Source organism: Opisthocomus hoazin, chromosome 6 (assembly GCF_030867145.1).
Source record: "Opisthocomus hoazin isolate bOpiHoa1 chromosome 6, bOpiHoa1.hap1, whole genome shotgun sequence".
Lineage (NCBI taxonomy): Eukaryota > Metazoa > Chordata > Aves > Opisthocomiformes > Opisthocomidae > Opisthocomus > Opisthocomus hoazin.
Window position 1 is genome coordinate 73,527,990 of NC_134419.1, and position 144,179 is coordinate 73,672,168.

Genomic DNA, 144,179 nt, shown 5'->3' on the forward strand with positions numbered 1-144,179 from the left:
CTTAGGTAAGTAAGAGAAAAGAGACAGCAGTAGAAGTCCTGTTTACATTTCTCTGCCTAAATTCCTCACTGTTTTCAAGCATTTTGAGACTCACATTACAGTTCAAGGCCTCCCATTCTCCACGTAGCTTTTCTGCATGCTGTTCTTCTGCAGTCAGCTTCATTTAGTCCCAGCTGAAACTAAAAAGGATCCGTTTGCTAAAAGCATGTTTTTCTGGGGGTCTTGCTTGCTCAAATATGTTTGTCTCCAAGGCTCCCATTTAACTGTGCTAATAAGAGTGCAGGTCAGAAATGCAATAAACTTCTTCATAAAATAATGAATAACTATTTTCCTAAGGGAATATTTATATGGGATTTATAGCTTACACCTTTACCCTTCTGTTCTGACAAGTATAATTTCTGAGTCATTTCAATCAACTGTCATAACAGTAACACACTTGGAGCCCACAGACACAGCTAGGGAGACTGAAGCTGTTTCGACCATAAGAGACCATTGTGGTCCCTTTTTATTTCTGAACGATGACAAATAGGTGAACCCCTTTGCCAAAGTGTATCTTGCAGGATGGAACTCCGCATCCTCCAGTGGGGATGAGAGTCTGGATGAATTCAGATGGGGTAGCAATATAGCTGATCTAGTAACCATAACAACTATAATCCTCACTGCAGGACTTTAAAAAAAGACTTGTCTTGCTGCTATTTCTTCCTAAGAACACTTTAGCTTTCAGTATTCCTTCAACACCAGTAAAATGGAAACACTAAAATTAAACTTATCTCAAAACTTTGCTATGCTTGGAGTTAAAATTTTCTGCTTCATTACACCTACTTTGAGTGCCTGTGTAAGGCCACCAAAGGAAAATTAAAGTAGGTCTTTCTAAATAGACATCAGTATCTGGTTATTCAGATTACATTGGACATAATCCAGTTTGAAACCATGATGATAATTATATAGGCACACTGGACCCATATTTGAAAGTTCTGCTGAATTCTGTTCTTCAGTGATCTTAATACTGAAAAAAAAATTACTAGGATCCTGAAAACACAGATGTTATGACAGGTTTTTAGGTCAATTGCACGTCCCCGGTAAAAAATGTGGAGATATTCTGCTCTCAGTTATACTATGAGCTAGAAGAGTCATTTTGGACTTGTAAACAGATTAATCTAGACTTACATACAAAAAAGCAAGAAAATAGTCCGATTTCAACAGCTTAAGTATGCCTTTTTGTGTTCATGTGAAGACATCCAAAGGGACAGAAAGACTTGTCAAAGGGACTAGTGCTTGAGCAGCCTCAAGTCTCCAGGCAATTGAAGCCACAAGGGACAAGCCCAGTGCCAGCTCTGCTCCTGGGTCTGTGCAATAGTTGTGCTTGGTCACAGAAAGGAACCATGCCTGGACACCAGATCATGCCTTACTCAAACCCTGTTGTCTCAAAGACGTGACCAAGCAAGTTATTAGATGCAGAGCATCTTCTCTTTCGTCTCCCAAATCCTGTTTACTCTAAAGCAAGCCCATATCCAGTTCAAGTCCAAGACCTAGGTTGAGCTTCCTTTCTGCAGAGCTTTCTCCTGCATCCATGTCTTGTCTGCCAGGTGGTAGGCTTGGGTCTGGATTTGCTTCTTCCAGTATATCGATAATGCTCAGCAACTCCCTGGAGGGACACTGGGGTGCTGTGGGGTGCTCATCAGCTGCTGGCTGGCAAGGTGGCATAGGTTTGTCCAGTGGGGAATCCCTGCCAAGCATCTCCCTCCAATCTGGGATTCATTTTCCTCTGTGGCTCAGAAAGATCAGGGTTTGAGGAGCGTTGAAGAGCATAAATTGAAGTGGGGACGGTAAGGGAGGCTGGAATTAAAAGAGGATAACGAACAATTAGTTCTTTCAAAAGCCTTAAAATTGCTTTTTATATACTCAGGATACAAAGTATCAGAACAAAACACATCCTTTGGTCCTGCAGCAAATGAGGTATGCTTGAGTTAGTAAATACCCCAAGAAGCACATTGAAACACCTCAAGGAACCTCTTAGAAACAGGTACTTTTCTGTTAAATCACATCAGTAATGCAAACCCTGTCATGTTTATAGCTCCCCAAAGCACTCCTTAAACATGATAATAGAAGTCTGACTAGTGTAACATTGTCATTTTAATTAAAAGCTCTATTCCTACTGACAGGAGCAAGTCAAAGAAAATACAGTTGGGGCCCCACTTCAATCGCACAAAAAATACAAATGCTTCCCTCTGTAAAATGGTGAACTGGTGGCATAGCTTCAGAGATTGCCCTGGCCTATGTTCTGTAAGCAAACACCCATAGTTCTTCCAAAAAAAGGAATTTTATGGCTGATTCAATTTGCTAACACAAAAAATGGCACAACTCCATTAATCCTTTTTTCCTTCTCAGAGAACTTTTATTTTCCCCCCCCAAAAGATTTTTCACCCAGAAATTTCCTGCAAGCTTTCCAGCATTAAAAATCAACGGAACCTTTGAATTTTATCAAAATGTTTCCATTAGTTTGAAATTTGTTTTCAGAATTTTGTTCTACTAGAAACTGTCACACTTTGTTAAATGTGTGAGTTACCCACTAAAGAGAAAATCCAGCTTACAGCCTGTTCTGTTAAGCAACCTGGTTGTGCAGATTATAATGGGTTGAGTCCAAATGACTACATTTTTCCACTAGGTCCAAATCTGTAGATCACTGGGTGCAGTAGATCACACCGCTGCTACACTCATCTCCCCCAGCCAGATCACAGCCTTCTACAACATACTTCACTGTTTGTAAGACCTGGAGAACTCCCTTAATATTCACAAAATCCAGTTTGCATCTGTTTAAAAAAATAAAATTCACTCTGGCACATGTACAAGGGGAGAATAAACCTTATTAGCTCTTAAATACATCATCTTCCTAAGTGATTGCTATCAGCTAACATTGCCATTCCTACCTTCAAAGGGCAGAGATATTTATCCAAATAAATACTAAGTGGCCCACTCAGTACACTTGTTGCTTGTTACATGTAAGCAGCGATCCTTGTCTTTTTTGGTGCATGCAGAGAGGACTGAAGTCTTTCCAGATGCCTTCTTTTAATCAGACTGAGCAGTCTAAGTGTCTGCTGGGTGCTCATGTGTACCTAACAGGTTGTAGGCATAACACACTTGCTTTGCCATGCATCAGTGGGCCAAGAACACTCCCGAGGGGAGTAATCAACACTCAGAGAGCTTCTCAGATGATAACAGCAGAGATCAACAACAACTTTTGCTAAGGTGATAATTGTAATCGTTTTGCAGTCAGCTTCTTTACCTGCAGAGAACAAAGGACAACTAACACCCTGTAATATTTTTGCTACTTTGAAAATAAGGATGTGCACACACTGCTGACGCTGTGGCGAAGAGATCGGTTCCTTCACAAAACCTGATGTGAAGAGGAAAGGCAATCCTCACCTTTGCAGAAAAGGTGTTTAAAAAATATTAAAAACATTAACATATTAAAATACTAATAATCCACGTCACTGTTTAAAAAAAAAGTCTGGGCTGTTCTTCACTACAGAGGGGGAAGGAGCAATGGTGCAGCATTCAGTGGGCTCACTGCCCCATTTTCTCCTTGAGTTGGGTCTGGCCAAGCCACAGCACACTGGTGACGCTCACTCTGCACCTCCAGCCCCCCGATGCTCCTCTCTGACCCGTGAGGTGCCACTGAGCTGGTCACACAACAGCTCCCTTGGCCGCTAAGGAGCTTAGCCAGCTTAGCTGGTCTTCTCTTCAGAGCTCACTTGGCCAACACAGGAGAGCTACGTCAGCAGAGGTGATGGGACTGCCCCAGTGGCCTGCACACCCAGCAGCTGGGGACAGCAACGTCTTAGTCGGCATCTCAGCACCCATATAGGAATGGGGGTAAGCACAGCCCTCCCACCTCTCAGACCATAGCCCAGCATGTCTTTTCTCGCCATCGCCAGAGTTCAGTGGAATTTCGTAACTTCTCAGGGTCCCCATGAGTAAATCAGCCTGAAGGATGTACACTGAGGGTGAAGCTGAAGAGCTGAGGTTCTCCTCAGAGATTCGGCACTTAGAATAACACAAGCGAGGGAACTGTAATTTCACCATTCCCATAACACTTCACTTGAGCATCAAGGAGTCCTATAATATCGTAGAAATTAAAAAACGTGCCTAAGACTGTCTTTTGCTCATCAGTGTGAAGTCCCATGGAGCACACGAATGCCACAGCAGACTGTATACCAGGACACGCTATTCTGAGAACAAAGGGAAGCTGATGGAGACACGTATTTTCCCTCGATTAGGCACTAAACCATTCCTCTATTTGCACTACATTTAGTTACGTACATTTTGTATGTGAACTGCATCCGTAATTTGACTAATCTTTGTGACATAACCAAAGGAAGCCACTATATTATGTTGTATTACTATCATTTTCCTCACAGGAATGACTCACATTCCTTTACAGCCACCAGGACACATTTTCGCCCAGGAACGCACAGTAACTGCTAGTTTCTGAACGATAAAGAGGAGAGAGTTGGCTGTGGAAGCATGTAGCTACGTAAATACATGCAATGCTTTCCATTTTTCAAGGGCACCTAGAGATGTGCATGGCACTCACAAAACACATTGCAAGCCATGTGGTAATTATCTGGATTTTAGCTTGTTTAACCCAAGTTTGTTAAAAAAGCTCCTAAGATCTGCGAACACTTTAAAATGAGGCTGAAACTAATTCAAAGAAGTGATTTGTTGTCATTTCGAAGTACTGAAATTTAAAAATCACTTCACTAACCACCCAAATTTCGAAGAAGGAGAGAAAAATGAAAAAATCTGAGTTTTGGTGGTTTTTTTTAAATCTTCAGACTCCCCAGAGAGTTTGTACAAAACGGATTCACCATATTTGTCAAAGCCAATGAACGCTATGCAAATGATACCTTTCGTTAAACAGCAAGTAGCGTTACCTGGATCCAAGGTAATAGTCATGTCACAAAGACTTCCAACTGTCAGTCAGCCTGGATATGGACCCGACATCGCTGGGAAACACCAGTCTCGTACACGAGGGGAAGAGGGCAGAGCCCTCTGAGAGATGCAACATCCCTCACTGCGTCCGCAGAGCTGGACATCTTCCCTGGCTCGTGTTGCAAACCGGTGCACGTTCCCACTTAGATGGGGACCAGTGGGCAGGCTGGGGACAGAGGAACAGATGCAGGTTTAAGGACTGATTGACACAGCCCTTCTCAAGCAGAAGAGTTAAAAACAAGCATAAATGCTGTAACCACAGAAACATCTGTCTTTAGCCACTGCAGCCTGTGACATCTGCTGTCCAGAGATAGACATGCATTTCTGTTTCAAGGCACAATCTATAAGAAAAGTTCCATCAGCCTCTTTCCCTTTCCCCTTGAGCTGCTTTCCGTTAACTCTCATAAACACTCACGCTCTTTATTAATTAAATTCCTTTGCTGTCCTTTACTAAAACTCTTCTATTTCTCTGCTGATTTCAGATGTTACACTGCAGCAAACCTCTTCCCACAAATTTCTTAGTTTACTTGGTTCACAGTAAACCGTTGAATAAAATACTTAAGGGAAAAAATTTCATAATAATAATGGAAAACTAGTTAAGAGGGCATCAATAATCTTATACTACTATGTATAGGTGATGAATGAACTCAGCATATAGGCTGGGATTTCTGAGGAAGACTGTCACTGTAGCCATGCAGCTCTCCTGCCTGCCTTTGATCAACTTCCCTGGAGGGTTGAAAGCAGATAGATCAGTTTCTCAATCACGTGTTTGATTCAGTAAACATGCATTTTCTTGTAATAAAAATTAAACCTAAATGACATGCAAACCAAAGAATGCTTAGGAGATTAAAGACTTATTTTTCTCTTGCAGCCGTATCCATCATGTCATCACTATCAGAAATGCAAAGTAACCTTCCTTCACGGAGCAAGTCAGAAGGGGTGGCTGCCCAAGGGCTTCATGACACATTCATGAAGACACATGATGTATTTATGAGCATGCATCAGTCCTGGTGTCCAAGGGTCAAGGAAGCAATTACATAGGCTTGTTCATAGTCAAGGAGCTTACTTGTGGAAGTCACCACTAGAATACATATGTTGTATGTTTCAATCATTTTTCTTCTACTCATACCTTCCAGGAAGAACATGATGAGACCCACAAAACCATCTTGGTTAGGAATGCACTGTTGTCCTACAGGGGTTGCCCACTCTTTAGAAGAAGAATCTCAACAAGATTTGACATGTGACTGTGAGAAATTCATTTACCTTCAACACGTTGAGTAACAGTTCTCTCTCTACTCAGTGAAGAGAGCACAGAAGGTAGAAGTACACTCTGCTTTCTGATGTTGCACTAACCTTGCTTGATTTAGTAGTTCTGGAGGATCCTAGAAATGAAGTATGTGACAGCAAACACTGCAAGACAATATCTAATTTTACCTTCACATCATTAAGAACTAAGACATTTTTGTGGGAGGAGGTCATAGGAATCCTTGGAGAAATCCAGAGACTAATTTTTGGGCTTAGAAAATCCAGACTTGGAGAAGTAGCTAGGAAATGTTTCAGCATGACTATTAAAACACTTTTCAGAGTGGTCCTAGTGATAGGAAAGATCTATTGAATGAAACAGCCCATTGTATCATGTCTCTCCTTTTGTGCACTGTTGGTACAAACAGTACTCACCGGCAGAGTAACAACACAGTCAGCCAGGAAAAGCAATATCTATGAGTTGCAGGCGCTATAGAAGAGCTACTGAAGTTTGAAACTAGGACTGCATCCGACCACTTGAGCCTCAAGAGAGCACTGAATTAACAAGCTTCTGTTTTCATGAGACCTATTAATTAAAATTAAGATTACAGAGTCTGGAAATTGCTCTTTGATCAACAGATCAGGATTTGTTTCATGGTATCTAATTTGCAGCCACATATGAAAGACAAAATGGTGGAGGTTTAACAGCGACCAAAGGGAATGCTTTCTCATTGTAGTCACTTTCTGCATGGCACAGCATACTGCACCCACAGACCCTCCTCCCCTCTACCTCCAGCCAGAAGATAAATTCAGCCCCTGCAATAGCAGGTCCTCTCACACTTTTCTGCACAGTGTAGACAGAACTTGGGGATTTGACCTTTCCCACCTCATTCAACAGGCTTCCCTGTATCACAGCGCGGCACTGTCCCACGCACCCTGATCAGGCAGTTTTTAGAGCCTGCGGAACACAGATTACATAAAAACTGGCTGACTTCATAGGAACAGGAATGGGTGCCCAGCCCCAGACAGCTGCCACAGCGAACGTGGCTGTGAAGCACCGCATGATTTCTGACGCTGGGAAGGAAAACGTCGCAGCCCGCGCCACGGCTCAAGGGGAAGAGCAATCTCTGCGGGCTGCTGCGTCCTCTCCAGGGCCAGCAGATAAAGGTGGATAACGAAGTGAGCGCTGCCAGACCCTCTGCCTGCAAACATCAACCGGCAGAGCCGAGCCGGTGCAGGCAGGGAAGCGCTCAGCTCCCAGGACAGGCCAGCATGAAGCAACGTTCTCCCTGTGGAAAAGGGGGAGAACAGAGAGCAAGCTGAGACTTACCAGCAGGGTCAAACATCGCTGTGTTGTGGGGCGAGCGTGGCTTTATAACTCCTCTTCAAACTTAAGTTTGAATCTAGCTTCTCCAAAAAGCACTGCACTGACTTAACAGACATGGGTCTTCTCATCGGCAGCGTTTGGTCTGCTTCAGCCCCCTTGTCATCTTCATTCCCTCATGGATGATGCTTTCCCTTGGTCTCCTCACTAACCAAGTCAAGCAGGCTCATAGGATTAGGAAGCACAGAGTGCCATAAGTTTTGGGGTTTAACAAATGCTTTCACCATAATGGTCCCTCCTACATCCACCTTTTTTAGCAGCTCCATCTTCTTCTTACAGAATTTGCTAAATCACTAACGGACGAAAACACCCCCAGGTCCAGGCTTAGCACTGCAAGCTTCTCTTCCTCCCATTACTCAGGATTTTCTACAGTTAGGCTTTCTCACATTTCAGGATATTTATTTTAAAATTAAACCAGCAGGTGCTGTGAAAATAATTATGAACACCATATGGCTTCATTCAACCAATTTGGCTCTCCTAACAGCCAAAAGTTGATCACACCCACTCCATAGCCCTCCTCCAGCACAGTTACTATGAGGCACAGCGACAGAAACTGAGTAAGTAGCCTTGTCAAAAATGTCCTTGGTGCACAGCAAGGCAGGCATCTGCGTATAAGACTGTATCACACAGTGTTGTTCTTTCCAGCCATTCTTTTATTTCTCTGCAATTAGTTTGCAACATGGCAGTGAGGGCAGGAAAGAGCGTTTTAGGGTGCACTTGGAATAACTGATGCATTAGGGACCAGATCTTGTAATCCCTACTTGTAATCCCCTTCAGGCTCAACACAAAGAGAAGAAGAGCTGAGCTGAACACTGCTGGGAGTTCTTGTATTTGCAGACTCTATTACAGATTTAAAATATCAAAAGCAGCAACTCAATGGACCCTCCTCAAACTATGGGTGGACAATTAAATAATCCCAAGAAGCCTGCCAGGAAGCGAACTTGTCACACGTAGCACCCCGCTGCCTTTTTTCACTTTCATTTCAACTAAAGCTGCAACTTCATTTAATTATCTAAGTGAATAACTTAGTGATAAATTCCATTCCATCTCTGACAGCCCAGTGATTCAGGAGAATTTTAACAGGGAATAATAAACCAGACATTTTAAAAATTCACTTTGATTCCATCTCATCTTTAATTAAGTCGGTTCTGGAAAGCTTCAAGTCATAAAGGTCATTGAAAGATGTTGGCAAATTCATCAATTAGCATTAAAGCATAAAAAAAAATACATAGGTCCAATTTCAACACAGGCATTAAAGCAACCTTATAGAATACTGCATGTCATTATCAAAATATCGCTATAAATTAGTTCAAAATGTAAAAATTACCTAGAGATCATTATAAAATAAATACATCTATTTTTAAATTGCACTTCCAATACATTTGCTTTAGCCAAAATAAAATAATGTTGTTTTCCAACTAGTGACTAACACTTCATGAATAATGAATTTTCTTAGGTTTTTGGGATGAACTTTGGAAAATGGCTTGTCTCCAAATAAATCGAACTTGAAATTTTTCTTTTCAAGTTGTCACTGAGACAAGCAAACAAGAACACTCTGCCTGGAGTCGGCCTACAAAACTGTTTGACTCGAAAGGTCATTTAAATCCGTTTACTAGCATTTCCTGTTGGATCAGATTTTAAACAAGGGAAGCTGTTCAATAAAAAGTCAACTTTTCAGACAAAAAGTCAGTGCTTCCAAATAAGAAAGTGATTATTTTTTCCCCTCAACAGAAACAATCCACTAACTTTTCTCTAGATTCACTGCAGACATCCATTTTTTGGCGTCGATTCCCTCTGTTGAAAACCCTTCACGCAGATCTCGTTAAAACCACTTTCGAAGCGTTTCCTCACCAGTTATCTAAAATCATTGCGTGAACATCATTCGACCTGAGCGGATCAGATGAGCGCGGTGGCTACAAACCTCCACCAAAACGCAACACGTTTCCCACTTCGTGATGGTCCCCTGGGTTCGGCTGACCGTCTCCTGGGACATCGCCTGCAGCAGAGGTGAGGGAGCTGAAGGCGGAGGGAAGAGCCCAGAGCCCCAGGGCTCTACCCTGCCCCCAGCGCTCAGCCAGAAGGTTTTTCCCCACCGGTGCTCTTTGCAGCCCAAAAGAAGCCAGTGGAGTCTGCTGCAGTCATTAATTAGACTATAAAATCATTAGGCTGCTTATGGCTCAGTGGAGTTGGTGAAGACATCGTCTAGCAGGGGTGCGCTGTTCGCTATCGATAATTTATGTAATGACAAGTGCTTATAAAAATAAATGTATATATTTAGAACAATTTCACAAATACATACGGGAAATAGGCACTGCACCTGCTTTCACGGAACGGGACTGCACTTAGCAAACATCTTCTGGAATCACATTTTCGGCCTAAATGGATTAGTACTTAAATTTATTATCTTCTTAGTCCAGACTGGACAGGACTAGAGCTGAGGTCTCTCGGGCGAACTTGTCATCCCCAATCATCTCATCAGCCAAAAATAAGACAGAGTGCAGATCTCAAACTAAATACAGCTGTACAGCATCCCGAGGACTGGTTTGTGCCTGACTTCAGGCCTGAGGATCAGATATCCTCACTCTTCTGTCTCCCGACGAAGGAAGCTTCCAGCAGCTAGACAAGCCCTGTCTCGTTTTTTGCTGCTGTGAAAATTGACTCCATATCCACGCGCCTGGTGAAAATGTATTTTGTCTTTGTGACAACCCAAGGTCAGCGAAGGTCATTTACAAATAGTGATGACTGAATATAAAAATGAAAGCAAGCCTTGCACTGAATTTGCATCAGTTTGGGGTTTGGGGATTTTCAGCCTGTTCCAAGAAGCAAGAGTCCTTGTTAATGACAGTTCAGACAGGATCCCTCACCACCAGCAACATCCAAAAGCCATGCAGGATTAGAAACAAAGCAATATCTGGAAAGTGACGTTATTCATCAGCATTCCCTGCTAACGCTCACATGTCTGGCCATTTCCAAATCACAAGCCTTCTCTACCGCCCAGACAGAAGCCAGTCACAGCCAGCACGCAGAAGCTGTGGGCCATTTATCACCCCCCGGTTATTCATCTGGCTTCCTCCGTTGGACAGAGGAACGCCAGAGCTGCCCAATGCTACAGCAAGGACTGCGTGGGCAAGATCCACCCTGCGCAGGAGGGGCTGCGGTCACCACAACGGTGACTTCAGACTTCACGAAGGCAAGCCCCTGGGCACAAGTGAACTGCACAACCACCTCCCCCTCTCCTGCTGTTCACCCCTTTTTGGGAACTAACATCAGTCTTCAGCGCGGGCAACACTGGGTCTGCCCTCCATACCCACTGCCAAGAGGAAGGGGTTTTGCACGCTGTTATTGAACAGCTAAAAAGATGCAAGTGATAGAGGCAGCAGAGCATCGTTCCTTGGAGCTTCTCCTCAAGCTGTTGGGTCATCTCTCCTGCAGGAGAGGGTGCTCATGGTGCAGGCATGGTTCCTCTGAGCACACTGATGGGGAGGGATTGTGCAAGAGCCTCTTCAGGGGTGGGGAGCGCCATTCACCCCCACACCACGGCCCCAAGGAGGAACTGTTTGTTCCTCAAGCTCTCCACAGGTTGGTGCCACCACCGGATGATGCCAGCAGGGGCACAGGGACAATACCCATAAATGAGCACTGTGCCGGGGCAGTGTCAGATCATCCGCCTGCACATTACAGGGAAATCCTTGGTGATCATTTATGAACCGTTGCACCACCTCATTTGCATAGACTTATGAAGGCTGTGGAGTCAAATTAGGGAAAATGGCTCTTTGCATACAAGATTCTCCAGGTTGTGTCTGCAAGCAGGAGAAGAGAGCACCCAGGGCAGCCAAGCAGCTGGAACACTTCACAGTCTCCTTCTCTGGAGATATTCAAGACCCGCCTGGACAAGGTCCTGTGCAGCCTGCTCTGGGTGACCCTGCTTCGGCAGGAGGGTTGGACTAGATGACCCACAGAGGTCCCTTCCAACCCCGACCATTCTGTGATTCTGTGATTCACAGAAATTGCAGAAAGAACGAGAGACTGAAATGAGATGCAAAGCAAAAGAATAAACCTGCACAGCTCCCTTTCCTCGAGGGATTTATAGAAATACCAGGTTTGTCTTGATTTCAGACTCTGAAATGCGCCTTACTGTCAAAGGCTGTGGCTTTTTCTTATTTGTTTTGAAACACAGCTAGTGTTTTTCAATGCCTACATATCCAGGCATACATTTATGTGAAGTGTTTAACTTCTAAAAGTGAGGTATTTCCCCCAGATTGGGTGAACTTGGCCCACACCTTAGAATCAGGGAGCAGCTCAGTATCTAATGTCTCTCTGCTTGAAAATGCAACCCTTCACACATGAGGGGCAGCAGATAAATCCACTACTTGGATTTGACACTGAGGAGATCCTCCAACTTCTCCTGGCTCGCCTTGCAAGGGAGAAGTACGTGATATTGATATTAGGCTGCTCTTTGATTTTTGAGGCGTTACATCTATTTGGCTCAGGCTGATGTTTTCATGTTAAGGGTGAGTAGATGATCTTCTCGAATACAAAGCACAAGCTCGTGAAACCTGGGTGGCTACCTTAGGCCCTTGCCTTGAGCTTGGTTGCATTCCCAAGCTCAGCAAACAACACAACCCACGTGCACTTTTTGCAGTTGCTCAAGAGCTCGCTGGAACGGTCCGGGCACTCTGCCAGACCTAGGGGATGGGAGGGAGAGAAACAGCCAGATGCAGAGTCATTGCCCATCTGATTTCCCCTTGTACTTTATACTAGATGCCTGGAAGGAAAACACAAGGCAAACAGTGTCAAACCTGATATCTTTCCATCCCCTCCTCACCTGCAGTCTGCCATTTCCTCTTTGTCACCTAGAGAGTCACCTCCTCCCTTGAGGAATCCCTCTCAAATGCAGGCGAACCAACGCACTGCTCCAAGCAGAGCCAAAGCATGCACTGGTTACAGACTCACCGCCAACATCTACATCCCTCGATGAAGCTGCTGATTCTGCACGTGCACCCACCCTGACTGCCACCAGGACCCCAAGCTGCCGAGGGCCACGAGAGCGGGGGAGCACCCAGGGTGCCCCGGTTCTCCTTCGTCACAGGAAAGCTGTGCAGACTTTACGGAGTGCAGAGGGCTTCCTAAAGAGGGAAGATCCACACCCTGGAGAAGTTTCTCAGGGCAGGAGGCAGATCCTTGCCCAGGGCACAGGACTCTTCACATGTACCCCATTCCCAGCACCAAGACTTCTGCATCGGCTCCCACACCCCACCACAGGGGACAGGCCATAACTGAATGAATTCCTTAAGCAACTTATTTTGAAGAGCATTGTACCAGAGCTAGACTTCATCAGTACAACCATCCTGCTTTTGCACACACCCATACTGGGCACTGTCAATGTAAATGTCAGTGCAGCTCATCCTCCCCCTCAGCACACGTCTGCATCCCCGCAGAGGCAGCCAGCTGCAACAGGCTGACCTCACGCTTGGCTCCTCTACCCTAAAAATAAAAAATTTTCGGTGTCAACATCAGTAACAGGAAATTCACCTCAAAGGATCAACAATCTGATTCAATACCAGCCTTATACATCTCACCCATTGGACATAGCTCATTAATCACAGTTTGCATAATTACTACAGGAATTTCACTCTATATGTCAACACATGGACCTGTGCAGAAGCCTGTAATTTGCCATATGACTCTAAAGGGCTATCACAGGAATTTTTCACTAAAGCATCTACAACTCCTCTCACAAGTTTTCCTTCTGTAGGATTTGTGGGCTGGACCAAATTCAGCCACAACTGATTTCTGCCTTACCTGGTTTTGGCCCACAGGGATGGGGGGTGGTTTTTCTAAGAAGATGCTTTAATGCCCGAGAGCTGGGTTTGCTGCAGAGCAAAGCTATTCCCCAGAGTGGGACTCCCGCAGTCCCCACAGCTGGGAAGGGATGGTGACCACCCCACTCTGCTGAGACACCCTCACACACTTATCCACTGCTCCAGCCTTCTGGAAATGGATAAATCCACATTTGACTGCAGTACAGAGCACATTCAGCAAAGGACTGAATTCTTAACAAGCTGGCCTAGACATGGAGACATCTGGATACAGGGAACCTGCCACCCTTCCAGCAGCTTCTTCCAGCACTTAATATCTTAAAAAGAAATTGCTCCTAATTTGTCCAGCTTCACTTCTAATCAGTCCCTCTCACTATCACTTCTGCTGCTACATAAAAGAACTCTTACAACATGAAGAATCATCTCCGTGAAGGCATTAATATGCTCTAATCAAGCGCCCTCACGTTATTTCCATTAGCTAAACAGGCATGTCTGCTTGAATCTCTTACTGCCAGGCTGTTCTCTTCTCTCTGGTTATTTTTTACCTGCTCTCTACTTTTTCTACTTTATTTTAAGCACACAGATGGTGATACCCTCCCCAGCGGTGGTCCCATCAGCAGCATGCGCAGGCACCGCATCCCCTCCCTGCTCCCACGCGTTGCTCCCCTGCTCAGTCACCCGGGTGTGCCGGTTTGTTTTCCCAACTAGTTTGCCTCATGATGAGCAAGGAAAAAATTACATCAGCCAAAAAAAAAAAAAAAAAAAAAAAAGCGTTGGATGAAAGACTCTTGTTCATCTCAGCGCATTTCTCTGCTTTTTAGCAATTCATCTCCACAATAAAAAAAAAAGTACGTACTAATGACCATTATCCCACCAGTAATTGCCTTAATACATCTGATCAAAATTCCTGTAGTTATCAATCGTTACAAGGTCTTATTACCCTTTCCTGTCTCTGATCTTCTCTGCTGGAGGCATCTCCACCACCAACATGCAAAATTTCCCTTTCTTCAAAGAGCCTGCTCAAGACCTGGGTATCAGAGCTACCTATTTACCAGACACATACAGCAAAAGCCCACATTTTCATGGATGCTGAATCAATCACTGCAGAGCACTTAAATTATCACCAGCGATAAATTAAGCCTCATAGCTTGTGTGCAAGATAGTGAAAGTTTTTGCTTTCCACTTTAGCAGATACACAAAGAGGTGTGGAAATCCAAACATGCCATTCACATAGCAACAGATATATCCAAGGACCCCTCTCTCCAATTAACGGCTCCAACAGCTGTGCGACGCTCCTCTCCAGGAAGAAACGTGTTACATGAATAGTTGCTGCAGTTAAATTGTTGGAAAAATAGAGAAGTTTAAGAACATTTATTCTGGTGAATTGTATCCCAGAACAGAGTAACATGCCAGAGTGCAAATAGTCTTCTTTTAAGCATTAAGTGGAGTCTTTTACGATCTTATGACCATGGCAAAGGTGTGGTTTACAGCGTGCATCATTCACAGGGCAAATAGAAAGTGACGCAGCACACCCAGGAGTCTCTGGCTCAGTGCCTTATCTGGGACTCCCTGAGTCTGTCTTTGCAGAGAACACTTGGTAACAATTCAAGCAAAGCCCACAGATTTTCTTTAAGCCTGTCCAGGACAGCAGCCACGTGTGTATGACTTTAAATGGTTTTACCTTGACTGCAGCAACAAGCCCAAGGGCATGGATGAGGTGTGACAGTGGAGACCTGTAGGGAATGAGTAAGTACAAAGGAGCTCCATGCAGCAAAAAAATCTAAATAGGGGCAAGACAATGGAAATGACCCATCCCAGACAGCCCAGAAGCTGAATTCCCACCATCAAAAGGCATCCTTAATCTCTTCATGCATTAAGGGATTCAGCAGTCCTTGCAACTCTCTAAGCATTTAAAGGTTAATTGCAACCAAGATCTTTCAATGAAGTTATACCAGAGAATAAAGGTTTAAGGAAATGAAACCACTGTAATTAGGAGATTGATATCAGATTCACATCTCCCAGAGCTTTGCACAGTGCCTAACACTGACTCTTCAGCCGTTCTCTGGTTTTCAAAACAATACAAAAAAAAACACGTGTCTCTGAGGCTGAAGGCTTAAAAATTCAACAGATCACTTCTGCTGGGTCTAATCACTAAACCCAGGGCTATTTTTGGAAGACTTTAGCCATTTCTTTCAAACTCCTGGATGAATAACAGCACCCCAGATACGCACATTTGAATCCTCTTTCCTGTGGCTATTTTGTTAAGAGCTTTACTTCTTGCTTCTCCCACAGACTATCAAAGACAAAGTCCCCCAGTGCTGCACAGAAGGGTAAGCCATGAAAAGCTACATGGATGGTGCAGCTCGTCTACGTGTAGGGCTCTACAGCAGTCGTGAATCTGCCTTGGTCACTTGTGGCAGCAGACGACTCCATCATACCTGTATCTTTGTGTTTCTGTACCGCTTGGGTTGGCTGCTGACGAGGCCTTTGCCTGAGTTTAAGTTAACTGGGGAAGACATAGAAAACTCCTGGATGAGACGTGAGAAACTGCTGGATGTGATAGAGTGTAAGAAGCCGATGAGCGTTACAGACAACGTGGTAAGGAATGGCTGGGTTGTGTGAGAAATGGCCAAATTTCACATTATCTAAGGGGAGTATTGAGAGCCTGGTGGGGAGCAGAGTCTTGCAAGGCCAGCGTTGCCCAGATAATCACATCAGTAATATCAGCTGCAAACCCCATAGCCACGACATTTCCAAGCAGAGCTGCATAACAATTTCATGCCTTAGTCCCGCCGGAATCAACTCCTTTATTTAGCACCCAGCTCATTTCAGATGGGGAAGCTCCCAGAACAGAGTGTTTGGGAGCAAAGCAGACAGAAAAACCCACTTGATCTGCAGTTCATCTGTCTGAGATAACCTGTATGTAAACCTAGAAAATATTCTCTTAGTCAACTGCTGTCTTGCAGCTCAAAGTCTCCTGCTTGGGGACAGAGTTCGTACCACTGAACAGGGCAAGGACAGGCTGACGTGTGGGCCTGGCATCCCAAACCCAGAATTTATTGTTTCTTGGTCCAGGCTCTTTTCTATCAAGCAGCTCTCTTCAAAGCCCAAGACTATTTTAAGAGCAAAAAGAGATGCCCCAAAGCAGACACAAGAACAAGACCCCAGCCAAGCATACAATGTTACTTGGACTAAGCCTGGGTACATCAAGTCCATTTTTTCCCCCGCTGTCTTTACAGAAGCAGATGTAAGACCAGAGCTTTGCTAAATCAAAATAGGAGGAAACCAAGAATTCGAGGGAAGGGAAGGAAAGAAGCATTGCTATCCTATAAAAAGCACGACTGTAGGGCCAGTGATATTTCACTTGGATGGAATTAGATCTTTGCTCGATTTTCAAAATGAAATCATAAAGCCAGGAACATCCCTATTTTCAAAGCAAGTCGGGAAGTAAGTTCGATTTTCTGAGGAATATTCATGGCTCAAAACCTCTCCTTTGACGTCCTGTGTGCCAGCGTTTTCGGACTCTTACCTATTTCAAAATGTTTCAAAGCCCAGTTACCACGGTCACATCTCAGTGTTTTGTTCAATTTCACATTGTGAGGGAAGAAGAAACTAATTAGACGAGCCCTCTTCCATCGCTGAAGAGCTGACAAATGATCTTTTGGAACTGCCTTTTAAGATACGGATTTTCTACCTGCTTTATACACTTTTGCATTACTGCCAAATTCAGGGAGTATCTTAAAACTGAAACATGAAGGTTCAAATGAACCCTTGCAAGATATTCTCTTACTAGAAGCCAGGTGGTTTCCTCCATGTCTAGGAAGACTCCAGACACGCTCTGCGTGGAAACCACCCAGATGGCACGAAACCAAAGTCCTGCTTCTTACTGCTGCTTATAGTCCTGGTTGATTTGTTGTCCCCAGGAGGAAAAATGCTCACTTAGTCTTGGTCTCACTTCTCATTAGCAAGGTTGCTCAGTGAAATATCTGCCTGCAGTTGCAGTAGGACCAGCTGCAAAAGGAAAGGCTGATAAACAACCAGCAGAAAGGGTCCTCAGTCTTCAAAGGTCACAAGGCGTATGCAGTGGGAATCCCAATAACGATGTGGACTGCTAGAAGTTGCGATGGATCTTTAAATCTGGGAGAAGTCAGAGAGGGAAAGCAGCAGAAATGCAATTTGACTGCTATATTTAGTGTTCAATTCACCGCTCACGTAACACAGAAAAGACATCATTCTTCCAATTACATTGGCAAGCCAAGAACCAGTGATTAATACTAAGTGTTTGAATGTTGTGTTACACACTGTTAACAGCCCTCTAAAAGTCAGAATTGGTTCCAGGCACCTCAGGCACTCGAGACCACTTCTTCAGAGTCACAGAGAGCCCTGTGAGAGATATCAAGACCAAACTCAGGAAATTAGCTTTCATCTGTAACACAATAGCAATGCAAAAAATTTATTACTTCAACTAAGCCTGAAAAATAAGGCCCATTCCATTTCACTGGATTTTCAAATGTGATTAGGGCAGCATTTTGGAGCAACGGATTCGTGGGAGCCCCATCTGAGCTCAATTTTAGGAATGCAGATGATCCTACTGTGAGCAGACAGAGCACTAACAATTAAGGTTATCTGTCTTACAAGACACCTGTGATGAAATCCAGCTGAAGTTTAAATGGGACAAGATCGCTTTTATGCAGCTGTCTGCAGTACAAGACATCTGGCATCGTACGCTCGAGCAGCATCACTGGGAACAGCGTCGCCTCTATACAACATACAAAGCAGAAAGCTGGGAGGTAAATAGAAATGGCATCGTGTAAAAACAAAAAAAAAGGTATGAGAGAGACTGAGCCATGACAAGACTGCTGCAATGTTAATTTTACCTACGCAGAACGTCACATCTGCACACTGACAGGAGGAGTCCTGGCTGCTCGGTTGACAGGGGAGAGGCTCTGCCATGGAAAGAATCTGCTTCATGCACAAGCAGGTACACGTAGGGACTGACGTGCGAAACTCCGTCCCTTTTCTGCAGGGGCCCCAGCCCAGAGGGCTCTCCCTAAGCGCAGGGCTTAGGGTTGATGGGTGAGACGGGAGCACAGTCCAGGCAGCGTCGCCTCTCCAAGCCGGGGAGCTGAAAGGCTGTGCAGGTCCTGCAAAGGCACGTTTGCCACGAGGAGCAGAACTTCACAGGCTAGCAAAGGTGACACAAGACCAAGATCAGAGTTCGTACAATCTTCCCCCGACAGAAACAACAGCAAAACCTCCAGCCCACAGCAGACATGAGAGATGCTCCTTGACGCACTTCTGGAAAGTGCCCTGCTATTGTATCGACACTACCTCCTCGGCTCAATAACTCGTACAGAACAGGGAAGGTCATTTGGAAATTAAATTCTAAAAGAGACACTGCACATTTAAAAGTGTCCAGCCTTGTGAGGACAGAATTGAATTGTTTATTCAGGAGGAAGCACGTCTGGCTAGCATTGAGTTTGCATTTAATTGGCACGGATGAACAATAAAGTTGCAAACTCCTTTCACTGAGCATGAATGTGCAGAAAACAATCTGCCACCAAACATTATATAGGAAATATTGTCCTTCAGCTTCATGCAGCCTTCTGCCATGTGAATCACAGCCCATTTAACAGTGACATTGATGCTAGGCTTCTCAGGGGAGGGAAAGGCAGCTCTGACCATTACACGCCAGCCAACATCATTAGGGTCAATTACCCCATTAGCACTGAAACAGAGCTTCTACATGAACAGAGAGCTTCAATACTCTTCAAGCACCGCTTTCAACTACCGATCAAAAATGGGCACATGAAAATATTCAGCTACTTACAAGCAGCACTCGGCACCTAGCAGAATTGTGTCCCTAATTAGGATTTAATAAGCTGGTAATTGTAATGGCAATGGTCTCATTAGCCTGATGCCTCATTAGTGTGAGCACAGATCAAGTTGAGAAAGCCAGTCAACCTTGCAAGCCTTCCCAAACAATGAGACTAGAGCTGATTAAAGCAAGCACTGCTTTTGTGGCAGCTCCTAATGAAAAGTGAATTCATAGCCAATGGGAAGCCAACAGTAATTTGTGTCACTCTTCTTAAGAACACCTTTAGTAAGAGGCATGGGACCAGGAAGTTTGTTAGTACCAAATAAATGCCAAAAATAGAAAGGAAGAATTTGTAGTCAGCACTACAAAATCAGGAACACTGGACTGGAACGGTGTTTGCTCCAAAGACAGTTCATGGAAATTACTAATGACTGCTCATTGTAAAAATCTCCAAAGCAGACCAACACATTTCTGAATCTCAAAGAACTTAATGGCCTTTGGTTACCCGTTATGTTTATTTAAGCTGTCACTTCAGATATACACTTGGGCACTGCTCAATAGCAGGTGAAATCATGCTGGATTTTCACTGCACACTTTCACACAACTTGCCTCTGAATCAAACAAATGCCTGTCTAGGGATTCCCATCTGCCTCTGCATACGATAACAGCCACAGGTCCAAGAGATAGTTGTGCATTTATTAATACTACAATTGCAATGGGTTTTACAAATCCTTTTTATTTCAGGAATTCAGAGAAAAAGCCAGACCATTTCATGAACAAAACTGGAGTACAGTTGCCATCTCATGCCAGGCAATCCTCCGGCTGCCAATCAGTTAAGTATTTCTGACTGAAAATCAAGAAGGTGAGGCCTCTAGGCTGTATTGCTTACCTTCTTTCAATCGATAACATGAAGTATGCTGCAAAATCCTAGCCTCAGTAAGTCATTTGACATCGTCTTTTCACTGCAAAAAAGCAATGTGAGCAGAGAGCTGGTAAAACAAATTCCAAAGTATTGGCTCCTTAAACATAAATACTGAAATGGCTTCAGCAAAACTAAACCACTAACAAAAAGGACATTTCTGGGCTTGATTTCTGGGTATCCATCCAGACGGTTTAAAATTTCCTGCAAGCAGTTAACAAGGCACAGACCTACATGAAAAGTCTTGTACAGAAGGGAATTGAAACTCATCGAGTTGATCGTGTGATAATGGATTACCCATAATTGTTCTGTGGTGAAAAGATGCCTGCAGAACGAATCTTTATATAGACTGCCTTTCAGTCAAAAAACACAATGACCTACTCCAGGGAGCAAACTGTGCTGTTACCCTTGTGAATCATTTCAGGCTGGCACAGGATGTATCTGCACCGATGCCTTGGAGCAGCAGTCACCGATCACACAGCGCACGGAGCATCACCGGTCTGCCTGGGCAGCTGTTACGTGACTGTTAAGAAAAGTAGCAATGCTCATGGCCACCGAAAATAGAGCCTAAAAATGTGATTTTTCTTATTTATTAAGCTGACTTCAGCACTACTGCTCCCAAGAGGCATTCTCCTCCAGAGGTGCTGGTATCTGCCCGGTTCTGCAGCAGGCAGCTGCTTCAGGCAAGGCACCCAGCAGAAAACCACTCACTCACCTGGTTCTGCTGGGCTGTTTCTTTGTTTGTTTACTTCCCTGAACCAGCTCACCTTGGGATCATAAAAAGAAAAAAATAAAAGAAGCACCAATATCATCACTTTGAACGTCAATGGTGTGCTTACAGAGTTGACAGTGAACAAAAAGCACCACTTCAAGATGCTAATACACACAGAGAGACCCTTGAAGGTGGCCCAAGACCGCTACAAGCGAATAAACAGGAATTTCGCGCAGGGAGTTAATACAAAAGAGGAACAAAGAGCCATGACGCGAGGAAGCCTTGCTGCCTGCTATTGCTTTTATATCACAGGCAATGAGAAAACCAGCAATGAGAGGATTCGATGAGAGAGCCTTTGTGCAAGGCTCAGTCAGCCTTCGGAGAGCTTGCTTCACCCGAAGGTGCTGCAGCAGCTCCATGACTCGGGTCTGCTTCGGCAGCAGTGCTCTCCCGGGCCACCTCTGACAGCAGACTCCACTCCCAGCTCCTCAGGGGAGGGAAAAGCAAAGGTTATCCCACCTTCTTGTTTGGTTTAGTGCCACAACAGTTGAGCGCAAAGCTGGAGTTTTGACTCCTTCAGCTTCTCCCCCCAGACCAGAGCTACGGAGAGCTGCCAGCCCCTCAAACTCCCACCCACGCTCCTCTGATGAGGCTCACAGACCAGGAAGGCTGCCAAGCTACCAGGGGCTGAACATCAAGAGATGCGATACCTCTAACAATGCAACCTTTCACTGGGTGTTGAGGATCACTGCAAGGGCCTGCCACGTTCCTCATACTAGGTGGGAGAGGAGGAACGTAGTACACAGTGCCTTCCTTCAACCACAGAACCAGAGGCTGCCCTGGGCTGGCCTGTGAAGTGACCAGGAGCGAGCAACGTGCCCGCCAGCGCCTCTGGCCCCCTGTCCACACGTTGCACATACTTCTATGCAGTTTTACTAGTGGAAATTACATCCAAACCTCTTAATTTCCTGCACTGCACACAGCAGGCTGAAGGAGCAGCTTGTATGGCTTAACACCTCCTCCTGCTGTCAGGTGGCTGGCTTTTATCGCAGTGATATGAAACCTCCGGGCAGTGGCCAAACCAACCGGGCAGCACAGCAGTGGCGAGAGGAACATCAGAGTCAGGACAGGATCTGCTCACCGGCCAGCAGTTCCCAGCTCCACATCCCTCCGTGAGGCGGGAACGCGGAGGAAACACGATTGGAGAAAGGCAGTTCCAGCAAACGGACCTGCTGTATCGAGCCTGGCCAGCTACGCTACACAACTGCTCTTCTGAAGGCAACAGATACCTCACGGCCAAAAGCACCCTACCTAGAGACCGAGCGGCACCAGCCACAGCTGCGTCTGCTGCAGTATTTAGAAGCTGCAATCTCCATCAAAACCCTGCTGTGCATCGGGAACGCTCAGCCTAAACCAGACAATGCGATGGACAGCAAGGCAGAGAGGACATCAAAATCTCATAATAATTTAACTCAAGCTTGTAAATTATTTAGCAAAGCAAGGAGAGCCTGCATTTGTACTCTGTACATCGTCATCGGCGGGGAAACGGAGCCGTTAGGGCTGGTAAGACCACAGACAGGTACCCTGCTCTGTGAAAAACCCAAAACTGAGATGAGGAAAAGCAATTATGTCCTCCTCATGGGTGAGGAATGGAGGCTTAGCATAACTAAAAGCTATATTTAAAAAGTTAAGTACTTCAATATGTAGAAAAGCATCTAGAGTACTAGATAGTAGAGCTAAAAACTATCCAACACTGAGCTCCACCGATTTCAGCAGCATTTCCATACTCAGATGCTGGTTTTGGTTTTTTTTCCAGTTGAAGTGGATGCTGAAGCAACTGAGTATGGCTGAGATGCAGCAAGAGGTGAAATAGAAATTTCCAAAATCACTGGCATGCTCCCTCTCACCCCTCCTCACCATACTGCAATTTCTCTCCAAAAACTGTATTCAAATCTCCACAGTCTGTGCAGATTCCACAGTTCAGGGCATGGGGAGCCCTCACATCCCCAGGCTCCCTCAATGGCCAAAGTGATGGAGAAGGGGCAGCAGGGGAAGAACAAGTCAAGAGACGGCAAAGCATAAATCAGTACCATGATAACAAGGACGGCCCAGAAAAGCCAACCTGCAAATAAAACCGGGGGCAACAAAGAGCAGCGCTAGGATTTACAGTCTTTGGGGGTTCAGCTCACAGAAACAGTCCAGCTGGGCAGCAGGCAGGACCCAAGCCCACACCACCTGATCCATGAGCTCCTCCTACGCTCCGAGCACTCCTGTTGGCTTCGCAGCAGGTAAGCAATCATGGCAGAACCAGGACTTTTCTACTTGCCTTATTCCACAAGGATTTGTGGAATTGTTATGCAAGGGACTGTCAGTCCAGTAATCCGTGTGAGGAAAAGCAGAGCTAAATTTTTTTTTTTTTAAACTTATAATTCTGTTGTAAATGTAAGTGCTGGATGTTTTTTAAATTGTTCATAAATTGCATTACACTAACATTAACATTAATTCTGATGTTAGTGAATAATTGTACTCTGTGGAGTTCAACGAATTACAGCAAGTAAAATCTGATTTTAAGCAAAGGAAAAGATCTTGCGACTGGAACAAAAAGTCTCTTTATAGTAAAGCCATAAAGTTATTTATCAAAAGTCATTGGAGGTTTTTCCACAAAGGGATATATTTCCTGATACAGAAGGTAGCAACCAGCTTTTGATTTTGATGCGGACACTGGGACCATGAGCACCTTCTGTTGGTTAATTGCCCATCAAACTACAGCAGCCCAAAGATGTCAGGCAGAGATCAGAGGATCTCTTCCTGCAGAGCTGAAGCTGTGCTTTGCAGAGGGAGATCAACTTGGTGTTATGGCAATCTAATTTATAACTTCATCTGTTCTAGGTATCTGCTGCTGTAACTGAAGAGATGGAGGTGAGGAAGGGAGCGATGATGACCATGTCTGAGAACATCATCTTGAAACACCTGGCAGAGCACTCGAGCAGCAGGAGGGAAGGCCTGGGAGCATGCAGGAGGGGGAAGCCTGTAGAGAAAGAGAAGACAGGTGCTTCAAGGCACAAGCTTTACACTCTGGAGATGCAGATTCAGATCCCCACTCTCCAGCAGAAGTCCTTCATGAACCCACAAAGTCAAGCGTGCCTGCTTCTCCCCAGGAGATGCTATCACCTCCCAGGTTCAGGGATGTGTTATGAAGAAAATTACCTGCAATGCTGAGAACTACAGAAAAAATCTTAAGAACCCCTGCAGTCCTCCAAAAGGCTACCGGGAGACCACAGCACACAGGCAGCCACTGCATCTGGAGGTTTGTGAGGAGCAGCTGGGTTCCTGAGTTGGTTCAGACAAACAGAGCCAGGGGTACCAAACCTGCAGCTTCCCACATGCAAAGACCCCTCCAGCCATCCCGAGTCACCACCTCCATTTCTGCAGACAGAAATTACGTGCCCAGGTTAAGAAGTCTTACTAAAACTCACAAAGTTGCCATTAAGCTCATGCTACAAAGCTCTTCCAGTGTTGTTGTCATCTTTCTCCAGGCTCTACAAGAACACATTCAAGTGGAACAGAAACCTGACAAGAAGGCAGACAGGCAGGGTCAGACTAGGTGACCGCAGTCTCCTTTCTTGCTGCCTGCTATACAAAGACCATCAGAACTGCGACAGACGTTTCCCACCTTCCTCCACCCTTCCTCTCCGAAGGCACACCAAGCACAACGCACGCTCAGTGGGTCCGCACGCTGCTGCTGCTCGCCTGAAAGACACCAGCGAAGCTTCCCATGTGGCACACGACTGGGATTCTTGTTTTAAGGCTAGACGCCAGCTCGGGTGGGTTAGAAAGCAGCACCCTCTCACTGATAACCACGTGCTGGGAGGCCTTGCTCTCCCCAGCAATCGTTGCACGCGTTCAGGTCAGATGGTACACACCTGTGAGATCAAATGACCTTTAACGACAATATTATTTTGCTACACAAACCCACAGGTTTCCCTGTACTTACCCAGAGGCCAGGCAGCTCTGTTCCTGATGGAGAAATCTGTCTATCCATGCACTCAGAGGCCTGACAAGATGTGATAAAAGTTTGCCTCTTCTGCCCAAAGCATTTACCCCATTTGCGGCTCAGCAGCACCATAGTTGCTGTCAGGGCAGAGGGAACAGCCCAAAGAGCACCGAGCAATCCAGCATGCTGTGTCCGGCAGATGCTGCAGGCTCACCACTTGTGCTGCCACAGGATGTATTTTCTTCAGCCCTTTCAGTGCTGCCATCCCTCGAGACCTGCGAGCAGGGCCATTTGTCTCGGACGAGCTTTTCCACTCCACCACCACCAGTGCACAGAAAACACTGCAAACTAAGCCCACCTCATCTCCTTCCTTCACCATTTCTTGGTAAAGGAAATGATCTGCCATGAACTCTGCAAGGTCAAAGACCCCAGTAGACTCTAAACTCTTGCCTAATTTATTGTCTAACCAGTTTCTGTATGTCTGGATCCTTCACTTACACCGCAGTGTAACACAACTTCCCTATTCGGTTTGTGTGTAATTGAAGGACCAGCCGAACGCTGTTTCCTTCCTCGTGCAAGAGGATGCAGCCGCATGTCCGAGCACCTCGCTGCACAGACGCCTCAGGTCTAAGCCACAGCCTGTGCTATTTTGCAGGGAAAGCCCTGCCGAGTTCAGCAGGGGCAGAACTTCAGTCTGCCTTTGTAACATCGGCATCCTCCACCGTGCATTTTGTGTGTCACCTTGTTTCAGTGTTTTCATTACAACTGCCTCTTCATTTTGTGGCGCAAGGTTTTTTTTTGCAGCTCTACCATATACTTATAGTATATTTTCCTATGAAAATATGGACAAGAAAAATGTTACTCTGCGTTGAAACAAACCTGACAGACTGAAGTAACAGCCAGCACTGCCTGATGGCTACACACATTCCATCCATCTTCGAGCATGCAGAAGTCCCCAAGGAATCCTTCTTAGTATCTTCCAGTAATCAGGCAGACTACTGAAAGTTGGGTGGTTTTCACTTCTTCAACTTCCAGGAGTCTTCCACAAAGTAGGAATCAGCCTTTCTGCCAGCTCTGAGTCAGAGCGAAAGGCAGAAGTAGTGACAGGTTTGGACGGCTTGAGAATAAAACCAGAGAGAAGACACCTGCAAATGATGTCAACTTCATAAATATCGAAGCAGACTACAAAAAAGTGACAGCAGAAGAAAATCATAGATTGTAGGAACCCACAAATCAGGAAAATTTGACTGACAGCATAGCAGCACGTGCAGAATAACAGACTAGAATTGCTGGCAGAACATTTAAATATATTTAAATTAATTCCCCCTTTCCCAAGAAAGTGATTATGTTGACACTGGAAGTACCTAAGATTTCAACCTGTTTCGAAACATCAAGCTGCCGATATTTTCATCTTTTCTGCAATACGACCATCAAGAAGAATTAAAATCCATCGTTGCTGAATGATTGCCAGTACACCATCCACAGCGGGGAGAGAGATGAAAGCTGCCTGCACAACCGCAGCCTCACCCAGCTGCAGGAGAACGCTGCTTATGATAAATGGCCTGCTCCTGAGCGGCACTCGAGGACAGCAGCTCGGAAGGGAAAGGGTACAGACAGCTTTAATGCAGTGTAAAGGCTCTTCAGAGCGCGTTTGGACAGCCAGAAGCACAGACTGCCAAGTGGTTAAAACAGAATTACTAAACCCAGGGGAATTCAGGTCATGCTATTTCTCCTCAGAAAGGGACAAAGATCACCTACCTGCACTGTTGTCCTTCTTTAACTGAGTAGTCCTGTCCTGTCCTGCCCTTTCTCCTCACCGTTATCGACTTTTACAGATGCACGTAGTAGCCCAAAGACCATGCCCCAGGCCTAGGAAGGAAGACGGGGGATTTGCAGGTGTTCAGCATCTCCAAGTCAGAAGACACTGGAGAGCCAAAATAGAGACAATATTTGACATCCACATGGAAAACAACAAATTTCAGAGCCAATTCAGGCAATACATTGGAGCAGCCAGAAGATGCCAAAGCTGTGCCTACAGAGGCGCACACAAGTTTTGCACAGCCTCAACATGTGATCCAAGTCAAGCGCTTCCAAGCGGTGCAGTGCTCGCTCCTTTCTGTTCAGGAGCTGTCATGTTCAACACGACGCGGGAGTTGCATTATAAGCTCTTCACAATTCTGACAACTCTAGCATCTACGCCTGAGCCAGCTGTTTTCTGAAATTTATCTAGCCAAGAGAAAAATTATTTCTTCTGTATCACTTTTGCTTCAAATTCAGTTTATTAGCCTTAATCGGACTGATAGAAAAACAAAGTAAGTGACAATGGCTCCATTAAACGAAGCCAGATATGCTGGGTGTTTTTCTGCGCATAGGTAGCCCGTGGAAGAAATAGAGAGAACAATTTCATGGCCAAAGTGCTTGTTTGTATTCAATACAAGAGGAATTTGTCAGACTAAACTAAGCTTGAACTAAGCCACTCTGAGGATGCAGACCAACAGAAAGTCAAATTAGCTCCAGTGGGAACTAACTTCACATGCATTATTTTTCAGGATGCTTTTAAAAATCAGTAAGGCTCTTAAAATACTTTAAATACAACCAAAGACCGGCTGCAGAGTAGCTAAATGAATTGACGAGTGGAGGTTTGTTCTGCCCTGGGAATTGCTAAACAGAAACGCAAGCACCGGCTGGTGGTCCAAATAACAACACCCGCCCCAGCCCAGCGCGCACGTCCGGCGTGTGGCTAGCCGTTCTCCCACCATCAGCACCTACACAGACAGCAAGGAATCCCGCTCTCCTCAGCGCTCTTTTTTCAACATGAGCATGTGGAAAAGTTCCCTCTGTTAGCCAGGAGCGCAGTGTGCTGGCAGGAGACCGGTTGTGTGGTTTGCCCAGCGTAATCCAGCTTTCTGCTCCGTTCTTCCCTAAAGTCCAGGGGAGATCTGGCTTTTTTACTCACTTCAGTAAAGCCTGGGCAAAGGACAAGCTTTTGTTTCCCCATTTATTAGGCAAATCATCTACCAACCCCAAAGGTTAGCCACGGCCCATATGCACACTGTCATTAGATCTTTAATTAAAAACTACTGCAACGCACACGGCACACACCCCAGGGCCTCGGGTACCACAGCACACAGCTCAGCAGAGACCCTCGGAGCAGCCGCGCCAATCCCACACGGGTTTTGGAACCAGAAAGCCACAATTCTGGTTGCTTACAAAAGAGCCCAGAGATGACATGCTTCAGGAGGGGCACAGTGGCTTTGGTAAATCTGCCTCAAAGGCGATTCCTGGAATTCGCAGATCATTGCGTGCGGTTTATTTTAATCTAACAATCAGAGAAGCAAGTGTGCTGATAGGCAACGTCAATAACAAGGCACTAAAGTGCCCTGGAGATGAAAGGGACCATTCTGCAGCAACAACCGCAGATGTTAAACTTCAGCCACAGCAGCTGAACTGCTGCCAAACTGCTCTGCTCAGTCTCCTTTGCTCAGTTTGGATGTTCAGATGCAAGCAGTTTCTTAGAAGACCAGTAGCTGTGCTGGCAAGCGGGCAAGAGGAGCTGGCAAATTATCAGCTTGCCTGCTTTCTTGTCCTATATCAGCAAATCATGAAGCGGCTGACGACCAGTTAGTCTGAGCTCAGAGAACCTGCAGCAAAGACAGAGCTGTACAAACTCTTTGCTAAATGAAATGAATGCAATACTCTCATGCTAAAAGCCTACCTTGTTCCCTTTTACCCAAGGAAATCATCTTGATAATTCCCAATTCATCAGCAGGACCAGAGCGTGACATCACAAATTCCCATTTGAGCTCCTGTCATCAGTGATGTCAGCGTTTGGACACTTGATTCTGTCCGGCAATACCTATGCGCTCAAATGCTGAGCTATGAAAAACGAACGATGAGGGCTTGTTTTGGTAGTTTATAGCGTGGATACGTGGCTCCATACAACACCGAATGCAGCTGAGTTACAGCTGGGCAGATGACTCAACAAGCATGCGGCAAGTGAGATCCTTTGATATCGGTTTCCAGAGGGTGTTTGGTAAGCTCTCTTCCCAAAAGCTCTTTACAGAGCTACCATAAGCTAATGGAGAAGCTTTTCCATGTGAATAAATTGCCACTGGAAAGCTACGGAGCAGGAACCGACAGTTCTCAACAGAGAGAGATCACCAGCAGAACACCACAGCGCTGAGGTCATGCTAATTGCTGCATCCATAAAAAGCTAAGGAGGAGGTGAACAGCACAACACGAAGTTCACACGCTGTCATCCAGGGAAGTAAGGAAGAGGACCGACTATAAAGAGCTACAGGACTTCATTTCACTAAGCAACAGAGTGAGAGATCCGGATTACCTACATTTACATTGACTGACAAAATGACGCACTGGGGAACTGCGATCCTAATTTTACTTTCACAAGGAGGAGCTAATATTACCCACAAATAACATTTTGGGATTGTAACAGCTAGATCTAAGAAGTGTTAGCTTCATATACTGGTTAAGAAAAGGCAAATTCAACACTGGGAATTATCAGAAAAGAAAGGACAAAACATTATTGCACCAAAACACGAATGAGCTGAAGGATTTACATCAGCGATTGTGTGTGCAGTTTTCCAATTCACGATACAGCCTTGGAGGGAAACATGAAACAGGAGTATGCACGGAGAAATTAAATTTACTCCATGGCGCTCTCTCTCCTGTGTATCTGTACGCAATAACTACGTCATTCTCTGAAGCAGAAGATTGGAGCCATAACTGGAAAGCATATTATCACTTGAACGTGCTGTCAGAAGTTGTAACTGAGGGAACAATCAGGATAATGAGATTGTTTAGATTACAAGTAGATAATCACCAGGTATGATGTATCTCTGTATTTTAAGGGAAATGGTTCTATAGCTTGCATGAAATTCTGCCTAAAATTCATTGCAACAGACTAAAACTCCAAAACTGGCTAACTTGAACAATTTGGGCTATCCAAGCAACTGGGAACAGCAGACACCTGCTCAGTAAAGACTTAATTCAGAAGTCATTAAGAAAAAGAACCAAACAGGCCTGTTTTCATTCTGCTCTTGCACAGGTAGGACAGGTCCTGTCTGGCAAGTTCTGCTTCCAGCTCCTTTGATGAGAAGAGTTCAAGTACCAGCACGCCATGGTGAGTAAGAGACCCAAAAACGGGAGTCTTGAAGTATACCCATTTAGGGCTTCGTGGTACCTGCTGGACCACAGAGAAAATTTAAGTTAGGCACCTTAACAAATACGTAATTATAAGATTTCATGCCTTGACCCGTTTCAAAGATGAAGCACGTCACTGCTCAGCCGTTCCTACCACGGGAACGGGTTACTATGAAGATAAGGCACAAATGTGCAGTCCATCAGCTATCCCATGGTAACTGACCCTGCAGAGATGTTTTAGGTGGGTGCTCGCAGTGAAACTCGCTCCACAGTCGCCCCGTGCTCCTGTGGGACGGCAGCAGGAGCCTAACCAGAGGCCCCACCTCAGCTCCACGGCAGGACAGACAGACCTCTGTCCGCCTCGCGCTTTGAACGGGTGCTCCTGTCCCGACAACGCACCTCATCCCCAGGGTGACAGCTACCCACCATCCTGAGACACTCATTTACGAACTCTTCTCTGTACAGAATCGTTCAATTTGCTGATAGACGGCAAATGGTGCTAAAAAATAAATTCCCTGCTGCCTGCTAACAGAAATCGGTGATGCCTGAGGTCATTTCAGAAACTGTAACAGTTTCTCTTAGGAATGATTAGTTGAAAAACCCCTACTAAAGAGGCAGTAAGTGCTATTACTAAATTCATTCTGTTGTCATCATTAGGGGAGTCAACTTTCCTGTTCTGTGCTAATTAGATCAGTTAGCAGAAGCTCAGAAAGAGGAACATTAACCAAAGTGTATCAGGAGCATCCCAGGGACAGACGGAGACAGCCAGAAGGGACTTCTGAGTGCTCGTTGCCTATGAAATGTTGGAAACCCCTTAAACCAGTCGTTCAAGCTAGGTCAAGATACATGGGCTTAATCCTTCCCAATCCCTCTAGCAAAGTACAAAGCACTTTGCCAGGGAGCTTTCAACTGAGGCCAAATCAGCAAGTCAGTCTGTTTTGCTAATGCGGGAACGCTGATCTTCTGTACCTCCTGGCAGAAGGTACGGCTTCCACTCGCATGTGATTCTGCTCCCCGCTCAAAGCCAGCGTATTTAAGTCTTGATAAACATGAAATTCAGATTCTCTGACTGTTTTCTGTTAACAGGTGCCATGGGTAAAAAAATATCTTGATGGGCCAGTATCAACCAATTTATGGTGTAAAAAGTGATGTCCTCTGGGACAAAATACCTTCTTCTGTCCTGTAATGACACCTGCCAGAGTAAGCCCATCCCTGGTTCACACCTTCAGTGATTACCACTACCTGAAGTTTGTAAACCTACCAAAAATCTCATTGTCTATCCTAGATTAAATCTAGAATTAAGTACTATAAACACAGTGCACTTAATATGATTGACTGTCTTGCACCACACGCCTCGGAGACAAAAATCAGAGACAGATGACCCATAGTCCTCTTCCTCAGAGGAAAGACCCCTCTCCTCTACCAGCCAGAGGATACTTCCCAAGAAGGCTCCAGAAGAAAAGATCAGACTCTACCTGCAAAATCTCCTCTGTCTTACCTAGAAATAGAAGACTGAAAAGGACCGAGACGTCCATTTCCTTTCACAGAAGTCATAACCGTTATGGACTGAGGTCAGACTCTGTGCGGAGAACGTGCATGATGGGACACAAGTACGTGCCACAGCACTGACATCGGCCTCGCAAAGCAACTGCACTGCAGGGCTCCACGCTCCCACGTGTAACTGTTACTGCAGACCCCCCAGGCCAGAGGAAGGGGGACACACAAAGCCTGACCACCTGTATTTTTCCTGCCCAGTGACAAAGCTGGGAGCTCAGTATTGCATCGCGCAGACACCTCCACAAAGATGCAGAGATCTCTAATGTGCATTTAACAGCTTCTAATGGACGTGCTCTACGAGGGGTGAAAGCACTCTTCAGAGCAGCAAAGCAAACACCACTGATGAAAGCACATACCATCATTACTGGACTTATTTCCAGTATTCAGCTGTGAAAAGCGATCTCCAGAGTTAAACGAGTGGCCCACACAAGACACCCCTCAAAAAAAAGGAATCTTTAACTAGAGTGGGATCAGCACAGTGACTATCCCCATGTTATCACACAGTCCCAGCAGAGCAGAACAGGCAGCACGCTAAACCAAGCAATGACCGTTACCCCCTAGCAGGGCCTTTTCATCGTGGTCAAGAACTGTACTGATCCTAAAGGTACCATAAGTTGCACACTGTGAGCTGAACCAAGTGCCCTCTGTGTATCTGGTGAATGTCAAGTCATCGAAACATTTTTGTTTTCTCTCCAATGGAGCTGGTTTGAAGACAGGAGCCAAATTCAAGCAGTTTGTTTTTATTCTGTAGTTCTACAGAATAGTCCTCTCACCCGGGTAGTCATAGCACACATGGAAAACAATTTTCAGTCACTCAGAACATGGCCTTTGTGGTTGGTTTCTACGTTTTTTTTTAAACCTGTAGAAAGTAAACAATCATATTAGGGAAAAATTAAAAGGGATTAATTTGGCTGATCATGTTTCTACCAAATGACAGGAGTCAAAAACTTTTGCTTCAAAGTATCCATCCACAAATACTTCCTCAACAACTGTGCAAGGGCATTGAGGAGATCCACCTGCAGAAGAGCTGAGTACTTACCAAGTGAGGCCCCCGCCTTTGCCACGTGTATCAAAGACCATCTTGAACATATATTGACAATCGCCTACTATTACAGTAGTTGGCAGGATGAATTTAAATATTTCAACTTCCCAAATCAAGAAATGAAATTAATCTAAAAATATTTTAATGTAGCAAGTCTGGCTATAGAACCAGTGCAACATAAAGAGGACACCCATTGTATAACCAACTTTACTGCTTAATCTTAACAGAGTAAGCTACAGATGCAACGGATTTACCACGAGTTATTTGGTTAAAATAAATACTGCAGTTAAGATCATGCTGTTGGTAATTGTGGCTTTATAGTACCAATGCTCAAGTTGGCATCAAGTTAGTTTTACTGTAAGTAAAATGCAAGTTTACAAAGAAACAAAATAATTTAGTATAGTATGCTGTTTCATGCTTGGTCACAACGATAACGTCCTCGACAGATAAACAGTATTTCAGCACCACGTTAATAATGCCAAAACGTACAGGAATTTTAATGCCAGGTTTACAACATAATACAGTGCTTAACAAACAGATGTCTCAGGTATGGTGGCCAAGTGAGAATGCTACACAGGACTGAGAAGCATCCAAGCACTACCCAGTGCATACAAAGGGAACCACGCTGACAGGAATGCTTTACCTTTTGACAGAATTATTGACCTAGAAGTTTGTGTCCCAAACATAACGCAACATAAAATGAATGTTGAACCCTTGGCTCAAACATGAAGCAAAACATCTACCTGTTATTTACAAACCTGAACCAGTAAAACCACTTTAAGAACCGAAAAAAAATGCGATCACTTGACAGAGATGACAGAGCTTGACTACTCTATTATGTGAACCAGAACAGTAATGAAGTTGTAAACAAATTTTAACCGAATTAAGTTAACGCATCTATCCTTAATGCAAGAATATTGTCATTTCAGCAGTCATTTTTAAAGCTAAGGACACTATCCAAAGTTGTATTTTTATTTAAAGTCAAAAGTGATACAAATCTGGAAGCTGGCAAATCCTTTTTGTTCCCTATTTGCCTCCATTCACTTCTCCACTGCATTCCTCAGCAAAATTTTCAAAACCCCTGTTTTTGTCTAATTCTGCTTCAACTTCAGTAGCTGGTAGCAAAGCTGAAGCACTTGAAAATCCCTGCTCAGAGTGGTTTGGTTTTCCACTGCTGGGGACAAGATTAGACTGCTGGCATTGGTCTGCATAGAAAACAATAACACTAAAGCATTCATTTCTAATTTTAAAAGAAAAAACTTCCTCAAAATTAATATCCGAAGAAATATATAGGTAAATCAGATCTGAATCTGTCAAATCACAGTAGTGCCCTCCTCATTCTTCCTCCCCCCGACCCTCCTAACTAACAGCGCTGCCAAAGAGGCAGATGTGACACTGACAATTAAATTCATTGACATGAAGTCTGGCTACAAAACAAAAAGAAACTTTGTCCCTGCCGCATCTATTTTTTTATCTTTTTCCTGCATTTTATAATGAACTCATGCAAGCAGAAAGGGGGTTGTGTTGGGGTTTTGTGTGTTTTGTTTTTTTTTTTAAACAGGCATAAGAGCTGTGCAAGACAAAACTGAACAAACTTTTTCACTTCAGAAAGATTTTATATTACCAACTCATTTCTCTTCACAACTAAAGGTGATTAAAAAATAAATCCATAGTAATAAAAAAAACCCTGTAATCAGACTGCTTTTCAAGTATGTTTCTCCCCTCGTGAAAGAATTGCATTAGCCGTACTACCAATTAAAACCCACGTCACAATCGTTAGGATTCGGACTGTAGATCCACATCTCCCGGAACTGGGCTCAGCTGGATTCCCAGTTGAGTTTACGCAAGACTGGAAGCGGGAGGCCGATGGGCACACTCGCATGCATTACACCACTCCTCAGCTCCCTGATTCTGACCACATCCGCTGTCACACCCCCATCACATCCCCGAAACAGGAGAAACAGCACAGGAGCCACCAAGTGACCTGGGACAGGTACCATTCTTCGCTGATCAACCAGGCGCCAATCTGGTTTGTGCTGATGGAGATGCACTTTGCAGACCTACCAGACTGCAGAAGTTTACCCACAATGTTTCTACATAGCACAGCATAAAACACATCTTATTATTTCATTCAGTCCGGAATTCACATCTCCATCTATTGCAATTATGGAAGCCAATGAAAAGTCAATGAGAGGGGTTCTACAAGAGTTGGTCCCAGCATTAAACATTAATACATATGAAAAATAAAAGGGGACAAACTTCCAAGTCACTGTTAGTGATGGTGACAGGTTCAACTTCTCTTCCTTCTGAAGTTCACCTCCCATTAATGCAAGAGAAAAGTGCAACTTTGCAGCATGTTTGTTCACATCAAGTTTTTCCTCAAGAACACATTTTGCGGTAACAAAATATGGTCTATAAAGTTGCAAAGTGCACAAGCTGAAGGCACAGAGTACAAACACATAGGAAAACAGATTTCAAAATACCAAGTAACCAAAAAGAAGAGATAAAAGAAAAATCTGGAATTTAAAACTCCCTGACAGAAGATACATTTATATGGGACCAACTCTTAAAAGGTGACAATTTTTCAACTAATGAACAAATACTGCAAAATAATGAAACTTTATTCTTATTATTTAAGTAAAAGCTCCAGAAAATACCTTGAAGTTTAAAAACTAATACACTGACGTGTTAACTAGTTTTAAGAATGTCCTTAATATTAAGAAAAGAGTGCAAAAAAGATTCTTCCATTCTAACGCTTTTGGAAGCTGCTGATTTCGGCTGCCCATTTCCACTTTGAAAGGATTGTTTTTCAAGGTGCATTCCTCACAAAAATTGCAGAACGTGAACTTGTTGAGAGGCTAGACCAAGGGATCATGTCTTTCAAAGTCATCCCAATTGTAGCAGCAACTGACATTTTATTATATGAAGAAGAAAGTCCAAAACTCTTCTTTGAGGCATAGTTCGTGTCAGAGCTTGAGTATCAGCAGTTGCCAAAGGAGGCTCCAGATACCACCTGTGCTCCTCCAGTGTCTGTTCTGGCTAGGAATAGAAGCCGATCCAGTATATTCACTATCTGTACCCCCTGGAACTTGCACAAGCTGATGAGCCATCTGAAATTATATGAAAAGTTCAAGAAATTCTCTCATATTAAACTTCCACCTTATGTCCTTTGCCCTCCTTCCCCCAACAACCCAAAAAGCAGCATTGCCTGCAAAACGTTCACAGTGTGAACTGAAGCTGATATACCAGGTAAACCTCCATTCACTCACTTCACACTGTAGCAAGAGTTCATCATAAAACTGTGTAAGGTTTTATGGTAGGAAATAAAGCAAACACACTCAGCTGAAAACTCAGGAGGAAACTTGGTGGAAAGAATGAAATAAAATGAAGTTAACAACAGTATCAGAACAGATACTACTCCCCAATCCCTAAGGCTATTTAATGACAATCAGGACCTTGTACTCAAATCCTGCCCTAGAATGTATGAGACTACATTCTCTCCTGGCCAAATATTGGCTCAGCGCAAAAGATGGGACCTTTGACTCACTGCACTCAAATTAGGGCTGTCTGAAGTACGGCAGCCAACCGAGAATGGAAGTACCATTCCTCCCTGTGCTTCTTCTCCCCACCCATTAATCTATACTGGGGGAAATTAAGGGAGTAACAAAGTGAAAAACCTGCAGCAAGACACCTTATCTACAGATGGAAGAGAACTTCCCTGCTGCATGACTCAGTCGTTTGTAGTGAAACACTGCCTTTAGTATCTCAACGCAGGGGATCCCGGGTTCTATTAGACACATAATTGAGGGTTCCAAGTTGAAAAGCACAACCCTTCCAAACCCTCTGTTCTGTCAACAGGCAGAAACACGCAGCACCAGCGGGTGATTTACATCAGAAGTTCACTGTGTCATCATTTCACTGCCTATTATATGTATCTTGACCAGGCAGAGACTTGGGACAGTTACACTCTTTGTCCTCAGGACCTCAGCTGTGTACTTCAACGAAGTGGTAGTATCTTGGCCTCGGTAGATAGGATATCTCACTACCTTACAGGCGGCTGTGGGACTTTCTCACAGCTAGCCAAGCTCTAGACCCCAGAAGTTTCTATCATTACTTAGAACGGTAAAGGTTACATTTGCAATGTGGAGGTGCAGCCTCTGACACCTCGCCACCCCCCCTGAGAACCCAGAAGCCCACTGCTCCCTGCATGCCCAACCCATCGGGGACTCCAGCACACTGGAGGGCAGGGTTAGATGCTACTTACTGTAACTTAACTCTTCTCCAGCTCTCTTGCGTGACTGGTCACCTCTAGGAAAGAAGGCGAAGACAGATATTTTCATTTTAAGAAAAGGATAACAATAGTGAAACACCCAAGCATAATCCACAATTCGTACAGATTTTAGAAACAAAATGCAAACGTAGTAGCAGTAACACATGACTGCAGGATTTTCAATTTACTAAAGCAGAAGCATAAGCTGTATTTTATAGATTTAATTAGCTCATCCTTTTGTTAGAGATAGTAGGTTTGATTTTATAGGATAATTTTTTACAAAATGAAGATAAGCAAAAATTACTCCTATGCAGTGTGGTCTTCAGTCATGCGTAAAAATGTTTTCCTTAATTCCAACTTCCCAACCAAACTTTATAGAACTACAGGAAAAACTCTGCATGTATCAGTATAAAAAGGCAAGATGCTCCTGAAAACCCAACAATTGGACTCTAAGCAAGTCTGTGCTGACAGCACTCCCTCTTCAAGCAGAAGATTTAAATAAATAACTAAAGCTGTATAAACACCAGTTGACATCACTGGTCCTGAATACCCAAGGTCAAACTCCCATCTATTTGGAAAACATTTTTTCCTTTTATTCTTGTGCACACAAACTCTTAAAGCTGGAAAATCTCACTGCTTCTTCTGATGACAGATATGCTGTTGAAACTGCTATATAAGGAACAGAGGTTCCAATATATTTTCATCACAATAGTTATAATTTCACAATTATCTCGTGGAATTTGGTAGAAACTGGGTGTTTTTTTTCTTATAATATAAAGTATTCTTCCCTGAAACCACTCTTCAGGTGATGGACCTGCTGTGTGTGCCTTGATTAAGGTCTTTCACAAGAGATATACCGCCAGGCAACCAGCTTGTTTCTGCAGCAACAGTATTTATGACTATTTCAACTAGAACCTGACATCCCATTAATGCTGACGAAGCCACCTCACTGTGCTGTGCTCCTCACGGTTACTGTGGTAGGAAGTGCAGCAGCAACGACATCCCTATTTTTGGGCACAATTATAGGAGAACAGATGACACTTCATGCTAACCCAGAAGAGAAACAGAACATGAAGAGAAGAGAACATGAAATGATAGAGTTCAAGGTGAAGTAAAGAGGGGGGCCAGTAAAACCACCACCATGGAATTTTGGAGGGCAGACTTTGGCCTGTTCAGGACGTTGGTTACGAGGGCTCCCTGGGAGAGAGTCCCGAAGGGCAAAGCGGTCCAGGAAGGCTGGACTTTCTTCAAGGAGGCAGTCTTAAAGACACAGGAGCAGGCTGTCCCCATGTGCCGCAAGACAAACTGGCAGGGAAGATGACAGGCCTGGCTGAACAGGGAGCTCTTGCTGGGACTCAGGAGAAAAGGAGGCTCTACCACTTATGGAAGAAAGGGCAGGCGACTCAAGAGGAGTACAGGGGTCTCATTAGGACTTGCAGAGAGGAAATTAGAAAGGCAAAAGCCCAGCTAGAACTCAGGCTGGCCACTGTTGTAAGGGACAACAAAAAATGTTTTTACAAATACATCAACAACCAAAAGAGGGCCAAGGAGAATCTCCATCCCTTACTGGATGCAGGGGGGAATATTGCCAACAAGGATGAGGAAAACGGATTGGTACTTAGTGCCTTCTTTGCCTCAATCTTTAATAGACAGATTGGTTATTTCCAGGGTAGTCAGGCCCCTGTGCTGGAAGACAGGGAAGGAGAGCAGAATAAACCTCCCATAATCCAGGAGGAAGCAGTTAATGACCTGCTATGCCACCTGGACACTTACAGGTCTATGGGGCCAGATGGGATCTACCCAAGAGTGCTGAGGGAACTGGCAGAGAAGCTGGCCAAGCCACTCTCCATCATCTATCAGCAGTCCTGGCTAACAGGGAAGGTCCCAGATGACTGGAGGATTGCCAGTGTAACACCCATCTACCAGAAGGCCAGAAGGAGGATCCAGGGAACTACAGGTCTGTCAGCCTGACCTCAGTGCCGGCAAGATTATGGAGCAATTCATCCCGAGTGTGCTCACTGGGCATGTGAAGGACAACCAGGGGATCAGGCCCAGACAGCATGCATTCACGAAAGGCGGGTCCTGCTTGACCAACCTGATCTCCTGCTATGACAAGGCAACCCACCTAGTGGATGAGGGAAAGGCTGTGGATATTCTCTACCTGGACTTTAGTAAGGCCTTTGACACTGTTCCCCACAGCACCCTCCTGGGGAAACTAGCTGCTCATGGCTTGGATGGGTGTACTCTTTGCTGGGCAAAAATCTGGCTGGATGGCCGAGCGCAGAGAGTGGTGGTGAATGGATTTAAATCCAGCTGGAGGCCAGTAACAAGTAGTGTCCCTCAGGGCTCAGTTTTGGGTAGGGTCTTGTTTAACATTTTTATTAATGCTTGGGATGAGGGGATCAGGTGCGCCTTCAGCAAGTTTGCAGATGACACCAAACTGGGTGAGAGTGTTGATATGCTTGAGGGTAGGAAGTCTCTGTAAACTGATCCGGACAGACTGGATCGATGGGCCAAGGCCAGCTGTATGAGTTTCAACAAGGACAAGTGCCAGGTCCTGCTCTTGGGTCACAACCACCCCATGCAACGCTACAGGCTTGGGGAGGAGAGGCTGGAAAGCTGCTAGGCGGTAAAGGACCTTGGGGTGTTGGTCGACAGCTGGCTGAACGCGAGCCAGCAGTGTGCCCAGGTGGCCAAGAAGGCCAACAGCATCCTGGCTTGTGTCAGGAATGGTGTGGCCAGCAGGAGCAGGGAGGTGATCGTGCCCCTGTACTCGGCACTGGTGAGTACTGTGCCGCACCTCGAGTACTGTGTGCAGTTTTGGGCCCCTCACTACATGAAGGACAGAACACAGAGGCATGTCAGAGAAGGGCAACGAGGCTGCTGAGGGGTCTGGAGAACCAGTCTTACGATGAGTGCCTGGGGGAGCTGGGGCTGTTTAGTCTGGAGAAGAGGAGGCTGAGGGCGGACATTATTGCTCTCTACAACTACCTGAAAGGAGGTTGTAGCGAGGTGGGGGTTGGTCTCTTCTCCCATGTAACCAGCGATAGGACAAGAGGCAATGGCCTCAAGTTCTGTCAGGGGAGATATAGATTAGATATTAGGAAACATTTCTTTACTGAAAGAGTGGTCAGGCATTGGGACAGGCTGCCCAGGGAGGTGGTTGAGTCACCATCCCTGGAGCTGTTCAAAAAACCTGTAGATGTGGCAGTTCAGAATATGGTCTAGTAGGCATGATGGGTTGGGTTGACGGTTGGACTTGACGATCTTAGAGGTCTTTTCCAACCTATGATTCTATGATATACGATTCCCGAACATAAGCAGCAGCACATTACATCTTCAAGTAAATATCAAGGCAAAATGCATTTCAAGTACCACCGCAAAATGCCATGTAATAAACTATATCACACAGCATTCAGTTTTCTTTTACCTGTGCCCTTTCAATGATGACAGACTAACATTTTATACAACTTCCACCAGACTGCACTGATTCCCTGGCAGTACAACCAAATAAAATATATTGTGGAAAACACATTCATCAGAGACTAAATGCCATCAAACAGTTACTCCACTGCAAAGTTTTGTTTTGCATTTTTATGTAATACATTAAAAGCAAGCTACACAGAAACAGCAGTTGCACCAAAGCATGGGCTAGGGTGGGCTAATTTTCTAAACCTACAAGGCATACCAGAACTCTTCACATGACCAATATCCAGAAGATCACATACTTCAGAAAGCCGAGAGGAAAAGAAACTCTTGGAAATTAGATTCTTCAAGCAATACGTGACACAGAAACCTTTACTTAGTTATCCCCTGTACGACCATCCTCAAGCCCTAATCTCTTCTTTGTCCCCACTTATCACACAGAACAGAAACACTTTCCTATGGAACTGAATTAGTTCCAGCACTAGAAAATTACTTTTCTGCATAAAACAGGAGTTGCTGAAATATATTCTGAGGATCCCACAGAGTCTCTAACAAGAAAGCAGCACAGAGGCATCTAGCCTTTGCAATGGTCAGTATCCTTCCCAGCCTTTTACACAGTATCCTCCTCACAGTACCCACCAAAGAACGTCACAGCCAAGCAGACAAGACTGTCTTATTTTCATGTAACTAGGGAAAAGTGGTTTTGAAATTGATTGGTTTTCTACCTGAAATTTCATTTTTAATTCTCCATGAAGTGTGAAAACGCAATTGTAAGCAGAACTATTATAAGCCACCTACAGAACTATTAAGATTAAAAATCAGACAAAACTAAAATGTTCCTTTTTTTTTTTGTTTCGTTCTGTGCATTACATTCTTTCGGACATTAGGAAGCATTTCTTTACCGAGGGGGTGGTCAAACTCTGGGAACAGGCTTCCTGGAGTGGTGGTCGATGCCCCAAGCCTGTCAGTGTTTAAGAGGGATTTGGACAGTGCACTTAACATGCTTTAACTTATGGTCAAGCCTGAATTGGTCAGGCAGTTGGACTAGATGGTCACTGCAGGTCCCTTTCAACTGAAATAGTCTAGTCTATTCTACTGTCAGCATTATGTGCCTACTCGGTTTCAGTCAGTCTCAGACTTCTGTTTCTTGGTCCAAATGCACTGTTTTTCCCAGCCCAAGCTCTCATGGCTTTCTTTTTAGTGTCTTAACTCATGCTTATCTACCAAAAAATTATTTTCCTCAACTGAAAACCTTTCAAGGAGCGAGTCTACAACACCATTTGCATTTGGGTCATTAGCAGAGTTTTGAAGCTCAATAAATTACCAAGCTTTGAAGAAAGAGATTACTCTTTAGGAATATACAAAAGTATGAAATCCAGGAGTACATCTAACACTAAACGTGCCCACATCCAGTGGGTGGTCACACTACAGGACCAGACTCTCAGCGTTACACAGGCAACAGCAAAGATGAAGATGCAGTCTCTTCGTGCAAAAGTGAACCTCTCAGGAACAGAGCACATATAGCTTCCCCAGCCTGATCTTGGATTGTCAGACTACTGCAAGAGCGGCACACTGCTGTGGTGAAAGCGCTGTGCTTCTGCCTCAGCAGTTCAATAGCACAGCACAGAGCAACAGGCACAGCCCAGGGTGAACAAATACAGGTTATGAAAATTTTCTGCTGTCTCTTTTTTTGTTTGCTCTTCCCCCCCCCCCGAGTTCAATACTCCAAAGAGAAATGCCTATTTAAAATAAACACCTTGACTGTGTGTCAGGCTCTGAAAGTGGAATAAGGAGAAGTCATCAACTGACATTTTCAGAAGAGTCATGAAAAAAAGTCAGCTTACAGAAAATAAGTGGCCAAAATAAAGGCTGAACAAGAGCATGATCACGCACTAGAAGCGCAATCAAAACACAGGGATGCATGAACTGTAAACAATCTGTTTCATAAAGATATTTCAAGACTTCCGATCATCTACTTTTTGGTACCATCTGCAGGGTTGGTAGTGCTCAAAACGTGGAAAACATGGTCATACTTCAGCTACTGAGTTGTGAAGGTTATTTACTAACTCATAAATTATTTCTTCACTATTTTAACGTGTATCCATTTTTACCATTTCAGCAGTCCAGCACAATTACTACTGAAGAATAATAATTATTACCTAGTAAATCCATTCTGCATAAGCTCTCTTTGAAGCTTCTGGTCTTGAGCAGCATATTCCTGAAGCTCAGATTCCACAGCAGGGGGTAGAATATTTGGGATGAATTTAGAAAATAAAGCTGGTGCCATCTGTACCCATTCTGTAAGAAGAAGAAAAGCAACAACAAAACATGTGGAAAAGATCTTCTGTGAAAATTTTACTCTGACAAATGTAACTTTGCTCTATATTAAATACATTTTAGGATCTTGAATTTAAAAAAAACAAAAACAAAAAACCACAAAAAAAACTCCCCACAAACCCACACCACTAACCAAACCCCCCAAACCACCCCCAAAATCCACAGAAACGAACCCTTAAAGCAGAACAAATAATCAGACTGTTAACATCAGATGTTTACATGCAGATAAAGGAATTACTACTTTTTTGGTCATCAGCTTCTTCATCAAATTGAAATTCCGCTCTTGCTGCACCTCACAGGGCCTGCTGAGTCTCTGGACATTCTCAAGGACAGGCACCGACGATCAGCAAACTCACCTTGATAAATGGATCGTTTGTAACACTTTACTCCGGGAAGCATATTCACAAAATTTACACCTCTCTTCCCTGAGTTTTACTTCTAGAAAGCACAGCAGTATCGCCATACAACCCTGCTTCTCCATCCCCCTTTTCAAATGAATTAACGCAATTCTCCCACTGATCTTCCAAAGCTTAGACGAACACGTTTTTAATGTTCATTATATAAAATTAACCTGTATTAGTTCAGCTTCAGGAGAGAAACGTGATTTCATTTCAGTACACTGAACATTGCCTTACAGGAGCAAGACAGTTTAACTTAGAGCTGATTCAAGGCTGATTATAAAGAAACACAGAAGACTGAGTGAAGCCTGAAAATTGGGTTTATAGCAACTGTGTGTGAAATTCCGAGAAAAAATAAATACTCCTCAAGTATTTCTGAGGCCACACTTTCCAGAGTTTGTAGCCGTTATCCTATATTTCATCTTTACTTCAAGAAGAGAAATGCTTTTAAATATATTCACTAAGGCACATCATGAGTTCTTGTCCAAGCCCACATATGCTTATTTGGTTGATGTCAAGATTCAACAGCCTTTACTCAGCAAACTCACTAAATAATCATTACTGGAGTAAGGCGGTTGAAACAAAAACCAGTGCATTAACCGTCCTCATCACAAAATCATACAATCATTAAGGCTGGAAAACACCTTTAAGATCATCAAGTCCAACCGTAAACCTAACACTGCCAAGTCCACCACTAAACCATGTCCACAGTGCCACATCTACACATCTTTTAAACACCTCCAGGGATGATGACTCCACTGCTTCCCTGGGCAGCCGGTTCCAATGTCTGACCACTCTCTCAGTAAAGAAATTTTTGCTAATATCCAATCTAAATCTCCCCTGACGCACCTTGAGGCCATTGCCTCTCGTCTTATCACTGGTTAGTTGGGAGAAGAGACCAACCCCCACCTCACTACAACCTCCTTTCAGGTAGTTGTAGAAAATGATAAGGTCCTCTCTCAGCCTCCCCTTCTCCCCACTAAACAGCCCCAGCTCCCTCAGCCGCTCCTCATAAGACTTGTTCTCCAGACCCCTCACCAGCCTCATTGCCCTTCTCTGGACGTGTTCCAGCACCTCAATGTCCTCCTTGTAGTGAGGGGCCCAACACTGCACACAGCACTCAAGGTGCGGCCTCACCAGTGCCAAGTACAGGGGCACGATCGCCTCCCTACTCCTGCTGGCCACTCTATTCCTGACACAAGCCAGGATGCTGTTGGCCTTCTTGGCCACCTGGGCACACTGCTGGCTCATGTTCAGGCAGCTGTCAATCAACACCCCAAGGTCCTTTTCAGCTGGGCAGCTTTCCAGCACCTCCTCCCTAAGCCTGTAGCATTGCATGGGGTGGTTGTCACCCACAAACAGGACCCAGCACTTGGCCTTGTTGAACCTCATGCAGCTGGCCTCGACCCAGTCTGTCCAGATCCCTCTGCAGAGCCTTCCTATCCTCGAGCAGATTGACACTCCCACCCAACTTGGTGTCATCTGCAAACTTACTGAGGGAGCACTCAATCCCCTCATCTGGATCATTGATAAAGATGTTAAACAAGATCGGATGCAAAACCGAGCCCTGGGGAACACCACTCGTGACCGGCTGCCAGCTAGATTTAACTCCATTTACCACCACCCTCTGCGTTCGGCCATCCAGCCAGATTTTTGCCCAGCAAAGAGAACACCCATCCAAGCCATGAGCAGCTAGTTTCCCCAGGAGGGTGCTGTGGGGAACAGTGTCAAAGGCCTTACTAAAGTCTGGGTAGACAACGTCCACAGCCTTTCCTGCATCCACTAAGCAGGTTGCTTTGTCATAGCAGGAGATCAGGTTGGTCGAGCAGGACCTGCCTTTCATAAACCCATGCTGGCTGGGGCTGATGGTCTGGCTGTCCTGTATGTGCCGTGCAATGGCACTCAGGGTGATGTGCTCCATAAGCTTCCCTGGCGTCAAGGTCAGGCTGAGAGACCTGTAGTTCCCTGGATCCCCCAGATCACAGCAGTGCTCAATAAAACAACATATACCAAAAAAACCCTCTACAGGCATGAAACAGCACTTTTCATCTTATGAACTACAGTAAAAGGTACCACATAGAACACCTTACCTACTGAAAACCGACTGCTACTGAACAATTTAGCCAAGCTAATAAACTGACTTGGAATTCTCAACATGAAATACTGTGGTAGGGTATTTCATGCCACTGCCAGATTATTCTAGGTGAGGTGGAAAGAGTATTTCAGATTAAATCCAAGCGGGCCAACTAGCAGCCAGAGCACCTGCCCAGGCTTCAGCCTTCTCTATTGTGCCCACCACATACTGGAATCAGAAGACAGTCTTTGCCGGCAACATTTGCAGTCTAACAGCTATCAAGTACTTTCAACTTGAAGAGAAAGTAAAAGAAAAGAAAGGGAAGTGAAAGGCCATGGCCACCAGCCACATCAGCGTAGCTTCTCCTTCTGCTCTCTGCGCTGTCTAAACAGACGCTTCCCAGTGCGGTTCCAGTCCCCCAGCACCTCCCACTGGCCAAATTTTCTGCTTTACTTCCCTAGTCCCCATGACACATCCAACGGAGCACGGCCCACAGAATAAGTGAGAAGCACTACCTCAGGGGAACTCTTGCCCCGACTGTTTCAGAATTCATCCTCAAGAACCAGCACCACCAAAGAATACCCTTTTACATCAAGAAGTCTATTCTGTGCTCTTCTGGTCAGACTGACATTAAAACTCCTCGCTTTCTCAGAGGCTGAGAAGTTTGAGGGCAGGTAATTAGAGCAAATGTGTACCTGTATAAGCAATAGCTTAAAGTCAATCACCTGGGTCTTTGTACCCAGCTGTAGAAAGCAGTATCACAAGTTGTAGGAACATTTTTTTATTGTACTTAAAGATCTTACAGACTTAAGACAACTATTCAAAAACATGATTATGTCCATGACAGCAACGCAACCAGTATCTGTTGTGTTATGAAGTAGACATCAAGACAGAGATCATCTGAAACGGACAACTGGGAAATCACAAGTCCATCACCTACAATACTGTGTGGTACAACGAAACCATACTGAGCTGCTTTACAGAAGAATTATACTTTATACTTCTGTATATACCCTTCCTTTCTTTGGTACTGAACAGTTTGTAAAAATGAAATGAGTACTGCCTTAAAAATTATGGTAGGGTGTTCATTTTGCTGTTGCAAAAATAATCCTTGGTTGCTGAAAGTGCTTTATCCATGCATTTTGTAAATGGAGGGTCCACCACATTCCTGGCTTGTATACATACCAAACACTGCACTACAAAAAGGGTTTTTTTGGCAAAGATTTCCCATCCTCAATTCTATTTCTATAAATGGGGATTGCAAAGCAAAAACAGACTGGAGTTCTGACACAATCCTCTCGGTCACATCAGGGTAAGGAGAAAGTATCAGTATTGCAAAAGAAAGAGAAGCAAGTGCCATTTGTTTGTGGGTATTTTGAATACTTCCTGTTTCTAAACTCTTTTCAAACGCAGACTAGCTGTTTTAAAATTAGCTTGGTATTCACGTGGTACCTTGTGCAGGTCATGGAGATGAGCAATAAGAACCACCAGGGCCTTTGCATAGTAGAATTAAGCATTATGATGGACAGAACACAAGGTGCTTTTGTTTGCTAAATGTGTATTAGACAGGCAGCACGTGTATTTAGGAAAACATCACAACCACAGTACAAGAGACTCCTAGAAACATTTTTCTTTTTTACCTGGTCGTAGTGTATACAGGCCTTTCACAATATTTGCCATGGTTGAAGGAGTTATTTGAAACGGTGTTGACTGAGCTTCCAAAAGTAAAGCTGAAATAGAACGAAGAGAATTAGCCATTTTGTCTAATCAAGAAATATAGGCTCTAACAGATACATTATTGTATCAAAGAAATACAGCATTTTGGCATTTTGTTATCTGATGTCCTCACAAACAACTGGGTATGTGACTGACAACTTAATTCTCCAGAGTAATAACACATCACTCTTAAATAGAAGTATTCTGTTCAAATTATGTATGATGAAAATTTGAAGTAAGTTATTTTTCATCTGTTTTCAGACAGGCAGCAGGAGATCTGAGGAAAAAACAGGCAAGCGATGGCTCTAAGTATTCAGATGCAGAACTGAAGCAAACAATTTATTTTTAGAAGCACTCACACTGTATGCTAAACACTTGGAGATCCACAAATCCTCGCTTTACAGTACTTAGCATCTTGTCCATAAACCTAAGGCTGGATTAAAAGTTTATGAATGAAGCACAAGTAGTGTAAAATAAAGTAAAAATCAAATGAGAAAAGTTGTTTGTTCTTTTAAACACCAGTGAACATTTCTACTTCTTTTTTTGGTCTCTTCTACAGCAAACATTGCAATAATTGCATCTTCCTCTTGTGGAGAAACCTGGCAATAGCAGATTTACGGCTTATCTTTCAGTAGTGAGGCCTTTAGCTTGCCTTGTATTGATTTGAGGTTTGTACATCCATCTGAATTACAGAAACCAACAAAATAAATCAGTAAGGTTTAAACCAAGCGCTGCCTTTCAGTCTTTATGCTTCTGCAAAGGAGTTGAGCAGCATACACACCTTTCCATACCCACTATGCAGAGGGGGAAATGACTCTTTGAATTCTACCTAAAGGGCGTATCTCTTGTGCTTACACTGTGGACTATTTTTTTAAACTTCAAAGCTTCTCCCGTTCTGCCTTCAGCATCTGCCACTACAGTACTTACCATAAAAAGAAAAATCTGCAGCAGCATGTTATTCTCCTTGTGAAACTGTTTAACAGGCTCATGTAATAGGGAGATTAAAGAAGAAAGTGTTTTTTCTAACCTCTATGTAATCAAAGTGGTTATACTAAACTGCTATAGATGAATTCATTTTACAAAGAACCATCTTAAAAGTGCTTGCTCCTTTCAGATGAAGCCTTGAGGGGGTGACAGCCTGTGATTTGTTTCGTAATGACATATTTACAGCTTCTTTCCTCAAGATTTTTCAAAACAGCCTCTTGGCAGCCAGGAAAGTTGCAAATCACAACATTAAAAGGGGATAATGCTTTATAAGGAAGATACGCAGACAGTAATGCACAATCCACAGGGGTGTGTGTATGTACATATATATTTAATTAGACTGTAGCTATTTCAGCTTAAGCTTCACCAATAGATTTGTAAAGTGTCCATAGAATTCTAAATTTGTTCTTCATACGTAGACACCAAATTATGTTCCAAAGCTATGTACAACAAATTATTTTAAACAGAATAAGCCTAAAAATTAATACTGACTTAAAGACCACAAAGTCCTGAGTACAGTCACTTGAACATTTTAATGGAAGTTAAGAAGTAATTAACAGAGCTTATTGATTTCATTCCCGATAAACTGAAAACTGTGGTTTCCAGCAGTATCCAAGTTTTAACTAGCAAAAGCAACTTAAAAATATTTCAGAAGGTACTTTACACAATTGTATATGTACAGGGCATAGTGTGGAAGAGAAAGAAGCCATTCAGAGTTGCTTTAGGGACAAACACAAGCATTAACAGGAGCTGCCCACAACTACTTAACTAACTAGTGGGCATCTGACTACTTGGATATCTCCGAGTAAATGGGAAGTTGCAGGTCACACGTTACATCTATGGATGAAATCTGAAATACGGTACCTACACTCTGAGTACAGTTGCATGTAATGCCATCCTTCAATTTTTATTTTTTTTTTTTTAAATAGCATAGAACAAGTAGATGGTAGAGACAAAGAAAAAATTTATTTTCTGGTACATATGGACCAAAGACAAGAGGTGATGAGCACACCAGACTGGCACCCCCCTCACTCCTTTCAGCCCACGGCACTGGAGGTACCCAGACAAGGGGTGCCAAATGCTCCACCCTTTCTCCGTCCCTTCCAGCTAATGGGAACCCTCACAGCACCCCCCAAGTTGTCCCTTAACACGTTCAGGGTGCTGACCCACAGAAATCTTTGTACAAGTAATAGTTTAAGAGGGTAGTCCACATCTTCAGAATAGTTCAACGTTCTAAACACACAACATTATTTGTCACTTTTTTAAGGTAATATTCTTTCATGAAGCTCCTTTCAACTGTGATCCTTTAAGATAACGGGAACAGCTGTATTTGCAATATAACACAAGTATAATGAAAAGCCATTTGTTTCTATTCTACATTACTGACCCAATCATCTGGCATTAGAAAGGGATTTCATGAGTTAAATCAGTGGAAGAATTCACCTGGAAACCGATCCTACAGAAACATCATCTTCATCACTTTATTGCAGCTTCAGAAATTAACATTTCTTGTCTTTGTTTCTGCAACTGCTTACACCACATGCTACAACACAAATTTACATCACTCCTAATTCACAGTCAATAAACACGAGCATGATGGCACTCTATTCAACAACTATGTAGCTAAGTAATGACACATAGTTCCTGTTTCTCAATAAATAAAATTAAAATAATATAGTACTCATTAAACCATACAGTACAAACTAATCATCCCTACATCTTTTCTAAAAGCTCGATATCAATACCTGAAGAATGAATAGCACTGCTGTAGGATATGTACTTCCAGAATGATTTCCATAAGAATGAACAAGCCTCCTCTCCTCTCTTTGGATACATTTGAAAAAAATCTCAACGCAGGCTTATAGAGAAAGATGTAAATAAACACAAGATGTAAAACTTCTTCTCACACAAATTCATCTCCAGTTTTGCAATGAAGCCTACCTAAACATCCAATTCTATATTATTTCTTAAAGAGCATCACTTTAACTCAAGGAACAGAAACAGCTGTGCCAGACATGAAGTGACCTCTGCTGTTCTTTTACAATCTTACAAAAGACCTCCAAACACTAAGGCTTTGGCTCTAGCTTTATGAGAATCATAAATGAGACTCCACAACACAGAAGTTGCACAGACTTCTTCACCTACTCCCAGAAGCTCCACCTGCGGCATTTGCAAAGGTAGAGCAGGGCGAGGCAGAATAACACCAGAGCTCAGCTGCACGGCAGTGGTAATGACACTATGATACTATCTGACCACCTCCACAGTGTTTATGAACTAATACTATATCATTATTTACAGACTAAGTAACCAATATGCAAAGAAGTTAATTTACCTGCAAATTGTCTTGAAAATAACTCATGGCAGAAGCAAAAAAGAGAAGTGTGGGTTCCCACGATGAAATGCATTAATTGCAGAAAGATACAAGATGCTTTGAAATACCGTTGAGGTAAGACACAATACGCAGAATGGCCTCAGGATTTTTTTGAGGGATGGTGGATGAACTATATTGGAGTAAGTGAGGTATGAGCCTACAGCACTTCAGGTACTCTGCAGTAACTGAGTTACTCCATTATTGCAGAGTAACACTGAAGAAGCTTGTCCCTTGCTGAAGGTTTAAGCTGCTTCCTGACTACAGTGGGATACTTGAGGTAAGACCCCAAGATCCAGGACTCCAGTAATTCCAGGAGCAGCAGATGATATCTTAACAAATTCAAACTCACCTGTTCATAACTCAAGATTCACTTATAAAAACTAAAAAGTTAGCTACTCCAAAAATCTTTTCCTATCCATCGACATTCCTTTCAAAACAGGATTTAGTTTGCTTGACAAAGATGTAATTTTTCTGGCAGGACAGTGAAACTTTCGCATGTTAATGCACAAGATTTTCTTCCTCCCTTTGCAGTAATCTAACAGAACTTCAAAGTAAGACATTTCAACAAATCATACATAAGTATGGCTTAGGTAGACGTGTTCAAAGTTGTAATTATTCAACAGTGCACTTAAAAAAATTATAAAGTATATTCCCCTTAAAAGAAGCTCCAACTGCTTCCAGAGCTAAGGTGCTGGTGAGCTGCTGCTCTCCAGGCTTCAACAGAAGCAGAACTGATTGCTTAACGAAGCTACGAAGTAAAACAAGTGTACTCTGGAGATCTTTACCCCACTGTACAAGCTGCACACTTTAGCAGTCCACTCCAATACATATGCAATATTTATGTTATTTTGCAGAATAATGAATTTGATATCTCCACAGAAGTTGAGCCCATACACAACTGTGCGTGAGCCATACAGAGACGCGCACCAGTAACGACGGAGCTACACCACAGAATCACAGAATGGTAGGGGTTGGAAGGGACCTCTGTGGGTCATCTAGTCCAACCCCCCTGCCGAAGCAGGGTCACCCAGAGCAGGCTGCACAGGACCTTGTCCAGGTGGGTCTTGAATATCTCCAGAGAAGGAGACTCCACAACCTCCCTGGGCAGCCTGGGCCAGTGCTCCGTCACCCTCAGAGGGAAGAAGTTCTTCCTCATGTTCAGACAGAACTTCCTCTGCTTCAGTTTGTGCCCATTGCCCCTTGTCCTGTCACTGGGCACTACTGAAAAGAGCTTGGCCCCATCCTCCTGACACCCACCATTGAGATATTTGTAAGTATATATTAGCTCCCCTCGCAACCTTCTCTTCTTCAGGCTGAACAAGCCCAGCTCCCTCAGCCTCTCCTCGTAGGAGAGATGTTCCAGTCCCCTCACCATCCTTGTAGCCCTCTGCTGGACTCTCTGCAATAGCTCCTCATCTTTCTTGAACTGGTGAGCCCAGAACTGGACAGAGTACTCCAGATGAGGCCTCACTAGGGCAGTGTAGAGGGGAAGGAGAACCTCCCTCGACCTGCTGGCCACACTCTTCTTGATGCACTCCAGGATCCCATTGGCTTTCTTGGCAGAAATGCCAGTGCACCAGTGCACAGTCCCAACAAACCTTCACAGCACAGGCTCACCTGCAGTTCTGCCCTGTGGGAGTATCACCCCATCACACGCACTCAAATCTGTAGTACAATAAATTACCTTTCTGTCAGGTAAATTATATCAGCCCCATCTGACCACGCATACCCTTCTACTTCAGCGTGACAAAATCCCACTCATCTCGAACGGGGTTCCTGTATCCCAACCTTTACTCCCAAACCCAGCCCATGCAAAGCACTTGGCTGAACCCCACGTGCCAACTGTAATTAGGGAAGGGAACCGCTACAGCTGGTGCCCAAGACCTGGCTGTGGTTTGGTTGAGGTTTTTTGGGAGGTTGGCTGGGTTTTGGGGGTGGTTTTTTTGGTGTTTTTTGTTACTGTTCTTTGGCATTTCAGGTTTGTTGTTTTTTGTTTCTTTTTTTATCTGCTGCCTATTTTATTATTAAATTGACTGATGAAGCTTGATCATATATTACCTTTTCATTCCTTTAAGCCAGGTACAATTTCTACATGTTAACTACCAAACTAGAACTGAAAAAGCCTTTTGCATTAAAAGCAACCTTCCCTCTGGCTTAACCCTCCTCATTATTCTGCATTTTTACTTTCCTTTAAACAGAACTAAAAATACATTTTAGCAACTTAAATTCTTCAAAAGTTTGTAATGAATTAAAATGTAGATTAGAAAAAAAGACATAAAAAGTTGTATTTATTACTAAGCACTTGCCACTAGGCCTTTAATAAAGCCACAGATTACTTTTAAAGTATGCATTACATAGCTGAAAAGCTTTGAGGTATCTAATAAAAATGCTACAAAACAAAAAATCCAAGTCTTAATCACACGAAAAATATTCAGTGTTGTAACAAGAATAAATACGAACAACAAAGCTATAAATGTAGAAATACATACTTTTTGACTTCTATAATTGGAAAATAAGGTGGTATTTTCCTGTTTACAATTGTATGAAAGCTTATTGAAATGGGAACATTATTCCTATTTCTTTACCAAGAAGCCAGATTAAACATAACAGTCATTACCTGAGACTGTATTTTCCAATTTAAAAAGTTCCCTTACTTTGAGGTGCTGCAATTTAATCAACATGAAACAAGAAAAACAACAAACATAGCTGCAACTTCTTAAAATAATTCTTTGAAAAGTTTAGTTCAGTGACAAAATTTGTGTGTAGACTGAGTGTTATTTAAAGAATATGAGCATATTCTATAGTACTCAGTAACAATACATACTGTTTCCAATATGGTTACAATACAATTACTTAGCCCTTAGCTGTCAAATCACAGCTACCACTCCAGTATTAGTGATACCAGCCTTAAACTGGTGAGTGTGTTATTCTTGATGATCCCATCAGATCTGCAGAGCACAGAGGTTACAAGAAAGATTAATAGCTACCAAAGCTATCCTATACAGCCCTGTCTAGGATATACCTGCTGAGGTCTGAGAACAGACTGACATGAACGTGACAATTCAGTGTTTCAAAGGAGAAGGCACGGCTGAACATCCTGCAACAGCAGAGCCCCAGCACACTCCCTACACACTGGAAAAGAAGGGGAAGGTACCGGAGCTGATTTTCACTATCAATTATCCATGTCTACAATATTTGGAGGGAAGGTAGGAAGAAAGGAGAGGAAGAAAAATGTTTTTAAGGTTAGATTTGGGAATTTGAAGTGGAGGTGCATCCTGGTTTCGGCTGGGATAGAGTTAATTTTCTTCCTGATAATCGGTGTAGTGCTGTGTTTTGGATTTGGGATGAAGATAATGCCAATAACATACTGATGTTTTCAGCCGTTGCTAGGTAATCATGGACTTCTCATGCTGGCCTGCCAGGAGCACGGGAAGCTGGGAGGGGACACAGCCGGGACAGCTGATCCAGACTGGCCAAAGGGATATTCCACACCACATGGTGTCATGCTCAGTACATAAACTGGGGGAGCTGGCCAGGGACCAGCGATCGCTGCTCAGGAACAGGCTGGGCATCAGTCAGCGGGTGGTGAGTAACTGCATTATGCATCACTTGCTTTGTATGTATTACCATCATCTCTTCTCTTGCTTTCCTATTAAACTGTCTTTATCTCAACTCATCAGTTTTAGTATTTTTTTTTTTTTTTATTTTTTTCATTCTCCTCCCCAACCCAGTGCGCGGCAGGGAAGAGAGCAAGCAGCTGCGTGGTTCTAGTTGCCAGCTGGGGTTAAACCATGACATGGCGGTAAGGTTAAACTATTTGCCTACACCAAATAAGCCAGAAATCAAACACAGAACAAATTCAAAATCCTGTGAATGCATAAAAGTCATTAAAAATTACTTTTAATAAAGAACTTGGCAATAAATGCATCCCTTCCCTACACTTCAGAAAAGGACCCTTTATACTACAGAATCTTCTTGCCCCCCAAAATATTTACTGTCAAAAGGTGGCATTTCAACAGCTTTATAGCTGGGGAAAAGAGGAAATTAGCTTTTTGCTGTAGAGGAATTTGAAAGAAATCACTCCAGTTTAGTCTGATACATATACAGTGGAATGGTTCACTATTTTCTCCCAGTGCTCTGCTACCTTGCTTCATTTTTCAGGCCCTCATGAAGGAATCTTCTCACTTCATTTTACCTATCCAGACACATAGGCTAATTCTAATGACAGAGAGCAAATCACTCCACAGATGAGTAATTATGCCTTTTGTTTTATTTTACTTTATTTTTTTAAGAAATCTACCATTTAATTTTGTTGTATCATTCTTAAATTTAAAAAGCAAGAAACATAGCTTTATGAAGGTGGCAGAGTAAGCTTGTGCAGGTTTTCTTCTCATACTGATTTTGCACGCTTTAGGGAAACAAGTAAGCAAAGCAGCATCTAGGGGCTGAGTAACACCCAGTACAGTACAGAAGGAAAGAGCCTCAGCAATTGAATGGGACTTTTTTTTAACAACATATTGCTTCTGCCATCACAGTAGTCACTCTGTCCCAAAGAAAAAAGAATAATAATTTCAAACGCTTAAGGGCAGATTCTATATTAATGCTTCAGTTCAGATTAGAAATGTGCTTTTGAAGCAAATTCACTGATCATTCCCACTTACAGCTCCTTGGTTCGTATGACAGAGCTGCCTTGGAGAATATTAACTTCATTCCTTTTGGGCAAGCTTAAACCAGATGTGCTCGAACTACTAACTGGCGTTCTGTCCGCAGGACCAGACATTACAAGTGTGAAATAAAACTCTCCAAAATGCACATGAAGGTGAACACTGGGTCTTCAACACCAACACGCTGACATTTCATACTCTAGATCTGGCCGCTTTACACCACACCACTTAGTAATGTAGATGTAGCCTAAACTGTGCAAGGAAACCTTCAGCTCCTCCTACTACAGGGCACATACCTTTCCAGGTATAAACCCACGGTCCTCGAACTTCTGCTGCACCAAACCTATAATGATGCTCTATGCATTTTTGCCAAGACCAGGACACTGGGCTACACTGACTTTTGATCCAATTCAGTACAGCCATTCAAGTTCTCTTATGAAACTAACTGCTATCTCCTTATGAAACATAAGCATTAGATCTGATGTAGAAATGAGAAGCACAAAGAAGAACAACTTCTTGAATATAAATTCAGAAGGGCAGCATACAAATAGGGTGGGAGCAATGCTTTCTGTAAGAAGCTGCAAAATAACAGCAGTGTTTTCCCACCTTTTCAGGGAATATTCTCTGCAGTTTGTGGGCCAAGTCAGCAACTGGTTGTTTCTCATATGCAGACCATGAGACAGATGTCAAAATGAATGGAGAGGAAAAAAGAAATGCCAGGTCGAGCAGGCAAAAAGTCAACCCAATTCATCTTTTTCTTCCCTATCTCTGCCAAAGGATTAGGCATGGGGAGTGAATAAAACTCATACTAAACCCTGTGTTCTCTGTTGGAGCTACATATTCAGGCAATGAACCTGCCACCAGTCACAGTTCTCCTCTCAGCCTTTTGCACTGCTCCTTTTCCCCTATATTCACAAACACAACCCAGATATGGAATTTATTAACCAAAGGCATCATGTCATAGTGGTACACAGCCAGAGAGATGAGAGCCCCTTGCTTCACCGACATCAAGAGGCTTCTGGAGGTCAAGGCAGCAAAATACATCTGCCAAGTATGCAATGCTGGCTGCCCCCAGAGCAACACACCGTCCCCTGCTCACCCACTGCACAAACAACAGGCAAACCTCTGCAGAAGGAACGTGCTCCCTGCTACATTTATCAACCTCTAACAGGTATAACTAGATTCAGTCTCTGTAATTTTGTATTAAATTTGTACCTGCTGTAACCAAAAAGGACAGTTGCACAACTTCATCGTCAGACAGCTGTTCGCAACCTTCTCCAACTTGCAAGCTAATTTTGCTGGGGCTTTTCAGAAAGCACCAGTGCAGTGGAAATCTCTTCTCCAGAGTCTTTGTAAAGGAAAACATTTCGCAACATAAATGGCTCGTCTATTGAACTATGCTATATCTCCAGCAAAAAAAAAAAAAATAGAAAATAAGAAGACAGAGCAGCCAGCTCTCTTCACCTCAGCTGAATCCAAGTGACATAACTGGGAAGAAATGAAACTGTCATATGTAAGAATCTTCAGAGAAAAGTTTTGCCCAGTAACCAATTAGAAACTGCCAACATCATGAAACAGGCTGCGATTCCTCCCTCTCCTCCAGACTTCTTACAAAGATATTTTTCTTGGAAAAACATCAGAACAACTGCTACTTTTGGTGAACACACGTGATCCATTTTTACACCGGGTTTTATAGCTCTGAACTCCCACAAGCACTGACACAGAGAACTACGCTCCACAACTGCCTACGTGCTATCAGCACCTACACACAGGTAACGGCTCTGTATGCTCAGGTTTCAGCAGCTAATTCTGTAATTATCTTGATACATATCACGAACTAAAAACTAAGACAGGCAGAAGCGGAGAGCTAACGCTTTAATCCTCAATAATCATTCTGCCTGCATTTCACATTTTTTCAAGCCCAGGCTGTAGTTCTGAACCAGTAAATTTCAGGGAACTGCCTCATTCACAGGCCGCATTATCACCTTGGATTCCGATGACAATTTTAAGACCCATGAAATCCTGGGCCCTACTTATTTTACACCATTTTTGCCATGGTCCAAGAGGTTTCCTTTCCTCTGGATAAAATGGACCTGCTTCTATGCTCTGTTCCTGAGAGAGCAGATCACAAATGGGAACACGCAAACATGATCCGTCGCTTACTCCAGTCAACAGAAACAAAATGAGAAGTGTTGAAGAAAGCACTTTTCCCTCTGACAGAGGTCACTCGACTTCCTAGCTGAGTAACTTCTCTCCAGAAGTACCGGCAGAGCTTCTCTGGAAAGAACCAGCTTGTACTGAATGACACCTACCAGTACCTGGCTCCTGCAAGAGCAGAAACCACTTCCTGAACTCAAAACACTGAGATGGAAGGAAAGAAACAGCTCACACACACACGAATACAACTGGTGTAAGTACTATAGTGATATACTAAGGCTACTACTTACTTGGAAGTGCCATAACCAATCTGATACATCCTGTTTCCACCACAAACACCGTTGTAAGCAAAGAAAAAGGAGAATTCTTTTCCTCAGATTGCCTTCTAAAACCGCTTTCACCTTTATGACTAGTTTAAGTTATTGTTACTTTTCTTCTCAATATTGAGATGCTGAGCAGCTCACCAGTCCTCCCGGAGCAGGACTCCAGCCTCACGCTCACCTTCCTATCTTTAGTGTCTGGAAAGAGAACAGGGCTAACTGCAAACTCTTGCAATGGTAAAGCAAGCGATTCATCCACCAGCAGAACAACAGGATGCTGTTAATAGCTTTTCTCTTATGTTAGATTCAAAAGCAAACTTGTTGCGGGCACTAAGCTGCCAATATCAAAAAAGAGAAGAGCAGCAGTTACTTGCAAATACTCTCTGCCATTGAATTTTACCTACTGCAAGTACTAGCAGTAGAGAGTTTCAGGAGCTGTTACCCATTTTCATCACTGAAGACAGTTAAAATTCGCAATAACTGCCATTTTTCTAGACACAAGAATTAACAGGCAGGATGTTTCCAGAGCACTCAGACTGCAGTCCAGGAAAGCCAGGTCTAACCTGCCAGGAGAGACAGTGGCTACGTAAGTAAAAAACCCACATATTTCTGAATTTTACTGCTTACAAGTCATCTCACGCAGAACTTCAGCAGGAACAAAGACAACGTTCTCCACTACCTCTTCCCTAGTGACAAGGGGATATTATCCGCATCTTCCCCTCCATTTCTGAAGCTTCTTGTAAATAAGATGCTGTATCTTTGCTTGCTACATTCAGTTGAGCAGTTCTGCACATAGCAACTTCTCCCAAGCCATTTAATACAGCAATCTTATCAGCAAGAGCCAGCTTTGGCTTTGTAAGGAAAATAATCAGGTTATATTCATTTAGTTCAAATGTATTCACTGTAATTTGAAGAGCATTGACTTAACAAATATATGTGAGTGTAAGAGTGTTTCACAAACACAACTGTGTTCATGCATCTATATAATTTTTTATGTATTTAACTGCTCAGAAGAGCTCTAGATTGCAGATCTTTTTTTAAAAAATTTCCTCTATAAAAAAAAGGAACCAAATCAGTGTTTGTGCAGGCAAAATTTGTTGAAGTTCACTTAAGCAGTATCTGTTCTGTAAATAATGAATTCACACCGTAATCACTCCATTTTCTGCAACTAAATGCTCAGAAAAGTGCTCCCACCCAGGGCCCACTGCACCACGAGTTTTTTTTTGCATCTTCCTGCCTTCAACCACACAGCACAGGGACTGGGGCCGACTCCAGCAGTGGGAGCCTCGGCAAGATCAAACACCAAGAAGAGACCCATGCTGCACTGCTTTTCTGACTTTTTTTTTCCCTGTCCTTCGAAGTGGAGCAGGAACTTGTTCTTAAACCAAATGAACTTGGGATGTACTTACAGTCTTTCCTGAACACAACTTGAAATAGAAATGCCAGCTTCCAGGCTCTGGCAGAATGACACGATACTACAAACAAAAACTCCTTTGTACGAAAAGCATCGCAACAAATTTCAAGAGCAAGGGCACATGTTATTCTTGTACTCCGAGTCTAGACCACAAACTGATTCAAATGATTTTGTTGTTTGTATTTTAAAACAGAGGGAAGGCATGTTTCTTCTCACTGACACGGCAGCTGCAGCATCTCTTTAAAAAAACACCTCAGGATTCCATTTCTCTATAAAGACCACAATTTAATTTACTTGAATTTTCTAAGCACATCCACTCAAAACCTTACACACACACACACACACATACACCCCCCAATAACACAAAAGAACTTTGCTGTTGAACCTAGTCTGTATCAAATACCAGCAAACAGCACGAGACACTGACAATGGCAGTGGGAAGTAAAGCAATTAACAACAACGCCTTATATCCTTATAAGCCTTTACACTTCCAAAGATGAGGGTTATATTATCTATTGTGGTCTGAATTTCAGCAAGCTAGAAAGAACGGCTGAGAATGGCACACAATAAATCGACACTAGAACTTTTTCTGCACCTCTACAGTACTCCAACATGTGCGATGTGTCCTCAGTTACTTCCCAGGAATCTGTTAGCAAGTTTAGAATTTTATTTAGGCATACTTTAACTCAATTTAAAGATCCTATTACCCAACATTTAACCAAGTGGATCACAGTTAGGAGCTTATAAATGTCAGTGTATATTATCTTACTTCAGAGTAAGATGAAAACTAAATCACCTAGTTTTACTAAACTGACAGTAAGACCAAAACGAAATCCAAAGAAGTTGGTCATTAAACAACAGACCCCATATACAGCAACACAGTGACAGCTATTTTTATTTTTCAATGTTTTCTTTTAATTTTACTTCTGCAACTAGCATGGAGCTGTGAGGTAGTATCCAGATTTACACACACACACACAACCAGAGCTCTTTTCCTTTCATCACTTCATATGCAATTTCTGTTTGATACTCCTATTATCATCCACAGAAAACAAATTACATAGCAACACACATCTGACATTGATTTTCACTAGTGTTACCTTTGCTTTCTCATTAAAAAAAAAAATCACATTAATGTTTTCATTGCCTGAAAAATGCATACACTTAAAATTAAATGTATTTAATCTTAAAGCAATATCAGCTGAATTTTCCACGATCCTGTTGCAGCAATCATCTCACCAAGTTTCATGATACTGTTCAAGTATAAAACAAAACATCAGGTCCAGGTGTGGGTACTCCTCATTATCTTGCTATTTACAAGGTGATCTCATCTGCTACACTGAGAAACTATCTGCCCATGGTTTGGATGGGTGTACTCTTCACTGGATAAAGAACTGGCTGAGTGGTAGTGAATGGAGTTAAATCTAGCTGGTGGTCAGTCACAAGTGGTGTCTCCCAGGGCTCAGTTTTGCATCCGGTCTTGTTTAACATCTTTATCAATGATCTGGATGAGGGGATTGAGTGCTCCCTCAGTAAGTTTGCAGATGACACCAAGTTGGGTGGGAGTGTCGATCTGCTCGAGGATAGGAAGGCTCTGCAGAGGGATCTGGACAGACTGGGTCGAGGCCAGCTGCATGAGGTTCAACAAGGCCAAGTGCTGGGTCCTGCTTGTGGGTCACAACCACCCCATGCAACGCTACAGGCTTGGGGAGGAGGTGCTGGAAAGCTGCTCAGCAGAGAAGGACTTTGGGGTGTTGGTCAACAGCTGCCTGAACATGAGCCAGCAGTGTGCCCAGGTGGCCAAGAAGGCCAACAGCATCCTGGCTTGTGTCAGGAATGGTGTGGCCAGCAGGAGCAGAACAGTGATCGTGCCCCTGTACTCAGCACTGGTGAGGCCACACCTCGAGTACTGTGTTCAGTGTTGGGCCCCTCACTACAAGAAGGACATTGAGGTGCTGGAGCCTGTCCAGAGAAGGGCAACAAGGCTGCTGAGGGGTCTGGAGAACAAGTCTGACAAGGAGCAACTGAAGGAACTGGGGCTGTTTGGTCTGGAGAAAAGGAGGCTGAGAGGGGACATTATTGCTCTCTACAACTACCTGAAAGGAGGTTGTAGCGAGGCAGGTGTTGGTCTCTTCTCCCAAGTAACAGGCAATAGGACGAGAGGCAATGGCCTCAAGGTGTGTCAGGGGAGGTTTAGATTAGATATTAGGAAACATTACTTTACTGAAAGAGCGGTCAGACATTGGAACCGGCTGCCCAGGGAGGTGGTGGAGTCACCATCCCTGGAGGCGTTTAAAAAAACATGTAGATGTGGCACTTCAGGACATGGTTTAGTAGGAATGGTGGTACTGGGTGGATGGTTGGACTTGGTGATCTTAGAGGTCTTTTCCAACCTATAATTCTGTAATTCTAGGGCCAAAAGCTCTTCCTAGGAAGACTTTTCCAGATGGGAAGAACAAGATGGCATCAGGGCTGACAATCTCCCACCTCTCTAGGGTTCCAGGCTCCCTGACCTCAGGGTAGTCACCTTGCTCACCCACCCCTCCCAGCATGCCAACTCACAGGGACCCTGAAAAACATAGCACAGCTCCTTTCCCCCAGCTCCTTGCCAGAGAGAGAGAGAGAAGGGCATTACTACCCAAGTGAAGACGAAAGGAGGAATATACTCGACTCCAAATCACCCATCGTTTAGTTCCCGTTTAGCACAGAGACAGCAATTGCTTCAGAGGCAAGACGAGGGGAGCAGCTAGACGGAAACAGAGACTCTGCAGCAGGGCTGGGTTACGGCAGGGAGCACACACCAGGCTCGACACCAAACATTGCACAGGGCACAGGAACTATCCCGTTGCACAAAGCACCTGCAACGGCAGCGCTCTCCGCATGTTGGCCAACTGCTCGCCACTCTGCACATTTGTCCAGTTTGAACTCCAAGTCTGATTACCTCTGCCTTTGCTAATTGCCCTCTCGAACGCTCACCAGGCCATAGCAAGGTGCCTGTGCTCGCACACACGCACTGACGGCGGCAGGCTGAAGGCAAACTCAGCAGCACGCAACGGGCAGTGCATCCCTTGAAGCATATTCTGTCTGCGTTAACCCACTAGCGTAACGGAGAAACTGCTGTCAGCGTTACGCAGCTCACTCACTAGCAGGGAGTACTCGAGCACATCATGTCAATTACCCCAGCAATACCACGACCCTTTGACCACACCACATTCTTAATGATGCCCGTCAACATTTTGATAATGAAATGAAAGAATAACAGCACAAATAACAGGACAATAGAACATTTGTTATGTCATAACCACAAACCATAAGGGAAACTATATATTGGTTCCCCCAGATACTCAAGAAAACCATGAATTCATACAAAATAACATATTTGAAAAAAAATAAGTTGGTGTGCCATATTTCTTCATGTGGATGCCTTAAAAATGCATTTGTATTCAGGTTCACTAATCCTTTGCCATTTTCTCCCTACCTGCTGTGGATTTCTGAAATATCTGAAAGCATTGCTGTTTTCTAGCCTCCCTTTATAAGAAAAATTCAACAGGTTTACTTACGCATTAGGTTGTAAATGTGCTTTTCTGCAACATGTTCCGTAAACAGCTTTATAAGGTCATCTTTTAAGTCTCTGTTAAGCTTGGTTTCTATGTAAAATTTATTCTGGAAAATAAGACAGAAGTTCTCAAGTTTGTTTTTCATAACAGCAAATAAAGTGAATTTACTTTTTCCCCCTGAATAAAAATAGTTCAGAATTTTAAAGCTGTAGAATATTTAACCTGTAAAGTGCTTCCTTGGTGACTGTATTTATACTACGTAGAACGTTCCTGTACAACAAAAACACATGTATTTAAAATCAAGAATGTACGTGGTATGATTGGCAACAAGTCTACTTACGTACAGGCACACTTTTTTTTTCTATATCTACAGATATATCTCCATATCAATCCAGACTGGGGAGTTTGTAGAAAAACACTTCATTTTAGAAATTTATAAACGCTCTAACAACAAAATAGGGCTGGACACCATGTTTATAACAAAAGAAAACATTTTTACCAATGTCTAAAAGTGATTAAGCCATTAAAACAGGTATGTTACAATAATACATCATCAGTACAGCTATCCGCTTCTGTGGTTCATCGATAATCTCTGAGGACAGCTTCTCAGAATTACTCAGTTGTGGAAATAAGTGATACATGCAAATCTATACAAAACTGGACTACACTAAAATTTTTAGGATTCAATTATCTTGACCCACTCAGCAATAATAATAAATTCACCTCTTCAACCCTCCAAGGAAATTCTATTTACGAGTTCCTCAAGGCTCTCTATACATAGCATCCCAGCCTGAAATTAATAGTAAGACTTCTTGATTGTATTTTATACATAGGTGGGTTTTAAATGCTGGAATAAATAATTGTTTCAAGATAAATCTCTTATTGGTACAACACTAACACGGAACTAGAGCAACTGAACTCATCTGGACAACTTGTGTAAAAGAGTTTAACAGATACTGTAACAGAAAATCAGCTTAAAAAAATAACGTACTGGAACACTTCTCTGAGAGATTTACTAGAGGAAGGGATATCTTAAGGGAGGAAAGGCTTTTCCACACTTTAAATCAAGTTGTGCTCCTACTCGCTACAGCATTTAATATAATTTGAACAAACCCTCAGAGCACTATTCAAGCAATCTTTGTTTTTTCTTGTGAAACCCACTCTCTCGACCATTACCAAAACTACAGACATACCATAACAAACTGTCCATGCAGAAACCACTGAAATTTTCAAGGCAAGCATTCAGCAGCAGCAATTCACCTTTAATGAACACTGAACCTGTTCGAACCAAGGCAATCCAAGGGCTGAATGCATGCCCCTATTGAAGTTTCAGTTTGCTGCAGTGCTGAGCAACAATCAAGATTTTTTTTTTAAATTTAGCAACATCGTACTGCCAGTTCCCTCCCTGAAGCTATCCCACCTGCAGAGGTTTCACCAAGGGCTATGACTCAGTTTTCCTCCTCACCTGGGCCTCTCCTTTGAGCAGAGCTTGAGGGAGAGGCTCTGTAGACAAAATAACCCATCTTGTAAGAAACAGACTAACTTCATTTGTAATAGTTTTGGTCAGTGGTGAGCTGCCATTGCAGCAGAAATTCACAGCAACTGGGGATCGACACCTTCTAAGCAGCGTTCAGCTACGCACCACGCTACAGCCTTTCATCAGGCCTGACCTCCTGAAGGGTTTCCACCTTGAGCCTCCTGACCACACGCTGCCTGCCACCGACCCGCTGGCGCAACGGAGCGTCCCAGCACCCGTCTGCTGACCCCAGGCAAACCTGACGTCACACTGCTGATTCTCATGAGCTGACAGATGAGGTGCAGCCGGCTACAGAAATAGCTTACTCTGTTCCTTCCCCAGCCTCCAGCTCTTCTGACATTAAAAGCAGCAGGCAATGACATGTGCAAACTGTGATGCTTTAAGAGTTGGAAAGCCTACACCATACGTTTCATAACTAGAAAAGCTACAAAAAAAACCCCCAGTAGTTTCAAGAAGAGTTTCAACATGTTACTTATACATACAACAACTGTAAAATATTCTTCACATTTGCTCACTTGGAAACACCTTTCCAAAAAGATGTTACACTTGCATGGATTTAAAAAGACAACAGCAAAAAATCACCTAAGGAGTACTTCATTTGCAACCCACAGTGCTGAAGGGAGACCGCAGAAGAGCTGTCACCTTCCCTATCCTTGTTAATGGAAAACAAGGAACATTTTCAGTATAAGAAGTCACTACCTAGACTGTACCACTATTTCTTGAAAAGTGTGTCAAGTCACCTAAAGGTCTAACTGACAAGGAAAAGGTAAGCAGATATCAGTAACTGAGAAAGTCAGCTCCGATACAAGCATTTCTTCTACAAACCCCCACATCACAAAGCAATCTGGAAAACATTAAGACATAGAATTGTGCTAATATTAAGAGGACAGCAATAAACACTTGAAAGAGAAAAAACAGTATTTGAGTGCTTATCACCTCATCCGCACAAATATATACACTCTGACACACACAACATGCCCTCTAGCTGATAAGCAATGAAGTGCCAGCCATACCACCCAGTAAGAACAGTAATATTTAGAGGCACTGAAAAAATTCTTAACTATCCTAAAACCACAGTGCTCATAGATGTTAGGCTCATTTCATGCAACAAGATAACACATTTTCAGCTACATCTCTAAGTATAATTAACAACTGAGAACCTATTAGAAAAAGTATATCATCTAAATGCTGATTTTAATTCTTCTTGAAGTGGAAATACGATTTTTATTCATTCATGTGTGCAACATACTGTGATATGTACAATCTCTAAGCATTCAGAATAACCTCATTCAGCTTTACAAAGCAAACAATTATTTACTAGGAATTCTTCTTGGGAATAAACCACTGTGTGCTAAGCTGACTTCCAGTTTAATTTGTTTTATCTGCAGTTACATCACAGAACATTTGAAGAAGCTTAAACCTGCAGAATTTTGGAGGGACAAAAGTGCTTTGGGTCTCCGTGCTTTCTTGAAAAGTCCATTGTGGCAGCATAAGACTGAAAAAAATCCAGCACCACATGAAAAAGAAAACCATTAGTGCTCCTTGCAAAAGAAGAAAAAAGAAAGCACCCTCAATTGCAGTGTCAGCCCTTTCAGCCATCACTCAAGACAAGCTCTGAAACACACTGGTCACCATATACACGCAGGTTAAGATGACACCTTTCCTGTATTCCCACCGTTCACACACAAGAATACAGTTTGGTGCATACCAGGAAAAAGAAGAAAAGTGCTGCTGTTGATATGAAAAGACACAGGACTAAGCCTAAGGCAAAATACTACGCCTTTTTTGGCCACCAGGGGTCAAAAACATGTTCTAGTTGTACAAAAACACTTTAGGTTTTCCTTGGCCTCATAGATTTTAAAATCTTTAAATGCATATTAAAAGTTTTCCTAAGCAGCAATGTAATTATCCTTTCAGAACAAAGTTCGTTGGTGCAATTCAACAGCCTTGAAAACTCCTGATTAAAGCAATCACATCACTACCAAAAAAGGAAAGCCCTGTCATCTATGATAAAAAGGCAGAGTTCAACAACTTAATCCTCTTCACTTAAAAATACATTGAAAGTATCTATTAAAGTAACTGCAAAGCTGTAATTTATATGGTAGAATAATTAGGCTTTCACCTCTTGCAATTGTTTTTTAATTGTTTTTTCTTGTCTAAATGAAGGAAACTGCTGCTGCATGATTAGACACTACAATGTAAAATTGCAAGAGGCTGTACATAAAGGACTTCCAAATGCATACAGAAAAAACTGAGGCAAACACCTTTCATCCTGGCTTCTCCAGAGATATTTTCCACACCATGCACAACACTGATTTATTGTTTCAGAGAAAAAAGTACGAAACTTAATTTGACATTAGCCTTCAAAACCAGCTACACAGCTGAGCCACAGCAGCACTGCGTTTGGCAGCAAGAGGAACTAATACGTAAGCCACTAAAAGGGGGCTTGTAAGAAACATGCGGACAAGCTCTTTAGCAGGCCCTGTAGCGACAGGACAAACGGTAGTGGTTTTAAGCTAAAAGAAAGTAGATTTAGATTAGATCGAAGGAAGAAGTTTTTTTTACAATGAGGGTGGTGAAACCCTGGCACAGGTTGCCCAAGAGGTGGTCGATGCCCCATCCCTGGGAACATTCCAGGTCAGGTTGGATGGGGCTCTGAGCAACCCGATCCAGCTGAAGATGTCCCTGCTCACTGCAGGGGGGCTGGGCTAGATGACCACTAAAGGTCCCTTTCAACCCAAAGCATTCTACAATCCTATCATAAGTCTCAGGCCTAACTTGAATTAAGTCACTTAAATGAGAAAGCGTTTGCAGGAACAGAGTTTTACTGCCTGAACAAATCACCAGCCATGCTTTAAAGCAGCATCTCTTTTAAAACAGTAGAGTGCTTTCACTTTTCTTTGTTCTCAAATTAAAAAAAAAAAAAGCGCTAACTATTCATTCTACAGGTCTGTTCATTACTCATTAACCATTTTTACTATGTTCAGATATCAGTTAGACTCAAACTCTAAAAAAAGAAATGATGGGACATGGAACGCTCCTCATTGAAGATACAAACATCACACCACAGCCGTGTACAAAGAAAGACATGGAAATCTATTTGGCAATTGCACTTTGTCTGGTCATACAGACAAAGCTTATAATGATAAAACCTGTCTGTTTATATGTCTCATGAACGTTTTTCCGATGGTAGTTGCTGTAGTCTTAATTGCGAAGGATAGATTTTGACCTCTGTGACAGAAGAACCTCAGTGACAGAACTGAGCATTCAATAAAAGCACACACCTGAACAGCTCCATCTGTAAACTGCTTAAACACCTGCCTGCAATAAACAAGCACACATAGGTAAAAAAAATGGCTAGCATCTAAACATATCTGAAAGCAACAGGGGGGGAAAGTCTCCTAGTTTTTCCCCAGCATTTCGTGACAGGAGCCAGGAGAAAAATCAAAGTCATCGCTTGGAACACAACCCTTAGCTTACAAGTGAAGCTGTAGCAACTGGATTTCATTTTGTATTGACTAGATAAAAGAGCAGATGAGAAGACACCCAGTTCAAGAAAGGCAAATTTCTCTTTTAATGCAATAAATCTGTAGGGTAACACTATACAGAAAGACTGTAGCAAGTTACCTGGTTTCAGATACATTCACTGAAACATAGGAGATCCTTCCAAAAGATACTGCTTCCCAAACTCTGGGAAGCTGAAGAGTTTGACATGTATTTAATCTAAATCACTTTAAATATTTCTTCCTTTAGAGAAGTTTCTTTCCCCAAAAATATTTCAATTTTTAAGTGATGCCAATGCAAGGATGGCTTCTGGGAGAAGGACAAATTTCAAGTATAGGTTATTTATTACCATAAAAAAAGTCTTGGCACTTTGACAAAAATGATGCAAATAATAAACTTCCTCAGAGGTACAGAAGATATCATAAATTACAAAACCAGCACAACAAACACATATAGCCAATGGTTTCTGAACCTCTGCAAGTACACCTGACAGTGCTACGAACATAAGTTTGTCTTCATTCAGTCAATGCTCTAAATTGCTTTCTCAAGTGACACAGGCATTCCCAAGGGACACTTCTTTCTGTCTTGTCTGAATCTGTGCAATTTAAAAGCAAGAAACAATCATCTTTGTAACCTGCCCAAACTACCAAGCCAACATATAAACAGGCATTGAACTATCTCTGTTCAGAAAGATATAAATAATGACCTAACTATTTGGGACAGCTTTTTTCCAATCAAAATAAAAACCATTCTCCCCCACTCCCAGGAAATAAATACTAGGGCAGAAATCAACTGCAACACTCTACATTTAAAAGCATGGCTTCCCCTTTCTCTCCCCACACAGCTTGATCAGTACTGTTACGCAGGTAGCAAACCCAGGCATGAATCATGAGTTCTGCAAGTTAAAAATCATTATAGCTGCATTTTATTCTTTTCACTTTCAGTCAGCATCTTGTGTATGGATATACTTTATTTGAAAAGAATTTTCTAAAACTTACCATATATATGAAAAGAGGCACAATGCTCTGCAATGCTCCCATATACTGTCCAAGAGCTACGTTAAATCTTTCAATATAGAGATCTGGAGGGCTGGCCTGCAAGAAACCGTAAAAGTCAGGTTGTAATTTGAACAAGAGAAAGATCTGGAACAGCATGGGCTATGCTTTCATAGCAAACTCAAAATAACTACGAAGTATTTGATACGCTAAGTCCACACAAAGCAAGCCACACATCATTCCAGAGTTTCTGCTATAACTCCCTCCAGCAAAACCACTTTTCTTCCGTAACTGGTTTTTGCCTAGGACTATGTGTCAGTGCCCAGCAAAAAGGTGCATTCAGTAGGACATACAGTATGCTGCAACAAACTACCATTTAGCATACGCAAATAAAAACATTTATTAAAAGACCAGACCTTCATCTTGAAAGAACTATCTGTCACACCTAGAATCCGTAACCAAATTCCAAGAAGTGCTGCAGTGTGTGCTCCGACCTCCCTGCGAGCTTTTACTGCAAGACAGCAGGGTGGCATTTGAGCTGCTGCTTTGCATCTGAGCTGGCAAGCGGCACATCCTCCAGCTTCAGGGAGCACTGTCCTTCACTGAGAACGTTTTTAAGTTTTTGCTGGGTCACCTACGGCAAGGCAAGTATCCAGGGTGGTGAGCTGGAGGGACTATGAAGGAATGTCTTCAGAAAGAGCTCTGCACCTGGAGTCCTGCACTCCAGATCAGGCCCACGAAAACCTGCTGCCGTGCTCCACTACACAGCATTACCCCGCAGCCCCAAGAAAAACCTCGCTACACAAAACTTGAATGTGTCAGCTTTATGACAGGCCTTGTGGAGCCCACAGGCACAGCACTGCTATTTTCTGTGTACAACACTATCTTTCCCAAAGAAGGGAAAAAGGAAGCTAAAAAGCTCTGTTCCGCAGCCAAGCTAAGTTAAATTGAGGAGGGAACAAGAAAAATGGGAAGCACTAGCCACCATTGCTTTTGTAAATAGGGGAACTGCATCAGAGCGTTCAGGAGTGCACTTACACAGCCAGGGATGGAAGTGGAGCAGGGGTAACGTGTTCCTCCACTACCCCCTCTCCTTCCCAACCCACCCACCCACCGAGCTCTGCCCCCAGCCCAACTCCTCCTGCCTTCCCTCCTGCCGTCTTCTCAGAGGAGAGGGTGGGAAGCTCCCGGAGTTTCTACTGTTCGCATACAACACACACCTATGCACACCCAAGGACAAAGTGTTGCTTGCTAATGAGAAGCAAAACTTCTCTTCCCTCGCACCATTTTCCCCTCTGACAGTGCCAAGCCAGAAGAGCATGGAGAATGCAGCAGCGACTGGAACGTTGCAAGCGAACAAGCTCAAAGATTTTTCTACAGCCAAATGCTCAAGGCTAGCTGCACCTCAACCATTTTATCGGAACTTAAAGCTCTTATCTTTACGAAGCAGACTTGTCAGCCTTTGTATGGACATTCTCCAGGGGCCCTAAGACAACAGTTAAAATTTGTGTTGACTTTTTGCTCTACTAAGTATTCTAAATTTATGAAAGTTTTTTCCTTTAAAATAGCTTCTTTTGCCTCCCTCCTTAATATGCTTAATGAACACGTGGGTAATTTTCACAAACAACAATACAGAGCAGAAGTTTCAGAAAGGAAAGGAAAACTGGCAAAGGAATAAAGAGTGTTATTCCATATGCTGTTGCCAAAGGTTATATATGGTTATTCCCCATTTTGATTGTAAGTTTTTAATCTTATTGCAGATGCAGTTCTCAGGGGTGGCCAAACAAATTCTAGTTCAAAATGCCAACAATGCATAAAAGTAGCTACGAACTCCAAGGACTCCCTTTCATATATAGTTACATATATAATTTGTTGCAAATAATATGCAACAAAGTCTGCATTTCTAAGCAGTATGTATTCCTGCTTCACTCCTTTTTAACCTCAACTTTAAATATGGTTATACTCTCTGATCTGTAAAGACTTGGTATACAGCTTCTAAGATTAAAGAAAAAGGAAAATTCTACTTCAAAGAACATGTCAGACAAAAGGACACCATAGCCTGACACAAGGCACCACTTTTCTCTCACTGACCTTGCATTTCTCATAAGACAAAAAAACAAACCAAACCACCCACCAGAGACAGATGTTGTCTGGACAGTATGTGATTTAATCCCATGAACGGACTCTAGGCAATGGTGTATACCCAGCCTGCCACCCTTTTTACAGGGCATATGAAGGACTGGTATCTTCTTCCTCCCCTGGAGATGAAACATCTGCTAGCTCACCTCACAAAGCCTATGACACACTGAGACATTTTACAAGCGAGCAACAACTGCACACCCAGCTGTCTCCAGAGAACAACCTCACAAGGCCCTTACTGAAAGGACACCCGTTGACCACCACCACCTTACAACCAAATGGAAAGCAACTGCTCTAGATCTACACAAAAAAACCCAAGAAAAGTCCTGACAGCTTCACAGGAAGCACTCACTAGTGTCAGGAAAATATCAGGCGTTGGGTCTTAACCTCTGGAATGCAAAATCACGGTGTTAACTGCTTTATCAGCATGAGACGTTACCTTTAAGTTTTATTCTCCTGACAGTGTTGCAGATGAAGCCTCAACGGTCAAGAAACTCTCAGGAAAGCACAGACTACCTGAACTCTGCTTGTTTCCAACAAAAATGCAACCACTCTCCTCACTTATTGCTTGACTTGTAAACTAACAGAAGACCCAAGCCAAAGAAAAATCAATAACAGTATTTTCACAGCTCATCTATGAATTATCGTAACCTGTGTGGAGAGAACAGAACCATCTGTTTTCTGTTCATCAGGGTGTTACTGTATGTATGCTCAAAACTGCTAGACTGAAATCAATTACTTGTCAGAGCATAGGAACTTTCTCCACATCTCTACATTCACATTAATATGACAGTAACTGGAGTAGGACTAGCTTTATATAAACTACATGAATTTTCTAAACTAAAAAGCAGTGTGTGGCACCAAATTCATGAGTAACTAGATACTGCGAAGATTCTTCCATTAAATGGCCACCATTAGAGTAGAAGTCACATTTAAAATCTATATTTATTCAGCTATAGCTATTATAAAAAAAAAATATTTAAAAAAAACTGTGCAGGCTGACATTTTTCACTCTGGGTTTTAGTCCACAAAAGATAACAGGTACATTCAGCCGTGTTAATTACAAGGAAGGGGTAGAATTAACCATGACATTTACTTCTTAGAACTCCCCCCCCCGCCCCCCCCCCAACAAAATTCAGTCTTTAAAAACCACTCCTATGTTACCTGAGGGATGTATTACGGAAGCTACTCAAAGAAAGAAAAATATACTGCTGGCCTAAGGTTTTCCTGGAAGGAAGAGGATTCTTTGTTCCTTCACTCCCCATCCTGAATCCTATCAAACTGTCAGTTCATGCTTGGGGTTTTTTGAAGACACCCTATACAGAGAGACAGCTTAAATCCTCTCCTACATTTGCTCTCATATACCACTCACAGGGTTAAGAACAGTTTTCCAGTGGCAACTATATTGTGCCTCTGTCCATGGGAGCACTACACGTTTGGCCAGGTTTCTCAAATTGTAATGCAGTCGCATTTGCTTAAAATCTCAGCTTGGTTTTGAGCTGACTACTTAGCATAAAATACTATGGCTGCTGTTAAAAAGTTAATGTTAAGGGCACCATTTAGTCTCCTTACGCACCACAGTGGACATCTCAGCACCAAAAGAAATGAGAATTAACAAGAAAACACATTTGAGAAAGGATGACATGCAAGACACACATCTTCAAACAAAACAAGCAATTAGAGACCCTGTGTACTATATACTATATTACCCTTCCCTTATTTGAAATCTAGTATCCAGGCATTTAATTGAACTCATGGGCAAGAAACCATATACATGAAGATGTCGGGTTTTTTCAGTTTGAAAACAATTTTGAGTATCATTCTTTGACTGAACATATGAATGAAACCAGAAGACATGCTGCTGGTTCAAGACAACTCAGAAATGGCTCACAAGAAAGAAACAGTGACAACAGTTCTTTGCTTGAGGAACACAAAGTTAATCTGTTTATGACTAGTCGTCTGGCACAATCAGCAATATATTTAGTAAAGCTTACATTCCTATGTTGAACGGGCAGTTCCGTTTTCCTGGGAACATGCTCACTGTCAAAATGCCAGCATGCATGCTGATTCATCTCTCCCACGCCTGCCAAATGAAAAGGGAGAATGGCTATGACTACACAAACTAACCTGCTATTCATGTAAGTGGCCTGAATCTCTGCAACCAGTTTTTGTTCTTCCTCAAGAAAGTGGAATGTGTTTACTTTGCCTTGCAGACAATTTATGTGATGCCCAGGTCTACCTCACTAGACAAGGGTACTATTAAAACTTTTGAAAAAAGACATCAAGCCAAAGTACAATTCACTCAAAGACTGACTGAGTCCTCCTATTCAAGTCTGCACTCAAAACTGTCCAAAGCCGTACAGCACCGTGACGTACTCTCGTATAATCGTCTTGGAGCAGGGTAGCATATCTAGGCCATGTTTCCATTTCCGTTCTACAATGTCTTTTTGTTTTACAAACATGTATCTAAGGACCACCAAAACTCTGTTTAACATGAAGAAATTTTCAGAACCTTTTCCATCTAGTAAATACATATTCATTTGTGCCATATTCTTCTGTCTTTCTGTAATTGTATCAGGGTCTGCAGCACCCAGTGTAGCGTGGCAAGGAACTAAAAATGACCGCAGGAATGTAAGTGTTTTCAAAAAGCTGCAGGCAAGGATGCTTTTTTCAGGTTAGCTTGTTCATGACAATGTCATTTTTAACAGCAATTTTGGCAGTATGGTGATCCCTACCTTACCTCAAGTCAAAAGCCATCTTTTTGATGTCCACACATGAAGATGCACACATTTCTGAGTTCTAATACTGACCATTCATTTGATTCGACTCAATTCAGTGTGACTCACACCAGTAAAGGCTTGTTTCACACACAATCAAGCATCGCTCCCTCAGCAAAGCTGATAAATAAATAGTACTGGATGTCTGGGGTCTTTTTTGCTTTTAAATATTATGGACCAGACAAATTGCCAGTCTGAGTCTCCTCTTTAAAAAAGCGACTGTCGATATTAACAGATCATGCAGTTGACCCAAACAGACTTTAAGAAACACTAGTGATTTAATAAATTTAGTAAGAAAAGAGTTAGGAAATGCAAGTTCTCAATTTCGATTTTCCGCCTCTATTTCCAATCTCTTCTGTAGGCAGAACATAGAGAAGGCAGGTTCATTTTCTACACAACCATTTGAGAAACTTCTGCAACTACGGAAATTCAATGAATTAACTAATTTCAACTCAACAGGAGCTAAAAGGAGTGTTAGTTCTGTGCTACAAGAGACGAGATGTGAAGCAGGCTTGCTGCTTGCCAAAGCATTGCTTCAGCTGGGGTTAAAAGAGTTTTCCAGGTCAGGTTTGTGGAGCTGCTTCTCCCGGATCCCAGATGGAGCAGCAGGCACTGCCCACACCATCTCCTCCTCTTCCTCTCCTCTGCTGACCTGCATCCACCCAGTTGTGGCTAATGTCATCTCACTGTGTGCTCCTGATGTTGCAAACAAAACCCTTTCTTCAAACCGATCGAGCATCAGTTCGAGTCCGCTGGATGCCGGCTGCATCACGCACACGCTGTTTTAGGAGCAAAGCATTTGCACCCCTTGGGTGTTCTACAAGCTCAGTGGGAACCGTTTCGCCACCACCTTTCTATCCCATTGTGGTTATTAGTGACCAAATTATGCTTGCCTGGATTTGCCCGTGAGGGAGCCAGGGTGACGTTGCGCTGCCCAAAGGAGGGTGACGATGCAGGGGTGGCCCCTGCCAGCCCCCTGGCATGGTCCTGCCTGCCCAAGCGCTGCTGGCTTTGAAAAGTTTAGTTCTGAAAGAGCCACTCTCCTTGACCTATTTATTTTTGCCCATGTTTGTGGCCTGCGTTGTGTCTGGAGGAAGAGATCATGCTGCTTGAAGGCCCTTCATTTTTAGCCAGCCCAGTTGCAGCTTAGTGGGAGCTGGTGCTTTCAGTCCAGCTTCATCACAGCTCAGGCTCACCTGTATTTGCTGGCTCTTACCCAGGTCCCTGATGTTCTTTGTGCATTAAAAAAAAAAAAAAAAAAAGTGTCCAGTTCTGCGCTCCCCACTTCAAGCAAGATCAGGAGCTGCTGGAGAGAGTCCAGCAGAGGGCTACGAGGATGGTGAGGGGACTGGAGCATCTCTCCTATGAGGAAAGGCTGAGGGAGCTGGGCTTGTTCAGCCTGGAGAAGAGAAGGCTGAGAGGGGACCTTATAAATGCTTATAAATATCTCAAGGGTGGGTTTCAGGAGGATGGGGCCAGACTCTTTTCAGTGGTGCCCAGCGACAGGACAAGGGGCAATGGGCACAAACTGAAGCACAGGAAGTTCCAGCTGAACATGAGGAAGAACTTCTTCCCTCTGAGGGTGATGGAGCCCTGGCACAGGCTGCCCAGGGAGGTTGTGGAGTCTCCTTCTCTGGAGATATTCAAGACCTGCCTAGATGCGGTCCTGTGCAGCCTGCTCTGGGTGACCCTGCTTCAGCAGGGGGGTTGGACTAGATGACCCACAGAGGTCCCTTCCAACCCCAAACATTCTGTGATTCTGTGTTCCTCATTTGGCTAGTAAGTCAGACAACACCCACATAGAGCGTAATAGGAATGGGCTTCTTCACTTCAATGGAGTATATAACCTGGCCTCCCATAAATACATCACTAAAGTCTAATCACAACTCCATTAGCAATCTGATTTTAAGTTTACACAAAAAACCGCCATAAATGATGATGTCGAAATTTCTGTTTTACAGACTGGCACAACAGTTCAATTGCAATACAGCACTATATAAAGGTAATGTAATCATCAGTGTACCTTGGGAGGAAAGCAAAATGCATCTACAAAACAATGAGGGGTAAAATTACTTCAAAGTACAAATATGAAGAACTGCTGTGAGGTGGTACCCAGTACATAACTCTGCCCATGGCCAGAAGTTCAGTTTTACCAGTCCCTCAAAGCACGATCTGAATGCATTTTTATACCACTCTGACTGCATGCAAAGCTCCCAAGGCAAATGTGACAAGACACTTTAGCTTCACATTTTCATTCCTGTAATCAGAAGAAATACTTAAGGATACACAAGTGTTTCTAAAAGACAAATAAGAAAGTTCAGAAACTAATCTGAAGTTTGGAGTAAGGCATCAGATTAACGTTTCAGAAAGAGTTGGGGCAGAAAATGACAGGCTGCTCATCGCCGGATGGCAAAACTCCCTATAATCACAGGGGACAAGGGGAAGGTAAACGCGAGACACAAAGAAAAAAAGCAAGGAAGGAACAGGCTGTCCGCAACAGTTATTGCTGACATATTTTTAAGAACAGATGGCAACAGACAGTGACGTGACAAAAGGCACTCAGTTCCCAGAGATTTGGCAGTCCTCAAAATCACGGAATGGCTTTTACAGTAACCCGTCTGCAATGCATATTCTTCCAAGGAAACAACAGGTGAGGAGATATTTTCATACACTGCACCGACTGGTTTGCGAGCTGACAAGACAGAAGGCTGAGAAGTTGTAAGGATTAATATGAGGCAGGAAAGCTTTCTGGCATTGCACAGTGAAGACCCCAAATCTGCAGCTCCTGGGGCTCACACAGCAACCATGCAAATTATCTACCAACACCAGCGACTGCTCAGTTCAGTCATGTTCATTACAAAAAATATATTGTTCACAAAACCCAACAGATCCCTTTTTCTCTTTTCTCTAAATAAAAAGAGGGTGCAACATGACAAAGAACTGCTTTTCAGCTCTCAGTTCCTAAAGGAATTATTTAGATTATTCTAAATAAAATGAAAATATTTCACTGCACTTGGACAAAAAAAAAGCTACTTTTGTCATGGGCCAGCTCAATGCCTCAGTGTATTTTGATTGCCAGTGTTTAAAGAGCTTTCCAGTGTCTTTTGCTGAAGAGATAGATACTGGGCAGAGTAGTCAATTTTAAATGACTTTATCAGAGTGCATAAGAATAAGGTAAGCCAGAAGCACTAGTGCCTAATGCAAATATGGTTTTATTCATTTTAAAAAGAGATGTATTTAATCTGAAAGCATACGCCTGTGTATCCACCCTACCTCATACACCTGAATGACTCAGCACTTAACAGCTGCCATTATTTTAAACCACAGCATAATGGCTATGTCCATTACCAGTAAAATGTTTCCAAATAAAGCATCTTGGAAAAATCATCTGTATAACTACAGGCTTCACAGACCTCAGGACAACAGGAAACATGTCCACTTGTGTTTTCTGCAGCCACTCTTTTTTTTTGTTTTTAACCACACAAAATCCAAAATCCTGATCAACTCAAGAATTAGGGTAATCTAATTCTCAATTACTGGAAGCTCCACATGGCAAAACTCAGTCTTACTAATGCAGAGAAACTGGTCAGACATCCACTGCAAGCAAGGAAGGCAGTCCTTGCTCGGAGTCTTTCCATAACGGGAAAGAGCCTGAGCAGAGGATCATTTTCCTCCTGTACTCGGCACTGGTGAGGCCACACCTGGAGTACTGTGTGCAGTTTTGGGCCCCTCACTACGAGAAGGGTAATGAGGCTGGTGAGGGGCCTGGAGAACAAGTCTGACGAGGAGCGGCTGAGGGAGCTGGGGCTGTTTAGTCGGGAGGAGGACGAGGGGAGACCTTATGATTCTCTACGACTACCTGAAAGGAGGTTGTAGTGAGGCAGGTGTTGGTCTCTTCTCCCAAGTAACTAGCGATAGGACAAGAGGCAATGGCATCAAGTTCTGTCAGGGGAGGTTTAGATTGGATATTAAGAAAAATTTCTTTACTGAAAGAGTGGTCAGGCATTGAAACAGGCTGCCCAGGGAAGTGGTGGAGTCACCATCCCTGGAGGTGTTTAAAAAGCGTGTAGATGTGGCACTTCGGGACATGGTGGTGTGGGGCTGATGGTTGGACTTGATGATCTTAGAGGTCTTTTCCAACCTTAACGATTCTATGATTTATTTACAGTAAGGAGGGAGCTAGAAATGTCTCGGGATATGGGAGGTCCCATATCAAACAGCTGATGGTCTGATGATAAGCAATTCATCTCATCTAAATGTACTACTACTCAGCAGGCAACGCTCACTGCTTTTCACCCAACAGAGAACACATCAGCCCACCCACGTCTTCATAATGCCTCTGCCACCACTGAAATTTTTTTTTTTTTTTTTTTTTTTTTTAGGTGAAAACCTGTGAAGCAGATCTTCGGGAGTACGTGTGGTGACAAACACCAATGCACAGAAGGTATCTTGCGGTCTGGAAGAGCAGAATTCACGCAGAGGGAGTGTATGCATGCCCCTGTGTGACCACGGAGTCCCAGCTTCAGCATCCCAGACACCCAGCTCAGGACACCCGGACACCTACCACTCTGCCAGCATCAGCCAAGGCCAGCTGGACAGGCAAGCCAAGGGCTAAGCACACAGGGGAAAAAAAAAAACCCAACATAGGGAATTTCTGCAGCAAATGCCACACAGAAAGAACATAAACTCCAATACGGCTGGAACCATGCAAGAGCAAGTCTGACTGGTCCCCTGAGATGCTCCCGCTTTTACTGTTTAATATCTGACAGTTTTACTGCTTTTGCTGGGGATGAGTGGTTCTGGTAGGAAACAGCTTGCTCTGGCATGCTGGTTACATGCAGATATTCTGCAATCCATTTGCCATTAAACTGTTGCACTTCTATGCAAAGAAGTTGCTCGACTTGTCCAGAATAAGACATTGCATTTGCCTGCCATTTCAGTTTTCATGATCATCTGCTTTCTGACACAAACCAGCATTCCTGCTTATATAGGGCTACATTTACATCTCTCCATGTAAAAAAAAAAAAAAAAAAGTTATCTTGCATCAAGTCACACCTCGCCAATTAAACAGAAGTCTGCAGTTAAATTAAATATTGTTGGCAGGTGGAATGAGTTTGTCAGAAAAAGCGAAACACCAAATATTGTGCATTAAAAGGATTCCCATATATAGGCATTTTTTATTGTTTGCTATGTGACCCAGAAACCTCCAACTGACCAACATGTACAAAGTAATTTGCTGTTGTTGCTATAGTAAAGATCTAGCACCACATTTTCAACATAAAACCCAAGTGATTGAGTGTCACCAAAATGTATTAAGATCAAAAAAACATCAGGATAACAAAATACATTGTAGTAAAGTAATTTCTTACAAGTAATTTTCACAACCCACAGTTAAAACAGTTTCTGTAGAGGACAATTTTCTGAGGCACATCAGTTTTACTTCAAGCAGCTTAAAAAGATGGATTTACCATCCAAAACCAAAGTCATGTTCGTGTCGGACAAAATTCACGTAATACACTCAAAGATGGTATCACGTTGTATTAGTCCTCTTGCCACCTGCCACAAGGTGTGTCTAACCTACGTAAGGAAACTTTTGCAAGACAAAGATTGCATTAAATAGTTGTCTCAATTACTGTTTCAACAGCTGATGTTCAGAAGGCAGCCTTGGTTTCAGGCAGAAGCATTTAATACACATATGTGCTAAAGCAAACTTCAAAAGCAGCGGTCTCAGTTTTGAAAGTTTAGAGGAATCAATCAAGGACTTCCACCAAGTAAAGGATTTGAGATATTCCCCAACTTAAAGCAAAGTAATGCAGTACACTACCACGGGACGTATCAGCAGAACTGACCAAACCTGTACAGCTGCAACAATTCGTAGTTCTCACAAGCAGAAGAAAAATGTACAGGCTGCACCAGCTCAGCAGAAACAAGGGAAGGCTCTATTTTAAACATTACATCCATCTACTCTAAGCAATTTTAACAGAAGAGTGAGGCTCTCATTCCATGAGGAATAAAGAAATTGTAAGAGAAAAGAAGCAAAGAACATAGCTCAAGACAACCCAGGTATTTTATAGTGAAAGACGAGCCCATTAAATGCAGGGTGGTTATTTTTCTTTATAAGGAAAGCACCAATTGGAAGAGAGTGAAATGAGAAAGACATCGGAGCAATCACAGTGCTATATATTTCTGATGGGAACGCACACTTAGCCAGAACTACTCGATACAGTTAAAAGTAGTAAGACTGCTTCTGACTGACATAAATCAGTTATCAGTTGTTAGAAGCACTGAAGGAGATGCTGTGGTTTAGGGTTCCTTTGTATTTGGCATCTCTGCTTGATGCACTGCAAGTCAGTGCGGAACACAAACATCATCTACGGAAGCGACAAAAGCTGCAGGGAAGTAAAGCAGCTACAGCAATGACAATTTCAAGAACGTGCCTGGAGATTCTAGCCTAAAAGGAATTTTCAGCAAGGAACATACATGAAAACAAACATGGATGCACAATTAAGATGCAAAGAAGAATAAGGATATACAAACTGTATTAGGACTGCTGTAAACCACTGACATCTAGAGATAGGCAAGAAAAATGCAGAATAAACAGTAGCACAAAACTTTCACATGCAATAATTCCTAATTTATACTTCACAATTCACATTTAATTCACTTGAACTTTTTCCTTCAGATTTTCCCTTTTGTGCTGCTTGTGATGCACGAGGACCATGAACTGTTTACATCAACACAGCAATGACAGACATCCATGTCGTGTGCTCAGATTATGTTTGACTGATGCATTTACATCTTGTATATGTAGATTTATATACATATAGATTCCTTATATTGTAGATACCCTGTTCTCTAATCTTTGATTCTGCATCACACATTCAAGTTTAGCCACTGCTCTCCATGTGGTTCAGATCTCTAAGTTTAATCAGTGCCATGCAACTGGATCTAGTCGCTGGTATTCTGTCTGACAGTCAGTTAGCGAATGAAGTAGTCCACAATTTCATAAGCTACTGTAAATCAGTCTTAAGGACCATCCCCTCCATGGGCCATCTACATGCTGCTCTGATATAATCACAGATCCCAGGAAAGACAAAATTAGATTGCGCAGCTTCTTACCTGCAGCTCCTTTGAGACTCTCTCTAAGTGGTTAGTTATCTTTTTTATTAGGTCACTATACATCTGTTCCGAATGCTGCTGGCATACACATTTATACACACAACTGCAGAAACAAATATAGGAACAAACAATGAACTTACAACAGTTTGCAGTGAAGGGTAACAGACTTCAAAATACTTTGTTCAAGTCTCATTTTAGAGGATAACAGGGTTAACTGAATGACTGCTAAACTTTTAAATAAGCCCTAAGCTTGGAATGAGCTCCAGAAGACTCCTAAGTCTCCTCTGGAGGTCCCCGCATGTCCGTCCCATTCCCATCCCCAATCTCACTTACAATGAGTTTTCTTAACAGTGCACTTCAGAACAGCTAGGATAATTCTGTCAACAGCACACTCCTCATTATGGCCTTCCCCTCCTACATCAATGAAGACTCCATTAAAATAAGCAGGTTTAGGATTATATGCATATTCTAGGGCAAAACCCTTTTTAAAAGAAGGGCCATACTGACAAACAGTCACAGAAGTTGCACCAAAACCATGCTAGCGTTTTAAGAAGAAATGGCAAAAGTTCTAAAGTTACAGATCCAAGCACGTTACTCCATCCTTTGTTACTTAAATTATAAGAAAACCCTACCTCTTCACAGCAAACAAAGACGCAGAAAAAGAGCAACAAAACTTTAACTCTACATTCCTCGGCTTGGCTGTGTTAAGTCTGGTCTTCAGTGTTACCTTTGCTTTTTTAAGAACATTTTATTGCTCTCATACGGCAATATAACATATCTGCAAAATAAGGCTACGTGTTGAAAATACATTTACAACAGCTGTAAAACAAATACATAAATTACTTTCAGCAAGAAGTTACACTAAGGTAGTCATCGTTGTCAGGACTAACACCAGCATTATCTGTACCAAGCAGCTTTTACTTCTCTCGAGTGCTTTCATTCTTTGAAGTCAGCATTTTGAAAGCTAGCTACCAAAAATGAAGAGGCACAAGGAAGACTTCACCCGATATCCTGGGCGAGCCAAATCTCCTCCCCATGCCTCCGTTCTGCTCCCCTCTCCCTCCCTCCCTCTGTGCAGGGTACTGTAACAGCGAGCAATTTAGGCCAGAGACTGCTCCTTAGGACATGCGCAAATGAACTATTTTCAGCAAGGTCCAGATCCCAGACTTGAATTCTGCAGGTTTTAACCAGCACCAAAAGCCCAAAGCTATGGTACAGCAACACTGTCTCTGCAGGGGAATGATGGCATTCCGATTCTCTACTGCGAAGGTGGTGCAGCAACAAACAAACGGCAAAGATGGGGTTAAAACAACCGTAGGCTATGGACTATTGGCATTTTGTAACGCAAGTGAGAGGTTAGGCACCAATTCCAAGCCTTCAGGGACCAAGGCAGCGCTCTCATTCAATAACCGCGCTCTCAAAGTCTTCTGGATGAAGGTTTTACAAATGAAGTTATCAATAGCTTCTAGAAGTTTATGTTTATTCCGCTTGACAACTTCAAAAGCCCCAAAAATAGTGTTCAGCCCTACGCAGTCTGTTCATTTGCCAACCCACGCTATTTCTGAAAAACCAAAAGACACCCCACACCTCTCCTGCTACTGTATTTTTTTAAATAATTGAGTATCTGTCATTTGCTATTATTTAGATAACAGTCAAAGTCATCCTGTTTCTTTCACATGAAGTCTACCAATAGCAGATCCTATTTTGGAACAAGCAAGCGCAAAAGACATTTTGGTACGATGCAACAACAGCAAAAATATCAACCGAACTTGGGTCAAAGACAGAAACACTGATAAGAAAAGCCAGACTGGTTTTCGTGATCTCTTACAAACCAGCCAGCTAGGTAACAACAGCACATGCCCCTATGTTTAATTGCTCCATAACGAACCAGTATAAAGCCACTTCCACAAGCTGACCTCTTCACTCGCAACAATGTACCCAAACTGAATTTTGAAGTACCTCTGCCCAGTGTCACATACAATATTGCTATAGCTACTTCTGCAACACGTTCTGTAGTCAAACACCAGTCCTCCTATGCATGTGTAGAGAGTATTACATTTTATCCCAACGCTTATATTTAGAGGTTCCTTCCGCATTTTCAGATCCTGTTTTCAGTTCCTGATTGTGGGCCGACTCTGTGAATCATCCTTGCCCTGCTATTACCCAAAAGAAGCCAGCAGCTTGTTATCCTTTAGCATAACCAAACACCTGAGGGAAAGGAAGACCCAAGCAGGACATTAGAAGCTAAGAGTTTGAAAGGGATGAAGGTCTCAGATCTGCACGTTGTCTTGAAGAACAGCAATCTAATTGCCTTGTACTGGGGAGGCAGCTGTAATAGCTGCCAGAAGTACAACCTGGCTCTCCACATTTTCCTCATCTGAATGCCTGCTTCACTTCTCCCTGTCAATCCATTTAACCCTTTTAATCAGAAGTGACTATGCACAGGCAGGCTTTGGACTCAAAGATGGAAAAAGTCACTAATCACACTTTGGTACCTTATGGGTGAACTGATCCATAGTAAACACCTGCATGCACACTTTTGAAGTTATCTCCTAGCCTTCACTACTGTGGAGTAGACACTTACAGTTATCAGTGATCATGGCAAAAATAGTTGTTTGTGTATCTAATAATGTATTTTGAGTTTGCATTATGGAAACCTTGATTCCTTTAGTCAGCACAAAGACAACCAAAAAGACCACTGCATTTTCAGCTCAGTTTCACTGAAAAAAAAAATATATATATAGCTGTTTGAACCACTTAAAAAAAAAACCAACCCATTTTCAAACTAAAGAATTAGCCTAGGGAAGCAGAGAGGATCTAAACCTTAAGTCTGCTACAGACTTTCTGTAACACTCCAAGCAAGCACCATCATTAAATTCAACAAAAAAAGCAGTTTTTCTTCCATCCTCAGTCTATGTTGTCTAGACCATTCATCAAGCAAAGGGACATCCTCTAAAATAAAATTAAAAAAAAACTGGTTGGAAGAGGCTGTGTCAGAGTAATTACATCTGCAGACATAATTTTTAAAAGAAAACTTAAAAAACTGACACACTTAAAATACAGACAATCTTTTCTTTTGGTAAAATTCATGCAATAGATATCTGTGCATCATTACAGCACTGCATCAAGTGTCACCCTGACATCTAAGGGTTATCTACAAGAAACTTAAAATCCACTATTCCTTTAATAAATAAAGCTTCTGAGCAGTAAAAAGATAGCAAAGATAAACAGCAGTTATCTGAAAACCATAACTAGGTCCAGATTTACTCTAGGTATTCAAGCATTAATTTTGCACACCTACTCTTTATCAGGGATAACTATGGGGAGATGTTGGCTTAACTCCTACTGACGGCTGTTTGGACATCGGTGATTTCAAACTTGGAAAAGGATTTTGATTACTTACATCAAAGCTGCAAAATGTCTCTTAATTCAAATTCACCAGCTCAGTTACTGATACACATGCTGATGCCCAAGTCCTGATAACAGCAGTTCCAAAAGTTTGGAGAGGAAAGAGGAAATTCATTAAAGTTTTTAACCGCATTTAAGAGGGAAGACTAGACACCTGCCATTCTTGGATCCGGTTTCCCTAATCCAAAGTTTCAAACTGGAAAGACAAAGTGGCTAAGAGCAAATGGGCAGGAGACAACAGAGCTTAAAGCCTCTGAAAATGGCAATTGCTGACTGAGCTGCCAGTGTCATCTCACAGAGCGCAACACTATGGTAAAGAAAACCAAGACAGCAGTGCCACCATCCGTGTTGCTGGTAAGGGCTAGTATTAATGGAATCTTGGCCAGTAAATGCAGCAGCAGCTACCAAGTTTCCATCCTATTTACCCACTGCCTGGATACCTGTCACCTGCAAAACAGAAATCTCCATTTTAGTCAACCTCTTAAGAAACTGCCAGGTCTCCAAAGCATTTAGCATTCTGGTTTTGAGCAGTACTGTGGTTTTGAAGCAAATCCCCTACCATCCCCACTACCGTGCAGCAGCTTAGTCTGCAGGGCCGTTCTGCTGTGTGACTACATCCCTTTCAGAGCAAACTGAACTGCAGCTCCAGGCCAGGTACAGATCAAACAAAGGACTGAACCTTGTGTCAGTCCTTCAGCCAGCCTCTACGGCACATGCAGCGGGATGGCTGGGCAAGAGGGAAATCAGACCAAATCTACCTGACACAACACACACAAATACCGGCTTCTATTGATGCACCTTGGCACCAGTTGCTTCTATTTATTCTGCACCTCTACCACACCAAACCAGTTCCTCCTACTAGATGTGACAAAGCAGCCTTTTGAAACATCAAGTCAAACGCCTACCATGCCAGTCTCTTCTTCCCCTTTGAGGATAGGGATGTTGAGACTTTAACACATTTAATACATTACACTAAGCAGCTGTGGTGGAGCTTACTGTAATGTTAATGTTCTCTGCACTTACACATTTTAATTCTTTAGCATTTATTCCTGTCAACATGGGCTGTCAAGATACGTATCTATTACTCACTCATTTCAACCACTGAAACAATATTGTACTTAACATAACCCTCCCACTTTACTCCTCATAAATACAAAATATGGCATATGCACAGGCTGCAAGATAAAATGAACATTTAACTTTAAATGAAAAAAGAAAAAAAAAAGTAATGTAGCACTTAGAAGATTTCCTTACCTGTATATTTGTTCATAGGAGATAGGGATGTAGTCACCAGGACTCTGAGTTAAAAGCTGATCTATGGCACTGTCCAACTTTGGCCAATATGTGCTCTTATAGTCTTCAATTGTTATAACATTCATTACTACAAGAAAAAGACAAAACTACATTTAGTAACTTCAGCTAAAAGACTGGAAGTAAATGAATGCTCTGCAATTTCAGATCACCTAATAAGCTGGCCAAAAAAAAAAATGGGAACAGTTCACTTCAACTAAGATAATCTCATCTAAAACTGAAGCCCAGACTTGTATTTGTACCTTTTCATTTGATGGAAAATACAATAAAATCAGAAAACCTGCCATATCACCGCTTGGATATTTCTTAGGGGCCCAAGCAAAAGGGAAAAACAAGCTCCTGGGAGTTCTAGCATGACTATATAATAATAAACACAAAAGAGTAGTTCAGTAGTTAGTTCAGATCAGTAAATCATGAAACTTTGTGGGAGTCTGGAATCAACAATTAACACTGGGCCCTCACACTGTTTGGAATAGTCCTTCCCAGCAGATGCATTAATTTCACAAGTCTCAGGTGGGAGCAGCAGCTTCCTTGGCTTAAAAGCTGATGCAATGCCCTCTGCCTTCAATGGCAGTTAGGCTCCCAGGCAACTTTTTTGGCTCCATATTACAGTTCCCCCTCTAGCAGGCACAACAGTACTCCTTTTCCAGATAAGAATCAAGACGAGGAAGAAGAGAAGGTATTTAAATTAGCGTTCCCCATGACTCCCTGATTTTCCTCCCGAGCTTCCCAGCTGCACCCTCTTGCGCAAACCACTCCGTGTGCCTTCACAGACACAGAAGCTTTCATCTCTTCTCCGGGAGGATTGCTGCACTAACCACACGTGGCTCATTTCCAATAGCAGCCACAGGAGGAGGGTTAACACCTTCCCTGCGGGGACGCACTCGCAGGACTACCTTGCTGGCTTGCCACACCACCATAGCTTCCCAGCAGCCGCTCAGAACAAAGCCCTTGGTAAGGAACGGCACTGGGTACACTTCATATGACAACTATCCAGCCCAGGAAATCCACATGTGGGTCTGGGCTATATGGAACAGAGAATAAAGAGAGTTCTCACCCTAAACAATTCGGTTTAGACACTGCACAGAAAATAAATATTCTGAATAGGACTGGATTTTGAATACAGGTGTAAATGTAGATTCGCTGCTGGGTTTGAGGAGCAAGACTTCTGAAATGTCATATTCACATGGGGCTGAAAGGAGCTAAGTCACTTTTGGCAGCATTATGAAGAACAATTCTAGGGAAACGCAGGCAAACCAGTTAACAGCTACCATGAGAAAAATAAGAGAAGGTGGAATAGAGGTGTGAAGACAAGAAAGCGTTTGAACGCTATCTGTAAGAGGAGGTATTACCGATTCCTGATGCCTGTCTTTTTAGGGTATTTCAGCCAGAAACCTTGCTTAGCAAAGAATGTTAATGCAGTACTCCTAGCCCTCTCCTCACCCAACCAGCCATTGGTTCACTTTTGCTTCATACCTGCTACAGAAATGGATCTAGTTAACACTGTACATGTCCGACCAGCGAACGGGTCACCACCACCAAGCGCTGTCCCAACCCTAGAGCCTGCAATCGGACAGCACAATGCTGTCTGCTAACCAGCTGATAAAAGTTATGGACCTGGGCACACAACTACCAGGACATAAGTTAATAGGTCCAGCAAGCCAGCTCCACGAGGTAAAAGCATCGGTGCAGCCAGGCACAGCACAACACCTGCCTGACAGTAAATTCACCCCTCATTCAGCTGTCTCGCAATGACTCGAGCTCTTGCCCCTCACAGAGCCCAGGCTCTGGGCAGGTGTTCTCAGGAGCAGCTTTGCTCTTCATGCTCACACTCAGCAGCAAAATTTGAGCATTTATATTTCACTTTGTTACCCAAAAAAAGGGCAGGTCTCCACAGAAGCGCTCTGTTCCATAGAAAACATTAAACTGAAGTCGACACAAGTATCGACCAAGTCTTGATTTAAGATTTCAATGCATAATCACACCCACATCTCGTTTAACATATTAAATGACCTCTATTAATTTGAAAGAAAATAGTCAAGTAAGAATTGAGGACACTGCAAAATAATTTTTTAACAGGCTGTTGAGATGTCAGTTTATTGTTTATTGTTTTTTGTTGTTGTTGTTGTTTTGGGGTTTGTTTTTTTGTTTGTTTGGGTTTTGTTGTTTTTTTTTTTTACATTATGGCAAAATAAAGAAGTAGCAGGCAGGAAGGCCTGCCCATGAGAAGTGCTGCACAGGTAATGGACAAAATGCTTTTACAAACAGCCCCGGGAGACTTGTATAGGAAACTCTGATGAGTCGAAAGTAACCTTCTAGAAAAGCTTCGTTTCTATGAAGTACTCTTACAAGCACCATTTCATTCAATTTCCACACTTCAGTTCCGAAACTAAGCCAATATTTATACAATTAACAGCGCAAAGACTACACACTGAACGATCATGATTTTTATTCTTCTAATCTAGAAGACAAATTACTTCAAAATTTTAGTAACTGTCACAAGTTAGTAACATCCTTCTTTTCTGGAAGTGCTGACACATGCACACGGATGCAAAAAGCAAAGGATGACTTTAAGTAGCACCCTCCAGTTACGAACTCTGCAAGAACACCCTCAAGACCAGAAAGGAAAGGAATCACACAAATGCTTCAAAAGAAAAGACAGATTGCCCTTTTAGAAACTCCTTCAGTTATTTACTTTTCCATCTTTTTAGAATGTCATTCTTAAATGTTTATCCCTACATTAGGCATTCACAATTTAAAAGCATTTGTCCAACAGCCTCCGTTTCCAAATCACAAGAGAAGTGTGATACTAAAAGATGACCTTCATTTCACTGAGATTTATTGAGTTTCTTGGAAGTGACACAGTGATTTTGTAACAAAGCATGCTAGAACGCATGATTTCATCCAACTACAGCAAGTTTGGGGTGGGGCTGGGAGAGAAACCAGTCTGATCGAACAGAAAGGAAGCCAGTATTTTCCAGTGAATTACAAAAGACTTCACAAGCAAAGCCTGAGAAGCAACTGCTGCTTTTCCATATACAGAAAAATTCAAAAGAAAAACTGTTCCAGTCAAACACAGCAGTGAAACCATTTAAATGAGAAAGAATACACGAGCTTCATACCATAATCTAAATATTTTGGTATCATAGCCATAATTGAAACGTAACCTACTCCAAGCTACTGAATTCTTTGATATCAACTTCAATCAGAAGAATGGCAAAAAATACAGACTTAGAAAAAAATGCAAGAAGTCCGAAAGTAGGTATACATGCCCCATGACATTGATAAGAACAACTTACAAACACACATAGCTCAAAAAAGATGCTGGAACAGTAACAGGCACAGGATGTAAAGAACAGAATAATAATTAAAAAAAAATCATTGATACTGTTGGGTTTTTTTATTTAGACAAGCCAACTTAACATGAAAAGCTACTCAAAACGCTTACTACATTCACATGTAAAACATCCTTCTTTCAAAACTATAGCTAAAAAAGCACAGAACGGAGCAGGGCAGGTAATCCTACCTACTGTCAACTAAGCAGATACCGGTCTGACAATTATCTGTCATTTATTCTGACAACACAAATCAAAGAAAGCAGCCAGGCATCTTTCAGAAGCTTTATTTCATCGCAAAGTGACATATACAAAGCTTTACTGCTTAATTAGCCATGCACCCTACAATCCCAAAATATTTTGTTGAAGTGTACAAACTCTTCGAGCAGATGTCTGAGGCTAATTAATCTAGAGACTTGTAGCTATCGCTGTGGCACTACGCTGTCCTCTTCCTCAGCCGTCACGTGCATGCTTACAGGACAGATTTTGCTATATACCCCCCCCCGACACATCCTAGCATACATTAGCAAGTTTATGAGCCTGCCCTGTGGCTGCTTTCAATTCTGTTCTATTTGTATTACGTTTCTCAGCCTGCGTTGACTGGTTAGTAAAAGTAACGTTAAGCTTCTTCATCAGACGGTTTGCCTACGCAGCAAAGCACACACACCGCGCCGAACCACCTCACGCAACAGGGCAGTCAACAGATCTAATGGCTGTGCCAACGGCCGCAGCCACACGTGCCCATCCTAAATGGGACCAGGGTTAAATGCATTTATAACCATCCTTGCTCAAAAAGGATGAAAAAAACTCTTCGTTTTCTTCACAATTCAGACAAGCTGCAGTTACTAGTACGGAAGAGTTTTGCTGAAAGTATTAGACGCTCTTAGTCTAATTTTCACCCATATGGCCTATGAAAAATATTTTTCATAACACTCTTGCTTTATAAATCCATAACTATGACTGAAGCTGATCAACTGTAAATGCTGAGTAATAAGTTTACCAAAACTTTCTTTAAAAAGCTAATAAATGAACTATGCATTATTACGTCTGATTTTAGTTCTCAGTCTCACCAAAATCTCAAGGGAGGAGAACTGGATTTGGCCCGTTAGAAAGACTTTAAAGGGTTTCCATCCAACCTTCTTCCTCCATTATTCTGCCAACTGAATTAGACCAAAAAAGGCCCACCAGACAGCTTCAGTCTGCAACTATGAACACGAACAAAACCAACACGCTGCAAGTAATTACATATTGTAACACAAGCACTGGATTTTTTGTTGTGGAGAATAGCATCAGGAGGGAGAGACCTCTCAGAATTTCGTAGGATTGTTGGAAATCGCACGTCACCCACATTTTTGAAGGTCACCTGTAGGATAACCTGTCTAGGACTAAGCCTCTGCATCATGAAACAAGCAAGGCATGAGTCCTTGCTTAGTCAACTGCAGAAGTTCCTCATGCAGCAGAGAACAGACGACATTCCTATCAAGCTTAAGACTGACAATCAGCTTCTCTGCACTTGCTCTGCCATCGCTAAGACAGAGCGGGCAGGAGGGGATCGAGCACACGCTGTCTCCCTTTTCACTGCACCCTTACACTGAAAGTGACCTTTCTCCCTTTTTCTATACATGAAAATTAAACAGGGGAGATTCAGGGATTCTCTGCCAGAGCGAGAATTAGAACAGGCAGGATCTCAACTCAGCTGATGTACTTTCTCAGTCCATACTGCTTCACTGGACTTGTTCTGTTCATACATATGCATACCATGAAAATTATCCACAATACAAAGATGCAGAAAAGGTCTAATGAACTTAAATCAGAGAATTTTGTATTTTACGGGAATTTTAGTCTTCTTTAAAACAACAGTTAATAGCAGTAAGACAGATATTGTGTTGGGATACCAACACTGGAGAAGTGAAAACAAGAACTCAAAAGCCACACTCTAAGCAGAATCATGCACAGCCACTTCTTCGTCCCCTCAGACACGAACTGCAGATTAGCTGGAAAGTCACCTTCCCGTTTGGTGAAGATCCAGCTTGAAAAACACTGTCATTCTGAAACAGAAGGAAAAACTACGACTCCAGGTTTCTGGATTGGGGATTCAAGTGCTTAGTTTAACAAGGCCAAATCACATTTCGTTTCAACAGACTCAAGTGCTTACGAGCAACCCCAAGCTACCTGGAGCCCTGGTAAACGAGGCAGGCAGGGAGCCAGAAAGTTCACGGAGTCTGGGAGCCTCAACTTCAAAGCTGCTGGCCTTGGCAATGTGTCTAGAGCTGTGAAACCCAGGCTACCAGAGAAGCAGGGAGACAGGAGCCTGAACTTCGAGCTTCTGATCCGCTCTGGAGCCGAGCTGCTGAGGAGCTCGACAGGTGAGCTAGCGCTGGGGAAGTGGGGGCGGAACAAAGGAAAAAAGCACATTTGCCACCAAAATTTCATCATGGCAGTTGCATGGTTAGATTTCCAGGAATACTTTTAACTAGCCAAATCCAAGTTTTCCTGCAGAAAACGGCATGTTTTGCCCAGAAGCCTGACCTCTGGGAATAAAAGTAGAGTCCAAAGAGAACAGCAGAAAGGTCTTTCCTCCCCTCAACCTCAGCTCAGCGACACAACAGAAAAATTCACCATTTCTGCTCCAAGCTACACGCAAAGGATGTTTTGGAACTCTTTTCTGGGAGGCTGAAATCACCTTCGGTTGTTCTCCTCAGGCCCCCACAGACACACGTCCCTTCCAGGGGAGCACAGCCCTCCCAGGGGCTCTGCAAACCACAGACAGGTTTCCGACCCATCTCTGGGATTCTCAGGCGGAAAGAGCGCAACCTGGGCACAAAGCTTCAGGGCGAGCAGTAGTCGGTGCCTCTGCACAGCCGAAACCCCTGCCCTCGCTCACTCTCCCAGCTCTACAGCCAGACCCAGCACATCACCGCACCGTCACAGGAAAGTGGCAGCGGCAGAAATTGCGGTGCCTGCAAGAAAAATGTCATTTTTCTCCTTCCCAAGGCGCCTTAACCCAGCTGACTTCGCTTCCAGAGGCCTCTCGGGCCCGAACCCCGCGGGGGACAACCAGAGGCCTCTCGGGCCTGGACCCCCGGGGCAAGGGACCCGCCGCAGAAGCAGAGGTGGTGGGGGCTGCCTCGCGGACCCCCCCGGGGCGGAGGGCAGGGCGGTCACTCACGGAACTTGGAGGTCGAGGCGTTGATGTTGATGGCGGCGGCGATGGCTCCGGCCCCGGCTCCCCCCTTGGCCGCCTCGCAGCCCCGCAGCACGCCGTTGGCCTCGGGCCCGGCGGGGGGCCCGGCGGCGGCTCCGCGGAGGAGGCGGTCGCCCAGCGGGGCCGCGGCCGGGCCCAGCAGCTGCCGCCCGTAGCCGCCGGAGCCCCAGTTGTTGTGGTTCTGGTCGTCCATCATGGCCTCGCAGCAGCCGCCGCCGCCGCCCTCCTCCTCCATGCTCTCCTCCTCCATGGCGGCTGCCTGGCGGGCGGGCTGGCTGCCGGGGGAGCGGAGCGGGGCGGGGATCACCGCCCGCCGCCCATGGCGGCCGCTCTCGGCCCGGCGGAGCTCGCAGCAGCACGGCTCCGGGAACGGCCCGCCGCCAGCCCAGCCTCCGGCCGCGCAGCGCGACACTTTTGCGACAGGCGGAAGACGGCAGGTGCGCCGGGAGACACCCCCGCCCCACATACGCAAACACCCCCCTGCCGCCACGGGGCATGCCGGGGAGTGTAGTCCAGCGGGGAGGCGCCGCGATTGGCTGGAGCGCGGAAGAAGGCGGGGCCTGCCCGCTGTGCATTGTGGGACGGCCGGCGCCGTGAGGGGGCAGCGGGCGGGACCGGGCCCGCCCCGCCCCGCCCCGCCCCGCCCCGCTCCGCCCCGCCCCGCCCCGGCCGGCTGTTCCCTGCCCGCCGGTTCGTTTGAACCGGGGAGGGGCTCCGGTGGGAACGGCGTCCGGCTGCCCGGCCCCGCTCGCCACCTCCTGGGCTGCGTCCCCCTCTAGCGGGAAAGCGCTCCGCAGGCGGCGGGCCCGGGCGGGGAGCGGGCGCTGCCACCGCAAAATCCCCTCAAAGGCGGCCGAGGGGACCGCGCCTCCCGTCCCTCACAGAATCGCAGTACGGTAGGGGTTGGAAGGGGACCTCTGTGGGTCATCCAGTCCAACCCTCCTGCCTAAGCAGGGTCACCTACAGCAGGCTGCACAGGACCTTGTCCAGGCGGGTCTTGAATATCTCCAGAGAAGGAGACTGCACAGCCTCCCTGGGCAGCCTGTGCCAGGGCTCCGTCACCCTCAGAGCAAAGAAGTTCTTCCTCATGTTCAGACGGAACTTCCTGTGCCTCGGTTTGTGCCCATTGCCCCTTGTCCTGTCACTGGGCACCACTGAAAAGAGCTTGGCCCCATCCTCCTGACACCCACCCTGCAGATATTTGTAGGCATTTATAAGGTCCCCTCGCAGCCTTCTCTTCTTCAGGCTGAACAAGCCCAGCTCCCTCAGCCTCTCCTCATAGGAGAGATGTTCCAGTTCCCTCACCATCCTTGTAGCCCTCCGCTGGACTCTCTCCAGTAGCTCCTCATCTTTCTTGAACTGGGGAGCCCAGAACTGGACACGGTACATCTGATGGGGTCTCACCAGGGCAGAGCAGAGGGGAAGGAGAACCTCCCTCGACCTGCTGGCCACACTCCTCCTGATGCACCCCAGGATCCCATTAGATTTCTTGGCAGCCAGGGCACACTGCTGGCTCATGGTTAATCCACCTGTCATCCACCAGGACACCCAGGTCCCTCTCCACAGAGCTGCTCTGCAGCAGGTCCGCCCCAAGCCTGTACTGGTGCATGGGGTTGCTCCTCCCCAGGTGCAGGACCCTGCATTTGCCTTTGTTGAACTTCATCAGGTTCCTCCCTGCCCAACTCTCCAGCCTGTCCAGGTCTCACTGAATGGCAGCACAGCCTTCTGGTGTATCTACCACTCCTCCCAGTTTTGTGTCACCCTCACTGACCTCGTGGTCTGTGCGGTGCCCGCTCAGCGTTGCTGTTATGCATCGAGTCTCCTGTAACGGAGGGAAAGCTCGCACAGCTGATGTGTAAAACCGCGTATCTCGTCAATGGACGATGCACCAGTTAGTTAAACATAATTTTTTAATGCTGTCTAGTTGCCTTCAAGTATGCTTTCTTCAGGTTTTATTTTCATTCCCAACTGGCTGCTGCGATGGAAGAATGGAAATGAATAGTGGGTTTTGCTCTTCCTTGTAGGGTTTTGCTCTTCCTTGGCAAACAAAAAAAATAGAAAAAAAAAAAAAACAGATAAAAGCAGAGGTGTCTGGCCTTCTTTCCAAAATGTCCCATGAAAAGTGAAAAGCCTGTTGCTGCTGTACCAAATAGAAACGCCGATTTCCATGTTACCGTGAGATGCAGTTGTCCCATTTTAAAAAAGCCAAAGACGCCACTGACTTCTCTGCGCTGCGGAAAGGGTCTGTCTCAAGCTGCTTTGACAACAGCAAGCGATGAAAAGAAGTTGTCCCTACTGCATTTCTTTCTTACATACTTGAACTAACAGTGGTATTCTCAGGTGTAAGGATCGCGCTGTGAACATCAGCGGTGTGTTCAAGCCGGTACGCAGCCCTCCCCATTTTCTGTCTCGGGGAACGGCAGCGAGTCGCCGTTTGCCTCAGAGACCAAAAGCCCACCCGGCGCATCGCACGTCGGTCTCAGCTGACGGATGCGGCGCGTTCGCACGCCTGGTTTGGCTGTTGACCTATTTGTATCTACACCTTACCCACAGCTGGAAAAATGACAGAAAGGACAGTTTTGTTCACTTCTGCTACATCTTCGCATTTACTGAGTGGGATGTGTAATGTAAATATCAGTAGAGTCATTTATAGCGGATATTAAGCTTGGAAAGCTAAAGCAGCAAACCATTTTCAGCTTTGATAAGCATTGCGATTTTCTGGTAATCACAAATAAGCATAAATGAAGTTTGCATGTCTTCAGTGCTTCGAGAAAGACATGTTTGTGTTCTCAACCTGCCAAGCAACTCCGTCATACCCTCCTCCTCCTCCACTTCCACTGATCTCGGGAGCGGGTCTCAGACTGCTTGCCAGTATTTAAAAACACTGTGACCTGAGGAGCAATCAGGAAGTTACTCTTATCAGTATAGCTTTATCTTTGTCTTAATACTTTTGAAAGTCCTTAACGTCCAAGAGCAGTTGAAAAAAAAGACAAAGCCAGCATTTTTCAGTTCTAGCATTTCTTCTTTTAATTTTCATACTCTTTTGCTGCACACACCTATTTTTGTTACCATGTCTGTGACTTACTGACCAGCTGAGTTCTTTTGGGTTTTTTTTTGCCACAATCTTTAGAGATACCTTTCCTCTAATGCCTTCCACAATGTTGCTTGCACCTTGACTACCCCCCCTGCGCTTCCTTGTGGCAGGAGTCCAGAAAAGCTTAGGAAATGCTTTCGCTATGGAGTTCTGTACAGAGTCTCCTCTGTTGCCTTGTGCAACAAGCTAGCTCGTCTTACAAATCAAACAAGAAGCTCTTTCTTGCCTCCCACAAGGCAAATGACAAGCTGCAACAGTCATCTGTGGCTCATGCTATTTGAACACATGACTGCATGCTGATAAAGGCACTATCAAATACTTCATCATTAAAGCAGCACTTGTTTTTGCATGCACTTCAGAGACTTCTCCACACTGCTTCCTTTTTTCCTCATCAGCAAGTGAAAGTTTGATTCAGGCTTTAAATACTGTCTGGGCAAAATTGCATTTTGCAATACCGCAACTATAATTATTTTCAATATTAGCTGAGACTACAACGTACAAATGCAATTCTGACAAGACCTGAGTATCCTCACGTCTCCAGAAAATGCCTGGAGACTTGGGGCTTGTCTTTACTGTAACGAGCTTGTCAGCAGACGATAGTACTTTTGCCCACAAAGCGACATGTAGATGTCACACTTTCATTTTAGAGTCCTGGATCTGTATTTAATTACCTAAACAAGTATCAGAAGCGTTCGTTACATCTTCATAATATTTACCTTTTTTTGTTGCCTTTTTTTTTTTTTATAACCAGCCACAAGCTTTACTACAAATTAAAAGGGAAGATGAAGGCTTCCTAACAGTACCCATGGAAAATGTGACTCATTAAAGAAATATTTTCTGCACAGAAATTCATAGAAATGAGGCTACAGGGGGGCTTTTCCCTCTGGGCTCTCAGAAGCAGGCAGTGACACTGCTGCTGGAGGTTTGTCTTCTGCGTAGTTTCAATTTTATCTGAACTTTTATATAGGTCAGATAAGGGTATTTTTTTTCTTCAGGTATTTGTGTTTCTAAAGCAGAATTATTAGGTACCTCAGGACAGCTGTTGTGGCACTCTGTGTCACAGCTGGATGTATATAGGTAGCAGTTAAACGATATATGGAGCCTGTCAGGAAAGGATACACATAATATGTTTTGTTTTATTTCCTGCTATTGATGATAAACATTATGACATGGAAAGAGTTCTTATTTTAAAACAGACCATTTTTCCTTATTTCCCAAGCGCCCGGTCTACTGAAGTCAATAGGAAAGCTTTCCTTGCTTTCAGTGGGATTTCAATCAAGCCCTAACACAGCAAGTAAAATGTTCCCAGACTTACAGCTCTGGTTCTAAAAACCAAATAAAAAAGAGAAAATAATTCTGAGAAGAAAGAAATATGAATGCTAAGCAGAGCTTTAAATAGCAGTCTGTCAAGGAGGAGCACGAAACATAGCTTTCAATGGCAAATAAGACAGCCCCTTGCAGAATACTGGCAGAGAGCAGTTAAACCAAAAGGGAGGTTTGAGTGCTCATTATTTTTGAGACATATTTTGACAATCTCCGAGAGACGACTTGCTCAGGCTCAGAGAACCCATCGTCCCTCGGCAGTCTGTGGGGTACACCTTCCAACAGCAACTACCGCTTAGGGCAAGCTGATGAGTGTAAAGTTTTCATGAAAATGTGCCAGTTACAGTATGGAGAGACCACCCTTAGTGTTTCTTGACTATATACAGTCTGTGAACACAGGCTTGATACAGTCTGTCTCATTCTGTTACAAGCTCTTAGTTGGTCTCTGCCCAGAGGAGGAAAAAACGAACAGCTTATGTGATAAGGCCTCGGGAGCTAAAGGCTGTTAACACGTTTTATCAGCAGTATTGATTTCTGAGCGTTCAGAAGAAGGAAACACAGCCCAAGGAGAAATCAGCTGCCTGAAGAGGAGCAATCCCTGCCACTTCCCACAGGCAGAAGAAAGCAAAAGAAACTGTATTATTTGGAACATAAGGAAATCCCAACTACCCCCCACCGAGATGGCAGGAGCGTGCTCTTGCCGGGTGCCAGCACGGTGCCTTTGGTGAAGGGAAGCACGCGCTCGCCACACAGCCAGGGAACAGCAGAGCAAATGCCAGCTGCTGGCCAAAACCAAACACAAGTGCTCCAGAGACGTTTGTCCTTTCTCCTGTACTGCTCTGGACATACAGGTATGCTCTTGCAGTGCAGGACAGCGCAAAAATACATGGTCAAATCGGATCATATTCTCCTGAAACTAACACAAGTGTCACAGGAGACACGCCACAGTCTGCTCTGTTACCCCTGGGCACGTATGCAAAGACTCAGCCGGATAATTTGCGTTTAGGGTAAATGGGAAAGTTATACATTAGGTTCAAGTGCATACCTGTTTCTGCCATTTAGCAAGTATAGCTGTGTTCCTCCTCTCCAGCCTTTCCAAGAGAACAGGACCCAGAACTGTGTGAAGCTGTTTATAATGAAAATACATTTTCAAACCAGCTGCCTTTTCTCTGCCTGAAGGCCACCATCAGCAAGGTGTTAAGAGCACAATGATGACAGCAGTGTAGCCACTGAAATTTTCCCAACTTCCCCACTAGTGGTCACATTCCCTGCATCATCTGTGCCTAAATCTGAGCCCTGAGTGCACTAATTGGCTATAATTGACAAGATTAGCCTCACCTAGGACCCCCACCCATAAACCTTCTGCCCTTTTATCCAGGAGCTCCGTTTAAGCTCCAAGCATGAGGTTCACTCCTTGCCTGTGCTAGGTTGTGTATGTCCTGTTACCTTTCTCTACCAGGTCCTTGCGTGTTACGCTCTCCCCCATAAATCATTAAACTGGATTATTTCGAGGTCTGTGTCACTCAGTTGCTGGATGTGAGGGTGACTCGGTGTTTGGCCCACGGGAACAGCAGAAGAGACAGCCCTGCACAGCCGTGTTGCCTGGGCCAGAGCCTCGGCTGAACGTAGGCTGGAAGCTCTGATAGGTCAGTCAGGCATGTAGAGCAATGCCCAAACCCGAGCCCTGAGGACAGCAGGCTGGGTGGCAGTTGTATCCTGTAATTTTACAGAACGTATATTTTGCTCATGTGGGTTTGGGTTTGGTTTTACAGCACCAATACCAAGCACAATTCTTTTAGCATAATTACACTACAAGCATTTTTGTGGCATGTGATATGGGTTAATCCTTCTAACTACAGGCATGACCAGACTATTCTGTCCTATAAGCCAATATCAACAGGAACGCACGTTTAAATTATAAAATGTATTGGCTGGTATTCATTAGTAACCTCATTTTGGTTGTTTCTTGGGTCTCTGGTTGGCCAGTCTTATATTAGGTCTGGATGATACTGGGCCAGTGCAAGCGGTAGAAAGGAGTCTCTGAAACTTTGTTCAGCACTTTACGAAACCAGCCACCTGCCTCCAGCACACATGGAGATTCTGGAGTGCGATCCGTCAGCGCTTATGCACCACAAATTGTGAAGACAATCGCAGACAATTCCCTACCACCAGGGAAAGCTTTGAGCTTCTGAAAGTCCGGGACGCACGCAGGCAGCCGGCCATGGCTCTTGCCCAGAGCGTGCACCACCTCTTGTGTGCAGTTACACAAGAGGTGAGGTTCTGGCCATATCTCAGCTACCTGTGGCAGCTAACACCGTGCCGGAAGGTCACGCGCATTTGGCTGTTGCATGACACCGCCAAAGGCAACGCTCCCACCAGCCGGGCTGAGCCATCGCTATGGGTCCGGGTCCAGACGTGCCGCTCCCGGCACAGGGCCCTGGCACCGCGTGGTCCTCACAGGGGACGTGATGCCACTTCTACGCAGCTTTCTTCAAATACAAGGCTGTCTGCCCTTGCGCTGGGTGTTCCTCATGCAGGTTCTCCACCGAGGGTCCCCACCAAGACTGGCTCCAGCCCCACACCACCAGCGCTCAGCAGCTCAGGTGGCACCGGTGTGGTCTTACTGGGGCCAAAGTGGATACATCGTACTGGCTTCCCAGTGGATTTTGGTTCTTCAGGAGCAGCCCGATGCATTCAATGCAGTAAAAACCCGCGGAGGCTGTTTCACCAGTGCTGTTTTGAGAGCCCATCATTAGATGTCAGCCCGCTCCCCTGGGACCCCGGGGCTGGGCAGGGCGTCAGCACATCCAGCGACACGTGCTTATAGGGTAGCATTTGGAAATAAACCCCAAAGCCTTGGTTTTATTAATGCAAAAGCAAGAAGCAAAACAGCATGTAAATTTTCTGCAGTTTCATCATGTTTTCTCATTTGATTTGCTCCATTATCTCCTGTAATCTCCCGCAGAGCCTCCGCCTCCACTCGGGTGTGCAGGCGATTGTAAGCTCTCTAAAAGCGCCCCATTTATCAAACAAGTGCTTCTTGAGCAAAAAGGAAACTCTAGACTTCTCTGAGCAGAGTTTGTTTATTGTACCATGAAGTATTTCATTTCTTTCTCACAGTGTATTCAGAGAAGATGTGTGAGTCTGTGAAAACTTTGGTTCCAGTAAAAGAGGAATAAATAATAGAATACATTAAGTAACATTTTCAGAGAATCCGCCAAAGCTTTTGTGCTTTAATCTTCACTCCAGATCCCCCTTTCCACTTCTTAAGCTGAAAATTCAAATACAAAGGTGCGTTGGGTATAAAAGCACAACAATTTTAGTCGTTGAAAAAAAAATAAAAAAGAAAATATAAAAGGATTTTTATATTAACTGATGCCAATAGGATTTTCTCAGTAGCGAGGAATTTTTTTAAAAGGGACATTACCAATACATTTAGGTGTAAAATTTAGGAAATATTTGGGAGTTTTTCATAACAGAGTGAGCAGAGTGAAAACTTTCATTTCTGTTAGACCTTCCTCAGGTAAGTGTTAACAGCAGCATTGTGCTGGCTGCCGAGAGCCATCAATGTAACAAAACATTCTGGTTTGTCTTTTTTCAAAATAAAAATTAAACAACCCAGCATAAACAGCAATGGGCAGATCACCCTGTAAAGCCAACTGTCATTCGCCTAGAGGTGGAGCCAGTCATCTGCAGGGCTGAACACAGAGGAACGACATTTTCTGAGCAATAATGCAGGGAAATTGAAAAAAAACCCAAAAAAAGTCAGTCAGGTATTTGCTTGAATAATGGCTACATGTGTGTGATAGATCCTCTCCAGCAGTGAGCAGCGGATTACTGGAAGGGTTAGAATCCATTTGTGACAGCCACAAGAGAATTTTTCAGGGGAAAATCTGGCAAGGGAGCCTGGGGTGGGGAAGAGGAATCATTGCACAAGCGAAAACAATATAAAAAGGGGAAGAGAACAAGTAGCACCTTCCTTACAGGGCAACGCTTTGCTGCCCTACCGTACAGAGCCCTGATGATGATTACTGTTTTGCACAGTGCTGTTAGGCGTTAGGCAGCACTTCTCTGGCTGTTTCAGAAACAGGCCTTTCTAGGACAGTTTAATCAGTAGGAAAGCTTTCTCCATCACATCTTTCATTTGCTTTCACATCTAAGACGTTCTGGAAAATAATTTGCGCACCACGTATCCGTCTGGCGTGAACCACTGGCACGCAGCAACAGAACTGGCGCCCAGCCTTTGTTTTGTATTAGATACTGGGTATCAACTTCCTCATGCTTGGTATTTTCTCAGAAAATGGAAAAATAGCATCCGTAGTTCCTCCTGCTGGAAGACAATGCATGAATCCACCGTGTCTAAGTTTTAAACTGGGGCGCTATCTTTCCATAATTATAAGAGGAGCAGTAGTGGTCCATTAAAACTTTTTCTGTGGATAAGCTGCCATGGTGAGGAAGGCTTGAATGGCAGTCTCTTTGTGGTTATCGTAGCTATCGCGTGGTTTCTTGGTGTGCTTTCGACTGGTACATAAAGGAAGTCCCCCCCATGTATTTGGTGGGACCTGGTGCCACTTCCCGCTCTCCTTTCTGCATTCTCCACGTTCAGAAGTTGGCACCTTGCTCTGATCTGCTCCAGGATCTCAGCTGGCCAAACTGATGTGCCCTCTGTAAAAAACTTCAGGGTGAAAGGAATTGCATAAATGCAAGGGGTTTTACAGACAAGCTTAAACACGGAAATAACAAATGTGGGAGATTCTTAAGTGTTCTTAGTCAAGGACCAAAGACACGCAGATGCCAGCCTCTAGCCCCATGATTACTGTTCTTACCAGCACAGCAAGTGGCCTTATCTTAATCAAACTTCACAATCAGCGCTCCAGCCTCATTCTCCTCAATCTGCCCAGAGCTTTGGCATCATTCACCACCCACAATCTTGTCTTGCCTGGCTTCTTTGCTCAGTAGTCTCTAATTTTCTTCCTGCTTCTTCAGTTATTTCTTTCCTTCAGCCTCTCTTCCCCCACCCAGGTTCTGTTTGTGTCCCTGGCTTAATTTTCTCTCCTCCTCCCTTCCTTTCTGGCAGTAATACAATCTCAGCATATCAAACTGCAAGCTCAACTTCAAAGAGAGCTTTTAATTTCCCTCCCAACTCACTACCTTATCTCCTTCCCTTACCTCTTCTCCTGGGCACAGTTCCATCATCCCACATGGGTGCTTGGGCCTCCGTGTCCCACATCCTGCCATTCTTGGAGACTCGTGCGAGTAATGTTTTGGCATACGCCCTCTCTTACCCACCCAAAGGTGTGAGTCTCCTGAGCAGATTCTTTCCTCTTCCCTCAGTTACGGTGACCTTTTTTTCACTTCACCAAACGCAGTCGTGTTCCCCCCTTATCCATCAAACCAACCATGTTACTAAGCCCTGTCGGACCCTTTTTAAGCTTCTGGACCCCCTTCTCCGTCACATCAAACAGAACCTTCCCTTTCAAGGTTCTTTATGATCCAGTTCTTGTCTTTCATTAAGTACCAGGAAACCAACTCTGCCCTCCAGTCCCTTCAGGATAAAAGCCCTTGTCTCCTACTTGTTAAAACACTCACTCAGGCATCTTTGTGCTTTTTTCCCAGTCAGCTATAAGTGTCTGTGAAACTATCCTCATTATCTTTAAAATTCTCCTTTGACATTAAGTCAATAAAATCCTTAAGCGTTAGGCTGCTGGTTTGCTGAAACACTCTACCAGTGACTCATATTTCTTTCTGCCTCCCAGCCTGTCTATATCCATTCATTAGTTCTTGTGTGATAGTGAGGTCTCGGGCTCCGAAGGACAGCCATTGCCTTTCTCTTCCACAGCCCCCGCCACGTCGGGGTTTTGATCCCTGACCAGCTGTTGTATTGCAACAGTAAGGGAGTAAATCAATCCATAGTCTTTTCCCATCGAAATTATGCTTCAAAGTTTTTTCTAATTGATAGCATACTTGTCCCAAGTTCACCAAGCAATGCAGGCATTTAGGTGCAAACGACACTTACAACATTGCATAATAAAAGGAAGCAATGAGCCGGCAAAAACATCAATAAGCATCATTGAAGACTAGTTCCGAATTCATATCAGAATGGAAGAAAAAAAAATATGGAACTTCCTGGTAGCACATCAGCAGAAAAGGGATAAAAAACATGCAAAAGCATTCCTGGGAGTTTTTTGTATTCACAATGTTTTCAATTCACACCTTTGCTTCTCTCAAGTATTTGTATCTAACCACTGGTAGACCTTATCAGGAAATGACAACAGGAGGAGAAGGAGGTTTTTAAAGGATTCTAAATCCCTATCACCCTTTAAAAGTCATCTTCTGACATTACAAAAAAAAATCATTTCCCATCCTGTTTGGTGGTTCTTCCATGGTAATAAGTCACATTAACAGATTCTGCTCCAGGACAATTAGTTTCTCTGCTCTTGCCACTTCTTCTTGCAAGCTGCTCCTTCCCTGCTCCAAGACTGATTCGCCAGGACAGATTTCATTCCTAAATCAGAGACCTATCCACTTGGCTTTATAGAGGTCTCTCTTGAAGTCAAAGCAGAATTCAAAGAAAATACTCTTTCATCTTAATATGGTCAAACATTTTCTGTTTTCCTGTTAAACAAAAATTTCTAAGCCGTAAATCTTTTCTAGGGTAACTTTTGCTGGCACAGCTGTAGTGGCAGCAAAGCTAGCGTAGCATTCCTAATGCTTTACACTGCAAACTCTACCAGTTTGACATAGGCCAAAGTCTAGAACAGAGGGACTAAGCTTTTAAATAGCTTAATTCATTGGTGCAAGGTCTTTGAGATATTTTCAGCTGAAAATGTCACCCAGGATCAAAGTGGTAATGAAGATGCTACAAGACAAGAAAGTGAATGGAAAACAATGCAGTAGCAAATATAAACAAAATAAACTTCATTTACAGCGAATAATAACAAACAAATCACTTCATGTGTATTCATTAGTGTGGCTTAAGGCATGTGGAAATTCTACTACAAAACTCAATGCTGCAATGCATAATTAAGAAAAGCACAGGGACTACTTACTGGTACAGCAAGGAATCTCAGCTGAATCTAACCCTCTTTCATATAGTTTTCTTCACACCTTCCCTGTTGAGAAGAATTCCCATAATGAGAATTACCATATTGTAGGTGAGCTGCCTTATAAAAGAAGTAAACTTCTATACAAAAAACAAACAAACAAAAAGTAAATCACTGTGGAGGAATTCGTGGAGTTAGGCAAAGCAAATGAAATACTTAGTAAGCCATTACTTAAATAAAAATAAATTTAAAAGGTAGCAAGTATCCTCTCATGTGTGTTCACAGACATGAAATTACTTTGTCTTTAAATGTTACTTCTGTGAGTGAAATAGGCAAAGAAAAGCCCACATGACAAAAATAAGGGGAATTAGGTCAGCTTCTGGACTCATCCATCAATGTAAATGCAGCGCATCTCCCGCTCATACGATTCCAAAATCATTTAAAGTGATTGTTTTCAATTCAATCTTGATCATCCACCTTTCTTTTTGCCAGAGGCCAGAAATAGCACCTCATCATTTATCCTCTGTGTCAAGCTTTGCAACAGCTGCCCCTTCTGAGCCACTGAACTCAGTTTGCTGCATCTGCTTTCAATAGACGCACTGGAACCATATTTTCTCTATTGCATTCACCTGTCAAGTGTGGTTTAAGAGAACGCGCTTCATATAGCGCTAAGAAATGCTACATCCGCGAGGCTGCTCCTGAGCTTGTAATTCAGTGTCTGCATGGACTGCCTTGAAAAGCTCACAGAACTACATCAACCTTCAACACGTTGCAGTCAACTAATGCTGCTAATTTATGGGTTGAATGCCAGAGAGAAGTTGCTGACAATTCTTAAATTTCTAAAATTAGCAGTTCCCTTGAACCCAAGCATTCCAAATTTCTGCCCAAAAGAATGGTGAAATCTTCCATGATCTTTTTCCAATCACCCTGTTACTGCAACCAGTCTGCGTCATGAACCTTATAAATGAGTTCCCAGAGCCTTTCCCAGTTCCCAGGCAAGGGTGCGAATCCCCCCAGGTGCTGGCTCTGTGGAGATAAGACTCAGGCATGACAAGCCCTTGTCCCTCTCCATCTTGACCCTGATGCTCTGTTTCAACCAGGAGAAAAACTTGGGTGCATGGGTCAAAAGTGAATGCTCTTTGGGCAGGTGACTGTTCTGGGCCATCAGTCAGGTGTAGGGCTGTTCCATGGCTTGTGCTTGCCTTTCAGCAGAGGAGTAGCATATTTTTACTTTTACTTTTGTAAAAGCTGATTACGAGATCCCAGTGTGCCCAGGCTGCTCTGCAACAGTTCCTCCTTCTCTGCAACTTGCCAGAAAGTCTCTCTGGCTTTTCACATCGCCCGAATGAAATTTAGCGTGATCCAGTCAGAACAACACTGGTGGAAGGGACCACGAGACTCTTGCCATTTATTGTCTGGTTTAGGAGTCTACCTGGAAACACACGCCCAGTCCCAGGGCACTGCTGTACCAGGCATTAGCGAAGAATATTCTAGCAACAAATCTCTGCTCTGCACAATTTACTGAGCAGAGGTTGGGCAGGATAAAAAGAACAACCCAGACGACGGGAGAAGCCTTCTGAAGTTTAACCTCACGACACCGGGTTATTTATCCGTTTCCACACCCTCACTGCTCTGAACCCGCAGATTCACAGTTCCCCTATGAACACGCACAGTAAGATTCAAGTAAATGGCAACGGGCACGTGGCAGGTTGAATCCCTTTATGTCGGTAGCTGCTTCTTCATCTTTCAAAAAGCAGAAGCAGCAGCCGGTCTGAACTGGAATGCAACCAGCTTCATGTTGAAAAGGGAAGAATTACCTGTAAGAGGTTAGTATCCAACCTCAGCTTTGTCCAGCACCACCTCCTGAATAGCGAGAGTTAGATTTGAAAGGCATGTTCTTTTGAGCAGCTCCTGAATAGGAAAAACTATAGGAGACTACATATTTTTACAGAGAAAGGATGTGCTCTTCTCCATTTACTGATCCAATGCTTAAAGAGCACAGAAATCACCTCCTGCAGGTGCCAGGCTTTGAGAAAAAAACAAAACAAAAAAAGAAAAATGGATATTCTGGTAACTATGGAGAGGCTAAAAAAAACCTTTTTCTAGGTCACTGAAAGCAGACAAAACACAGGAAATATTTTCCATTGCCACTCCACTCTCCTCTCTGCTCCCCCAAAACAGAAATAGTTCTGTGGTTCATCAGAAAGCTTCTCTTTCCTTGTTGGATCTTGAAAGAGAATATAATTGCTGCTTGCATGCACTGGTAATGGTGAGAGAGACCAAGATACATTTTTTACATAAAGCAATATGTCATTCATTAAAATAACTACTGCCTGAGTTGAGGAGTTTCTAGCAGGAGTGACATCTTCCCAGAACATGTATTGAAAGGAAGTCAGATAAATAGAAATTGTCTCCTCTTACTTTTACACAACACATCACACTCTAGTTTGCAGCTTAACAAAACCTGTCTTTTGTGTTCTCATAGGACTTGCAGATTTGTTAAAATACCAGCCCAAATCTGGTATGTACATTTGTCTATGTATGTGTGATATTAAAAAATTAATTCTCCGTTATTCCAAGTGTGACCAACTCAGTTCCTAATGAAATATTTCATCTTTTACAACTCTTTGCATTCTAAGTGTATGGATTTAAACAATACTGGACTAAACACATACCATTTGTTACACCACTGCAGTCAACAAATGGAAAGAAATATTAGGCTTAAGGGATGCTTTTCCAGCAGTGAAGGTAAGTGAGTAGGAGGGAAGCAGTGGACTCTCTGTTACAAGCATCATCAGTGAGTGATGGTTCACGATGCAGTGGTCCTTTCTAGCTTTAAAAACTTCTAGAAGTTCTCTCTGCTGATCATGCCATCTGCCCGCCACTGGCCCGTATATAGCAACAGCAACAGACCCGCTAGACCTCGGCAGCATTCATTCCGAGAGACTTTGTGTTGCACGAAACCCCCGAGCTCTCCTGCAGCAAAAGCAATGGTATGCCCCTGGTCAGCAGCAATTTGTTCTCTGTCTGTCAGCTCGTTCCCTGCGAGGGAGGCATCGCCCGGCGGCAGAGCCCAGTGCCTGTCACACAGGGGTGCATAGCTGGGAGGTCAAAGTGAACATGCACGTTTTTTTTTAAAGCAGAGTTACAGAGTCAGTGACCCCCCTTTGCCTAGGATGCACCTAGGTGTACAGCAAATGCAACGCATCGATTGCTGATGTTATCGAAGGAAATAGCCCTCCCAGCCACATGGGAAATACGTCAGCAGAACAAGTGGATTCAAATGAACAGCAGCAGAAGGCCCATAGAAATATTGATTCATGGCTTTTTATCCTCTGTCCTTTTCAAACGGTCCCTTTCCAGCACTCAGCCTGCTGTGATAAATACTTGCTCCCTTTCCTGTATTCCTGACTACCGAGAATACACTTTCTGTGATTTTCTGAGCAGGGAGGAAAAATAACATTAAAAAAAGAGACACCTACACTTCTTAGTGATTCTGGTTTCGAGCCATTAGCTCGTCCTGCAGGATCAGGCATTGCTCTCAACGTCTCCCTAATACAACAATGGCCGAGTTGTATCAAGGTGCTTCTAAGTAAAGACAAGGTATTTGAGAAAAACACTGAATGAAGTGTCATTAACAAAAGATTAGCAGCAAAAATGCATCAGAGAAAGCAAGATATCTTTTTCCCTGTCTGTATGATCATATTCATCAACTGAAAAGCTGTAGAAGCTGGTTTATAGTATAATTTCAGGACTGAATGTATTTATCATGAAGATTATGTCAATTATTAAATTACTTCTAGGTTTAGTAAAGAAAGCTAGTCAAATTTTCCTAGAAGTTTCTCTTTCAAAACATTTATCTTTAATGTCTTGATTAGATGTCTAATATGTCATGTATCTGACAATTTTGGGTGCTACTTTTAATTAGGATTCTGTTATTTCTGATATTCTCCAAAACCATTGTATCTATCCTGTACCTGATTATAAAAAAATTGTGGGGCCCTTCAATCTCCTGCTCTTGTGGCACCAACAAGCAAAGTCACATATGGAAGGAAGATCAAAATCGCTGTAAAGTGAGTAACTGAAGCAACTGGAAAAGTCCTTCCCATTCAGATGGGTCAGCTATTCAAGTCCAACCTAAATCAAAAGTGAAAATGAGTCCTCTGTAGCTTTGCAGAAATGAGACAAGAGGTCTCTCCACTGGGTTTACATTTGATAGACAGCCCCATCACAAAAACAGATTTAGCAAAGAACAATTCAACGTTGTAGGTTTGTCTAATTCAATAAAATATTTGTAAAAAATATTATGCTCATTTTTTTAATGAACACCACTACCCAAAGAACATTTTTGCCACCTAACCATAAAAGAACAGAAAAGATGTGAAAAAGGGTTTTGCTAGCTGCTGGCTGGTGAGTGGGTGGGAGGGAGGCAACAGAGCACAGGCAGTGTCCGAGGGCTGTGAGCCTTCGAAACCTGTGGGGAGGGTCTCGGCTGCAAAGGGTTATCTGCTACCAGCAGAAGGGCCATCTCCTGCTTCCCTATCCCAGCTACCTCCAGGGAAGCACAGCTTTCTTCGGTGCTTGTACCAGAGTCACCAATCCCACCTCTTCTCAGTCTATCTAATCCCTAAATGAAGTTAACCATTTGAGGAATGCCAAGAAAACTTTAGCTCCTATCCTTCAGCATACCTAACACCCTGGCTTCTGGAAGCAGAGCAGTGCTGTCCCTTCAAGTCTTGCCCATACCCCAGACAAGACAACTCATCTTCAAAGTGGAAGCAGCAAGGAGACATTGCTGATCTGATCCCTGGACCCTGAGGGCACTGCTCAAGGACTACACAGGTACAGGAAGGGAAAAAAAAAAGCCTTATAAACATAAGGAATTTCTTCTGCTGACCTCAACTCGTTGGACTGGTCACTGAAGCTGGCACTGTTGAACTGGTCACTGTAGCTGACACTGATGTTGTGAGAAGACAGTCCCTCCTGCTCCAGTGAAGGTGCAGCCTGAAAGCCCTTCTTAAGCTCTAGGGTTCACTGCCCATAGCACAGTTCTTGGGGAGGGATGTGGGTTTTTAGTGAGTTGGTGCTGTTCTGCTAAATGATCTGCAAGTGCTTATTCCCTTCCTCCTGTGCCAGTTGTCCTTTTCTACCGCTATAAAAATGTTAGTTTGACTGCATAAATAACTGCCCTTGATGAAATTCAGGAGTTTCAACACATACTTTTAAAGCGTAAGTCAATAGCAAGTATCTATTTGACCGCTGACAGCTGAAACAGTGAGAAAAGCAATCATTTAGTAACAGTTAATGTTAAATATATTCCTGTAGTTTATCATCATTTACTTTCCCTAAGTGCATGACATCAGGTGGTAAACGTTGCGAAGGACAGTGTGAATTATGTGGTGTGGCAGATATAATCATCAGCAGCGGGCTTTAACATCAAACCAATTCAAAACAGGAATCTGACAAACAATGCCAGGGGATCATCATATGACATTAAAGTCCTCATAATATCATCCTTTCATATACGTGATGTATTGGAGGCAGCTCTCGGGTAGTCCATAATGGCCCACCTGCCACCGCGGTGATATATGCACTGTATATTAAGGAAATGAAACAGGAATTATGCATGATGCATCATTTCTCTTGCTAGCATCGCTGGGAAGGGAAGACTGCAGCACTATGTTTCTTCAGGATAAAACAGGTTTCTTAGTGCTTTAGTGATATAGAATAGAATAGAATAGAATAGAATAGAATAGAATAGAATAGAATAGAATAGAATAGAATAGAATAGAATAGAATAGAATAGAATAGAGTAAAATAGAATAGGAATAGAATAGAATAGAATAGAATAGAATAGAATAGAATAGAATAGAATAGAATAGAATAGAATAGAATAGAATAGAATAGAATAGAATAGAATATTTCAGTTGGAAGGGACCTGCAGTGACTATCTAGTCCAACTGCCAGACCACTTCAGGGCTGACCAAAAGTTAAAGCATGTTATGAAGGGCATTGTCCAAATCCCTCTTAAACACTGACAGGTTTGGGGCATCGACCACCTCTCTAGAAAGCCTGTTCCAGTGTTTGGCCACCCTCTCGGTAAAGAAACGCTTCCTAATGTCCAGTCTAAACCTCTGGTGCAGCTTTGAACCATTCCCACGTGTCCTAGCACTGGATACCAGGGAGACGAACACAGCGAAAGGGGTGTGATTTGTGAGTAAAGGGTTTATTACACTGGGGAAAAATGGAGATTCAGGTTCACCCCATGGGTCAGTGAAAGGGAGGAGCACAGCTTGCATAGCCCCAGCTCTTCGCAGTCCACAGGCTGATACGGTAACAAGCTTTTAAACACAGATTTCAGTTGTGGCCCTATGGATTCTTTTCCAGTGGAAACTCTTCATACAAATTACGAGTTGGAGGGTGCTGTAAGACCTTGACCAGCCAAGCTAGATTTCAAGTTTCCTTTGACAGTCAGCAAAGGCAACTTCAGCTTCTCCAGGGTACCGTTCACAGCACTTCAGCTCCATATATCCACCAGAGAAATAAATTAGATACCTAAAACTAGCCTGTGAACGCTCTTCCACATACAGAAATGTTTTATCTAAAAATTCCTTTGTAATTTTAAATATCAATTCTATTTGCAAGCAAACAATAGAACTCCCCAAAGAAACATTACTGAATCTCTGTATCTCTGCTCAGGACACATTTACTGTCCTGATTTACTGTTTCTATAGGTGTGACACTAGGCCATACAGAGCATTAGCCAGTGATGGCAGTGGGAACCTGTAACCCAGCTCCCTGTCTGCAAAAAGACAAGGGGAGGTATTCTGACTTTTGGCTCCAGAGGAGTGGAGTAGTCATGGTGGGGGAGGGCACGGGAAGCTGAGCATCCCTCTGAGCAAAATGTCAGACCCATCCTAGGCCATGTCCACTCCCTCGGGAAGGCTTGGGACCACTCCCTCCACCTCGGCCTCTTCACTATTAAAAAAACCTCATCTTGTTGCCTATTTGGCTGCAAATGCCCAAGCAGATGATCAGGATGCAAAGTCATTACCCACCATAGCGGTTCATCAACTTAATCACCCTCAGCGAAGGTTTCACAGCTACCAGCCCCAGGTGGTTTCAGTGGCTACACCTGGAGAGCACAGCATTTCTAGGTGTAGAAGAAACTGCACGAGCTGCAGGCCAGATGCTGAAGGCTTACCCATGTGAGCCTCCCTGCTGACGGATGAGACTTTTGTCCCAGGACAGACTTCCAGCTTAGTCCCACTGCCGGCTTTGTGCAGATGTGCCCTAGGGCTGTGGAGTCCCCTTGCAGGACAGCGGAGGTATTTGGCTTCCCTGGTAGGTGTGTAAGTGCACGCTGCAGCTTGCAGACCATACCCTCCATGGTCGCTCCTTTCTGGGGGAAAGCGAGTGTTAGTGCAGTCTGCGTAGGCGTTGGGGTTTGGAGGCGGTTCATAGCCTGCTCCACCCTTTCTCCTATGACTGGTCCAGCATTTGACGATGAAAATTTTAGCTGTGCTTGATTCAATTCTCTAACTCAAGATTTAGAGGGCTTCCAGCAAAAAGGAGAGAAGAGTGAATCTCAGTTCAACTCCACTTGTCATACAACATTTTTTAAGCCTGTGTCCCTTCAGAGTCCTACCCACCCACTCAGCCCAAGCTGCCTGAAAACCAGAGCAAAGCACAGGTACCTCTAAGGCAAAGCTGGATCAGCTTCCAGGAAAATGCCCTGGTTAGCCTCGCCCAGGGGGATGGAGAGGAACCTCGGCAACCTGCCGTGAACAGGCGGCCCCAGCTTGTTTCAATATGAAAACGTGCAAGGTTTGGATGACCAGAAAGCTGCCTTGTCTGTGTATTGACAGATGATTACATGTGCTCATCAACGTTTCAAGAAAAAAAACAACAGCAAAACCTGTGGCCTTCTGTTTTGGGTGCCTGTGCTGTTCAACCTACATGTTAGGGAGCAAAACACCAGCAGAGCAGAAATCCTCCCTAGCTCACAACCAGAGGATCTCGCACCACTTCATGCAGGTGCCACAGACCCAGCAAATGAGAAGACACAACCCCAGAAAGACAAGATCTGTTTAGAAAGCCAAGCTTCCATGTTCCTCTCCCAGTTGTACTACCTGAAGGCTACCTTTAGAAAGCCATGCTTCCATGTTCCTCTCACAGCTGTACTACCTGAAGGCTACCTTTACAAAGCCACCCACTGAAACACACTCTTTTCTTCCCCGCTCCAAGCTCTGTTCCATTCCTTATTCCAGGGATGAAGCTGGAAGAGTAAGGAGTTTGCAATTACTCCTTTCCATACCCTGCACGGGTTGGAGCAGCTTGTGGGTACTCTAGCTCTCTCCCTTCCAGTAAGATAACTGAAGGACCTCATGCCGGTGGAGAATGAGGAGAATTAAATGCTAATCTACAACTCAGCATGGTTTTGGACTAGAATGCCAGTGCACCACAACAAAGCAAAAATAACAGCCATGTCTGTCACCTTCGCAACAGCAGGCAGCTTTTCAGTCCAAGTTTCCTGTGTCATCATTTATAGCAGCACAGAGCAGGTGGAAGTCGTTGCTGTTCTGATCCAGTGGCAGTTTAGACCCACTCTGGATCGGGGGAAATCACTGTAAAGCTATACAGTGTAAGAGAGGCAAATACACAGCACAAACAGCCTCCTTAAGGCAAACCTTTGGCAGCAGCTAGTTTCCATGCTCGCCCTCGCATACCTGCAAATAAAACTAGTCTGTAATTGTGAGATGCTCTGGAGCTCTGACGGAGGAGAGGAATCAGCCTGGATGCTAACAAGCACCCATCTGCGGCATGGAGCAGGTGAGGATCCCAGCTCCAGCCCGCACACCCCTTCCCGGGTCAGCTCACCGTTCGTAGGTTTTCTCCCTCCCCAGGGAGCAGGGGAGGCAAACTCCCTCTTCTCACTCCCAACAAATTTGCATCTGCCATTCAGAATCTATGTTTTCTTATTACAGAGCTGACAAAGTGACAGCGATAATTAATCTCACTGTGTACAGAGATGATTGATCTCAAGCAGCATTAAAATACTGTAATCAAGTTAGTCCGTTGCAGATGTGTGAAGTGCTACAGTTTATCAAATTCTGCAGGCACACAATTCGATTCTGCGTAACGAGGGAGGACAATACCAACAAGATAGCAGACAGTCAATAATATGATGCAGGATTTCATGAATGCCTTTTTTAGCTCTTAAGAAGTGCCACACTTGTCAGCTGTGCAAAAGGTGCCATGACATGTTAATACACGTCACATCAAAATTGTCACAGGAGGCTGCCCGCTGCCTCCGCTGGGATGTGCTCGGTGTTCAAATCAACGTGTGCCTGCACAGCCCTCTTGTCAGACACCAGAACTTCCCGAAGGCTCCTGAAATCAGGTAATGGGAGTAAGCGTGCAGATCTATAAAGGTGTGATAAGGTGCTGCTGAGGGAGATGCTGAAATAGAAGCAAGACTCAACAAGGACGATTATCTCTGTCAAAGGCTTTCGGTGATCGATGTCAGCTGCCATCACAGTAGGAGCAGGGAAAACCACAACATGAATATTTGATTAAATTAGGCCAACCTGAAGTCTCTGCCAGAGCATGCGACGCGACGTGTTGTCTGTGGGATGGCAGGGTTTTTCTTTCACAATGGGTTATATCTTTGTCTTGCTTCACCAGTTTCTTCTTCAGCTGAAGCGCTTTTAGCACTGGTAACAAAAGGTACGGCTTGTCAGTGCTGGGGACATCTGGCATCCCGCGCCAGCTCAGCAGCAGACCCGCTCCCTCCTCAGCGTGCTCCCCACTAACCCGAGGTGCAATTATCGCAAACAGGCTGGCGGCACGGCCAGAGCAACGAGGCAGGCCGAGCTGATCCGGCGACCGGCCGCCTGCGAAACCAGGCAGCCCTGCTCTTCCATCCCACCTCTCCCCCCAGGTTTAGGTCCATGCGTCCCTGCCTCCTTTCTTGGTGCTGGCCCTTATATTGCCCCCCAACCTCCTTCGAGGTGATTCAATGCACGAAGTGGGCAGATATCAAATCTGAGGGACAAAAACAAGTGAAGTTTCCTATGCCACAGCCAGTACAAGGCCAGGGGACTAGAACATGAGCGAGGATGCCAGAAGGGGAGAAGAGGCATGACCTCGGTAGCAACAGTAAGGAATTGGCTCAGATCTCCCAACAGCCAGAGAACCTGTTGTATTCAGAAGTAGCAAGTGCTGTCAGGCCGCTATTTGATGCACCTCAGGCAGCTGAGACAGCCCAGGGACTGTCTACACAGAATTTACTGACCCCTTGGCATTTATTCCTTTTTCACTCACGGTGCTTTACATCTAACCTAGATGATAAATCTCTTGTACTCAACCCTGTTCTTCATTCCCTTTAGAGAACAAAGCTGCTCTGCACTCTCTTAGGCCCTCCATGCTGTTAACAAATCATTTGCAGTGTGGATGTTTGCTTGTGAGCACCAGCCTGTAGGGATGGGCTTATTTTCGTTAGCAGCCTGGCCTATTGTTCAGCACAGACCCTAAATCTGTAGTAAGAAGCATCCTGACCTGTTCACTCACTCTCCTGTTCCAAAGACTTTTTCCCAGACCAGACAATTTTTTCTGGCAGATGCCACCAGAATAGGAATCCCTTGGTACCTCAAGCAACTCCACAAACCATGCTGCCAAGCAGTCACCTTCCCCTGCCCCAAACATGCAACCGCAAAGAGGGACGTGTCCACCTATCCTGCTGACCCCTGCTCCCACAGCAGGGATGTAGATGTTTCTGCTCCATCGAGGCAATGAATAATTAGCAAGCGGGAGTGGGTCAAAGAGGGAACTGGATTTTTCCCCTCAAGGAAACACTGTACGTGATGGCATTTACTGCATGTGTCTCTGACTGTAAAAGCAACACACCAGTGCTGGAAGAGACCTTCTAGGTTGCTAAGACTCACTCCTGCTCTCACAGATAGCTCTTCCATGTAAAATTGCACATAAATTGATCAAACTCTCTCCTTAAACTAATTAAATCTGTGGCATCTGTTGCAAGGCCATACTCCCCTAATGCCTAAAAGCTCTCTGCCAATTTCCAGGCTCTCTTCATTTTGTGGCTGGTTTATACTCATTTTCTCTGTTTACCTCCTATCAATTCCATTGACTGACTCCTTGACCTCGTATTATTTAGTGTTTCATTGTGTTACTTCATGCTCCAACACCAACAAAAGGAAGCACAAACATAGGGGAAAACATTCAGAGCATCAGGAAGAATCATACAGCTTTAAACAATTATGAAGGGATGGGGCAAAAGGCAGGGAATAGCCCAGAGCTGAATCTTGCAGCTTTCTGCATAGTAAGTAAAGAGGGACTAGAAAATTGGACCTATGAATTTGGAATGAAACCAGATTCTCCATGCCGCACACAAATGGAACAGCATTAATAATCTCATACAATGGCCACTTCTGTGTTAGAGCTGTATTAATGGGGCTAAGCAAGCACAGCTGGGGAACCAGCTTTGGGGAAGAAGGAAGCCTTGAGAAAAAGAAACTTCATTGCTAGAAAGAGCCAAGAAGGCAAATTCACTGTTCTTGGAATAACATGGTAGAACTCACCAGACAGTCCTTGAAAATAGATGTGGGAAGTTACGCTTCCTCTGCTCTGCAGAGGGAAGGTGAACATGAAGAGTTTGTGTCTTGCCTCTAAGCAAGCACGAGCTACTTTTAGGATTCTTTGATTCCACGGGAGAAGGATCGAGGTTCAGGAGCTGGGTGGTGCATGGGCTGGAGCCGGCCAAAAACATGCTGGGGTATGTGAGAGAGAAGGGTCCTGCAACAAACACGGCTTCCTCTTCCTAGGGATTTGCTCCGGCCTGGTAGAAGGTCAGTCTTTATTCACGCGTCTCCCTTCTCTCCAATTAATAGCAGTCCACTCCCCAGGACTGCCAGAATGGCCAGTACACAAGAGCAGTTAAAAGAGAGAGAGCGCGCTCTTAAAATAGAGCAGTTTCATTTCTGTGAAGCTCTCGAGGTTATCTTTCTTGGCTTTCAAGACGCTGGTTCGCAACACCTCCTCTTTCAATAACCAAGATTCAAAGTTTCCAAACTTCTTTTATGGAAAATCTCCTAAAAATATATCACATAATGGCCTTTCAGAGAGAACACCTTGAACTCCGGCAAAGGAAAACATCTTCACAGGCAACAAGCAAAGAGGTAACTTAACAAAGAATCATTATAGCAGTGATCAGGCTTTCTGCTGGTAACATCAAAGCATTTATTTACTTGATGCAGGACTGGAAAATAGACCAGAAAATGTTATAAAATGTTCCAGCTCATCTGAGAGCAAGCACAAAAGCTTCATGTACAGTTGTACCACCCTTGCTAAGCTGAAAGTGAATAAAAGCCTTGTGATGAATTCCATGAGTAGAAAACCAGGAGCAGCTAGGGACTCTGATCACAGTGCGTTAAGTATCTACAGAGATGGAACTTAGTTTCAGAGAAATTCTTATGAACAAGTCAAACCATTTTCCCTTCTATGTTTAAAAAAGTCTGAGGATTTTTGATGTTGCACTGAAAAACTCAAAAATCAATCTTTTTTCATTTAAAATCACAAAAGCTTTGGTGTTAGCTCCTGGAAAACATTCTTTTCCATATTTTGTTCTCAAATAAAAACTTTAAAACAATCTGCAAAGATGACATTTTGGGTGCAATTTCCATTTCTGTCCAAGCTTTTGCCACTGAAAATTCTGGCAAAGATGTTTTGCTGCTTTGTTGTTGCTGGCACTGCTGATCATTTGTAAAAACCAGGTAAATCACTAGAGACAAGCACAAGCAATTAATGGTCTCTCTTGCACTATACATTAGTTTTGTTTGAAGGTATTGAAGGTCCTGGTGGTTTGCATCAATGCAAGGTGTTCAGGAGTGAAGCGAGCAGGGACAAGGAAGCAGCGGCAGCTTTCTTCCAACTGAGGACAAAGGGATGGCCACAGTCTGTGCACCCAGCAGAACCGGGCACTGCTCCTGCGCAGGTTGTCCCCATTCCACGACAAGCTGGCTCTACCGATGACCTGCAGAGCCAGGGATTAGACCTTACTCATTCCCAGAAGTAGGACCTGCGATGCCTTGCAGGGGAGTCTTTGCTGCCTAGGAATGAGAGAGCGAGTAGGATCAGATGGAGCTGCAGGCGTTCACATCCTGATAACGAAGTAACACGAAGAACACCACAGCTTAGCAGGGTGGCGGTGATATAACACCCAGCACAACCAAACCCAGCTCCAGCCCAGACTCCAGTAGGCAGAACAGGTCCAGTCGTCCATGCTTGGCCTACCAGGGCACCTAGCAGAACTGTCTACATTTGTTGGGGGTGAGCACGCGAGAGAATTTATACCAAAACACCGTGCCAGACTTGGTTCACTGAAATGGTTCACCAATTCCAGTTTTTCACTGGAAAACAGACTGGATTTCTTCTGATAGAAGCATACTAGACCATTCATTTTCACATTTTCAGAATGACATATTCTGTTCTATGTCAAAGAAATGGTTGGGCCAGCGCTATCCTTTTTAGCTTTTATATTTGCCATTTCTGTGGGAAGATGAAAAAAGTTGGGAGGATCAACCTGCAAGCATTTTCCGCACACATTCCTAGTTCAGTCAGCAAACCAAAAAATCAATTCTTCGCCCGTTTCTAATGCTCAGGATCACTAAATGTGAAACACATTCTTTTCCAGCAAGTCATTCCTAATAAAAGGCACAAAACCCAGTGGGCAAATGGCTTTTGTGTAGATCTGGAGACATACAAATTGAAATTAAACTAGTGTCCAGCATCCCCTTTTCTCCACAAAAGATGGGTATTGAAGGGGAATGATTTTCTAGAAGCTAGTGGATGTGTGGGTTAAATTGTTCAATAGGTTTTATGATGATTTTTCTATCCATTCAGCTTAAGTAGCATTCTGCTATAGCGGTTTCTGCACAGAGAAAGGTACAGGATGTATTTCAATGAAACATTTTGCTAAACATCACTATTATGGGGTTAGTTTAATAAATAGATGATAGCAGGTGAATGGTCTGGCTCTCAATGTCCAATTTTCTTTCATTCCTCTCTTCACAGAAGGGGTGTTTATATTCACGTAGAGAGAGGGGAAGGCAGCAGTGTGAGCAGGTCCCTTGCTGATCTAACATTTTCTTCTCTGTAGATACTCAATTCTCTGTATGTCTCTGCAATAAAAAATTCTAGGTCTTTACACAGCGCTTATCAGCATGGTGGGGTGGGGACAGCCACAGGGACCTTCTTGCATCCATCACAGCACGATATAACAGTGATACAAAAAACAAAGTAAAGCTTTCTCCATGTAGGAAAAGAGAGAAGTCGCTCCGCTCCTGCTCCAGCCTCCACTCTTTGTTTGGCCAAACAAGGGGACCTAGTCCCTGCCACCTCTTCCAAACCCAGCATTGCTTGCAAGGGTTTGGAAGCTATGTCTAGTGTTTTCTCGCAGTTGGTCTCTGGCAGTGGAAGATCTCCTCCAGCACAGCTAACCCAGCAATCCCGAGCACCTCCTGCCCCCACCACGTGATCTCCCACCCGGCCGAACAGCTCCAGCACAAGCAATGCAGCCACTGCTTTGTCCATTTTTCTACTCACACAAACCACGTACCTCACAATTTCAGGAGACAAAGCACCCCCGTAACAACAGGTTTTTGCAGAGCTGCAGTGGTCCCAAGTCCTGTGCCCAGTCCCGAAGGCAGCATGCATGACCTGGCAGCAAATGAGGGGATGCTCGGGGGACGGAGATGTATCATCAACAGCCCCAGCCCCATTGCCTCCAGCTACCAGCTCTCAAGACCAGCTCTGCCCTCCTTTGCCTGTCTCTGCTTGGCAGAAGCTCCTTGTCTGGGTGCAGGCCAGCTCTTCTCTTCGGATTTGGAAGGTTCGATGTTGCCAGCATGGACAGGGAGCTGCTGGCCAGGTCCTGGAGCCGCACACGCAGATCAACGAGAGATGCAGATCCTGAGGCTGTGACACAGATTGTCCACAGCAGGTCTGCAGACCTCTGCTTCCACAAAGGCTCAGGGACAGCGTCCAGACACACTCCCTCCGTTTGAGGGTTTCACACATAGTTCCAGGAGTAATTTTCTCATGGCTCCTAATATTAGGAAGTACCGAGCTGGCATGAGAAAATTACTCCTGGAAGTCTGAGCAGAGATTTACAGGGTGGGGGAGAGCCTGGCTGTATTTCTTGCTTTAGCACAGCCCGCGGCATGTTCACTCTGTAGCTCGCTCACTCCAGGCTGTCACTGTAGCTGTACAAAGACATGACTTTTCCTTACCCACAGGCACACACACACGCTCAGGATGAAGCTGGAGTTGTAACTTCATGGCAGAGCTTTGTCACAGCTGTCACTGGTTTGGGAAAAAGAGTTGTGAAACTCCTCTTCCATTTTGAGCTCACTGCTGAGCAGTGTGTTCATTTTCTGGGTCAGAATCCCAGGATTTTCCTTTTCCTAGCATGCTGTTCAATACTCGCCACTCTTTGACATCATATACAGCTTCTATAGCAAGAAAGTGCTTAATCCTCTCTGAAGTCATTTCTTTCTTCTTTTGTAACTGGAGCCCTGGACAATCTGTTATGCTTCAACCGCAGTGCTCTATTTAACTCAGCCATCTTGCTCATTCTTCCTCTCGTCTACAGCTTGGCTAAAAGGAAGACAGTGCAGTCATGAATAAAATACCAGGAAGAAAGTCAAATTGTCCGACACGCTTTTGGGCAGATTGCAGCATCTGGAAAAGGGCTGGATTTCTACAGTGTTCTTCGTTCTGTTTCCGTACAGCCTATTGCTGGGAGGTGAGATGCGAGAGTTAAAAAGGTGCGACCTTAGGAACATAGCAAATGGGACAGAATTTGAAACAATGGGCTGATAGCAATAAAGTTATGCTGGTCACAGGGAGCTGCCTCAGACCTAAGTCGAGGGCTTCCTTCTGCAAATCAGGTGGCAGCACATGCAATGTAGATCCTGGGGTATGTATTTCACAGAAGATTTTCCAGCAAGCTTTGGCCACCACTGTACGGTCTTGCTCAAGCAAAACCGTCCAACAAGGCATTTGTCATCACTTCCAAAAGAAGAAAACTCCATTTGTCTACATTTAGATGCCACCGCACTGTACATAGCTCATTGCTTTCCGTGTTAGTTCTGACACCCTCTTCAAGTCAAGCGCCCTCTCATATTGTAATGCCCACAGGATGCAGCCAAAACACAGCGAAGAGCAAGAGCGTGAATTAGGGCTGCCCGATTCCGACACTGATCCTGCATGTGGTTGTCCTGCCTTAGGTATGTGATGTGGCTACACCCTTCACCATCTCATCCACACAGCAAGGAACGACCACAATGCACAGCACTGACAATCCTGAAACACCTTACGCACAAGAATTAGGTGTCTTTGGACGTTGTTTCCCTACCAATCTTTGACATCTCTACAGTTTGTTTAATCCTCCTTTCTTCCTCTTCAGCAGAGGCCTATTTTCCTGAGGCAGGCAGAGCTAGTGGTGGGCAGAAAGAGGATAGCTTTTCCAGATACCTCTGCCTAACATGAGGCTCCTACCTACATGCGAAGGCAATGAATACAAATAGTCTCATCTCCAGAAGGATGGTAGATCCAGGTAATTTTTAATGACCTGGGACAAAAGTGGCCAATTCTGCCTCTATCAGTCGGCTTTGTATATATGACCTGTTCATTTTGTTTTGCCTGAGCGCACGCAACTGGGAAGGTTTCAGCCTTCGCAGTGTTAGTGCAGCTGTGCAGCCCACGAAGCAGGCACCAGCACACGCACGTGCTCACAACACAAATGTTCGGATAAGTCTAAATTCACAGAAGCGTAATGTGCTGAAGAAGTTCATCAGCAGTCACATTTTTAAACAATTTCAATCTGCTCTATTTCATACATTTCTCTCGGTGACAGCAAAACCTCATGCAAATCTGCTGCATGTTCCCAGCAATAGAAGGGGCTTGCGTACATGTTGGCAGCAAACCATGAATTTCACATTCAGCTTTGAGACCTGGAGCCAACTGAACTTAAATCCCACCTACAAAAGCATGACACACAGGTTAATAAAGTCTCCATTCCCAATGTACAAACCAAGAACTGCCTCTTTTTGATTGTTCCCCAAATCTGGAACCGATGCCAAAACGACAGATAAGGCAAAAGCACCAATATTTGTTTAGTAGCCAGTTAAAGGAAGAGCAAACTCCTTTTACATTTCAGAGTGGTCTGACAAATGAACCAGGAAAAAGATGAGCCAGGAGAAAATGAAGCCTTTAGCCTGTGACATCCTGCTCTCAGCAGGGATTTCTATCACGGACAGATGCTTCATATCCCCAAGGCCTCTTAACGGCCTGACTTCCAATCATAGCACAAATGCTGTTCTCCTTTGCACCTTTGGTCACAGAGAGGAGCGGTGGGAGATGATGCCTTCAGCCACCTCCCAGTGCCCAGGGGGATCTTCCCTGTTCCCACTGCCCCTGTGATAAATAAGGGAGGTGTGGAAAGGCCAGTTGCTTTGCACCAGCTGGCCAGGAGGTTGGAGGAAGGCCAACCTCCTCATTGTTCTGTGAGGCTGCTCACAAAGACTCTTTTTTTTTTACCTTTTTGTGCCCTTTTTGTTCCACCAGACCCACTCTAAATAGGCATTTCCTTTGCTATTAATGAAATCTGCTTCAATTTCAAAAGTTCTGTTTGCAGGCTGTAATCTCAGTCCCAGTCCAATTGAAATATCTGTTGTTTTGGTGGTGGACTCCTGGACTACGGCCCTCTAGCTCAATGCCAAAAACATAACGGAGAAAATTTCACCCACCGTTAGGAGCCATCTGGTTACGCTGCTCTGAAAAGCGAGACAGAGAAGGAGCTGTGTGATACCCATGTAAGGCAATTTGCTGGCCTGTTTATCATACCTGACTCTGGGGTGCACAGCTTTATTTTGATTCGATAAGAAGCACAGGCGTACAGCTGCAGCACGCTGCTGCTTCGCTACGCCGACAGATGGGCATCACTGTAAGGAAGCCACATGGCATTTTTTTGTTAAACTCAGCTCATTAGGTTTTATCTGCAATATGTTGCTGTATTGGCAGAAAACCTATTAGCGAGCAGAAACATTAGGCAAAGTTTGTCAACAGATATGGGGAAGCTCCTATTGTGGAAGGATGTGCCGGGGCAGGGGTGGGGTTGGATTGCTGATTGCTTCTCAACGCTCAGAAGTTGGCTCTTCATACTTTTTTCAGCTCGCTCTGTAATTTGTACCGTGATGGTAGTCCTGACTAGCATATTAATAGGGTTCACTATTAATGAATAGTGAACTATTCTATTCACAGTTTGCTATTCACAGTTTGCAGTTGTTGGTGCATTTCAAGACAGTTCACAAACCACTTTATCCGAATAGGTGCAGGAAGTTTGTCAGCAAAACCTGGAAAGTGAGGATTTTTCCTTGCCTCTAACAGATAACAAAAACCTGGATGCCCACATTTCTGTGAAAGTGAAAAGCGCCTTTCAAAGTTGATAATCACATCTGCTTTGACAAGCTGTATCATTTTGAGACATTTGTTTTGAGTTGCAAGCAGTCCTTTCCTATCTGGCATCACTGGTTTCATTCCAGTGGGCCAGTTTAACTTTCTTGGAGAGAAAAATCAAGCTAAGTCCCATGTGTTAATAGCAGCTTCGGCTACAGATTGGTAAATTTAATATATGGAAAGCAAAGCAAACCATTTTCAATCCACAGAAGGAATATCAGAGACTTTGGAAAGTTTCTCCTCGGGCGCAGGAACTGATCGGGCTGCCCCAGGAGCTCCCGGGTGTTTCGATGCCTGCTCACCTGGGAGCCCCAGTACCAGGCATTTCACAGAACTGCGTCCCAGGGAGGAGGTATCAGGAGCTCTCACAGGCCCTTCTGACACACAGATGTGCCCCAGCTTACCAAAGGCCATTTAGTTAGCCAGGAAAAAACCGCATTCCCCTCTCAGTCCGGGTCAGCAGTGTGCTTTCGAAGCAACCGTCCTGACCGTTCCCACTTTGCTGTGGGTGATGTCCACGAAGGGCCTGGGAGCGCACACTGGGTTCCTCTTGGATGAGACCAAACCACCAGATGAGCTGCAATAATGCCCCGGTCCTTAACGAGCACTCAGTCCACAGGACTGAATTGATCTGAAACAACCCCCAGTAACACGCACAGGACGGACACCAGGACCTCAGCACCATTTCACCCTCCACATCTACAGCACTGGATTACTTGCTAAAGTAAATGCAACCAAGAATCTCTCTTGTTTTAATTTATGGGTGGTAAATTTAATTTTACACCAGGGGCTTTCATTTACTTCCAGTTTGAACCAAATTAAATCAAACTCAATGAAAATTTAATAACTCCAGCTTAAACCAAAGTGGGAATATCCACACAGTTTCCTGGTTACTCTAAATTTACCAGTCTGATATGATATCTTGAATTACCAACTCAGCATCTAAATGTAACTTTAGTATCTGTACAAGAAAACATTTCTCAGTAGTGCAGAGAGTTGAGCTATGTTTTCCATTAGTGGAAAATGTGATCACATTCTGAGATACTTTGTATTTTTATACTGGCTTTTATTTTTAGCTGTTTCTCTATTAGAGCAGTGCCCATTATCTTGCTATAATTAAAGGTCACCGCTCCTGTTGCTATCTATAGCTACCAAGCTTCATGGCAGGCCGCCACATCTTGACCCCAAATTAATAGATGTGTCTTAGATCATGCATTTCCCCTTTCTTCAGTTGCCTAGCCTGTCTGCGTGCCCTAGACACCCTCCAGCTCTCGGCCGTTTCAGCAGTGGATCTGAAAGACACTGCAAAAGGGCGAGATCCCTGTTCCTGGAGACGCAGCAGTAATCATCGTTGGGATCAACCACTTCGACCGGGGTTTCGGCAGCAAGGAGTGTGCAAGCTCCCGCGGCGGGGAAGACGCCGGCACTGCCGGTTTGCTGTCCGTTTGCTGGGGAAGGTGTGAGCCTGTGGTCTCCTCCCAAGAGAGCAGCTCCAGCGCTGGAGGCGGCGGGGAGAGCTGCTGTCTCTGGTGACCACAGCCCTGCTCCAGCAGCAGCACCTGAGCAAAGGTGGGGGAACCGCTGGCTTAAACTGAAGTCCCTTTTGGGTGGATTTGCCTTTTTGCGTGCTTTCTGCAGAGCAGCCAGCAAAGTGGAGTGCTAACCCATAGGTAAAGTTCACTGGCATTTTTGTAATTCAAATAAAGAATACCTTAGACTTACTGCCAGCTCTCTCTGGCCTTACTTTTGCTGCCATGCAGTCAGAGCTTATTTTACTGTGGGTGAAATGGACTCTATGAAAGCAAAAGATGGTTTTACATGTGGAAAAAATAGATGTAAAGTTTGCTGTCTGCTTTTGACCTTTTTGTTGTCATGATGATCTGAATCTGCTAACCCACAGTGCAACAGAGACTACCAAATAAGAGAAACGTTTATTCCCTCAGAAATAGTCCTGTTTCCCAGCAGCCTATAAACTCCACTCATTTCAACACCAGACATTTTCTTCCATCTCAAGCACTAGAAATTTTTTTGTCCTTTCAAACTTCAGTCTTTCTGGGAGAAAAAAAATAATAAAATATCTAGTCACACATGAAAGAGCTAAGCTCCATGGTAATTGAACAGCAGAGATTCTACACTCCAAATTCTGCCCGAGAGCTTGTGGGGATATTGCCTTTCAAGGGCAGAAAGGGGAATGGCTTTTCCTGATAACCGTTGTATAGATAGATACTACGGGAAAAAAGCAAAGGGCTATCAGCGTGGTGGGAGACAGTGGGAAGAAGAGATGGCGGGCTTGATTTTGGAAAAACACCCCCAGTTTTTACCTGAGACAGGGTCTGTGTAAAGAATTAGGTCTCGACTCTTCTGAAAATGAGAAAAATCTTCTGGCACCCAAGTTTTAATTGATATTCATGAAAATGTATGAGATTAATATACTCACTCAGCACTGCCCTTCAACCTTATAATGAAAGCAGCCAGGTCTGAGAGAAGACGGTGGAGATAAAAAGAGGAGTGGGAAAAGTAGAAGTGAAGCAGGGAAGAGGAATAAGCAAATGGAGCTGATTGATTGCAATATTTCCTTTCTGTGGATTTGCTGTCCAATGTTGGCCTCTCTTGCACCACGTAACACAGGGGTTATTTCAGATTTACCCTGCTGACCTGAGCCACTAACACGCCCTAGACCTGCGCTCTTTCCAAGCACGCATCAGAGCCCATAACAAGCTCCTCCACAGGAAGCTTTTCCAATCCTAGAAGAGCAGCGCTGACCCGTCGCTGTCTGGTTTTAGCAACAGAACGCAGGACATGAAGGACCTGGCACGCCGTCAGGTCTCCTGCAGCTGTGAGCAATGCTGCTCTAGAAGCATCAGGCAGGAGGGTCTCCAGAGCTGGGATGTGACGTGCCACCAAGAGCTTACCAGTGTCCTGGCACAGATCTAGGATGCAGTATATTGTGCCACAGGACGAGAGCAGAGAGGTAAAGGGACCCCAGACAGTAGCTTCTGTTGGAGTTTTGCTACAGTTCCTTCTTCCCTCACTCATGGAATCTGTCAGCCCTAGGTGCGAACTCCTCATCGTGCTACACCTTGCAATGCAGCAGAGAAAGCCTCTCAGTCCCTGCTGCACTACCGAGCTACGCTGTCTGGCTGCACCCTGAGAAGTCTGCCTTCTGGGCGGCCTTGCTCTGCCTGGCCAAAGGCCACTGCTTTTAGCAAGCACTCTGGATGTGTCCAAACAACTGGAGGTCCTTCATTCTTCATCAGCACTTCCTTTACACTAATCTTTTTTCTGACCATCTGATTTTCTGAAGTGCTTCATCAGGTAACTATAAAATCCCATCTGTGGCATTTCATCCCAAGGACAAGCAGGTTTTGTCTGCTGGCACAATCTTTGCTGCAGAAAGCAGGATCAAGAACAAGCATGGAATCATAGAATCATTAAGGTTGGAAAAGACCACTAAGATCGTCAAGTCCAACCGTCAACCCAACACCACCACGCCTGCTAAACCATGTCCCAAACTGCCACATCTACACGTTTTTTGAACAACTCCAGGGATGGTGACTCCACCACCTCCCAGGGCAGCCTTTTCGAATGTCTGACCACTCTTTCAGTAAAGAAATTTTTCCTAATATCCAATCTAAACCTCCCCTGAAGCAACTTGAGGCCATTGAGCATGTCTCAAGGAGCTTTTCTGTTGAACCTCAGGAGACTCCCTTGCCTCTCCTTATTCACTTCAAGACAGAAGAGCTCCATGCACCAGACATGTTGTCTTCACAACCTCTTCAAAGCAATCATTGTGCACTCTGATGAAATTTCTCAGAAGATGAAGCTGTCCAGTGCCCTGACATGCAGCCACTTGGTTTTTGTTTGTGTTGTTCCCTTCATCCTGCAGAGGATGATCAGTGTTGCCTGGCCCTTCATCCTGCAGAACACACAGATGCGTATCCTAAAATCATTCAGCCTCTCTTTGGAGGACCTTGCCCTATCCTTGAATACTGTTACTCTCCAGCAGAACATTTTCAGCTGTTTACGTTTTGCTGATTATCTTGACAAGACTTTCAGCTCCCTGTGCTTTCTAAGTAGAGCAGGAGGAGGGTATTGAGAGCGAGCAGGTCGTTCTGTCCTCTGCCAATCATCATCTTAAGAGAAATTTAGGCCAGTGTTGGCCGGCTTGGTTCTGCCTTTTCATTAACATCTTTACGGAAGAACTAGACCATCATATGCTACTGAGACGTAATTGTGGAGCCAAAGAAAACCTTCCTGTCGGCCTCTGTCCATGATTTGCCTCAGTAACAGTGTTTGCAGTGTAACCCACATACCCTTGCAGAAATGATGTTGTTCCTCTGGTGTACTGGAAAAATGCAAAAATGCAGCTAAAAGAACTGTAGGAAAGACCTTGTTCAGAGGCAAGGGACTCAGTGAAGCCACCCTAAGGAACAAAATCAGGGTGATGCACTGCTCCCTTGTTTACAACGCCTGCCTGGCTGCACCTACACTGTAGAGTCTCTTCTCTCAAAACCGTGGTGTAGCTCAATGGTTGTACAGCAGATAATTACCTTCTCTGCTCAGATTTGCTGCCATGCCATAGCAAATATGTGTACAGCACATTTGACAGAAGACTAGACTGCTTTACAGTGAAAAACCCTGTGAAGCTTATTGTGGAAAAGAAAGAAAGTGAAAATTTAAATATCCCTACTGAAGCACTACGATGGAACCTCCTTGGAGTAATGTTCCTATGCTCCAAGTTTCTCCAGAAGCCATGTACCCTGTCATATTATATCCCCATCACACACTACAAAATACTCTCCAGGGTGAGGAGACATCTGTTTGTGGTGCATGAGGGAACAGGCAGTCCATCTGGGAAATAGAATTCCCAGAAGACCTCCTTTCAGTATTTCTAAATAAAATGTTATTCTCAGTTACCTGACTTAAGGCGGGGCGGCAGGGGGGGGAGTAAAGGACAAAGTGGGGACTTTTCTCAGAAACTTTAACTTCACCAAAAGTCCAGTTTGTTGTTGAAAACAGAGTCAGAGGACGCTTTCAGCCAAAGCTAACAGCTTTCTTCAGGCGCACAGCGGAGTGTGCTGGAGGGTTCTTTGGTGCACGGGCTCCGGGGAGTGCGACAGGGGCAGGGCTTGCTGCCAAGAAAGCGGAGCCACTCTGCAAACTGTGGCGTCTACTGAAATAAGCTGAATGGGGAATTTTCCTTTTTTGCTGAGGAAGTCTCACTTTAAAAATTAAATCCCGCTTCCTCTTAAGGATTGTAAAGGAACATGCCAGACCAAAACCTGCCTGTACTTGGGTATGGTGCACATTTGATTAAAATCAAAGAGAATATTGCTTAGGGCCCCGCTCACACTCACTGTGTAGTAACCTCGTCGCTGCACATGGGTGCTGCTGCAGTAGCTGCGTCACTGCCCGTGCACGCTGCTGTCCCTTGCCCTCCAACGCAAGCAGCACGCAGGTGGATTGAACGCGCTGTCACCATGAACGCTGCAGCGATAGCTGGCAAGATGCTGAAGACTTTCAGTTCCTATTGACCCTGATGGGAAAGGAGGCAATTCAGAATCTCCTCCGAGGCCCTGCTTCGCCATTGTATCTCGCTTAAAAGGGTTGTTTGTACCATTATGAAAGAAGTAGGTCACAGATAACCCTTACCAGTTCCCATCTACCCGCTTGGCTACTGATGGGGATTAGCACAAAAAAAGTAACATTATTCTTTTCTCACATAAGGACGATGCAAATTACCTTCCCGTGTTTAATTCCATCACATGAAAAAGGGACGGCTGAGCTGCCCACATCTCCATTTGATTTTCTTCTGTACATTTTTCACTGGGTTACTAGGACTTCCCCCATCCCTTTCATATCAGCACGGAGACAGGACCTCGTTAGGTTGCCTCTTTGTATTTAAGAAACCAAATCTGCCCCCTTTGCTGGCATTGAAAACCCCAGGGGAAAGACAAACACTTTGTAACCTCCAAAGTATTTTCTGAATTAACTAGATCCTTTCTTTTTCACCGGAGACCACAGAACAAAGCTGGTAGTGATCAGTCTTTATGAACTGAAGAGATATTGGGGACTGATGCAGCTCAGCATTCAATGTGCCATTACCCCAGGGACGAATTCCCTCCAATTTACTTTCCCAGTTTTGTTTCTCTCCTCTGTGGCTGCATTGTCCTCCCTCTAGACTTATCCCAGTGCTGAGCCCGGGAAGCACTGAGGTCCAAGCTGATAAACAGCAGATGAATTCTACCTCTCTTTCTGCACTGTAATTGACTTCTTAGGTCAATAAGGACTTTATAGGCCAGTTTTTCCTTATCTTGAGAGTAACAGTGCACATATGGAATGGAGGCATTTAGATCCAGCTCCAGGAACAGCATGCGAACTATATTTATCTTTCCAGGCGATTGTGCCAGACTCATCACCATGGTACCTGCAGTGCACAGACTTGTAGCGATGGCCCTTTGATAGAGAAGCCATTTGGTAGCCCTCACCCAACTGCTGGGAGCCATGAACGGCTAGGGACCCTTGATGCTGCTCTGGAGTTCTCTGGGGAGGAGGGGAAGTGTTAGTCTTGTTAATCATTTCTTACTGTTTGCCTCATAGTACGCTCTGGTATGCTAAGTGCCTGAGCTCTCCTTCCAGGCTGAAGGTTTGTGGATTATTAATCATCCTTACTTTCAAATATATAAATCATGATAACAGTAAAGGCAAAGGGGGGAAGCAGCAATCTGCTGTTAACCCTTCCAGCTCAGAGGATGTTGTCTTCCTGCCTGATGCATTTTCCTGATCTCACCAGGGGTCCTGGGTTGTCCCTGTGCCAGTCACCTCTCCAAGGGAGAGGCCCCTCTGTTTTTAAAGCTGTCCTCAAACCCACTCAACACCATGATCTCACATCACCAATTCTGGGGTTGCAGGCCAGGCCCAGAAGATGGCTGGGAGGTCCCAGGTACCAGGGTCCTGTAATGAGGGAAACCAGCTGGCTGGACATGGGACCCTACTTCATTCCTTGTGTGAGGGCCTGGACCAAAAGCACACAGCACTGCTGCAGACACAATATCGTTGGGTGGAGAGACGAAAGAAGACACTTTGGGCGTTGAAAAAACACAAGCAAAGTAAGCTTGCTGGGATTCTCAGGTCCACAGAAACTAGGCTAGTTTAACGGGTTCACAGGTCGCTTGATGCTAATACATTTCTCAGGTTGGGAAAAAAAAAAAATTCGCTCCTTCCCTCCTCTTGAAATATTCCACCTTTTGCTGAGACTAAACTGGTATTTTTTAACTGGAGCAGATCTTCCTCAGCTGGCCTAAATATTATATCTAGTAAATACTTATTGGAGCAAGCCTGCATCTAAGCCAAGCCCACAGGCTAGACAGCCTTCTGGTCCACAGGAAATCTCTCAAACTGTGCAGCCCTTTATCAGTGCCAGAAGTCTACATTGACTTCAGTCCCAGCTAATGAAGCTCTCAAAAGCCAGACCTAACCGCCGCTCGGGCCGGACTCCCTTCAAAGCTGCAAGAAGATCTGTAATCCAGGAACCTCGTCTTCTGTTAAGCTCCAGACAGTGCATAACCATGCTATGCAATGTATCGCTACACGCCTCCAGCTCATCACTCACAGGAAACAATAAGTAAACAAAATAAGTAAGTTTATTCTAAATAAATTAGCAATTAAAAAATGGGCTCAAAATGGGTTATTTGCAAAAGTTTCTCTTTTTTTGAAACAATATCTTTACAAAAGACTCTGATATTTCAGGAAAGAAAAAGGAATGGCCAGGAAAGGCTTTGGGGAAAGAAGTGTTTCAAGAAGATTAAGATTCAGTACTGAAAAAAAAAAATATTTTGTGATTGGAAAGACAAAATCTGCAAACCAATACTACCTGAAGTGACTTATCTCAAAACAGCATCTGATCACAGCAAGACTCACCTCAAGTGAGTTATTGAGTTGTATCTTGACTTATTTCAAGACAGCATCGCCAGCTCTGATTTCTCCCCACTTCAGTGTTAGGGAATCCCCGCCAGCCAAGAAAGAGAATGACACTCGCTTCAACTCCTGGACCAGCCTTGTCGCATGGGAGAGGTGCTGCTGGGGTCTTCAGAAGGCAAGTCCCTGGGTGGGGCAGGGGGCTGGCTTGGTCATTAGGCTAGATCTACAGCAAAAATTTTCCACTGATAGAAGATTTTATTCCAGGTAGACCTCTCCTTTCCCAAGCTTGTGTATAGACACGAGGTTTGCTCATGCCAAGCTTCCTAGGCTGGCTCTGGGGAGAGGAGAAGGTGCTGCTGCTTTGGGCAGAAGACAGCTACTGTAGCAAAAGAGCCACAGTACATGTGCTGGTAGTGTTTTGTCCAACAATTTGGCCACTTTAAAATTAAATATAGCACAGAAGGACAAATTATTGCTAATTGCCATGACTCGTGTGCATGCTTTGTGCTATGGCACAGATACATATTTTGGGTTTTTTTCTGTTGTGCTACAATGTTTATCAGTAATAACAGTGAATCTGCTTTTTAGGTCACTAGTCAGCCATAAAGCTCTACAGGCCTTGCAGCAAAGCAAAGCAGCCGAGATCCTAATCGTGGTGATGATGACCGAAAGCTGTAGTTGCAGTATTCTAAATATTGGTTTGATTTCAGGTTTAACTGTGTCCTAACTAGGCATGTTTATAAGAGATCATGAAAAGCTGGTGTGTAAGTATACACAGACAGATTCTCACGTAAATCAGCATAGCCCCATTTCAGTCCCCTGGGCTCCAGCCCCAGGGAGAGGGTTGATATCTGTGGAGCTACATCATTTTACAGCAGCAGAGCCCATTACATTTAAGAGTTTACAGCTCCAGTGCGGGTCTTAAATATTGAAGGGCTTATCCTGCAGTGGGCTAAAAGGATTCCCATGTCCTTGGAGTAGCAGGCATTTAGTGCATCTCTGGAGAAGCCCAGCCCTTCACATAGTCACTTTCTGTTATCATCTGAGGAAGGCTGTGTGTGTACTGTCACGGTGGGTGGAACTCGCCCCTGTGAAGACTGCCTGCACGGAGCACACCTTGGTTTGAAGCTCACTGCAGCCTTTGAAGTGAATACAAATGAATTCATTCAAGGGAAAAACTCCATCCTCTCTAAATTATCCTTCGTACAACCCTGGAGCTAAAAACCCTATGCACAGAACCGTATCATGAACATGCATTCAAAATCTCTGCTGATATGATAGGGTCAGCGCAATACCTCTGCTTAAATTTAGATTGACAATTACAGACAGCAGCTCTAGCATTTCTAAAAGGAAAAATATATCCGATTCCCCTCTGTGCTAAGACTCAATAGGTCCAGCACGAAGTGTCTAGAATACCAGAGGTGCCTCAAGAGGCATAATAATCAATGCTATCTGCGTAACTTATTATGGTATTTATAAACAACTAATAAAATAGAGAGACTTGTGTGTGAAGCAGGAACAAAAAGATGTGAAGATGGTTAAACAAATGTAGGCTCCTGCAAAGCTCTCTCACCGAGCTGCGATTCAGCCACGACACGGTTCAGCCCTTTGTGTTGTGACACGAGGGTGAGGATCAGCAGAGCTTTGAGATCCCACCTAGAGCAGCCTGGGAGGGCAGCAAGCCAACCCAAGTCCTCAGCAAAGGGTATGTATGTTATGGTGTTGGCGGGGGAATCCTACTGCTCTGCTCGGAGCCGTACGGGGATGGTTGGCTGGCCTAGCTGTAGCTGACAGCAGCTGTTCACATGCCCAAGCTCTCACCTCTCCAGGCAAAGGAAAGGGGCTGCTCTCCCAAGAGCTGCTTTGGGGAACCTGCTTTAAGATATAAACAAAACCATTCTCTAAATAATCGTGCCAGGAAGGAGTTAGCTTTATCTCAGAAGTAGTTAGCTTTATCCGAACACAAGAAATACTCCAGAATACCTGCAGAGCAGCAGCTGTCCCAGAATAGCTCAGGCAATCAGACTGCCCACACAAACAAGCCGTCAATGATTCATCTTGCAGGAGGAGAATCACTTTTCCTGGAGGGAAAAACAAACAGTAGGGGTTTGTGGCCTGGCTGCAGCTCAGGTTATATCTCCTGTGGCCTCCTCATGCAATGAACTTCTCCAGGGCTCTTCCAAAATGCTCTCACAGGCAGAGGGGACAAATTTATCTTTCTGCCGCATTGGTGTCAGTGGCTTTGCCCTCACATAATGAGCAGATATTAGCCCATTTTGGTTTTCATCTTTTTCTTAGATGCCAGCTCTCATTTCTTCTAATCTACCTAAGAGTAAATATTGCCAGAAGCAAGACTCTTCTTGGAACAGCTCCTGAATCATCACTCCTGTTTTCTAAGAGCATTTGAATTAGACCGAGAAAGCCACCCTGTAGACATATAAGCTATATATTGGACATACTCATTTGATTACTATCACTTTGGTTTCCTGGACTAACATTTAAATGGCAAAAGACATTCAGAATGAACCAATATTAGATATAGGCCTTGCAGGCAAAACACTTATTGTGCTGAAAATTCGGAATACTGCAATATGAGACAGGGGAAAAAAATCCTGTCAAAGTGTTTTACGTAGATTGTAAGAAAGTAAGAAAAAAAAAGGTACAGAAACACTACTGAATCCGCCAATTGGATGTTGCTTTATGGGCAAGTTCTTAACAGAAAGCAGTAGTAACTTATATTCTCCACAATCAAATTGAAAATGCACTTATAGTATACTGGATTATGGCTTTGTGAAATATTACAGTTTTCTTTATTTGCTTTTGCAGGTAGTTAAATTTAAGCGCTACTTACATTCCACCTCATCCCCAAATTTAAAAGGTAATAAATTGCTTTAGTGCTTTCAATTTCTTTTCCTGCAAGAGATGGAAATTGATTGCCTGAATCCCTCCACAAACTTTCTTCTTATGAATAGGGGAGAATAATTTATAAGACCATTGGCCCCATCTAGTCCCCACTTTATCTATGGGTCTCCTTTCTCAGAGGTCACCACCACCACAACACTTGACGTCCAGCAAGCCAGCAGCAGCTCTGGCAGCCCCACGTCAGTGCCACCCCGCAGCCTGGACATGAGGGATGGGCGCAGGCTCTGCTGTCCTCTCATCTTGGTGGTATGGAAAATACAGCTGGACCCAGAGGAGCAAAGGGATAAAGGATGATCCTCAGGGACATCTGTGGGATGTGCCTGAAGAAGTTAATTCTTGGGCTAGTAAATCACTTGCGGATAAACCAAATAGACTGGTTTTCAAACTTCCTGGCTGGCTGACGGACAAATCAACTCCAGAATAGGCATAAAGTAACTTGACCAATTAAGAAGCCAGATGTTGCTGACTGGCACAGCTTAGCAAAGCAAAGGCTTGGTCTCAGGCCAAGAGCATGACCACTTCAAGCTCCAGCCTCAGGAGCAGCAGTCTCTAGGAAGCCTTGCTGCAGTGCTCTGAGGTGCTGTCACAGCAGATCTGCCATGCTCCTCTACAAGAGGTGACCACAGCATGAGACTCATCCTGCGCCACTGCCTCAGTTTCTCCTGGTCAGCTCAGCCCGCAGCCTGACCTGCCGCGCCGGCAGGTCTGCCCAAGCCCACGCTGGGCTGGCAGAGGCCACAGTAGCGGCAGGGAGGAAGACAGGAGAAGCACGAGCGCTGGAGCCCATCTTGCCTGCGTTACTGGTTATCCACCGTAGGCTCTGGTCACGGGCACGCAGCGTCAGTGGTGACATCCTCCATAGACAGGCTGCTTGTCACCGGTGTGAGCTGCCAAGTGCCTTGGGGCTCAGGAGAGCTCGCTGCTGAGCAGCACGGCTCCTCAGGACCACGAGCCCACCCTGGCCCTTCACACTGGCATGCGCGTACGGACAAGCAAACCTATATGAAAATCCAAAAATCTGTATCTAAAAAGGCTTTCAGGCATGCACAATCAGAAAGTTGCCTCCACAGTTAAGATTACTGAGACCAGAAGTTTATTTCAAAGAGGTTTTTTTTTGGGGAGTGGGCTTTCATCTGCCCCCAGCACAGTGGGGATCCAAGCTATGGCTGGAGCCTTACCAAAAATACCTGTTCGCATAAAGGTCAGAGAAAGCATGAAGCTTCTGTCAATGCAGTTTCAAAACACATTATAGAGAATAAGTGAATTCCTTAACAGGCCTTACCTTAGCATGATAAAAAAAAAGGAAGCTTATTTAAAACTATCTGTACCTTTTGATTCTGCCTTTCAGAAAATAAAAATATAGCCGCATGGGGAGCAATGAGGGGAACAAATCAATTCAAGGGGGGTACCCTCCCCTACATAGTTGGATTTTTCCAGGAATAACGATCATTCCTTAAGCAAAGCCTTACTGGCATCCATTGCACACATTCCACGCAGCCTCATCAGCCATCCCGTGCGCGGTGCGAAGTGCAGGCGTGCTTACTGTCAAACGACAGGAGGAAAAATGCCATCACCAGGCCAGCGCCTGCTGCGGCAGACGTGCAAAATGGAAACCTGCAAAGCCTTAAAGGGTAAGGGGCTGGCAGCGCGGCTGGTTCTGTAAATAGCTCGCATGCCTCGAAAGGGAGGCACATCTCTTAGAGACGCCAAGATAGGACAGACAGCCCAGGAGCTGACACTGACGTGCCCGGGCAGCAGGCATGCGTGGCTGAGAAGTGTGGGCCAGCAGAAATCATGTCCTCCCCAAAGCCCTCGTTGTGCCCCTTCTCGGCTACTCACCGAAGACAGTGACTTTCCTGGCTTGCTCATTCAAAAAGCTCCCTAAAAGGTGAAGGAAACTGCGAGAGAAGTGAAGCATTTGGCAAAATGCAGCCACTTGAAGATGTTACACGCAGAGAAAGGCTGTAATCCCATCCCCACCCTCATCTAATGTCTAGTGACAGCCCATCAAACGCTCCCTCTTTATTAAATTCAACTGTGAACAAAATTAGCAAAGAAATATGGGCTTTAATTAATGTTTGCCTTGACCATAAATGAAAGAGAACTTGATTTTTTTTTTACTGTATTTTACTAATCAGAGTCATTCAATATCTTGGATGCTAGTAAATTAATTCTGAACTAATGAAGTTAAAGGAGGTCATTTGTTAGAGAAAACCGATTACATATCGGGATCTCCTGGGGACCTAAATGAGAAAATCACTATAATGAAAAAATATTTTAAATGATACAGGTCAACCAAGTAGATCATTAAGGATATGGGCAGGGGGGGTGGAAATATTAATGACACCACGACAGGGAAATGCCAAAAGGGAAGTGGGCTGACGTAAGTAAGCAGAAAGGAATTTACAGTGCTAGCTTGGGTTTTTTTCCCCTTTTAATAATGGAAACACATGAATTTCATCACTAGCCTCAAATTAGGCACCTGTGCCAAGACATTTCAATGACAGCAGAACAGCAATACACTAATGTGCTTTATGTAAGTAAATTTGTGTTGATCATAAACTTTTTCGTAGTATAAATCACAGTGGCACCTAAGGACCCAAGCCAAAATGTGGGCTGCATTGTGTAAGACACAGCAAAAAGCGTGCACGGGGAAGGGAGGGATCCCTGTTTCTGAGAGGTCCAATTCCAACAAGCGAGCAGCAGCTGAGGGAGGGAGGCTCACGTGGCACATTATGGCATCAGGGACAGCAAGCCAGGCTAGCGCTTGAACACAGCTACTAGAGCGATGGGAGTGACGTAGCCTGGAACAAGAAACGCTCTTAGGGCTGGAGCTGTGGTCTGTGTAGCCCAGAAAGCCCACTGCCTCGGCCATGGGAGATGCTATTTAGGGAGAGAGCATGAGAGCACGGCCAGTCTCTGCGGCTTGTTGCCCCTGTGCTCCTCCTGCACCCACCATCACTGAAGTAGGGATGAAGAGAGCACTGGTCTACCTGCACGTTTTAGAGCTGTTTCAGCCCCGTTGTCCAAAATTAGATTTGTTTAGTTCTGTTTTGAACCTGCTGACACCGCGAGACTCCACAGTCTCCTCGGGGAACACATCCCAGAAGTTTGCTGCCTGCTATGAGACAGTGACACAGTAATTTCTTTCACCTGTTTCACACTCATCTCCTACTAGTTTCAGTGCAGAATTTGGTGAGAAATGGTGCTGTGTTCACCTGATTCATAATTTTACTAACTTTGATGATATCTTCTTTATATCTTTCTCAGCAGCAAAACAAAGCGCTTTGCTCTCAGTGCCCTTCCTGAGGCACCCAGCGTGGTTTTGGATTCTGCGGCTTCCACTGCACATGGATCTCATCATTTCAAAGAGCCATCAGCAACGGTTCTTTCCTAACCTCTAAGTTCTGAGCCTGGTATTGTGTGGGGAGGATTTAGATCATTCTTTTCCCTAATGCATCAAGTACTTTCCTGAGAATCTCCAAAACATCCCTCTTACCACATTCATGACAACGCTGAGGATGCGACTGAGCCTAATCCTGCATGGCAAAGCACAGAAGCATTCGACCCAGTGGGAGCATCTAGATAGCATCCATATTCAGGTTTGCTCAGTTTTACTGAGCCAGTTTACAGAGCTTCAGGATACTCTCAGGGGAAAAAAAAAACAAAAAAAAAAAACAAAGGTGTGATGGAAGGTAGAAACCAAACAAGGCAGGAGGTGCAAGCAACGTCATCCCATGGGGAGTGGCGAATGCAGCCTGGCAAGAAAAGTTGCATGGCATGGCTAGAAAAAAGGAGGGGGGGAGGAGGGAAGAGATCTCTGTTCAATAGTACAAGGATGGGAGGATCTTCTCATGAATTCAGGAAGGCAGAAGGAATCTAAGGAAGATTAGAGGAGAAATTAATATACTACTGAAGGAGAAACAAAGCAGCACCAAGAAAATTAGTTGAAACAATCCTTTATGAAAAGGGAAGTAAAACAGATAACTTTGTAAACAGATGTGTCAGTGCTTTATCAGAAAGCAGTTTATTCAAAGGAAAGAAGAACCAAAAGTGATCCTAGATCCACTAACTGCGCTTTTCAGGATTTCTTCACCAAATTAGGTATAGAGAAATATGCTGGTCCTATAGAGCAGACGCAAATTATTTAAACGAGTACATCAGGCAGTTCTATCACAAAGAGATGTAATTACATTTGAGGAGCAAATACCTCAAGCAGAGCCTGAAAGGGTGATCAACAGTTTACAACTTGGAAAACTCCCAGCACTGGAAGCCAAATTCTTCAGAGCATTGCAACAAAAACTCATCCCCTCGTTAAACGGAGCATTTGCTGAAGTTCCAGGAAAGACTAGCATGAAGCTACCACACTACTCCCACACAGAAAAAGGCAAAGCCATTAATTATTGAGCATTCTTATGATTTATTTCTCTTTTAAGTATGGGTATTAAAATTAGTGCTAAAAGGCTGATGACAAGATGGAGATTGCTTTTTTTCACTGGTAAGCATTTCTGACCTTTTAGTTACCAGTTGTTTAATTGGAGTCTCCAGATGAGCAGTAATAGCAATTGATTTGTGTTCATTAAACTCTATCAGAGAACCAAGAACTAATCCTGATGTTTTGCAATGTAAAGACAGCATTAGACTGAGTTAAGTAACTACATCAGTTAATATTATGATGATGATTCAGCTTCAAAGTAAGTGTGCCTCATATTGAACTGAAAACTAGAATTCCTGTAAGAGCTTCTTCATTAAATAAATATTCCTCAACAACGGAATTAGCCACGACTGTCTCTCTCTAACTGCTCTTTCAGTCAAAGTTTTCTGGCCACCTTCAAATGAGAAACTCCAACAGTTATGAAGCAAACATTGCAAGACCCAAATTTCATTTCATTGGAAGTGTGTGTTTATATACACAAATCTCTCTCCTTTTATATCCATTAAATTGAAATATTATGAAATCAGGTATTAATTCAAAAGAATCTCGAGCTACCAACTACCTGACACAAAACCCAAAAACCTCAACTCTCTGCATGTGTGTGCAATACCTAGTAGAAAGGGCTGCCATAGTCAACTGAATATGCTAGTCCAGCACAAGCAAACAACAGGAAAAGAAAAGGACAGTTCTACTCAGCTGAAAAGGAACAGATTACTGACACAGTATAGGGGGTGGGGAGGAGCTTTCACTCCTAGATGAAAGCAGAAGTCAGGTTTAAGGTAACACTATGTCCAGAAATGTAACTGCCACCTTGCCAGAAACTGAGAATTAACTTCCCACCGGTGTTGCTCTGTGGATGCCGCAGACCATCTGTGGATGCCGCCCACAAAATTACTGTCCCACAAGAAGTATGAAGAAAAAAACCATATGATTGAAAGAAACTTGCAATATATTTGCTTTCACCCCAATAGAATAGAAAATAGTATGACCAGAAGTATGAGAGCGATGTATTTCTCACTCCACTACTCTTATGTGGAGGACTACATTTACAAAAGAGCTAATTACAGTTTGAACCATAAGTAAGCACTGAAGCAGAGTTTCATTTTACTCAGATGCATAAATTTTCCTCACCTATAAAACCTAGAGCAGATGTACAGTGGCTGTACACAGCTGATGCTGTCATTCAAGGTGGTTTATCCAGATAGCAAATGAACGATGGTTTGCCATAGTTCATATGCACATTTTGAAGGCAGTATGTCATCCATGCGATGCTGAGCAATAATTTCTCCATTCCTAACCGTGGAAGAGCTATAGGGTTTTATATATATGTATGTATATACATATTTAATTTAAAGCACAGATTGGCCTAAGTTAAAATGGGGCAAAATAAAGCAGTTGTGCTCCCGTCATAGGTGTTCTTCACAGTTTGGCATCACCACCCAAATTTCTTAAGACACCTTCACCTTTTGGCACAGCAGTCCTTGGAATATACAAATTCCAGCATTTCAGCACACCCTGAGTTGTGTCTGCAGAGATGAATGCTGGGTGCCAATGGAAATTCAGAATGCAGGACTCCAGATGTGTACATGCTCAAACCGGAAAAGGACTTCTGTGAAACTTGCTCTGATGATTATAACTTGACAAAAGGGTGAAATTTATCATCAGTGAAGCACAGGCATTAAAAAAAACAAACCACAACACAACTATCTTTACTCATAGCTGGCCAAAAAAATCAATGGATCCATTACTAAAGTTTAGCAGAAGTATTAGCTCAGTAACAGGAGGACATTATACCCAACAAGTGTGTTTCTGAAGAAGCCAAAAAAACAAACTGGAGGAGAGAAACCAGCAGAACTTGCTGTTGAGGGATTCCTCATTACCATCTAACACCAGATCTTCTTGCAAAGTTTATTTCTCATTTCTAAGACAAGAATGGAGTTCAAGAGGTTTATTATTAAGACACAGCCAATAAATTCCTTCTATTATTTTCCATTCAGGCATGCTCCCAGGGTTTCAGCCCCATTGAGAGCTGGCAGCAGATCTTTTTTCTCAGTTACTACTACTACGACACAGTAGAATTCAAGTGAATTGAAGCACTGTTTCAAAATAAACATCTCTGCCTCATGTCCAAATATTGCATGACATCGTACCATGAGAGGCTAAAGCAAATCTGGTAGAAAACCAATGAGTTGTTCTAACCCCTGTTTCCTACAGCTGCTAACAGTAGCACGGTAACGAAAGCACGGGGTTTTGCACGACCCGAAAAATATTGCAAGCTCCTGGCTATGAAAGAAAAGTGTAGCTCAAGCCGAAGACATCCACTTCACGCCAGTCTAATCTTGGTGTAATTAGATGATTGCTGCCAAATATAAAGCATATGCTTTGTCCGAAATCTCAATGCAAATCTCTGTGTGTGTATATGTGTTGAATTATTAAATTCAGAAACCCATAGCAACATCTATGATAATACATACTGCTGCTATTATTATACACAAGAAGCTCTAAAGCCACTTTTAATCAAAAAAGATCCTTTTAAATCTATACCTGGTTTTAGTGACATTACTGTTAATGCAGCTGATGAAATATTAAGCATGCAATTACTGTACATGCTCTATAAATGGCTTTCCTGACATTCAGGCTGTATAGAAGGCTGTGTCAAAATGAGAGGAGAGATATTTTTCTCCCAGGTACCTTCTTTCCAGAGAGAGATTCAAGATTAGGTTGAAAACATTTCACTCGGAAGGGACAAGAGCCCCAAACAAATGCTGCATTCGTTATAAAAAAACAAACTGGAGGAGAGAAACCAGCAGAACTCCCAATTGTGTCCTGAGAGAAGGTGGGGAGCGGTGTTCAGGCTCCACACCTGGGGCTCCCATCTGGTACACGTGGAGACACTCACAAGAGGAAGGCAGAGAGAGGCAATCTGCTCAAGAAAGCTTGTTACAGCCTTGCAAGCACAAGGCACATACGAAGAGCACAGGATAAAGGTCACTTCATGCTCATTTTTTCTGGGAAAACAGAGCATTCAGAAATGGGAGACGGCCACGGTCTAATCCTCAACACAGTTCATGCTCTGTACAACGTAAAAAGGGAGGTTCATTTTGCAGGCATTCTATTTCCACCCCGCTTTTGGAACTGTGGCCGTAACCAGTATTGACTGATAGTGTCTAATGGTCTGATACAGATGTGCCAGCGTAATTGTATCTACACAGGCAGGTGTCAAAAACGCACTGACAGGAGCATTTGGAGAGCTATAGTAGCTGTCTGTCAAGTACACAAGGCTCTTATAAAATCCAATATAACCGAAATGTAATTCCTCGCCGCAGTCAGCGTACTGCATCCTCTCGCTGCGTGTGCACACACACGGTCGCTCCAGCCTATGTGGTGACACGACTAACGATTATTGGCACAAGTAGGTAGAAGCCCTACAAAACCAGTTTCACTGCAGGACATTTATAATCCTTTGTGATTAGCCCATTAGAAACCCATCACATCGTTGCTGATTGCTGTGGTTAAGGGCAATCTGCTCATTATTGAGACAACAGGCACAAGAAGGAAAAAAAAAAAAAAGGAGGTCCTTTTACTGTCATAGGGACAAATGTTGCTGCTTCTTTACAGACAGCTTCCTTCCCCTTGGACACTACCAGTGGCTGCTGCAAACTGAGGGAGAAGTCTCCTGTTCCAGGGCACTGCTCCCTGTTCTCCCCATGATTCCTCCCCGATGAAATCAAAGAAATTGGCTGTCGGACTGGAGAATCCTTTCATTTCAACGCTCACCCTTACTAGTTTCAGAGCTGTGCCAGAAACTGTCATTCTCCCTGGACTTGAAGCTCCTTCTTACATTCCTGGCTCCTGTAGCACATTTTTGTTTCAAAAAGAGCATCATCAGTCCCCTTCTATTATACAGAAGCCTCTTCAGGAAAAGGCATGGCTGGAAGGATCCCAACAGCTGGTACTTATCCAGGAGACTGATAATTGTATGCAACATGGGCTTCAAATTATTAGCACAGCAGAGACAGCTCCTGCTTTATAGAAATGTGATACATAGGAGATCAGGCTAAATGCAACATTCCCTTATGGACTCAAATACTATGAATCTACGAAACGATCATTTATGTTACTCAGTGTCTCACAACTAAATAATTATACTCACCCTTCCTTCTAGCACATCACTATCAGTGACAGATTCACCAAATAATACTGCTCCAGACAGAATGAAAGGTAATAAGCTCAAAAAAATAACGCCTACAGCATTTAGATATTACTACCAGGAGGCACAAAGTTATTATTCATTTTGGTCTCGTATTGGACAGCAACATCTGATCAAAACAGCTGCATTTTCAAAATAGCAGTTAAAAATTACCCAGCTGGTAGAGCATCTGACATATTTCTGGTGCACTGTATCATTTCCATGCAGCCGGAGTTCTGCATTCAATAGCCTAGTCCTCTGGGTCTGGAAAAAAAGTTATTTCCCTTTGTTCCCATATAAGCTTGGATCCGGGATATTGGATGATAATCTAAATATTTAAACTATTATTCAAGTCCTTAATCAATTCTACTAAACAGTCTTTCTGGACATATTCCAATATAAAATAAAATGCTTTGCGCTGTAATTGAAGAATTACTGCTATTAAACGATTTAATCCTAAATATACCACAGCACGTTTCTTTATACATCAAGCAGAGTCTGAAGGGCTGCTATTTTTATCAGGTTTGCATTTTACAGATAAGCATTAACTGCAGATTACAGGATTGGTTCACACCAGGTTTCCCCGCTCCACAAAGGTAGGGCTTTGCAGAACCAGCAAAGCTAGATGGTTCTTAGCTGAAAGTACTGCAGGCTTAAATATCATTACCATATTTTCATACTTGTCTCTCTGATTAGCCTTTTCACGGTAGCGACTTTCCCTGTTGCTAGGACAGATTCACTGGCAACCCAAGGAAAGGCCTGTAGCAGCTGGAAAGACAAAAGGCAATCACCTGAATGTGGGCATGGACAGGAAAATGGGCAGAAATGCGCTGGGCTTGGCGATAAGCGGCCCACCAGAGCCACTGGCAGATCCCACAGGTCCCAGTGGAGCCCTGGGCAGGGAGAGCACGAGGGGTCCGGCCGGTGGGATGCTGCTCGAGACGTGCTCGCGTCAGGATACAGGAAAACAACGCACCCATCAGAACAGCTGCTGTGAAATAGGGATAGAAGGTCGTTTGGCAGCATCCTGGAGGGAAGCATAGCAGCAAATGCACTGTGGGAAAGTCAAAGCTGAGAGAAAAGCGAGGATTTCACTTCAGAGGGGTGTTCAGGGCAGAAAGCAGGGTTATTCACAGCCCTTGTTCGTCTTGCCGGCTGCCCAGGATACTCAGACAAGGGAGGTAATATGGGAAGCTAGGAATGAGAAATGCAGCAGTTTGAAAATATTTGTGAGCATCTCCTTCAGTCTCACTAGGAAATATTTGCTGTGGCAGTTTGGAGCTATTTGGGAACAAAATATAATCATATTATATACATATATAACAAATGAAAGTGAAAGGGAGGAAGAATGATATTCACAAAGCTACCTAAGGATTCAGATAAGAGCTGTTGGCCTGTGCAGAGAATGGAAACCAGAAAGCAATAAAGAAATGATGGGAAGAGAAAGCACTGGGGGGCAGGTGAAATAATCAAAAACCTCACTAAAGGACTGGGAGACGGGAATCTGGTTTTATGAAGGATGCACTGAAGGAAGAAAGAGCAAGCCCAGAGGAAGCCACTGTGAAATATTTAAAAGCGGAGAATGATGGATTGAAGAAGACTCCTGATGGATGCAGAAGGAAAAAAGTCCTCAGATGTTACTTCAGAAAGGAGGCATACAGCTGAAAGTCGGTGAACCTGCACCGCAGAGCAGGGGATGGGGTTAGTTCTGAATCCTTCTGCAATCTGTGTTTTTAAGGTAGCAGGGAAATACTTGGCTGTAAACAATATGGCTCACAAGCAAGACACTGACAGGCTTGCACTTACAGTGACTTTTGTCAGGACATCTCCCTTTGAGGCAGGCTGGTTACCTCCGTTTCGAAGCAGCAGGAATGTGTGCCTATATAGACCGCTGAAGACATTTTTATTGCTCTCTCACCCAGCTCTGCTCCAGTGACCTCCAGGTAAGGTACAGCAGAAGCAATGCCAGTGCTCCCCCAGAAGCGTGACTTGCGCTGGGGACACTGGAGCCGGGACAGGTTTGCTGAACTGGCCTCTGGAGAAAAGACTTTGGTTATGGACCTGGCAGCATGCACTGGTGACAAATTAATAAGGAATTGCTCTAAACTGCTTCTTCAAAGAGAAAGGACAAAATTGTCCACCGACTGAAACTAAAAAGCAGATGAGTCACTGGAGGAGATGAGTGCTTGGTTTAATTCACCATTTTTCATATTCCAGAGGTTATTTCTCTCCAGATGAGAGGAACAGGCTTGTGCTGAAGCACCAGCTCATAACTCTGAAGCAGTGGTTTCAAATCCTGGCTTTGCCGCATGGTTTTCCCACAGCAGTGAACATAATTCATCTCACCCTGTGCTTTGTTTCCCACATGCAAAAATAAAACACTCACATATCTACATTTACGTTTCAGGGCTCTGGGAGGAGGCTGGACACCACTGGAGGGCTGGGCTCAAGAATCTGATGTCCAGATTGACAGAAAGCTAAGTGAAGGATGGATGGAAAAAGCAGTAGCCCTATTTGGGTGGGTCAGAGTTGGTGCTACAGGAATGACTTATTTTTTATCTCAATGGCAACACCATAAAAATGTTTCTGACCAAGCCGAAGCTTTTGATTTTAGAATACCTGACAAAGTGTGCTGAGTTGGAAGAGCAGTTCTAACCACTAGAACAGTTTCACCCTGCCTCATCCATCCCTTCCCAAACAGGTTCTGAAGAGGGACTCATATATCCACAACAGGGAAAGTCTGTGCCTGCTGCTAATAAATTCAGTTCCCGTACTACAAATGGGCATCAGTTAATAAGTAACGATCTGGCAACAACAAGATGAAATGCCGTAAAGACACAAAGCGAAATCAAACACAAAAACATGAGTCAGGGATAACTGAATTGGCAGAATCACTGCAGAAATGGAGGTTATTACAGACCAACAGAATCTGAATCGCCACCATCTTGCTGTACACACAAGGCTGATCCTGCTTCAGGATGCACTAGCAGACATGTCACACGCAAGACACCAGAGATGAATATTCCACCCTACACACAGTTGAGAGATCTCAGCTGCAA

At 44.0% G+C, this 144,179-nt stretch overlaps 1 protein-coding gene across 3 annotated transcripts; it reads right to left on the reverse strand.

Moving 5' to 3' along the window:
* Positions 1–35,623: 35,623 nt before the first annotated feature.
* Positions 35,624–92,050, reverse strand: CACUL1 (CDK2 associated cullin domain 1). Of its 3 annotated transcripts, XM_009937766.2 has the most exons (9): positions 91,622–92,050; positions 85,061–85,187; positions 80,399–80,501; positions 68,367–68,462; positions 62,331–62,433; positions 46,785–46,874; positions 42,495–42,633; positions 36,904–36,947; positions 35,624–35,749 (listed from the first exon to the last, which is right to left on the reverse strand). In XM_009937766.2, the coding sequence occupies exons 1-9, from the start codon at positions 91,905–91,907 to the stop codon at positions 35,709–35,711; spliced, it is 1,029 nt and encodes a 342-aa protein (XP_009936068.2). In that variant the 5' UTR covers positions 91,908–92,050; the 3' UTR covers positions 35,624–35,708. The 3 variants fall into 3 exon arrangements, with proteins under 3 accessions (XP_009936068.2, XP_075279936.1, XP_075279937.1); XM_075423821.1 differs by lacking the exon at positions 68,367–68,462; XM_075423822.1 differs by lacking the exons at positions 35,624–35,749; positions 36,904–36,947; positions 42,495–42,633 and adding an exon at positions 42,920–43,028.
* Positions 92,051–144,179: the final 52,129 nt, after the last annotated feature.

What these genes read in the sequence shown, in the direction of transcription:
- CACUL1 (XM_009937766.2), bottom strand. Translation starts at nt 91,907, where the DNA reads ATGGAGGAGGAGAGCATGGAGGAGGAGGGCGGCGGCGGCGGCTGCTGC. An exon ending in GAGTCTCAAAGGAGCTGCAG is followed by an intron (nt 68,463 to 80,398) that starts GTAAGAAGCTGC and finishes GGTTTCTTGCAG; the next exon opens with GCCAGCCCTCCAGATCTCTA. An exon ending in TGGAGAAGAGTTAAGTTACA is followed by an intron (nt 35,750 to 36,903) that starts GTAAGTAGCATC and finishes ATATAATTTCAG; the next exon opens with ATGGCTCATCAGCTTGTGCA.